At 45.8% G+C, this 141,978-nt stretch overlaps 5 protein-coding genes and 2 pseudogenes across 9 annotated transcripts in view; 4 read left to right on the top strand and 3 right to left on the bottom strand.

The window, feature by feature from the left end:
* LOC121168721 overlaps window positions 1–937 on the bottom strand; it is a 10,109-nt pseudogene extending 9,172 nt beyond the window's left edge.
* A 17,367-nt stretch (window positions 938–18,304) lies between these two features.
* On the top strand, window positions 18,305–22,659 carry LOC121168377 (annotated as a pseudogene).
* A 3,220-nt stretch (window positions 22,660–25,879) lies between these two features.
* RBM15 (RNA binding motif protein 15) lies at window positions 25,880–60,754 on the top strand. Of its 5 annotated transcripts, XR_005885752.1 has the most exons (6): window positions 25,880–29,685; window positions 32,830–35,119; window positions 41,590–41,748; window positions 55,658–55,695; window positions 60,155–60,274; window positions 60,619–60,754. XR_005885752.1 is itself a non-coding variant. In XM_040999108.1 (3 exons), the coding sequence occupies exons 1-2, from the start codon at window positions 26,811–26,813 to the stop codon at window positions 32,904–32,906; spliced, it is 2,952 nt and encodes a 983-aa protein (XP_040855042.1). In that variant the 5' UTR covers window positions 25,880–26,810; the 3' UTR covers window positions 32,907–32,923; window positions 33,542–33,685. The 5 variants fall into 5 exon arrangements, 1 of the variants encoding a protein (XP_040855042.1); XR_005885753.1 differs by having other exon boundaries at window positions 25,880–29,689; window positions 33,542–35,119; window positions 60,155–60,754; XR_005885751.1 differs by having other exon boundaries at window positions 60,155–60,754.
* SLC16A4 (solute carrier family 16 member 4) lies at window positions 58,830–77,307 on the bottom strand. Its single transcript, XM_040999042.1, is given in 12 exon segments — window positions 58,830–58,938; window positions 60,108–60,298; window positions 60,337–60,343; window positions 62,242–62,277; window positions 62,279–62,305; window positions 62,307–62,625; window positions 64,413–64,580; window positions 64,718–64,849; window positions 65,503–65,588; window positions 65,590–65,630; window positions 70,724–70,872; window positions 77,247–77,307. Coding segments are annotated over 12 exon segments (1,326 nt in total).
* Window positions 77,308–81,281: 3,974 nt separating this feature from the next.
* Window positions 81,282–85,293, bottom strand: LAMTOR5 (late endosomal/lysosomal adaptor, MAPK and MTOR activator 5). The gene is made up of 4 exons (XM_040998832.1): window positions 85,179–85,293; window positions 84,531–84,592; window positions 82,098–82,215; window positions 81,282–81,587 (listed from the first exon to the last, which is right to left on the bottom strand). The coding sequence occupies exons 1-4, from the start codon at window positions 85,211–85,213 to the stop codon at window positions 81,527–81,529; spliced, it is 276 nt and encodes a 91-aa protein (XP_040854766.1). The 5' UTR covers window positions 85,214–85,293; the 3' UTR covers window positions 81,282–81,526.
* Window positions 85,294–114,169: 28,876 nt separating this feature from the next.
* On the top strand, window positions 114,170–119,148 carry PROK1 (prokineticin 1). The gene is made up of 3 exons (XM_040998920.1): window positions 114,170–114,762; window positions 117,145–117,270; window positions 118,921–119,148. The coding sequence occupies exons 1-3, from the start codon at window positions 114,691–114,693 to the stop codon at window positions 119,038–119,040; spliced, it is 318 nt and encodes a 105-aa protein (XP_040854854.1). The 5' UTR covers window positions 114,170–114,690; the 3' UTR covers window positions 119,041–119,148.
* Window positions 119,149–138,546: 19,398 nt separating this feature from the next.
* Window positions 138,547–141,978, top strand: part of LOC121168570 (chymosin-like) — a 9,303-nt gene continuing 5,871 nt past the window's right edge. The window contains exons 1-4 of the mRNA XM_040998824.1: window positions 138,547–138,677; window positions 140,138–140,288; window positions 140,927–141,044; window positions 141,236–141,354. Of these exons, the coding sequence (XP_040854758.1) occupies window positions 138,616–138,677; window positions 140,138–140,288; window positions 140,927–141,044; window positions 141,236–141,354 (450 nt within the window). The 5' untranslated portion in view covers window positions 138,547–138,615. The remainder of the gene's footprint in view (window positions 138,678–140,137; window positions 140,289–140,926; window positions 141,045–141,235; window positions 141,355–141,978) is intronic.

Here is a 141,978-nt window from a genome sequence, read left to right on the forward strand (position 1 = left end):
AAGAAGCTCCTGATTCCTGGCTTCAGATCAGCCACTTGGGGGGTGAACCACCAGAAAGAAGATCTTTCTCTCTTTCTCCTGTAAATCTGACTGTCCAACAAAAATAAATAAATCTGTAAAAAAAATGTTGAATTGTGGATGATATTGTGGAACAGCGGGTTAAGACTGCTTGTGATGTTGGTGTCTCCAATGAACACTGGTTTCTGTCCCAGCTGCTTCTGATCCAGCTCCCTGCTAATGTCCCTGAGAAAGAAGTGGAGGGTGGTCCAGTCCTTGAGCCCCTGCACCCATGTGTAAGGTCCAAATGGAGTTCCAGGCTTCTGGATTCAGCCTGGTCCTGCCCTGGCCACTGCAGATTTTTGATAAGTAAATAAATAGATTAAAGATCTTACTTCTCTCTGAGACTTTCTCTCTCTCTGTAACTCTGCCTTTCAAAGAAATAAATAAAACTTTTTAAAAATGTAATTGAGTCAGAATTATATATACTTATAGAACATGGTATGACTTTTGATACTTGTGTACGATGTGTAATGATCAAAGCCAAGTGTTTAGCATACCTGACACCTCAAACATTTGTCGTTTCTTTGTGTCAGGAACACTCAAACTCCTTTTCTTCTAGTTGTCTGGGAATAGAAAATAAATTATTGTGAACTTCAGTCACCTTGTGTGCTACAGAACATAGCAGTTATTTTTTGTATCTCACTGTGATTTTGTGCTTGGTAACCAGTCTCTGTCTTCATTTCCCTCCCTCCCCTTTTACTATTTCTATGACATCAACCTATTAAGCTTCCACACAAGAGTGATGCCACACGTATTTGTTTCTGAGCCTGGCTTATTTCACTTACTGGAATATCCTCCAGGCTTCTACACATAAAGCTGTCCTTGACCGCAGGGTCAAGTGGCCCTTGTACACATCCTGAAAGTCCCCTCCTCCCATTCTCAACCCTCAAGGAGCTGGAGGCTGACAGGAATATTGCCCCCACACTCCCTCTCAGAGCTCTCTCTCTCTGCAGCAGGGTCCCCTGGTGTACAGAGGAGCTGGCCTGTCCCTGCCCCCACAGGTGGCCCCTGGGCTCTGCAGAGCAGCATTCCTCTGCCGTGAGTCATCCTGCAGAGAACCACAGTGGGTCGGGAAGCTCCTCCTTGTTTCTGGTGCCTGGCCCTGCTGGGGAGGAGAAAGGACACCACTCAGGCTCAGTGGCATCTACCTCTAGCTCCATCAGGTGGCAGAAGAGGAGGGTGAGATCTGAAAACCACTGGCCCAGGATTCTACCACACAGGATGGCAAAGCCAAGACACCTGGTTTCAAACCTGCCTCTTGCCCATCAAGCTGAGATCCCATGCCTGCCCTGCTGGTTGGCCCTTCTCCCTGTCTGTAGGGAGACAATCCTTGTAGCCCAGCCAGCCTCAAGAGCATCCCAACTCCTCCCAACACAGGCTGTCTCTGAGGCCAACTAACTCCTCTCCCCCCCCCCCCCATCCCTTCCTGGGCAGACCTGGTCTCCCACCTTCTCTTCTCGGATACTGCAATGGGTGGGCTGTGCTGGAGAGCTATCCCTCCAGCCTTGGGCCTCCAGGCAGGTAAGGGTGACTTGTGTCAGCCCAGAGGCCCCAGGAGCTCTAGGATAGCCCTGCCAGGTGCCATCTGGGGCTTCACAACCCTGGCAAGAGAGGTCCGAGTGCCCAGCCCCTGGGAACGTTTGTCGTTGACAGGATCAGATGACCAGTTCCCCAGCAGGGACACTCCTCAGGCCAGCTGTGCCGCTCGGCATCTGCGTGTCTCTCCTGCCCCCTGCCGGTCACAGGGCGGGAGGCTGGCCAGCACAGGCAGCCCACACGCAGGCGGGGCTGAGGCACTGACTCGCGGCCCTGTCAATGTTTGCCGAAGCAGAGAAGAAACACAGACTGTCTGGCCTAAAATGTTTAACTCCGTAGAACAGGCAGGTTTGCAGCCTCCTGCCTTTCTGAACGCCCCTCCCACCACACTCTGCCTCCAGCATGCTGCACTGCTAAGCAGGAGCTGGACAGTCCCAGGTTAGGACAGTGCCCTGCATCACCAGGTTCTGCCTCCCGGTCCAGAGTGGCCTCAATTGTCTGCTTAAATGCCTCCAGTGACAAAGCGCTCACCATTTATTATGGTAGTGTTTTCTGTATTCTGAAGACCATGGTCAAAAGAATGCTCTTTCTTCTTCCCACTGAATCTTCCCCCTGGGACACTCTGACAGACTCCCCAGTGGGAAGGGTGGGGAGTATTTTGGTGCAGAAGTCGGGATGCTGCTTGGAACATATATATTCTGTGTCTAAGTGCCTGGGTTCAAGACCAGCTTTGATGCTACAGGCTAGGAAGCAGCAGTGATGGCTCATGTACTTGGGTCCCTGCCATCCACTTGGCTATTTGGGTTGAGTTCCTGGCTCCTGGCTTTAGCGCTGGCTGCTGAAGTGAACCAGCAGGTACAGGAGATCTATTTTTTTTTTAGGATTCATTTTATTTTTATTTGAAAAGCAGTTAACAGAGAAAAGGAGAGATTTTTTCTATCCACTGGTTCACTCCCCAAATGGCTACCACAATGGCCAGAGCTGGCCTAACTGAAACTCTGAAGCCAGGAGCTTCTTCCAAGTATCTTGCATGAAAGCAGGGGCCCAACACTTTAGGCCATCTTCTGCTGCTTCACAAGTCATAAGCAGGGAGCTGGATCAGAAGTGGAGCAGCTGGGAACCAAACTTATATGCTTAAGAGATGCTGGCACTGCAGGTATAGGATTAGCTGGAAGTGCCGTTGTGCCAACCCCTATTTGTCTGTCTTTTAAACAAAATAAATATATGTATTTTTTAAGGTGAAACTATTTTTATTCTGAAGACCTTCTGCCAGACAGCTGCCTGCCTACTCCTAGGAGAAGTCCTCAGTGCAGCATGGAGTGACTCGTTAATCATTCATCGCACACTGTTTTACATTTAGAATTTACAAAGCTCTTTCTTAGGCACTACCTCAGTGAGTGCAAGTATTTTCCTACTAATTTTAGGGATGAGAACAAGGAGGCCTCAGAGGAGAAGAATGCTGATTCGTGATCATACAGAAGGCTGAGCGAGCTGGCACACGGACATGATCTTCTCATTCCAAGTGTACCATGCTTTCTATAAAAACATTGCTGTCTGAATGTTAAAAGAACAACAACCACAAAAGACAGAGGAAAAGTATCATGTGCCTACTGCATACCAAGCACCTTTCTAGGGGCCTCATCTGTTTTCACTTAACATTTAATATGACCATGTGAAATGTGAATTGGTGGGTTTATTACTGTTTTAGTTCTGGCATTAGTAAGGAAAAACCTTCCAGCAGACTGACACCTTGCATCCCAGATGCCCCCTCCACCATGGCTCCCCAGACTCAAAAGAGTTCCCACATGGGTCCCTGTTTTGCTCCTTGCCTCTCATTTATTCCAATAATGACTTTGAGGAAGGGTCAGGGAAAGCTCCCCAGGGGCAGCCTGGTTTGGTGGCCCCAATCCCAGAGGCCGCTTTAAATCCTGACTGCTACTTTCTGGCTGAGTGCTCTGGATAGAATTATTCAACCTCTCTTACCTCTGGTTTCAGCATCCATAAAATGGGGATACCTCTAGCTCTGGTCTCATTGGGTTTCTGTAAGTTATGAATTAACATGTTTGTAAAGTGCTTAGAGAAATGATTTTTTTTAAAAAAAATTAAGATGTGGATAGAGCTTCCATCGGATTCTTGCACTTGCCAGACCTGGTCCAAGCAGAAGTCAGAAGCCAGAAATTCCATCCACATCTCTGGAGTGGTTAATAAAGGCACTATTGCCTAGACTGTCCCTGTCGCTTCCCAGGATTTGCACTAACAGAAAGTTGGGATAGGGAGCCAAGGCTTGTACCTAGGCACAGGGTGTCCTAACCATTTGGCCAAATGCCAACCCCAGAGGTGAGTGCCAGAGACTGAATCTGGCAAAGTCTAGAGGGTGTTAAAGCGGGGGCTGTCCTGCAGGAGTATACAGGGAAAGCATCCTGATGGAAAAGGGCCTTGGCTGGTGGTGGAGGAGAGGGGAACTGATGAGGGGCTAGATGACTTTCCGGGAATCTAACCTCCCTGTGGAGTCATAGCTTCTCTGGATTAAAAGGATATTTTTAAGACTTCTAATCCAACCAGGCAGTGGTCTGCAGCCTCAGACAGAAGGCCTGGGGAAAAGTCCTGTTCTTCCCAAGGCCACGGTGACATTGCATCCCTTTGGGAGATGAAGTTGGGGAAGGTTCTCTCTGGTATCTTGAGGAAACTTGACAGGAGGAATAGAAGGGTTTAGATGCCTTTACACGTGGCTTCAGTAGTGTTTTGTATCTGTTTTCAGGAACTATCTAAATCTACAGCAGAACTGGATGTGTTTCAAGCGGGTAGCAATGCTGATAGTAGCAGCCATGTGTGCAGGGTTCCTATTCTCCCACACCTGACTCTGAACACTCACTGTGGTAGCACACCCAGGTTTTACCTCAGTGCTTCAACATGGATAGTAGCAGCGCTGCACCCAAGAGGAAATGGAATTAGATGTCATCATAATTCAAAACAAGATGATGTAAACCTGACCCTCTTATTCCAGGAACAGTGAATTTTTTTTTTTGAATGTCAGAGAGCAAGATTTTTCAATTAGCTGGTTCACCCACTCACTCTTCAATTGGCTGCAATGGTCAGGGCCAACCCAGGCCAAAGCCAGGAGCCAGAAACTTCCTCAGGGTTTCCCACATGGGTGCAGGATCTCAAGCACTTGGGCCATCATTTCTTGCTTTCCCAGCTCATCTAGAAAGAGCTGGATAGGAAGTGGAGTAGTTTGGACTCAAAGTGGTACCTATTTGGATGCCAGTATTACAGAGCACTACACCAGCCCATAATCAAATTTTTTAAAAAGACTTATTAATGTATTTAAAAAGCCGGATTATAGAGGGAAAGAGACAGAGTGAGATACCTAAATGATCAGAACAGCCAGGGTGGTCTGAAGCCAGGACCCCAGAACTTTATCCTGGTCTCTCACGTTGGTAGAAGGGATTCAAGCACTTGGGCCATCTTCGGCTGCTTTTTTCAGGTATATTAGCAGGGAGCTGCAATGGAAATGAATCAGCTGGGCCTTAAATTGGCACTTACATGAGATGCCAGAATAACGAATGGTGACTTAACCTACTGTACCACAAGGCTGGTCCCTAACCAAATCTTCATCAAAGTTTTCAGGAAAACAGGTTTAACTCCTACCTGGTGGCAGCATTTTCTCAGAACAAATGGTGCCATCATTAGCGTGCTTTGTTCCCCCTGCAGGTATCTGGGTGCTTGCTCTGTACTAGGCATTGACCTGGACCCTGGCATGCTGCACCAAGTGGCACAGACTCAATCCCCTCCCCAGTGGAGCTTTAAAACCCAGTGAGATAGAAGGGTACTGATCAGTCACTCCAACATATAGCCCCATGCCACAAAGAGTGCTACAAAGGAAAAGTCCAGAATAAAAAAAATGAAGAGCTGCTTCTGTGTATTTACCTGAATCAATCTCTCTCTGTCTCTCTCTCTCTGTCTCCTCCATCTCTTTTTCTCTCTCTTCCTCTCCTTCTGTAACTCTTTCAAATATATAAATAACTTTTTTCAAACTCTCTTAAAAAAAAAAAAAAAGAACACTGGGCATGTGGCAGCAGGTGTTCCAAGTTAGCAAGTGTAAGCCTACAACTTGCGCTTAAAAGGTTAGGATACAGAAATGAATCTATATTTATCTCAAGCTAGGACAGAACTGTTTTTCTTTCCACAGAAACCATTGCTTCAGTTGTCCCCACACCTTCGTTGCCTCCCTGTCCTCCTTTCCTAGATACCTGTCTCTTCATGTTCTCTAGTCTCATAAGCTTGCAGGGAGAAAGGTCACATGATATAAAATTGATGGGTGTTTCTTCCATGAAAAGAGAAAGAGAACTGATGTGGAAATAGAATTCTGCTTGGCATTCCCCATGGTTATTTATAAAACTTACCCAGAGGGAGAAACAATTCTAAATATACAACCATGTAGAAATTTCCATTTAGGGAGCCCCGAAGTGCTTTCTTTTTGATGCATTATTTGCCAAGGCTATTGCTAAATGGCAGACACTGAAGGATAGAAGCACAATTTTTCAGTAAATTTTCGCATAACCATGAGTGGCCTCCAGAGCCAAACTTCACAGCGAAGTTGCAGAGAAGTGGGGAGAGAGAAAGAGAGAGTAGTAAAGAGGAGCAGGGTCAGGGTATCCTGCCTCAGTGTGACGCGGGTCCCCAACCTCTGCGTGAAAACCGCTCCTGCTTCCCCAGGCTCCTCATGAATCTCCCAGTGTTAAACTCCCTGCTTCCATGAAGGCTACAGTGCTTCCTCTCCAAGCAAAAATAACTGCTCATTATAATAATGCTTAGCATTTGGGCAACCCTTTATAGCTCCTAAGTAGTTCAGTATTCAGAGCCTCGTGTGACCCAGAAGGATTGGCTCTGCTTTGTGAAGGGAAAGGGCAGGTGGGAATAGGACTTCAGGTCCAACTCGAGGTCAAGAGGCACTGCCTCCAGCCCTGCTCCCATTGGCACCTGGCATGGCTAAGTCAGGGCAGCTGGCCAGGCTGTGGCTTTCTTCTCCCTCAGAAAGATGGTGGGGTGGAGGTCCAGCTCCCTTGGAGTCATCTCTACTTTAATTAGAGGTTCTCATTAACTAAATGCCAAGCATCTCTTGAGTTCTAATTATAGCCATATGTGTATTTTTTGATCGCTGTGCTTGACATCATGGGCTGGCACTGCTGTCATGGTGCAGCAGGTTAAGCCACCATTTGCCCAGTGCCATCCCATATCAGAGTTGTGGTTCAAGTCCTGTCTGCTCTGTTTCCCATCTAGCTCTCTGCTAATGCTGGTGGGAAAGCTGCAGAGGGTGACCCAAGTGCTTGATTCCTTGCCACTCATGTTGAAACCCAGATGGAGCTTTGGGTTGCTGGCTTTGGCCTGGCCTAGTTCTAGTCACCGGGGCCGCTTGAAGATTGAATATCTCTGTCCTCCTGCCTCAACCCACCACTGTATTGAGCTGCACTCTGCAAAAAAGTTCCTCTATCCTTTCTCTCAAGGAGTATATTATCTAGAGTTCGAATGGAACAAAGCTCAACAATGTACATGAAACAATAAGAGGGTGATTCAAACTGAGAAGTGGAGTCTGCTGAGGGAAGACACAGAATGAAGGAAGGACTTGTTGCTCCAGCTGCTGGGAGAGCTGGCAGTGAAAAACCTGTAGCTGCCAGTGACTCAACGAGTGCCTCAGCTACACTGTGCTACCTTGCCCAAACTCGTGCTTCTTACCATGGTGGTCCATCATCTAATGCCTGAACAATGAAGGAATACAATGGTGCAGCCATCTTGGGCCGTCTTAGGCTCTCTTCAAAGGGGCATTTTCATGCCAGTGCTCCCCTTGGTGTCAGCTGGGTCTGCATTATTCCACATTTTCTTCTTCCTAATCTTACTTCTTTTCCTTCTCTTCCCCAGGTGTCTATCTCAAAGTCACTCCTTAAGAATCCTCCCCCAGCCCTGTGTAGTAAATGGTGATTCCAAGTTCATTTGCTAGGAAACTCATTGTTTAAAAGCCAGAGAGGTAGACTCCATTAGAGGCCCCCCTCCAGGGGCAGGGAGGTAGGACATGGGATCTGGGAAGGACTAGTCAGGCTGGGGTGACAGTGAGGGAGAGGGTGGAGCTAGGAGATAAGCTGGGAAGCTGAGAGGTGACACAAAAATTGGACTGAGATGATGGTAGAGGAGGAAGAGAATCAGCTAGGCAGTCTGATGGAAGAAGGAAGAATGGGACTTGGTAAATTATTTTGGAGAGAGAAAAGTCAAGGAAAAAAATCCTTTTTTTTTTTTAAGTTAGCATATTACCACAGTAACAGAATTGTTGAACTGGAAGGGTTGGGATTTTGGCTTAACAACGAAACGTCCAAGTGAAGCTATCTTATGAGCAGTTGTACGTGCAAAATAAAAAGCATAAGAAGTCAGGCTGGAGGAGGGTGATTTGGGAGTTGTGTCTTACTCTGTTTTCCAAAGATGGCCAAACAATGTTTCCTGTCCTTTTGTTCTTCCACACTATGGCTGATCAGCGCTATTATCCAGCAGTTGACTCCAGTCCCCCTCCCCTTGATCTGGACAGGGTTGTGCTCACCTCACCTAAGAGACTAAGGAGAAGGGGTGTTGTGCGATGTGTGAGACCAGATCAGAAAATCTTAGGCAACTCCTGCTTGGTCCTCTTGGACTGAAGGCAGAAGCCATGTAAGAAGTCTCACTGCCCCCAAAGACTGTTCTGCTGAGGGGCTTTGGGTAGTGATAAAAACAGCATCAGTTGCCAACCATATAGGTCAACTGTTTTGGATATTCAGCCCAGATTATAGAGGACTAAAGCCTCAACCAACCTCTGACTGCCAAATGCAGGAGCCTCAAATGGAAACTAGCCAGCAGAACTCTCCCCAAACTTAGGATCCATGATTGGTTTAATCATTGCACACTGGAGTGCTTTGTTATGCAGCAATACTGAACATGACAGTCACCAACAGAGAGAATAGGATTTCATTATTGGTTCCTGAATAATAAATTCCCACCTTCCAGTCCTGTTCTACCCCATCCTACCCTGCCATCATCTACCTTCCACTTAGCTCGCAGGGATCCTTTTGAAGCAGTTCTTAGCTAGTCTGGTCAAATTACTCCCTTTTTGAAAATCTTTCTGCTGCTCCAAACAGCCTGCAAAGGTCCTCAAGTTTCAGTAAACTTTATCCTTGGGCTGCATTATGATTAATTTTGTGTCAATTCAACAGGGATACAGAAGTCATCAAGCATTAGAGACACAAGGCCGCATCTCTGAGAGTGTGGGTAAGACTAACGGTTGAACTGGTAGACTGACTAAAGCAGATTGCCTTGTCTAATTAGTTGCCTTGCCTAATCAGTTAGATAACTGATGAGTAAATGGGAATTCCTCCCGCCTAACCACTTGAGCAGAACACAGATTTTTTTTTCTCTCTCTCTCTTTTCTGCCTTCAGACTTGAACTGAAAACTTGGTTCTTTATAAATATCAAGTCTTTTTTCTATGTTTTAAAAAGATTTATTTATGTTTATTTATTTGAAAAAGTTACAGAGAGAGAGAGAGATCTTCCATCCACTCTCCAAGTGGCCATAATGACTGGAGGTGAGCTGGTCCAAAGCCAAGAGCCAGGAGCTTCTTCTAGGTCTCCCAAATGGGTGCTGGAGCCCAAGCACTTGGGCCATCCTCTGCTGCTTTCCCATGCAAATGGCAGGAAGCTGGATCAGAACTGTAGTATCAGGGATTCAAACAGATGCCTATGTGGAATGCTGGCACTAAGGTGGTGGTTTTATCCACTATGCCACAGCCTCAGTTACTGCGGCAATTTGGGGAGTGAACCAGCAATTGGATGATATTTTTCTCTCTCTTTCTCTCTCTCTCTTACACACACAAGGTAATTCTACCTTTCAAGTAAATAAATAAATCTTTAAAAATATCTCATCATCTCCCTCATGAGAACAAAGGCTTGGCTATAGAATCTACCTCTGTAACTCCTATATTTGTCTTCCAGCATTCCTAGTCTGAGCCTTAATTTCTATGATTTTTATTATGAAAACAATAACTTTAACTTTCTCCCTGACACATAATGTATAAAATTAAAACTATAAATTAATATTTATGTGATATGGGTTTAGATATGCATGCACATAAAATTTATAAATTAAATAGTAACTGGAGGAAGAAATAGTTTTCAGATAAATATTAATCCCTTCACCACCACACCCACACCTCCAGAGAATCTAACACTCTGCCCAACTACATTGCAAATTGCTTCTTTAGCCTGCAAGTTCTCCTTAAATGTACCTGGGAGGAGGTTTGCTCCTTTGACAAACATTTGCTTAAGATTTTTCATGTGTGAGGCATAATTTTTTGCACTTTGCCTCTGCCCCATATAGAGGCAGTGTTTGCCTTTTTTTTTCCTGGTGTTGACAGGCCCCGAGTGCTTGGTTCTGTGGAATTCTCCCTTCTCCATGATTTAGTTAGCTGTCTGTTTCATGGAATTGCAGTTTCTTAGGTCAGTGACTCCATCCTGTTCATCTTTGAATCCAGCAGTGGCATAGCACCCAATGCCCAATAAGAACTCAACTAATGTTGATGAATAAGTTAATAAATGAACAATGATAGCCCACTGCTTAGCATATTGCAGATGACCAATAAAGACTGTCTAGGGCAAAACTGATTTGAAAAGGCAAGTGGCAGAAACAAAGAGAGGACTTCAAGAAGGAGGAGTTGTTGAACATGGTCTAAAAGATACCAAAAGGTCATGAAGAATGAAAATGGGGGAAGAAAATAAAAAGAAACTATTTGGCTTGACAAATAGGAAGTTAAGATTAAATCTTAGAATACTGAATCACAAAATGATTTTCATGAAACCCACAAAAGTGAGGAGCAGTATGTGCTCATTGTTGTAGTGAACAGGATTCAGCTTCCTACATTCATGCAGATGCACGACCTCAAATCTTCTGATGAGTTGGCCTTAATGGTTTAGGGATTGGGGAGGAGGCCTGATTCTGTTACAGTGTTTGAGAGTGAGACTTTTGGGAAGTGATGGGATGGGCTTCCAGGGTGGAGCTATGTGATGAAATAATGAGGACTTTATTAATAGACACATAGGGATATAGACAAAGAGTCTGCTTCCTGTGTCTCTTTGCTTCCAGCTTGCCATACAGTGATAATCCCATCATCCTCTGACTTCACCAATTGCCTGAACCAGGGGGGCTGCTAGAGCTTGGGCTGTAAACCCCCAAAACAGTAAGCCAAAATAGTCTGTCTTCCTAAGTAACTTCTCTCTGGCGTTTTAGTTAAAGCAACGAACTATTTATAGAAAATTGACCCTGAGAAGTGGGGTAGTTCCTATTAACTATATCTGAAGATGTGGAAGAGTTTCTGGAATTGCTTCATGGTGAAGGTTGAGAGTGTTTGGAGAAAGGGACTAGAGAAAGCTTAGAATGCTGTAAGTGGAGAGTGATGGGTGATTCTGATGAGAGCTGAGAAAAGAATGCTGCTAGAAATGTTGACAATAAAGGCCACACTGAAGAGTCTTCAGATGAGAGTGAGGGTACCATTGGGAAATGAAGACCACACTTGCTTCATTGTGGCAAGGAACCTGGCTGTATTGTGTCCCTCTCCAGAGACTGTGAGAGGCTAAATTTAAAGATAGTGGACTGGTTTGTTGAAACAGTCGAGGAGATTCCAAGGCAGTGGAGTTCAGACTGCAGCATGGGTGTGATTGGGTGCTACTAGTAAGTTCTACAGTGAAAATCAGGAGCAAAAAGGGATAGAGCAAAAAGATTTGGAAAATTCACAGCCTGTGGCTTAATGCCTGCAATACCGGCATACCATATGGCACTAGCTGGAGTCCTAGCTGCTCCACTTCTAATATAGCTCCCTGCTACTGTGCCTGGGGAAGCAGCGGAAGACTCAAGTGTTTGAGCCCCTGCACCTGTGTTAGAGACCTGGAAGAAGCTCTTGGCTCTTGGCTTTAGGCTGACCACGACCTGATTGTTGGGGCCTATTGGGGAGTGAGTCAGCAGGTGAAAAATCTTTCTATCCTTCTATCTCTAAAACTCTTTCTTTCAAATAATTCAGTAAATTAGGGCCCAGTGAGTCCTTGCGTTGAATGCACCAGGATCCCATATGAGCACCAGTTCTAATCCTGGCAGCCCTGCTTCCCATCTAGCTCCCTGCCTGTGGCCTGGGAAAGCAGTCGAGGATGGCTCAAAGCCTTGGGACCCTGCATCCATGTGGGAGACATGGAAGAAGTTCCTGGCTCCTGGCTTTGGATTGGTGCAGCACAGGCCATTGCGGTCACTCGGGCAGTGAATCAGATGAAAAATCTTCCTCTCTGTCTCTCCTTCTCTCCGTATATCTGACTTTCCAATAAAAATAAAATTTTTTTAAAGAGGGCCTGGTGCAGTAGCCTAGCATGGGAGACCCAGAAGAGGTTCCGGGATCCTGGCTTCACATTGACTTAGCCCCAGCCATTGCGGCCGCTTGGGGAATGAACCGTGGACAGAAAATCTTTGTATCTCCTCATGCAGTTGCAGGCTTTGGGCCGTCCTCGACTACTTTCTCAGGTCACAGGCAGGGAGCTGGATGGGAAGTGGGGCCGTTGGGATTAGAACTGGTGCCCATATAGGATCCTGGCGCATTAAAGGTGAGGACGTTAGCCGCTAGGCTACCACACTGGGCCCTCCACGTAGCTTTAAAGCATGTTTTGGACAAACGAGTGTCACAGACTGGTTGTTAGGATAGAGTCACACAGATTGGCTGTCACAGATTGATTGTTAGGGTAGAGTCACTGCAGACAGCCTCCACTAGGGCAGCACCCAGCCCAAAAATGGGGTCACTGTTGCTGCAGTGCCTGGTAGAGCTGTGGAGATGAGACTTCAGCTTTTGAGAACTGAAATATGGGCTGTGACCAGCAAAACTGTACAGACGGTGCCACCCCATGTCCTGTGAGAGCAGCCCATGGTGCAGAGTGCCCAGCCTACCAGACTTGGAGCTTTAGGATTTCATGTTTGCCTTGCTGGATTTTGGCCTTGTGTTGATCAAATCCTGGTTAAAAGCCATAACATTCATATCCTGGCTCACCAAAACTCACATTTCTTGGTAGTTGCACATATCCCAATGACAATTTCACATGTGTACAGTGATGATGTGGAGTTCAATGTATTTGATTCATATCTACTCCTAAGTTTTCATAAGATCAGGATTGTGGGCCCGGCGCGGTGGCGCAAGTGGTTAAGTCCTCGCCTTGCACGCCCGGGATCCCATATGGGCGCCGGTTCTAATCCCGGCAGCCCCGCTTCCCTTCCAGCTCCCTGCCTGTGGCCTGGGAAAGCAGTCGAGGACGGCCCAAAGCTTTGGGAACCTGCACCCGCGTGGGAGACCCGGAAGAGGCTCCTGGCTTCGGATCGGCATAGTATCGGCCCGTTGTGCTCACTTGGGGAGTGAATCATCGGACGGAAGATCTTCCTCTCTGTATCTCCTCTCTGTATATCCGCCTTTCCAATAAAAAATAATAAAAATAAATCTTTAAAAAAAAAAAAAAGATCAGGATTGTATGTCTTTTTAGTCACCATTTTTCTCAGTTCTTTGTACAGTGCCAGGCATACAATTAGCACACAAAGATAACCTATAATAGGAGGATTCGGTGGGATGGGAAGGCTGCCCTGGGAAGGTGATCCGGAGCTGATATCTGAAGAATGAATAGGAATTCCTGTGACAATGCAGGAAAAGAACACTTCCCTGGAGCGGGAAGGGAATCCAGTGGATGTGTGGGACAGAGAGAAAGCCAATGGGAGGATGGGGAGCAAGGTATGGCTAGAATGGTAGGAAAAGGCACAATCATGGCCATCTTGGGAATATTCGTCTTTATCTGAGGAGCAATGGACATCATCGGATGTGTATTTTGGAAAGATCATTCAAATTACTGAGTTGAAAACTGACTAGAGAGGCAGCCACAGCAGACCCAGGAGAGCTGATTAGGAAATCGTTGAAGGGTTTCAAGATGGCAGTGCGGTGGCCCACAATGAAGGTGGCAGCAGATGTGGGAAAGAATCCATTCTCACACGTCTAGAGATCAAATCTTTCCTCACACAGCTCTGGCTTCCTGCTAACTCATGGATGCCCATCCACTTCACCTTACATCTCCCTCTGAACCTGAAGGAGTGGGGGTCTGGTGTCATCTGAATTCACCCAAGCAAAGTATTGTATAGGAGCGTTTGTCCTAGGGCTAAAGAGGCTCCACCGAAGCAGCTGTCATGACATCCAGAGAAAACCCGCAGGCCTCTGTAGCCTAGCACCCACTTGTAACCACATTCTTTACCCTCTGTGTCTACAAATTCATTCCCTTATCTGGGAATTTCAAAGCCTGGAGGGATCATAGAAGTTATCATCAACAGCAACTGTGTGCAAGAATTCTTTCAACACCTCTGAAAACTTCTCAAGGGGAAATTCAATCTATTTCCAATGACAGTAAGTATGAAGCTCTCAGGGACTACTCTTTCATCCTGTTCCCAAGCTTTTGGAATCTTTGGAGATTAAATCTCATCTCAGAACCTACCCAAAACATTTTTTCTCCCCAAAGTTCAATTTACAGAGATGTTTAGTACCATGCCTAAGGTTACCCAGCAAAAGAAAATTAAGCTCACCCTTTAGTAAATGTTGCTGGGAACTTAATCAGGATTCTATATGGTGCCTTCTGTGTTAAGTGTACGTGCTTTATATCTTTGTCCAAGTAAATTCTGAGTAAGGATCATGGCATACAATTTTCTCACTGTAGTTTTACTATACAAAGCTCATAGAATACGCTTAGTAAAGTCTGACTTGTTTAAATAATGGTGGTGTTGTAGTAAGTTTTTCTTTTTTAAAGATTTATTTATTATATATATATATATATATATATATTCTTTTTTATTGGAAAGGCAGATATACGAGAGGAGGAGAGACAGAAAGGAAGATCTTCCATCTGATGATTCACTCCCCAAGTGAACGCAACGGCCGATGCATTGTTGATCCAAAGTCAGGAGCCAGGAACTTCTTCCATGTCTTCCACATGGATGCAGGGTCCCAAGGCTTTGGGCCATCCTCGACTGCTTTCCCAGGCCACAAGCAGGGAGCTGGATGGGAAGCAGGGCTGCCGGGATTAGAACTGGTGCCCATATGGGATCCCGGCTCATTCAAGGCAAGGACTCTAGCCTCTAGGCCACTGCACTGGGCCCAAGGTTTTTTTTTTTTTTAAGATTTATTTATTTTTATTGGAAAGACAGATATACATAGAGGAGGAGAGACAGAGAGGAAGCTCTTGCGTCCGATGGTTCATTCCCCAAGCAGCCGCAAGAGCTGGAGCTGAACCAATCCAAAGCCAGGAGCCAGGAGTTTCTTCCAGGTCTCCCATGCGGGTGCAGGGACCCAAAGATTTGGGCTGTCCTCGCCAGCTTTCCCAGGCCACAAGCAGGGAGCTGGATGGGAAGTGGAGCTGCTGGGATTAGAACCAATGCCCATATGGGATCCCGGCATGTACAAGGCAAGGACTTTAGCCGCTATGCTATCGCACCAGGCCCACTATTTTTAAATGCCATGGGAATGCTGCTTATGTTCATGCTCCATAAAAGTAAACACTTGTAGGATTTCACTCCCGCTCTTAGTGCCCGCACCTCCTGGAGGGTTTCTTGTGTTACGAGAGGCTGGGTTCCCCCATAATTGGTCATGTCTAGCTAGAGTAGAGGGCACACAAATAGCCTTTGGGATCTCAGAAATTGTTATCGCATTTGGGTGACAGACTTCAGGAGCTAACCACTCATAGAAATATCTGAATCCACCACCCTGCTGCCATTTGAAACACAGCTGGTGACAGAAACATTCCTATTCTGCTGATTTAAAAACAATCCAGTTTGAATTTGAGATGTGAAAGATAGGAAGGTGAAATTTCTGTCACATCTTTAAATTGGGATCTCCAGGAGACAGGGAGGATTTTGCCTAAAATCCAACAAGGAATTGCAAATCAAGCCTTTACTGCCTCTGACCTTGGAAGATTTGCCCATTGAGTATCCCTGAGTCCCCATCTCCTTTGTAAGACATCTAATTTTTAACCTCTAAACTATCTACAATCAAATGAAGTACTCTCTTGTTGCCACAAATTACTGAGGTTACAACCTCATTCTTAAAGCAGGCAAATACATAGTTCCTGAGCATTTTCCCAAACTCAAATCAGTAGTGGATATTGGTTTCTTCTTCAAATACTTGCTCCCAGCTTATAGGTACACATCTGTATATACAGGTATAATTTTTATAATAGATTTATTTTTTATTACATAGATATAAAGAGAGGAGGAGAGACAAAGATTTTCTGTCCAATGGTTCACTCCCCAAGTGACCGCAATGGCTGTAGCTGTGCCGATCTGAAGCCAGGAGTCAGGAGCTTCTTCCGAGTCTCCCATGCTGGTGCAGGGTCCCAAGGCTTTGGGCCATCTTTGACTGCTTTCCCAGGCCACAAGCAGGAAGCTGGATGGGGAGCGAGGCCGCTGGGATTAGAACTGGCGCTCATATGGGATCCCGGTGTGTTCAAGGTGAGGACTTTCACTGCAATGCTATTGTGCTGGGCCCTGGGCCATTGTTTTTTGATGTTGTTGTTGTTGTTTTTAATGTTTTTTAGAATTAGCTCAGGGTCCCCAGGTGTGAGGTCACCACAGCTTCTCTCTCTTCTTCTTCTTCTTCTTCTTCTTCTTCTTTTTTTTTTTTTAAGATTTATTTATTTTTATTGGAAAGTCAAACATACAGAGAGGAGGAGAGACTGAGAAGAAGATCTTCCATTCAATGATTCACTCCCCAAGTGACTGCAACAGTAGGAGCTGAGCTGATCCGAAGCCAGGAGCCTCTACTGGGTCGCCCATGTGGTTTCAGGGTCCCAAGACATCGAGTCGTCCTCTACTGCTTTCCCAGGCCACAATCAGGGAGCTGGATGGGAAGCAGGGCCATTGGGATTAGAACTGGTGCCCATATGGGATCCTGGCATGTGCCAGGTGAGGACTTTAGCCACTAGGTTACTGGGTTAGGCCCACACTTTTGACTCTTGACTTCTCCAGTACCTGCTTGCTGTCTGGATTCCCATGGACAGACTCTGAGGACAGAGGTAGCCCCTGAGTATGGCCCCTGTTTGTTGGTATTCTCTGTGCACTGCTTGGGTGAGTCAGTGAAGATGCAACTGCTAAGATACTTTGTACTTCTAATTTGTTAACTTTCAAGGATTCCAGGAGAAGTAAGACCTAGCAGTAAAGAAATATGGACAGAGAAGCTAGGAAAAATTGAATGTTTGCAGTTTTGTAAGTGTGTCAAGGTTGTTTGCTGCATGTCTCTCAGGATAACTTATATTCCTGGTTAAGCTGGGGTGTAGGTCTTCAGTTTAACAGATGGTTTTACAGTAATGACCATTTGTCCCTCTCAGGGTTTTGATTCAGACTGAATTACCACAGTGCGTGCATTTTTTAATTTCTAGCTTGGTTAATAACGGTTCCTTAATACATCCTAGACTTGTCTGGCATGATCTTTCTCACACCCTGTGACAAATAAGACATCCTTCCTGAGAAGTTCTTCTCAGGTATCTGTGAACAAAGGAAAAGCTGACTAATATGTACAGATTCACCACAGAAAAGAAAAGAACAGATACTGGTTAGGCAAGAAGTAGTACACCCATAATTTGTAAGGACTGTAGGGAAAAAAAAACCTTCTAGATGTACCTATTCTTAAATACTTTTAAAATATGTTGAATCTGTGAGCCCCGGTTTCTTTGGTTGTAAAAAGGGTTTTGGAAGCCTACCTGGGACTAGCTGTCATGGTGAAGTAAGTTAATGTAAGAAAAGTTTTAAGTCGCGTGCTTGGCATATAGTACATGCTAAATGAAGGCCAGTTTTATTTTTCACTATCTGTTGATGAGTGGCTCATGTATTTGCTCACTCACATTCCTGCTAAAAGGAAGCTGAAGCTACTGCCCAAGAGTTACATTATTTACAGGACCTGGTTCACAAGGGACAGTGACAAATGTGCCAAAGTGACAGTCAGTGGTCCTTAACTCTGACCTATGCCTTGGAGATTTATATGCCAGTCTAGGAAAGTCTCAGGATTATAGGACTGTATGGGGATAGATTCTGTCTGAAGACTCCCAAATGTTACCAATGCTGTTTTTTTTTTTTTTTACTCCATTGCCTCTTAAGCAAACAAAACAAACGCCAAAGCTACTATAATTAATGCCTGAGTCTTAGGTTCTTAATCTGCAATTAAGATAACCTATTTGTCCTGATTCGCATGATTACCGTGAGGATCAAATTAGATAATGTAAGTGAAATCATGTAATAACATGTTTTAATTGAACTCCTATACACACCTTAATCTCTACATGCATTTGTCATGTAATTCACCCACTTGGTAGGAGAAAGACTATTGGCTGGCCTAATACCTGTTCTCCCCGTTTTTCTCACCTTCTGATTTTTCAGCTAACTAAAATAAATGTACTTTCAGCTTGCAGTACTTTGTGTACAGGTGAGAATATTTTTCCCCTTTGAGCTATTAGTGGATTATTAATGTGATGCTTCCAGTGGTTTTTTTCTTTTTCTTTTTTTTTTGGGGGGGGGTTGCTTTGTTTTGTTTTGTTTGTTCATTTTGGTTAAGATTCACTTGTTTGGTAGTCAAGTTGCCAGTGGAATTGGCCCAGGATGACAGCTGAAGAATGAAGTCCGTTTTGTCCATGTATGAAAAACAGATTACAATTTTCACTGACTACCTAGAAGAATTTCCGGATACAGATGAGCTGGTATGGATATTGGGCAAGCAGCATCACCTTAAAACAGAAAAATCTAAGCTGTTGTCTGATATAAGTGCACGTCTATAGTATACAGAAGAAAATTTTCACCAATTGGAGGAACTGGTCCTTCATCAGATGCTGGCTGGGTTGTATGCTACGTTGTGGACAGATGATGCTGGCTCAAGCCCTCATCTGTAGACACTTGGGAAGGGACTGGAACTGGGAGAAACGAAAAGAACAACCCAAAGAATATCAATGAATCCCTACAGTGCTTTGTAGACAGAAAAGACTGTTGCTACTCTATTCATCAAATGGCGCAAATGGATGTAGGAGAAGGGAAATCAATGGGTGAATGGTTTGGACCAAATACAGCTGCACAGGTGTTAAAAAAAAAACTTGCTTTATTTGATGAATGGAGTTCCTTGGCTGTTTATGTTTCAATTGATAATACAGTGGTCATTGAAGATACCAAAAAAAAAAATGTGCTGTGTCCTTCCCTTGAGCACTGGCACCCCTGGCGAAAGGTCCCCTGAGTCTCTGGCTGTTTCGAACCAGAGTAAGGGCACATATGCCTGCTGCCCAGCCTGGAAACCCCTGCTACTCATTGGCCCCTCCAGCTGGGCATAAACTAAATCAATCCTGTCTATGTTGACACATTCAAAGAGTGTTTTAAGATGACACAGTCTTTAGGGGCATTAGGAGGAAAACCAAATAATGCCTATTATTTCTTAGGATTCTTAGGTAATGAGCTCATATTCTTGGACCCTCATACAATCCAGACCTTTGTTGATACTGAGGAGAATGGAACAGTTGATGGCCAGACTTTCCATTGCCTGCAGTAACCCCCTCAGTGAATACTTTGAACCTGAATCCTTCTGTGGCATTGGGATTTTTCCGCAAAGAAGAAAAAGAGTTTGATAACTGTTGTAGCGTTGTTCAGAATAAAGGAGAATTTAACGATGTTTGAATTAGTTCAGAAACATCCATCATACTGGTCTCCCTTTGAACCTCCAGGCAAACCAGAAGTGACAATGACTGGGGCAGAATTCACTGACTCTACTGAACAACTGGAGGAGTCTGATCTGGAGGAAGATTTTGAGATTCTGAGCATGTACAGTAGTGGAACTCAACTTGGAGGTCTTTCATCTGACACCATAGTAACATGAACTTATTACATAAAACTTTTCTAGTCAGCAAGTGCCTAATATGCCAACAGCATACAAACTCCGCAGCAATCATGACTGAGCCAACTGCCAAGTCTCAGACAAAAGGCAAAACAGACAAATGACAACAAGCCTTCCCCACAAAGAAAGAGCAGTCATGGCACTCAGGAACCGGGAAGATGAGGAGTCCATTGTTTCCCAGCTGGTGTTCCATGGCTAGAGTGAGTGAGCAGCAGCAGCAATGAGGAGATGAACATCTGGGAGGTGGACAGCAGCTCTCAGCTTCCTTCCAGATGCCAGCTGGTTACTCTGTGCTTCCTCACCCTTTCAGGTGTAACCTCTTTGGAGCTAAATACTAAGAAGCAATCTGTACTTTTGGTCAAGTAATAAATCAAGTAAATCAAGGAAAAAAATTCACTGTTCATCTGAAAGGCAGAGTTACGGGTCAGATGCGGTAGCCTAGTGGTTAAATCCTCACCTTGCAACCACCAGGTTCCCATATGGGTACTAGTTCATGTCCTGGCTCCTCAACTTCCCATCCAGCTCCCTGCTTGTTACCTAGGAAGGCAGTAGAGGATAGCCCAAGGCCTTGGGTCCTTGCACCTGGGTGGGAGACCTGGAAGAAGCTCCTGGCTCTTGGTTTAGGATCAGCTCGCCTTCAACTGTTGCACTCACTTGGGGAGTGAATCGTCGGATGGAAGATCTTCCTTTGTGTATTTTTTTCTTTTTTTTTTTCTTTTAAGGTTTAGTAAGGAGTCTTTATTAACCAAGCTTGGTGATAATAGCCCATTAAAAATAGCAAATCAAGGGCCCGGTGTGATGGCGCAGTGGTTAAGGTCCTTGCCTTCCATGCCCGGGATCCCATATGGGCACCGGTTCTAATCCCGGCAGCCCTGCTTCCTATCCAGCTCCCTGCCTGTGGCCCGGGAAAGCTGGCAAGGACGGCTCAAAGCTTTGGGACCCTGCACCTGCATAGGAAACCCGGAAGAGGCTCCTGGCTTTGGATTGGCTCAGCTCTAGCCATTGCGGCTGCCTGGGGAGTGAATCATCGGATAGAAGATCTTCCTTTCTGTCTCTCCTCTCTGTATATCGCCTTTCCAGTAAAAATAAATCTTTTTTTTTAAAAAAAAAAAAACAGCAAATCACAAGTCCATATGGCAATCCAACCAATCATAATCTAATCAATCATAACCCCAAGAGGAACTGTTGTGCCGGTTTTTGAAACCCCCAGATAATCATCAAGTCTGAAGTCGGTGCTGAGGCAAAAAGGTGGTTTATTCAGGTTAGCCTAGGCAACCCAGCGACCTCCCCCAGCCCAGCATGGCTGGGCGGGGGAGGGGCAGCTGCAGCCGAGGCTGCAAGGATCCACAAGGAGGACAAAAGAAGCGCCAGCCAGAAGAGCCAAGGGAAGGGGCCGAGAGCACAAGCCCCCCAGTTCTTATACATTTTAGGCTATTAATTATACAGTCATGACTTAGCAGGCTTCTATTGGTGGGTTTGAAACAAGCAATTTTCAAAAAGTACAAATCAATGAGCTATTGGGCTGTGAATCTTATCAAACACCAGGTACCTCCTTCCTGAGGAGTGGTCTGCCTACGTGACCTGCCAGGTGTCCTGCCGGGTGTCACGTAGACTATCAGGCCTGAGGTTCACACAGCCCCCAGCCAAGCCATTAAGGCAGAATCACAAAAGGCAGAAAACGCCTAGGTTCTTCAGAACAAACGGACATTTCCCTCAAGTCCATCCATTAAGCTGAAGACCTATGTCCCAGCTTCCCCAACAATATAAGTTATCCTAAGAGACACGCAATGAATAACCTGGGCACACTTACAAAGCTGCAAACATTCACCTTTCCCTGGCTTCTCTGCTGACATTCCACTACTGCCAGGCTGTGTATCTCTTTCTAAATCTGCCTCCATCTCAGCTCCCTTGCCTACCTGCAAGTGTGGTGGCTGGTCCATGGAAGACCACAGAAGTCCCTCCTTCCCTGTTAAACGTGCCCTCAGCCACTCCTACTGCAATATGTGCCCAGAACCTCTTCCCTAGTCAACCCTCATCCCCCTAAATCTAGGAGCCAGAGTGGTGTGCCCCAGACCTAAATTCCCTGCCTGGGATCCCATATGGGCGCCAATTTGTGTCCTGGCAGCCCCACTTCCCATCCAGTTCCCTGCTTGTGGCCTAGGAAAACAATAGAGGATGGCTCAAAGCTTTGGGACTCTGCACCAGTGTGGGAGACTAGGAAGAAGCTCCTGTCTCCTGGTTTCAGATCAGTTCAGCTCTGCCTATGGCAGCCACTTGGGGAGTGAACCAGCAGACAGAAGCTCTTTCTCTATATCTGCTGTTACAGTATAAATAAATAAATAAATTTTTAAAAAAAACTACATAATTGCATATTTTAAATGAATGAACTTTATGGTATATAAATTACATATTAATAAACCTGTTTTTAGAAAAGCCATAATCCACAAATAAGTAAGCCTCCTTGAAATGCAAACTGGGTCCTAAATGATTGTTATTTTGAGAACTGAAATATATGTCTACTGGTAAAGCATACATTTTCTTCACACAAACAAAATCAACCTTTCTGTCAAGATGCCAATCACTTTATAGAAATGAAATTGCAAAGTCTAATGTAGTATTACATGTATGAAAAACTTTCCAATCCCCAGCTTTATAAATTTTTTCATCTGCCAGGAAATCAAATGGCCCTCAGCTCCCAAGATGAATTTCTTACTGCAAGCACAACTGTCTCTGTGTGTACTGAGATTGTACAAACAGTAAAACCAGGAAAGAAGAGAATGCAAGGAAAAGATTTGGTTGAAACATACCATATTTGTGATGTTTCCTTCCATGTGCATAGTTTTTGTCTTTTCCCTTTTAAATCTGTAACTGATTTTACAGGTGATGGAAATTTCTAGAGCTATTCATGACCATGGCGCTGTGTATCTTTAGGGTTTTGAGTCATACAGCTGCAAAGGTCTAAGATGATGCTTTTGAGATAGGGGTAAGGCAGCTTTTTTCCTACATTATTTCTTGGTGTTTGGCAGAGCACTGAAAGGAGATAAGGCTCAACATGTTACCATGCTGTTCAGGGAATCTGTTGGTTGATTAACTGTTTTCAGGACCACCAAAAGATTCCCACATCACTTGTTTTTGTTACAAACATGGTTACTGATCACAAGACAAAAGCTGGAGTACATGTCAATAACTGCACCACCAACACCAAAAGTACAACTCAAAGTCCTGGCCCTCTAAACTCAGGTTTACCTACCCTTTCTCAGACCTCGGTAAAGCATCTTTGTGAAAACAGGCTGTCAGAACCGGACCATGCAGATTCACGTTCTAAAGAACACAAGGGACATGAAAACAAATCACTCATGTTAATTAAAGGTTTTCATCTAAATATTAAACTTTCCAGTCCTGTTGGCTTCAGGGAGGCTATCATCCCTTTGTGCAGCCAGCTGTGGGCAGTAATAACCTTCATCCGGCTCCTGGCTTATTCAAGCTGCAAGCTCCTAAGCCACCTGCTTCAAGTACTGCCCCACACACTGGGCCTGATCAGCTCTCTGAATTCTCTCCCTCAACTCTTGTGTATCTTCAACTATCATAAAGTGTAAGGAAGTCTAATGATTTGGACAGTCATTTGCTTTGATCAGTAAGTCATCTAAGCATATCACTTTAGGCCCCAAATAATCACTCTGCAGTCTGACTGATCTGGATTGAATATTAAATAATAAGTTTATGGCTCACCTTCTATTTCAATGTTAATGTAAGTTTAAAATATATTAAAATCCCCTATGTAAAGTTTTTTTTTAATTGTTTTAAAAAAAATGTGTCTTATTGCCTGGCATCCAGACTTTTATTTTTAAAAACCATTTCCCTCTGATAGGAACTAGAACTTCTTGGAGAAATGACTGGTTCCAGGTCTGGAATGTAAAATATATTGATATTACTTTTCTTATTGGAAAGTCAGATTTACAGAGAGAAGGAGATACAAAGAGAAAGATCTTCCATCTCCTGATTCATTCCCCAAGCGGCTGCTATGGCAGGAGCTGAACCAATTTGAAGGCAGGAGCCAGGAGCTTCTTCAGGGTCTCCCATGAGGGTGCAGGGTCCCAAGGCTTTGGGCCATCTTCTACTGCCTTCCCAGGCCACAGACTGGGAAGTGGAAGGAAAGTGGAGCAGCCAGGATATGAACTGGCACCCATATGGGATCCCAGCACATGCAAGGTGAAGACTTTAGTCCCTGTGCCTATACTGACATTGTTTCATAATTATTAAATTTGGGTGTTAGACACGTGGGAGATCTCTATACCATTCTACTTTTGTATTTTCCAATTTATTTATTTGAAAGGTAGAGTGACACAGCAAGACAGGGAGTGGCAGAGAGACAATCTTCCACTTGTTGGTTCCCTCAAATGGCCTCTGACTGGAGTTGACCCAGATCAAAAGCCAGGAGCCAAAAACATATGGGTGACAGGGAGCTCAAGCACTTGGGTCATCATTTTCTGCCTTTCCAGTTGCATTAGCAGAAGCTGGATCAGAAACAGAACACATCAGGACTCCAACCAGCACTCAGAAAAGGGATGCTGGCATAGCAAGTGCTGACTTACCCTTCTGAGCCACAATCCTAGCACCCTCTTTTGCATATTTTTAACTTTTTTAATATAACAGTTTCAGGAAAGCTAAGAATAATTTTCTTTTTTAAAATTCAAAGAGTAGTTATATATATACATATATATATATAATAAACTTTAAAATACATATTTACTTATTTGAAAGGTGGAGTGACACAGAAAGTGAGATCTTCCACACCTGATGGAATAACCTAGTGGCTAAATCATTGCCTTGTACGTGCCAGGATCCCATATGGGTGTTGGTTGGTGTCCTGGCTGCTCCACTCTCCTTCCAGCTCCCTGCTTGTGGTTTGGGAAAGCAGTCGAGGACGACCCCAAAGTCTTGGGACCCTTCACCCACACGGGAGACCTGGAAAAAACTCCTAGCTCCTGGCATCACATCAGCTCAGCTTTGGCTGTAGGGTCCTCTTGGGGAGTAAACCAGTGGATGGAAGATCTTTCTTTCTGCCTTCTCTTTGTAAATCTGACTCTCTAATAAAAACAAGTAAATCTTGAAAGAAAGAAAGAGAGATCTTCCATCCAATAGCTCACTCCTTAAATGCCCACAACAGCCATGGCTGAGCCAAGTGAAGCCAGGAAGCTGGAACTCCACTGCTGTTCTTGTGCTTTCTCAACTACTTGGGTGCATTAGTAAGAAGCTAGATGGGAAGTAGAGTGGCCAGGACTCAAGGGTGGCACTCTGACACAAGATACAAGCCAGCAACAGGCAGTTTAACCTGTTGCCTCACAGATGCCCACCCCTAAACTTAAAAAAATATCATGCAAGGCCCGGCGGTGTGGCCTAGCAGCCAAAGTCCTCCCCTTGATCCCATATGGGCGCTGGTTTCTAATCCCAGTAGCTCCACTTCCCATCCAGCTCCCTGCTTGTGGCCTGGGACAGCAGTGGAGGACAGCCCAAAGCCTTGGGACCCTGCATCCCTGTGGGAAACCTGGAAGAAGTTCCTGGATCCTGGCTTTGGATTGGCATGGAAGATCTTCCTCTCTGTATATCTGACATTGTAATAAAAATAAATAAATCTTTAAAAAAATATATCATGCAAGGTAAAATTAAGTCTTTTACTGCAGACTCTGTTTTCCTCTTTAGGACCAATGTAGTAACAATTTCCCATAAAATTTTCAAAGAAATTTCTACAAACATTGCCAAAAACACATGAATATATGAGATAGTTCTTCTATCATAATCTCCTATCAACCAGTGCTTTTGAACAGGTGTTCTCTAGTTTTGCACAACGAAGGTTTATGAAAGACGCAAAAGTGAGTTTTGCAACCAATAAAGACTGAAGGAGCCTAAAAGATTCGAAGGGGAGCAAGGTGGATGGCAGTGTTCTACATGCCGAATAACCTTGGTCCCTGCAGGTACAAGCCAAGGGGCAGGGAGGGGTGTGTGTTTGTGGTATATCTGTATGGAGCATAGATAATTCACTTGATCATCTGAAGCAGGGAAGTGCTGCGTATGATACTGAGACAGCAGAATACAAACTCAAACAGCCAGGAACGATTTCTACCCGGAGTACTTAGGCAACAGCGGCCAGCACCTGCGGAAGCCGGGCTCTCTGGTGAGGGTAGCGTCCTCAGCGCCGCTTCCTGGCCCTCAGGGCTCCCCAAGTCAGCACCGCCCCCGGGCGTTCGCGTGACCCACAGCTCGGTGAACCTTGAACTCCCGGCCCCGGCCTGCCCCGCGGGCCCCAGTGACCGCGGGCGGCGCTTCTCCGCGCACGGGAGGTGGGGCTTTTTCAGGCTATTCACCTAGCGGCCAGAGGGACGAGCTGCTGTCCGCTGGGTGGCCCGGAACGGCTTCCTGAGAGACTGCAAGGGTCCCGAGCAGCCGCAGGACTTGCCCAGCCCCTGGTCCGGCACAGGTAGGACGGTGGGAAGCCAGAAGTTTTGAAAACTTTGTAGAAGCACAGCCGAATATGCCGGCGGACCGAACGCGTTCGAGGGGAGAGCGCCGACCGCGCGAGGAGGCGGGCCTGGTTCACGGTCACTATCTCGCGACATCCAAGTGACGTCGCCCGGCAGTGCGTGTTGGACTCGTCCGTCCGCAGCCGGCCTTCTCCGCCTGCGGGCCTACTTAAGCGAGTGACGGACAGTTACTTCAGCCTATCGAGTTTCTCATCAACTTCCAATCAGATTTAAACTTCTTTCGGCCGCCACCGGAGTTGGAAGAGGGGGTGAGAGAAAGTGAGACAAGGAGCGCTCTCTCTCGCGAGATCGCCAAGATCCGGCCTTTCGGGAAAAAAAAAAAAAAAAAAACACGCCACAGCGGCTGGTCTGGCTTCCCAAATAACGGGATAAAGGACGGGGCCACCAGCCAATGAGAGGCGCGAGGAGGCGGGACCGCTGTTTTCACTGCGCAGAAGTACCGTTACAGAGCAGACTCTGTGCCCAATCAAAGCCTTCAGACTTTTGGTCAAGTGACCTGAGTGCGAGGGGCGGAGCTACGGCCTGGCGCGAGGAACCGTTAAGATAGACAACGAAGGTAACCAATGAGGAACTCGGACTAGTGCGTCGGGAGTCCTGTAACAGTGGTTGGGCGGGCGCCTTCCCGGAGCGCGGGGAGATGTGAAGATAGACAAATTATTTTCCCAATGAGACTGTAGGAGAGAAAGCTAATTGACCAATGAGGATTTCGGGGCGGGATCCTTCGCCGCGGCGGAGTCCAAGATGGCGGCGTGCGGTTCCGCTGTGTGAAACGAGCGCGGGGCGGCGGGTTAATCTGCTCCGCGGAGACGACCTCCGAGGACCCGCAGCCATGAAGGGAAAAGAACGCTCTCCAGTCAAGGCCAAACGCTCCCGTGGTGGTGAGGACTCGACTTCTCGCGGCGGGGAGCGGAGCAAGAAGTTGGGGGGCTCTGGTGGCAGCAATGGTAGCAGCAGCGGAAAGATCGACAGCGGCGGCGGGTCGCGGCGGAGCCTTCACCTGGACAAGTCGAGCAGCCGAGGTGGTAGCCGCGAGTATGACACCGGTGGGGGCAGCTCCAGTAGCCGCATGCATAGTTACAGCTCCCCGAGCACCAAAAATTCTTCAGGCGGGGGCGAGTCGCGCAGCAGCTCCCGGGGTGGAGGCGGGGAGTCACGTTCCTCAGGGGCCGCCTCTTCGGCTCCCGACGGCGGGGAATACAAGACCCTCAAGATCAGCGAATTGGGGTCCCAGCTGAGCGACGAAGCGGTGGAGGACGGTCTGTTTCACGAGTTCAAACGCTTCGGTGATGTAAGTGTCAAAATCAGCCATCTCTCGGGTTCCGGCAGCGGGGATGAGCGGGTAGCCTTTGTGAACTTCCGGCGGTCAGAGGACGCGCGGGCGGCCAAGCATGCTAGAGGCCGCCTGGTGCTCTATGACCGGCCCCTGAAGATAGAAGCCGTGTACGTGAGCCGGCGTCGCAGCCGCTCGCCTTTAGACAAAGATGCGTACCCTCAGTCGGCCAGCGTGGTCGGGGCCTCGGTCGGTGGTCACCGGCACCCTCCTGGAGGAGGTGGTGGCCAGAGAGCGCTTTCTCCTGGTGGCGCCGCCTTGGGATACAGAGACTACCGGTTGCAGCAGTTGGCGCTGGGCCGCTTGCCCCCTCCGCCTCCACCACCGCTGCCCAGAGAGCTGGAGAGAGAACGAGACTACCCGTTCTATGAGAGAGTGCGTCCAGCATACAGTCTTGAGCCCAGGGTGGGAGCTGGAGCAGGTGCTGCCCCTTTCAGAGATGTGGACGAGATTTCCCCCGAGGATGATCAGCGGGCCAACCGGACGCTTTTCTTGGGCAACCTAGACATCACTGTGACAGAGAGTGACTTGAGAAGGGCTTTTGACCGCTTTGGCGTTATCACTGAAGTCGACATCAAGAGGCCTTCTCGTGGCCAGACCAGTACATATGGTTTTCTCAAATTTGAGAACCTGGACATGTCTCACCGGGCCAAACTAGCAATGTCCGGCAAAATTATTATTCGGAATCCTATTAAAATTGGTTATGGTAAAGCGACACCCACCACTCGCCTCTGGGTAGGCGGCCTGGGACCTTGGGTGCCACTTGCTGCCCTGGCACGAGAGTTTGATCGGTTTGGCACCATACGCACCATAGACTACCGAAAAGGTGATAGTTGGGCGTATATTCAGTATGAAAGTCTGGACGCAGCTCATGCTGCCTGGACCCACATGCGGGGCTTTCCACTTGGTGGCCCAGATCGTCGCCTTAGAGTAGACTTTGCCGACACAGAACATCGTTACCAGCAACAGTATCTGCAGCCTCTGCCTTTGACTCACTACGAACTGGTGACAGATGCTTTTGGACATCGAGCGCCTGACCCTTTGCGGGGTGCCCGCGATAGGACACCACCCTTACTGTACAGAGATCGGGATAGGGACCTTTATTCCGATTCTGACTGGGTGCCACCCCCACCTCCGGTCCGGGAGCGCAGCACGCGGACTGCAGCTACTGCCGGGACTGCTTACGAGCCGCTGGATAGCCTGGATCGCAGGCGGGATGGCTGGTCCTTGGACCGGGACAGAGGTGATCGGGAGCTGCCCAGCAGCAGAGACCAGTCTCGGAAGCGGAGACTGCCGGATGACAGCGGAGGACGCCATCTGGATAGGTCGCCTGAGAGCGAGCGGCCACGGAAACATCACTGTGCTCCTTCTCCTGACCGCAGTCCAGAGCTGAGCAGCAGTCGGGATCGTTACAACAGTGACAACGATAGATCCTCCCGTCTCTTACTCCTGGAACGGTCTTCTCCAGTCAGAGACAGACGAGGTAGTTTGGAGAAGAGCCAGGGTGACAAGCGGGACCGTAAAAACTCTGCATCAGCCGAGCGGGATAGGAAGCACCGGACAGCTGCTCCCACTGAGGGAAAGAGCCCTCTGAAAAAGGAAGACCGGTCTGATGGGAGTGCGCCCAGCTCCAGCACTGCTTCATCAAAGCTCAAGTCCCCTGCCCAGAAACAGGATGGGGGCGCAGCCCCTGCAGCAGCAGCAGCAGCAGCTTCTCCAAAACTCTGCTTGGCCTGGCAAGGAATGCTTCTGTTGAAGAACAGCAACTTTCCTTCCAACATGCATCTGTTGCAGGGCGACCTCCAAGTGGCCAGCAGTCTTCTTGTGGAGGGTTCCACTGGAGGCAAAGTGGCTCAGCTGAAGATCACTCAGCGTCTCCGTTTGGACCAGCCCAAGTTGGATGAAGTAACTCGACGCATCAAAGTGGCAGGGCCTAATGGTTATGCCATTCTACTGGCTGTGCCTGGAAGTTCTGAGAGCCAGAGCCGGTCCTCCTCCTCTTCGGCCACGACAGACACTGCCAGCTCCACTCAGAGGCCACTTAGGAACCTCGTGTCCTATTTAAAGCAAAAGCAGGCAGCTGGGGTGATTAGCCTTCCTGTGGGGGGCAACAAAGACAAGGAAAACACCGGGGTCCTACATGCCTTCCCACCTTGTGAATTCTCCCAGCAGTTCCTGGATTCTCCTGCCAAGGCACTGGCCAAATCTGAAGAAGATTACCTGGTCATGATCATTGTCCGTGGTGCGTCCTAAAGTCCATGTGTATCTTGTATTTACTGCTTTGACATGGTTCTTGTTTTGTGTGTGTAATGGGATACAGCATCAGATGACTTTTTTTTTAATTAGCTGTTTAGTTGTAGCTTTTTTTTAAAAAAATTTTTTTTAATAAACCTCTTTAAAATAGGAGTCAGGACAGTTTAGCTGATTTAAGTGAAAGGGATACTACAAAGGTAGCAGGGAGATTGATTTGCTTTAATTAGGAGTTTATGAGTAACTTTTTTCCTCTGTCTTAAGGATTTTTTTTCCTTTTATAACCTTGAGCTTAAAAAAAAGTCCTCAAAGTTACAAAACTAAAATTTTGAAAAGTCACAATTTGAAGAATCCACTGACTGTATTAAGATGGTAATTGAGATCTAAAAAGTGTTAATTGGTATATAAGTGAGCAATTTGATGTACCAGAATTATTTGTGTGACTAAAATTTGATCAGGGATCCCAAAAATGTATACTATTAAATTTCTAGGAGTATAACTATTTAAATCAAGTATTTGATTTGCAAGTTATTTTACAAGTTATTTCCAGAGAATTTGCTTTACCATGCATTTTTCTCACTAGTTCTTGTTTTCTGTATCCCCCCCATATGCACTTTTGGTTTGTAGCTGTAACTGTTCGGTAAAAATTGAGGACTATCTTACAAACCATTAATGTCTTAAGCTTACAATAGTATGCAAGAAGTGAGTAGGTGCTTTTAAAATCTGAGTCATTTGGTCAGTTATTGGTTGTGATGGTGTTTTTAACTGACTTCAGAGAGGTGTAGCAGGTACAATTCTAATTGTGGATATTTCAAAACTAAGTGTTCTTTATCAGGTTGCGTGTTTTTGTATCCATTCAAATTTCTGGTTTCAATAATAGAAAGAAGAGTTGTCTGCAGGCTCTGAAGTCATCTTTTGTTTCAAAGGGCATTAATCAGCCATATCTGGATTGCAGAATCTTGTTTTTTTAAGTCAAGCTCTTTTAACTTTTTGCCTGCATTTTTATTTTCATATTATCCCATGGTGATTATATTATTGAAAGTTTTTAAAGTTTCATGTTTAACATTTTCAGTGCCATCCAGCTACAAATCTGAAATGTCAATGTAGAAAAGCCCTTTTTTATTGTTTTATTTTTCCAGAAATCTTGAATTATTAGAAAATAACCAATTTTTGAGAAAATCTTTTCAAAGCTGATGGTGGAATCAACTTGTGGTTCTTAATAAGGGGTTTTGTTGCTTAATGGTATCGATTTCTCCCCACTCCCACCACCTGTCCTTTCCACCACAATTGTTAGTTTCCCAGGTCATTAGTAAGTATATATTTTTCTCCTTTGATATAAATGTTGAGAATGTTGGCTTGGGCCCTTTATACTTAATTATGATTAGAAACTGCAGGACCTCCTGGATCATGGTCATGTTTCTATTCTGTATAAGTGACTTTATTCAAAGCCTGGCAGAACCTAACTATTCTTTCTGTTATCAAAGCTGTTAGTTTTGAAATAGCACCAATAATAACCCAGGGAAATGTCATATAATTTTTATTTTCCATTATAGCAGGTGTCTAACACATGTCAGCATGAAAGCTTCACCACTACAGTGTCATCTTTTTTGGTTTTCACTATGCATTTATGCATTTATAATTTGAATTTTTCTTTTTAAAATTTTTTTTGTGTGTGTGGTTTCTTTGTTTTTAAACTGGAAAAACTGGCCATTTTGAGAGGAGGAAGTACTAGGCAATGAGCACAGAAGTCCTTGGTGTGCCTTTCAGGGAAAGTTTCTGATAGCCTACAAGTGAGATTTTGGTGCTTTTTTTGCTTTCGAACAACAGTACTTGGCATGAAATAGACACCTGTTCAGAAGCTCATGCAAGTAGTCTGTGCATACCTGCAATCAGAGTATAATTTGTGGCTAGATACATTTTTCCAGTTTAAATATCTCACTAATCATTAACTTTTGGGTATCCTCCCATATGGTAGTAGACAATAATTTTGCTCTTTTTAGAGCCAAGCCCATGACATGTAATATTACTTACTATACTCCAAAATGTATGTGCTTTTTCCTTTTTTTTTTTTTAAGTTGGTGTGACAGCTTAGTGAAGCATATTGTGGTTTAAATTTTTATCTGACATTGCTGTTTTTGTTGGACCTGGGCAATCTGTGCTTCAATGTTTGGAGACAATGACTTGATACCATTGCTAAATGTATGTATTATAAAAAAGTAATTATGTTAGTTTGGTGCTTACCTGCAAAGTCCCATCACCTGGATGAATCTGTTTTGTGTTGCCCATTCTGTTGTGCAGATTTATAGTATCTGTAAAATACTTAAGCCTTCAGAATTTGAATGAAAGTAATTGTCTAAACCTGGTTTTAATCCTCATTAGCCAGAATTTCAAAATAACCAACATTGGATGTTCTTTGTAACAACCAATTCCTTTTTCTTTTTAAAATTAGTGTAGGTAATTCTTTTTTTGGTAGAAAGTGAAATGATGGGGAGAAAATTTCACTGTTTCAATTTATGATGACTAATTTAGTGTTACTGGTAAAAAAAAATTAAGTTTTAGATCACAACTTTGAACTCTAAGGAAAATTATGAAATCATTCAGTTCCTTTACATAATTTTTTGATATTTTCTTGATTATTGATTGTTATTGAGATTCTTATAACAAATTTTCCACATGAAAAGTTAAATTCCTGGCTTAAGATGTGTACTTTAGAGTAAATAAGAGTGTTTCCCTAAGGCATACATCTTAAAATGTCTGCCCTAAAGGTAATACCTTCTGGTCTTTCTTAACTCATTTAGATCATTTTGAGATACAGCCTTGTAAAAGGTGATTGGTTATTGCTTTCTGAGTCAATTACTGCTTATTTTAAAACTTCTTTTATGAGCAAATATTCACTACAGTGCTATTTTTGCGGAGGAAACACGGTAGAGTTTAAATCTACTTTGTTTAAATAGTGAAATTGCTCATTATGCAGGCATAGCTTGAACTGCAGTTTAGGTCCATGCAGGGACCATTCACCAAAACTCTGTAGTAAGGAATTTGGAAATTCCTTTTGAGAAGAGGGCCTTAATAACCATTTATGTGAAAAAAATTTGGGGTGACAATTTCTGGACATTTTTTTCTGTCTCTGCTACAGTGTTTGAGTGTAAGATAGGAGTTAAGTTTGAGGAGAAGCAAAGTGGAGCTGACCCTGTTAACAGTGATGTCCCCTAAAGAGAAAATGATTTCAGGTAACCATAGTGAAATGTTATGCTTAATCAAGAGTTCCATATGTATGATTTAAAGCAGTTGAAAAGTGAGAGTCTTGAGGTGTTCTTCGTTTCACAATTGTTTTGGATGTTTCTTTGAAGTAACAGCTGCTGTCTTTGCTAGTATGGATGGAGGTGGATTCTTAAATGGCTGTGCCCCTTTCTATAACGGAGTAGTCTGTGTTGCTCCATATTATTTACAGAATGAAAATAGAGAGGGTGAAAGTTTCACGAAACTCCACCACTTTGTACTTTCCTTTAAAATTATAGTTAGAATATATTGATAGACTATAAAATGATGGTAAACTTTTTTTCTGAGTTTTTGACATATTTTACTCAGTTACATGAGTAATTCTCAATTGCAATCTTAAAAAAAAAACTCACTGTATTGTTCTACTTGTTATTTGTCTATTCATACAGTAAATTCATTTCAAGGGTTGTGCCAGTGGGTATTATTGGTGCTTTTTGAAGTTGAGTTGGGACTATCCAGGAAGGTCTTGTTAATGTAATGTTCATCTATAATGGCATAGGGGAAAGATATATATTTTTAATATTGTAAAAACATTTGTACTGAATAACCTTTTTTTCCCCCCCTGCAAGCAAAACTGGTGAACAGCGGATGAAGAAATGGAATTCAAAGCTCTAATGGACCTTTTTGAAGAGAAGTTGTGGCTTATGTGGAGTTTACATGGGCTTCTGATGGAAGAAATCTAATCTGTTTAGTATTTGTGCATTTTACTAAAATGGCAGCTTAAAGTTGTGTATCTGCTATTGTGATGCCAATGCCGGTGTTTTAAGTGGAAAAAAAAAATGACCTCTTTGCTTTGTGCTGTGTACACAAGATTTCTGGAAAAGTAAAGAAAAACCCTTTTTATGGCTCACACAGCTTAAAAGTAGCTGTCACTCAAAACGTGCGCTCACAGTTGAGCTGCTTTTGTTTTATTCTAAATAAATTGTTTCTTTTGAGGAAAATGTTTTTCTGCCTGGAAGTGAATTGACAACAACCTTTGACCCCTTTGTTTGCAGCCAAGGGGGTACTTGTTGCTGCTCAGATCTTGTATGTCTTGAGCAAGAAGCAGGGAGATCATCAATTTCATTTTGACTATCACGGTGTTTCGATTCTGAAGGATCACTAGTGTTACTGTGATTCCCTTTGTGTGCAGTGAAGGGGATCCTTTGCTTCTCGGTCCTCAACGTGATGAGGAAATGGTGCTGTTTGCTGGCACACAAGAAGCCGGGGCAAGCACCCTAAACCTCACCACAGTGCACGAGTCGGGGGCTTTGCTGGTTTGAAGAGCCGGAGTTGCTGAAATTTAAGTTTTGATTTATTTTGTTCACCCATCACCTTTGACCTTAGTTTCATTTTTAATTTGAAGAGAAGTTTGAAATTGTTTTATCTTGCACTTAACATTTGCACCAAATTGCCAAAAGAAGGAGAAATACTCCGTTTGCTTTTTAAGTGTTAATGATGATGTTAATAAAACCTTTGCTGACCCAATTGAGGAGCTCCTCCGTCTCCAGGGGCTTCTTCTCAGAGTTATGCGGTGATGGGTTTAGTTCTGAATGGATGAAGAGTTCCTGAGAGCTAGCGTTTGTAATTAGAACCTTAACTTGGTATCTGTGCCTTATTTGACCTGTGGTTCCACGTGCCTTGGATGTGCATGCACCGTGACGGTTTCACAGGTACGAACGCACACTCAGGCCCAGTCACCTCGGTTGGTAGTACAGATTGTGAGGAAAAAAAAATGGAGGCATCCTTAAGGAGGAAAAAGTGTTTGCCTTTAGTTCCTGCATTGTCCTGTACAGGGGCTCCTGAGCTTTGGAAGCCTGTTTCCAGTACAGGAGAACAACACCCCTGTCGGCCGCAGGAGACTTCGGTGCACAGTGACAACGCTGGAGTTCAAGAGGAAGCCAGCAGTGCTGCACCATTGGCTTCAGACACCATTGTTGTTGTTTGCCAGTCTTAAACTTAACTAGTTGCAGACGAAGACTACCTTGAAATGCAGGCTTGTTGGGCTTGTTTTGAATTTTAACCTCGGATGGAAGAGCCCTAGTGCTGTCTGTCTCCAGGCGGGATCATGATTACTAGGCTACAGGTGATTATCAACAAAGGATGCCACGGTTGTAACTCTGCAAGGTGGTGTTCCAGTGGCAAACAGCTGTATAAACTTGTAACAGGTAAGAGGGTTTTGAGAAGTCAAAATGCATTCTAACAGGGTGATGGTGTTAAGTAGTTTGGGTGTGTTTTTTTTTTTTTTTTTGGTGGGAAGTCTTTCTGGTTGGGTGCTGCCATTTACTGTCTTCCTTCCCTCACTGAAATGTTAGTTTACGGAATTCTAGGCCGTGTCTTTTGTTCTACGTGGTGTATTTTTTAAAATTTATGTTAATGTTTGAAAAGATGCTTTGAATGTGGGAACCAAAGATCTTGGAATCTTGGTTACGGGTTATTTGGGTCTTAAGGACTTTAAAATTTTTCCTTTAACTTTGACCTTCCTTCACTCTTTGTTATGACTGAATTGTACAGAAAGGCTCGGGACTGTAAAAATGCTCTTTTACAAATTCTAATTTGTGGACTTAAGGTTTGGAGTCTTATGGTATAGAAAGATAATGAAAGAATGCTGTCACATGGGTGATGATATTTTAGCCAAGTCTTTATTTCCTTGTGCTACAAAAAGATATTAATTATAAAATCAGGCAGAATTATGGAATGTCTGGTTGTTGTTTACTCTTATATTTCCATTTTCCATGTTGTCCTATCAGTTCCTATTCCTCATTAATGGAACATGAGGTTTTGGCAACTTCAACAGTCACATCTGTTTTTAGTATATAATACAACTTAAGATTTCCTTGCTTTATTTTAAATGAGATAGAAAGCAGAGTAGAAGTTTTCTTCTGTGTCAGAACAATTAGTCTGGTAACTACAGTAGTTCATCTATAGTAACACAGAATTGATTGAGACTCTTGGATTATTTAGCTGGATGATTTGTGTAACCATACTTTGAGAAGGTAAAAAGGAAAAAGGGGGTTTTTTAGGCCCCCTGTGTCATTTATAAGAGTTCTTGAAACATCTACTTATGAGGTGGCTATCGTCTTTACAAAATGTTGGCTCTGTATTTTTGATCAGTTTATGCTTGTTGGTAAGTGTCAGTTTTTGGTGTTTTCTTTTTCTTGCTAGTTCACACTGTAAGTCCGTTAAATGATTTTTCCAATAGTAAATCAAATCCCTGTGGAGATTTGGGAATGCTGTGTTATACTTTGAACATATTTCTACATGTTTGGTATCTTTTTCTGAGTTAAGATCTCAGGCTTCATCATTCAAGAATAAGAAAATGTATTGCAAATGGTGTTTATTTATTTGTGTGTAAACCATGTCACATTGTTAAATGGGAAGGTACACAGTATGATAGTTTTTGAACTTTGGTACTTCTGAGATTTAATTTATTCCCAGCTGCACTGTGAAGGAAAAATTAGCTGAGTGGTTAGGGCCAGAGTACTAGGTTTTATAGATTGCAAATGGTCTTTTTGAATTATTTGTGTAGTTTCTCAATGTCTGCCATGATCTGAGCTGGGATTCTGTTAGGGAAATCGTTGCAGGAGTACCTTTAAATTGACTTGGGTTCATTTTGAAGCGCTTGGTTGTTATTAAAATTGAAAATAAGGATTATCCTGACTTCAGGAAAACTACTCAGATTTTTATAAATTGCCACTTGTGTCTTTTACTTTTTTTATAAATCTACTTGTAAATTTTTTTGAGAAATCTTATAGCTCTTATAAGCTCTGAATCTGAGGCAGTAAATGTAGTGTTTGTGGCTTGCATAGCACTTTTTTTTTCTTTTTGTGATTGTATAAGAATCTTCATAAAGTTCACAGAAAATGCAAGTAATGAAAAAAAAAAAAAAACCTAAGTGGTGATTTCAGAAACTTGTGCACCAAAATTGATGTGTGTTTTCATTTCATTTTTCGTGAACCCTGAAGTATCCTTATACATCTGATCATGGCTTCTTTGACCATTGCCTCTGTCTCTTATTCTAGATTCTCTGAGCCTTCCCACTTAGAGCCTTTCACTTAACAACTGCTAAGTTTGTAATTCTTAACAGAGGAGTTTCTTGAATAACAACATTTCTCCAAACCTCAGATGGAATTGGTCTTGGCGACTAAGAAGATATTTTAACCTTGAAATAACATTACTTAGTGTGCTCAAACCAAATAACCGTGACTCAAGTAACATTCAGCTTCAGGTTGAAGTCTAACTGGAATGCAGGCTGTATATTAGCAACTAAGGTGCTTAGAATAGGAGGGGAAGAATCAGTGTCTACCTCCTTTGGCTTTTATAGAAAGTAGGTATACAACTGGTAAATAGTTAAGTATTGGGAGAAGTTTTAACAATTTTAAGATAGCTGTAGGAGATGTCACAGGCAAGTGTTTGGTTCATTGCTCATTAATTTTTACGGGTGATCTGGGTATAGGCTTTGAAAAATTTGTTGATTGGATAAAGATGTGGCATTTTGGTGGTGGGGCATTGGGATTGACATGTCTGGCAGACAGGTTAGAATAGCAGTTTGTTGATTGATGGAAATGATAGTTGGGTCAACAAAAATATGAATCCTGAAGGGCAAGCAGCAGGAGTGGTGAGGGTGAGTGTGGAGGTAGTCAGTTGGAGTATATTGATAGCAATTTTTTGTTGATTATCCACTTTAGGTCAAGCATTTTGCCCATTATGGTATACATGTGTCATTTAAGTTGAGCACCAGTCAAGCTGACAACTAGTAAGTGATGGAGTCAGCGTTCTAATCCGGTAGGCTCTTGTCCCAACTAGGGCTTTTCTGGGGACTGGGGGTAGAATTGAAACTTTGGGCTTGAGAGAAAATGTCTGGTCAGTGGATTTCAAACTATCGTGTCTTGATGTGTGCAGAATTTGGGAAATAGGTTATTGGCTCCACCCACAAATCTTGGAGTTTGTGGAGACCAGCATGGTCCAGAAGTTGTTTCTTTAAAAGCTCATGGGTGATTGTGATGTATTCTGTGATCAGTGAGCTACATGTTGAGTAATTCTGGCCCACAGAATGCTGTAGTGAAAACCTGGGATAATGTCATGTTTAAGGCCTAAACAGAAAATGATGTTGGGACAAAAAAGCTGAGGCGGGAGAGTAAGAATGGTTGTCTCAGAAACTGGAAGGAGAAACTTGTGGAAGATAACATTCAGAGCTATTCTAACAGAATAGCTAGAACAAAACTGAAGATGCCATGGAGAACATGGAGACTCAGAGAACAAAACTTTAAAATGCCATTTAAGAGTTTTATAGTCAAGTAATTATTTCTCCAAGGAACTCAGTTTTGGCTTGGTCTTTCATTTTACCTCATGACTACCTGAGGAAGAGCCATTGTCTTATGAAATGCTAAAGGGACACAGGAAACATTTTTGTGATTTGGCTAAGGAATACAAAGCCAGGAACTGAGGTAACCCGGAGGTTTTGCATGTTACTATAAAAATGGTGTGGTGAGTTTAAAAACTGATTTTTAAATTGTATATGTGCATGTGAAAATTGTTTGCACTGATGGACAATCAAATCTGCCTTCTGAGTAGCTTACTAGCAGGATTAAGATGCAAAGAAGTTAACAGGTTGAATATTCCTATTCCGAAAATGTGAAATACAAAACTTTCTGAGTGCTGATGATGGGAACTCTAGAGTTTCAGATTTCTTAAGTTACTCACCTGGTAAAGTGAATATTCCAATATCAGATCAGCTGAGATCTCTCAAAACACTTTTGGTGCCAGTCCTTTCAGGTAGGGATGGTCAGCCTGAGTGTATCTTTGCCCTGCAAATGATTGATCACTTTCCTGCTTTGGATTGTGTACTTTATTTGTGTTTGTTAATTAGCAAATATTTGAATACTGATTCTATCCTTGCTATTATTCTAGATCTTGGGAGCATATTGATGAAAAAACAGACAGCTTTTCTTCTTTTCTCCTGTGCTTATTTAATGAAAGAGGAGTCAGAAAATTTGTAAATCAGTACCTTTGGCTACAGAAAGATTTGAATTGCAAATGCTGAATGTAGTGGAAACCATTAAAGTTGGTAAATAGGGACAGTGACAGAATTTGAAGGTTTGACCACCTGTCTCAGGGAAATAACGTAAATTTCTTTCATGTGTCAAGGAAAATAAATAAGTAGCATCTCATGTTTTCTCCTGAGATTTGGAATGTGTTCTTGTTCAAAGAGCAGCGTGTTCTTTTACTTAAATATAGTTCAATTGTTGACCACCTGGAGCTTTCAAAGCATTTTCCCCGATAGTTCATCCTCATTTTCCTATCATGCCACTTTATATTCATTCTGCTTTCAGAAAAGTGTTAGCACTGTTTTCTGCTGTCATCATATACAAGGGTACCTCAGAATTTCATGGGAACTAGAGGATGTTTATTCTGCTGCAAAAAATGTGAGATTCTCGAAGCTCTTTTATAATATACATTTTCCACAAACCTTGAAGTACCCTCATATGATTTCTGATGTAACACACTGGGAGTGCTTTTTAAAATAAATTTAGGTTTTTCTAATGCTATTAAACCAGATTCCCAAGCTGAACATTAATTAATCTTGTGAAATAGGTGTTCATCCTGTGCAAACCAGTTGTGTGTGGACACAGTTTGTAAACAGCAAATTTGTTTGATCTTTCTCAGTTGATTAACAGATTTTCTTTTTTGCTGGGAAAAAGACAATGAAAAATTGTTACCTCTATGTTCACAATGAAACCATCATTATAAGCAAAAATTAACACTTTAGTGGGCTATATATATGCAAATATTGCAGTTTAAAGTACGCTGGGAAAATTAATGGCCTGTGAAATTAATTTGTCCGTTAGTATATAGAAATTGGCTATTAGTAGTTTAGTTCCAAGTATCCTATATACTCTCTACATTTTGTGTGTGTGACTTAAATAAACTGGCCTGCTTAATTGAAGTTTCTCTGCATTCTGTACAAGGTGTCTGAATCTTAACTACGCAGTAGTCACCTGATGTCCTTTAATAAAAGGCGAGGTGGAGATGGATTTAAATTGATGTTGAGGAGGACCCTGGGAGACCTGAAATGCTGTGTTTTAAATGTCCTTAGCTGGTTCTCATGCAGCCAGGGTTGAGAATCATTGCTCTAGAGAAAAATCTTATAGATACTCAGGAACATATGTGAATTAATAAATGAAAGCCAAAAATTTAGAACGAGTAAACAAATAAATAATATATATTTATGTGTATATCTTAGTCACATATTAGAAATGGAGTTGCAGGACCTCACCCTGCACCCATTGAATGGAAATGGGATCCCCAGGTGCTTCATGTTTTCCTTCAAGTTTGAGAAGCACTGTTTTAGGTGGAAATATACAAACATTTTGTGGTAGAAATCACTATTTAGCATATTCCTGTGTGTAAGATTCTTAGATTTGAACATTAGTCAGTGATGTTAGCTTTAAAGCTTTAAGCGTTTTCAACAAGAAAAAGTGGAAGAAGAGCCAGACAAGTGCCAGAGGGTCTCTGTCACAAAGATAGAGGGAGGAGTTTTTATGCCTATTTGTTATGGATGGTTGGTTCTTAATTATTTTGTTATGTTTACTTCTCCCACTTTCTGATTTTGTTCTGGTTTACTCTAAGAGATTTTTTTGTTGTTTTGTTTTTGGCAGGTACAGGTTAACTTGCTCAAGTTATTGTGCTTGCTGATAGGCATTCTGTGATTTAGAGCATTTGAAAGAGGTCATTTTAGAACTACTGTGAGAGGCTAGAAAGGGGCAGGATCGAAGAATAGGTCCCAATTTTGTTTTATAATTGTGCTGTGGTACTACTAGGTTCATAAATAAGCTGTTTTTCTTCATATAGTAGCAAATAATGTAAATATTAAATTCATATGGATTAAAGGGAATGGTCCATTATGAATTTTTAGAAAATGCACCTAAATTGGAATATGTTAATTTAGATACAGGAGTGATATTCTTAATATGTCTGTTTTTGATATTAAAATATTTTAAGATACTTTCACCAGGCCACCCATATTGATGTCAAGCGAAAACTTGTGGCTATATTCTCACATCTCACATATTTTAAAATTTTTAAATGGTTTTTTTTTGTTGTTGTTTTTTGTATGATTTGGAGGGAGTTTTCATCAAGCACAATAGGGCCAGTAAGAGAGGCCCTGTCATCAGTATCTGGAAAACTTTTGAAGGTTCATTTATTATTTACAACCTTCTCCTGAGGAAAGGGAGGCTTGTTTTTAGTAGAGACAACCTATATCATCAATTATTTTTCCTGACAAGTTTAATTTGTGATACAATTCTGCTGGGTTGTAATCTTACTACAAGATCATTTCATACTATATGAATGAATTCCACTGTACTTGAAGATGTGGTGATTGGAATGGTATTATTTATGTGATGCATGAGGGTTTTTTCCCTTGAATGTAGTATCTCATATGTATTTTAGATATTCAAAGATACCTCTTCTATTTGCTGCTCCCTAAGTTTAGTGATATCTAAAGCATCATAGTTGTTTTTTTACATATATGGTATTGAATCTCCCCCCTTTACTTTTTTTGATAGCCAGAATTAAAGAGAACATAACTAAATACAGTACTTGGTTAAACATATTTTTTTCCTCCTGGTCTTTTTAGGAACTACTGACAATCAAACCTTATAGCCGACTTTGGGATCTGGCTTTATTATTCAGCAGCTAAAAGATGAGTTCTAATTGGCAGACTTCTGGCACTGGCACTTGTCCTCATGTTTCTATAGAAACTGGGCTGGAAGTCAGAGCTGCACAGAGGGAAAGGGTAAGTTTCTTTAAATTCCATATTTATAAACCCATATCTTAACCGTGGCCTGGTGTCAGTTTTCATAGAAGAATGTACGTCAGTGAACTAGAACTCAAATACGAACTACTAATTTCCACTTGAGTGGAAACTGACATCAAGTCATTAAACACAATAGGGTTTAAATATGGATTTATTTTTCTTGTGACTCTGACTTCGTAGTTCTTGAAGCAATGATCTCAATATAATTCTCATTCTCAGTTACTTATAATTTGGGGATCATAAACTTGATTTTTATCTTTGTAGATCTTATTGTACTTTTCTGGTAAGTGAAAATGAATATAAAATATATGCTGAGGACAGTTTTAAAAGCTTGCATGAATTATAAGTCTTTGTAGCGAGGTTGGATTTCTTACTTCCATTGTAAAGCAAGTACTGTGTTACCAGTTTTTTAAACCCCTCTCCTCTCTGAGCCAAGCAGGATGAGCACATGTGTTGGGACACACAGATTTGTTATCATCCAGGCAGAAACCCATTATTCCTAAGACACCTATGGTTGGTGAGTCACCTCACCACTGTGGCTTCAAGGGGCTGGCCTGCACAGCTAGGACATTTAGTCTTGAACATGTCTCATTAAACCTTAGATTCATTGATTGTTATGTGTAAATAATTTATATTAAACTGTGACCAGCTTTCAGATATTTTAAGGAAAATAGTTACAGGACTGGCAGTGTGGTATTGCATATCAAACCTCTGCCTGGAGGGCCAGCATTCCATTTGGGTCCCAGTTATAGCCCTGGATGTTCTAGTTCTGAGCTACTTTCTTGCTAATGTGCCTGGGGAGCAACATATGATAGCTCAAGTACTTGGCCCCTGTACCTGTTTGGGAGACCCAGAAGAAGCTCCTGGATTCAGCCTGGTCCAACCCTGGCCATTGCAGCCATTTGGGGAATGAGTCAATTGACGGAATATTTCTTTCTCTCTGCCTGTCAGATAAAGCAATAAATCTTAAAACCAGACAAACAAACCAAAACAAGACAGAGTAGACAGTTATTACCTCTTTCTGTTTAAGTTACTTGTCTTATTTCCTTGGTCCTTCCATATTACGACCCCCCCACCTTTTTTTTTTTTCAATTTTCATTTGTTTAAAGACAAGGTTATTGCGTGCTAGGGGTTAGGGTAGGGAAAGAGCAAGTGATATCTTTCATCTGCTGAGTCACTACCAAATGACTTAATGGGCCAGGCTGGGCCAAGCCAAAGCAAGGAGCCTGGGACTCTTCTGGATCCCCATGTAGGTCTAGGGGTCCAGGCATTGGGCTGTCTTTTTGCTGCTTTCCCAGGTACATTATCAGGGAGCTAGATGGAAAGTGTAGCAGCCAGAACTTGAACTGGTGTCCATATCGAATACTAGACTCACGGGGGACGGCTTAACGTGCTGTGCCACGTGCTGCTTTGGCATATATTCTTTAAGTGATGAACTCTTTTTCTAGCTAAAAGAACATGAATTAAGTGGTGCAAAGCAAGCAGGGCACATTGGCTTTATTTCCTTTCAAATAATCTCATGAAAATTGCACAAGAAATAAAAATTAAAAGTTTGTCAATGTGTGAAGTAAACTCATGTTAGAAAATTTCATTCCACAAGTCCTCCATTGCTGTGTGCTTGCTGTAAAGTGTATGCTCATGTTAAAACGTTTATATGTCTCCCTTGTTAGTTTCTTTCAGTTTTGCTCGTTGGGACTTGTATGTGATTAAGAAAAAATAGAGTTGAATTTGTGGGCTTTTCGCTTTTGAAAGGTAGTTAGAAAAAAACTCCAGTGTGTAGCTGTATGCCAGCAAGTATCCAGACATGTTCTGTGCTCATTAACAAGAGTGGCCAACTTGTCCTGATGTTAAAACTGTCAGGTCCAGGTCTCAGCACTGTCTCTCTCTTTCTCTCTTTTTTTCTTACAAATTAATTAATTTATTTACTTTTATTGGAAAGTCAGATTAGACTTATAGAAAGGAGAGACAGAAAAAATCTTCCACCCGTTGGCTTGTTCCCCAAGTGGACACAACAGCCAGAGCTGAGTTGATCCGAAACCAGGAGCTAAGAGCTTCTTCCAGGTCTCACACGCCGGGGCAGGGGCAAGGCTTTGGGCCATCCTCAACTGTTTTCCCAGCATTTTTGGCCAAATTCAGACAATTCATCACCCTAATTGGATTGAAGTTTTATAATATGCTAGCTTCTGTTGGAATGTACTTGGAATTAGTTTTTTCTTTTTAATAGAAAATACCTGTGTTAGTGATCCTAGGGAATGTCAGTTATAGCTTATAGAAATGAAGCACGAAGAATTTTAAACTGACTTGATAAGTTGATTCTAAATACTTAAGTTATTCATTTATATGTTAAGTTTTGGTGGTAAAATATGAGGCTGTTGCTTAGGTATTTGTGGCATATTGAGTAGTCAGCTGTGTAGACCCAAAGCCACTCAAATACTTACAAGTGTTGGCCTTTGCTTTTTTTTTGAAAGGCAGATTTATAGATATAGAAAGAGAGAGAAGGCAGATCTTCTGTCTGCTGGTTCCCTCCACAAATGGCTGCAAGAAGCCCGGAGCCTGGAGCTTATTTCAGGTCTCTCACATGAATGCAAGGGCCTAATGGTTTGGGCCATCTTCTGTTGCTTTCCCAGGTATGTTAGTAGAGAGCTGGATTAGAAACAGAGCAGTTGGAACTAGTACTGCAGATGAAAATTTAGCCAACTACATCACAGCACTGGCCCCAACATTTGTGTCTCTCAAAAACAATGAAAAAGAAAGTCAATAATAATGATGTGTTTCCCCTCATGGGAAAAGTTGATTTTATGTTGAACAAGTTTGTTTATTAGAGAGCTAGTTTTTCCAAACATAATATTGTACGTATTAATAAATCTAGAATATTTGAAAAGTATAAAAATTGGAATTGCAGTTACTTTAATTATGCTTGTTGATGTTAGTAGATTTAAATTTCTAGAAAACCAGAAAAGAAGCCAGAAAAGAAACCATGATATAATTAGCACTATTAATTTGGTTTTAGGGTTGACTTTGCTCAGGTCTTGGCTGTTATCGTAGACTAAGATTATTATTTGTTTTTATTCTTCATGTATAAAATAGGAATAAGAATACTTATGTAGCCTACCTTGCAAAATTGACATGATAATGAGGATTACAACTGGCAAAATACTCCCAAGAAGTTAAAAGTGCTATAGAAGTGTTTTAGTATTATAGATAGTAGTTTATAATCAATACATATAGAAAAGTCCTTTTATAATAATGATGTGGCATTTTCTTAGATGAGTAACAGTAAGAAATGATACTTAACAGTTTTAAACATAACTCAATATGTACCTAAGAAGAAAACACACAGAACTTTTTTTTAACATGCAGAACTTATATGTCCAAATTATAGCTGTATAAATTATGTTAAACACACATGATCTTCAAAAAGTTCATGGGAAAAGATTTATGAAAAAGCCAAGGTCATCAGAGAGACAGGTAAAGGATTTTGTGTAAGATTATTTTTGTTATATTGATGATTGAACTACTTAGTAATTTCTTTGGGTTTCAGTTACTAGTAAGAATATGGGCGTAATTTATTTCTAAAGATTATCATGAAGATTAAATGATACGTAAAATGTGCCTATATCAGTGACTAGTGTATGATTAAAATTGAAATGAATTTTTTTCTTCACCTAAGTACCCTAATCATACATATGAGTTAAGTCTAATGCTTGTTTCCTCTTTGTTTCTTAGGAACTCTTGAGGGTGAGAAAAAAGAAACAAAATTTTAAAAAATCAGTAACAATTGTGCTTTATTTTGTGTTCTTGTGTATCTGGGATAGTAATTTAACATCGTAGATTCTTAGAAATGTGGTGTATGACATCTTAATATAGTTCACAAGGATGACAGTATTGTAAGTGAATGGGGATGCCATAAATTATTTTTAATACATTGAACACATTAGTTATAGAAGTGTTTAACTTCTTTTTTTTAAGAAAAGATTTATTTATTTATTGGAAAGTCAGATATACAGAGAGGAGGACAGAGAGGAAGATCCTCTGTTCAGTGATTCACTGCCCCCCCCCCCAAGTGGCTGCAATGGCAGGTGCTGTGCTGATCCGAAGCTAGGAGCCAGGAACTTCCTCCAGGTCTTCCATGTGGATGCAGGGTCCCAAGGCTTTGGGCCATCCTCGACTGCTTTCCCAGGCCACAAGCAGGGAGCTGGATGGGAAGCAGGGCTGCCGGGATTAGAACTGGTGCCCATATGGGATCCCGGCTCATTCAAGGCAAGGACTCTAGCCACTAGGCCATGCCACCGGGCCCCAGATTTATTCTTTTTTATTACAAACTCAAATATACAGAGAGGAGGACAGAGAGGAAGATCCTCCGTCCAATGATTCACCGCCCCCCCAAGTGGCCGCAATGGCAGGTGCTGTGCTGATCCGAAGCCAGGAGCCAGGAACTTCCTCCAGGTCTTCCATGTGGGTGCAGGGTCCCAAGGCTTTGGGCCATCCTTGACTGCTTTCCCAGGCCACAGGCAGGGAGCTGGATGAAAAGTACAGGTGCTGGGATCAGAACCGGTGCCCATATGGGATCCTGGCACATTCAACGCGAAGACTTTAGCATCTAGGCCTTACCGCCGGGCCCAGTGTTTAACTTCTTAAAGTGTAAGATTCAGGCTTACTTAATTCATACCACCCAAGTTTGGAAGGGGCTATTACCACTATGTAGGATGAAGAAATTCTCTGCTACTTTAGGTTTGTGGAGCTTGTGTAGATCAATTTAATTTGGAGTTCTTTAATTGATTCTACTTATGTACGATTGCTTGGGTAGGGGGAAAGAATCTAATTTCCTGGGTAAAGACCCTTTTCAGAAATAATGGCTGCTCAAAGGGGAAGTGAAATTGGATCCTAGTAAGTCATTGATTTCTTTCCTTTCTCTCTTTTAAAAGATTTGTGTATTTATTTGAGTTGCAGGGAGAAAGAGCAAAAGATCATATATTGGCTGATTGATTCATAAAAAGAGCTGCAGTGCTGGGATAGGCCAGGCCAAATAAAGAACCAGGAGTTTAATCCAGGCTCATCACATGAATGTACTTGGGACATCCCCTATAGCTTTCCTAGGCATGTTAGTAGGGAGCTGGAATGAAAATGGCTTACCTTGCTGTGCCCCAATATTGGCCCCAGTCATTTATTTCTTTTCCCTTAGTTTTGTATGCTTGCTTGTTTGCTTTGTTTCTAATTTGTGGGGAGACAGCAAGCCTTATGGTTCACACTCCAAATGTCTGAAATGGCCAGGGCACTCACTGCTGGGCTGGGACCAAAACTGGGAGTCGGGAACTTAATCCAGATATATCAATGGGTGCAGGAACTCATTTATTCAAACCATATGACTGCTTCTTAGGATCTTCATTAGTTGTAAGCTCAAATCAGGAGCTGTATTTGGGAATTAAAACCAGGCACTAGTCTCAACCCTTCCTCCTTTTGCTTAGAAGCACCATAAGAAGATAACAGCTACTGTGTATAAAGAATATTTTACTCGATTCACATAGGTTTTCATTCAGTCCTAACACATCTATGAGGTAGCTTGGTTATACAGTCATTTGTCAGAACTGGAAATTGGGGTGCCAGAGGTTGAGAAACTCATGAGACTGACAGCAACTGATAGGTCTGGGATTTGTTATTAATAAGTTTTGTTATTTGTGAATGGGAAAGGAGTAATACTGTTCCATGTTGTCTTACATTTAACTTTAAAAAAAGGATTAGGGCCCGGTGCCATAGCGTAATGGCTAAAGTCCTCCCCTTGTGCCGGGATCCTGTATGGGGGCCGGTTCTAATCCTAGCAGCCCTGCTTACCATCTAACTCCCTGCTTGTAGCCTGGGAAAACAGTTGAGAAGGGCCCAAAGCCTTGGGACCCTGCACCTGTGTGCCAGACACACAAAGAGGAGGACATTGCAGGCATTTGGGGAGTGAACAAGTGGTTGTCGGCTCCCTGTCTCTGTGCTTTTTAAATAACTAAATAAAAATAACAATAAGCTCAACTGTTGTCTTTAAGATAACAAATGAGAGGATCTGGCGCAGTAGCCTAGTGGCTAAATACACACTGCCAGGATCCCATTTGGGCCTTGGTTCATGTCCTGGCTGCTCTGCTTCCCTTCCAGCCCCCTTCTTGTGGCCTGGAATAGCAGTAGAGGACAGCCCAAAGCTTTGGGACCCTGCACCCACCTGGGAAACCTGGAAGAAGCTCCTGGCTCCTGGCTTCAGATTGGCTAAGCTCTGGCTGTTGTGACCACTTGGGGAGTGAATCAATGGATGAAAGATCCTTCTCTCTGTCTCTTCTCTGTAAATCTGCCTTTCCAATAAAAAGAAATAAAAAAAAAATAACATTTGAATCCAGATTAATTTGATTACAAAATTCATGTTAAGTTTTTAGGAATATTAACTTGAATGAAACCATCCATTTGTTGATCTTGGCATGTTAATGGAAAAAGATTGTTACGTGTAAAGATACACTGCTTTGTGAGAAGTTAGATCAGAGTTCAGTGCCATGGCACTGCAGAATAAGGCTCTGCTTTTGGCACCTGCATCCTGTACTGACTACAGTTCTACCCCTGGCTGTTCCACTTCCCATCCAAGCCGTTGGGGCTCTGCACTCACATAGGAGACCAGGGAGAAGCTCCTGGCTATTGGCTTCAGACTGAATCAACTCCAGCTGTTGTGGCCCAACAGATAGGTTCTCTTTTTGTCTCTCTTTACTCTTTGTAACTTTGTATTTCCAACAACAACAAAAATTTTAAAAAAAGATCACATTCCAGGTGTGAAAATGACAGTACTGGGGAAGGTTTTCCAGAGGAGTGGGTTATTGGAACAATTTTGAAACAAAGATTTTCTTCAGCAATTTTTATTTTTGTAATACATGTTAATACATATTTCTCACAGAAAATTAGAACAGAGCCTATGAAATTGTATCGTAAAATACATTAAGAAACAAAAACCTAAGTGACAAAGAAAACAAAGAGTACCTCCAGTCAGTAAAGAACGCTAAACTTTGGTGGGGATTAGATATCAGTCTTGTCAGAATCATTGAGATTCCAGAATCCTGGTCAACCAAGGGCTGTATTTAATATTGTATGGGAAATAGCTTTTTCATCTTTGTGTTTTAGTGTCCAAATTATGACACAATTGAGTACTTGGATTAATTTGTTGTACACTGAGTTTCATTTTATAATTAAAGGTAGCTGCTTCAAATTGATTGAGATTCTATTTTTATCAAAGTACTAACAATTTAAGTTATTCCTTTTTTATTATTAGCGATTAGACTTTCTTCAGAATTCTAGAGCAAGAAAAACCTTAAAAACTGATTTACCTTCTTGTTTTACAGATGAGGATATTTTTCTTGCAAGGTTCTTATTTATTAATGATTTATTATTAGTTTGGTTTTTTGGTGTTATTTGCAGTCCTCTCTCTTTCTGGTCAGACTGTTTTATCATCTCTGCACAAGTGGCACTTTGAAGACAGGGGATAGCATGTGCCCGAGCAGCAGGAAGAGCCAGTGTGCATCTGAGTGTGAACATACAACCAGCTTGGAAGGAAAGGGTTTCTATTGGTGAAGCGAATCTTTGCAACAGTACTTCTCTGCCACCAATCCACACCGAGAGAAGGAGCCTCCTGTACTTACCAGTCTGCCTTGTGATTCCTTAGACAATCAGGCTTCTTACCTGCATTGTTTCTCACTGATAAAATTTAATCCATGCCAGCTGATGTAGGGACTTAAATCTGTGACAAAGATACCTTGAACTTGGAACTCTTTTTTTTTTTTTAACCTCATAATAAAGTTGGAAAAAAAAACCATCACTTTGCTTTATGATGGATCTTATCAGAAGATCACTCTTCTTAAGAAAATAGCCATGAAAAAAAAATAATTTCCAAAGATGAAAGAAGTCAGTGCTTTTTTTTTCCTTTGCTAAACTTTGGAGCACTGACTATTCCTGGCATATATGCCTGGCCCTCAATGAGCTTAATGATTAGTGGAGAGGTGGGTATTTACCACATTAGCACATAAACTACACATGTAATAAGTGTTAGGCACAGGGCCTGAGAGAGAGCATGGAGTTGATTGATCAGACTATGACTTTTTTTGAAGATTTATGTATTTATTTGAGTTACTGTGAGAGGGAGAGATATGCTAGCTCACTCACCAGAGGGCTGTAATTCCCGGTGCTGGGCCATGTGGAAGAAGACAGGAGCCAGAAGCTTCTTCGATTTGGAAGGCTAGTACCCAGACACATGTGCCATCTTCTGCTTTTCCCAAATCATTATCTGGGAGCTGGACTGAGTGGGATGCAGGCATGGCAGGCAGTGGCTTTACGCATTATACCACAACAGCAACCCAGCAACCCAGAAATCAAAATATTTTTTAAGTTCGTTTTTTTCTTTGTCTCTCTCTCTCCCTTGCTTTCTTCCTTCCTTTCTCCTTTTTTCTTTTCTTTTCTTCCTTCCTATTTATTTTTATTGGAAAGGTAGATTTACAGAGAGAAGACGATTCAGAGGGGAAGATCTTTCATCTGCTGGTTTACTCCCCAAATAGCCACAATGGACAGATCTGAACCAATCTGAAGTCAGGAGCCAGGAGTTTCAGGTCTCCCATATGGGTACAGGGACCCAAAACTTTTGGCCATTCTCTACTGCTTTCCCAGGCCACAAGCGGGGAGCTGGGTGGGAAGTGGAGCAGCCAGGACACGAACTGGTGCCTATGTGGGATCTTCGCAATAGAAGGAGAGGATTTAACCACTAGGCCATTGCACCAGCCTAGAAATCAACATTTTGTAAAAGCAAAGGTTGGAGGGGCTGGTGTCATGGCCTAGCAGCCTGATTCTCCACCTGCTTCATTGGGTGTGTAGAGTATACTTGTATGTATGTGTGAATATTTTTCCTTCTATTTTGCTTTTATGGCTCTAAGAATTTTTAGAAAAAAAATTATTTGAAAGGCAGATTTATTGTGGAGGAAGAGGGATGAGACAGAACATGAGATCTATCTGCTAATTCACTCCCCAAATGGACACTATAGCTGGACCTGGGCTAGGCCTGACCCAGGACCTAGGAGCCACATCAGGGTCACCCGGGGTGTGCAGGGGCCCCAGTATTTAGATTGTCCTCCATTGCTTTCTCGAGCACATTAGCAAGAAGATGGGGTTGTGGGCAGTGGTTTAACTCGCTATATTATCATGCCAGCCCCAAGACCTAAATTTTTTATTTTTAAAAATAGTTTCATATTTCCTGCTTTAGTGTAACAAATTAATGAATGGGAATTCAACTAACCACATTGATTTTTGTTTTTTTCTTATTAACTCCTAGTTTGGCCAGTGACCTCAGTTAAGTGTTTCTTACAAATAAGAGAGTAGAGTGAAAGCAAGTAGGATACGTCTTTGTATTTATTTTGCAATTTAGATCTCTAAGAAATAGGTGAGCAGTCTTTGAACTCTTCAGTAATTTCTCGAAAGGAGAAAGCATGGAAGGCAAGAGCATTCCTTACTATCTTTGTTATTCTTGTCTTCATTCTATTGGTAAGAAAATTTACTAGTGCCTACATATAAACTGTATCAGGTGGGATACAGAAATAACCCTCTAGGATGAGAATAGGTTGTTGTCAAGGAGCTTAGAGTGCTATCAAAATTTTAGAATTGTGCATCTGAAAATAGTGAAAACGAATCGATGGGAAAAACTGTATATAAGCCTTTCATTTATTTCATATCCAGGTAATCTTAATGTCAGAATGTGTTTTGAAACAGTTAGGATTTAAGTATACTTATGTTTAATCAGGGCATGGACCCATATGGCATATTTTAGAACTGTTCCCATGTATTTTTATGTAAAATTAGATGAATCATTTATTTGAAATGTTTTTCTCATTCATACTTCATAATTGAGATATTAGTGCTTTTTAAAATTCTAATTATTTCTCATTCATACTTCATAATTGAGATGTTAGTGCTTTTTAAAATTCTAATTAAGATCCAATTACTATTCAGAGGGTAACGGCATGCAGTTTTAGGATGCTATTTTTAAGAGCAAATGAGTGAAATGTAGGATAACAAATTATGTAATGCCTTTTTAGTACATATGCTTCTGAAGCAAGTACCTGTATCATGGATTTTTAAAGATTTATGCACTTATTTAACAGACACACAGAGAGAGTACTTAAGAGGGTCTTTTATCTGCTAGCTCATTCACTAAATGTCCCCAGCAGTGAGATCTGGGCTAGGATGAAGCTAGGTGCCTGGAACTCTACCTGAGTTTCCCAGGTTGCTGGCAGAGGCTGAAGTGCTTGAGCCATCCTTTGCTGCCTTTCCAGGCGTATTAGCAGGAGAGTAGCTGGGACTTGAATCGTCCTTCCAGTATGGGTTACAGGCATCCCGAGTGATGATTTAACTCTCACTGTGCCACAACACCTGCCCTGTATCATATTATTATCTCAGGAAAGTACAGATTGAGCATCTCTGATCTGAAAATCCAACATGAAAATACTCCAGTGTGGGGACATTTTGATTGTTGACATGACACGACAGTGGAAAATTTTATCACATGAAATTGTGCTATATGTAAAGTTTGGGGGCCAATGCATTAAATTAGCTCAGTTGGTTAATCCTTTTACTATAAGTGGAGGCACCCTATATGGATGCCAGTTCATGTCCCAGTAGCGCCATTTCCCATCCTGCTCTCTACTTGTTGTGGCCTGGGAAAGCAGTAGACCCTTGGGACCCTGCACCTGTGTGGAAGAACAGAAGGCTCTTTGTACCTGGCTTCAGATTGGCTCGGCTTTAGCTTTGCGACCATTTAGGGAGTGAACTACTGGAAGGAAGGTCTTTCTGTCTCCCCTTTTCTCTGTAAATCTGCCTTTCCAATAAAAATAAGTAAATATATTTTTTAAAATTATAAAAAAATACTGTATAAAATTGGCTCTAGCATATGAGCATAGGGTACAGATGAACCATAAATTTTTAATTTTAGATTCTGGTTCCAATGTTAAGATTCCAGTATGCACTGCCATTCCTTGACTTATCTTTAGCCTACTCCTTCCTGAGTGGCACCCAGCTGATTCCCATGCATTTTCAATTTATTATTATTATTATCAAAGATTTATTTTATTTTTATTGGAAAGTCAGATATACAGAGAGGAGGAGAGACAGAATGGGAGCTCTTCAGTCCGTTGATTCGTTCCCTAAGTAGCTGCAATGATCCAAAGCCAGGAGCCTGGAGCCTCTCCCAGGTCTCCCACGTGGGTGCAGGGTCCCAAGGCTTTGGGCTGTCCTCTGTTGCTTTCTCTGGCCACAAGCAGGGAGCTGGAGTGGAAGTGGGCCACCGGGATTAGAACCAGTGCCCATATGGGATCCCGGAGTATGCAAGGCGAGGACCTTAACCACTAGGCTACTGTGCTGGGACCACATTATGAGTTTATTTAATGTTTATTTATTTTAAAATCATTAGTATGGATTAAATCTTTGTTTAGAATAGGGATGTCTGTTATTTCCTGTGATAGTTTAAATCTCTCAAGATTGGTTGAGTTTCTTTAAACAGTTTTGCAAACCAGTTTTGTTGCAATTGTCAAAATCATTATCTTTTAGGTTAAATAAAAGTTTACTATTGACCATCTAGCTGTGAGATATATTCAGAAGGCCATTAAAAATAGAGTTCCTTGATGCTAATTCAATAAGGGGTTGAGATTCTGTGACTAGCCAGCAATGAATCATAACTTAAATGTGGTTGGACTTGAGCATAAAAGGATGGACTTTTGTTTGTAGAGACAGGGGTGAACTTCTCATTTGTGGAGCCACTGGTACCCCTAGCTGATTATTAACAGGCTTGTCCTTTTACTTAGTTTTTCATATAAAAATTTCCTATGTGTGCCATGATGGGAACAGCCTTGGGAAACATGGTTTAACAGAGCTGAGCCTCTGGCTCTTTTTAAGACAGAAACTGCTAAAGGTCCCTGAAGATTTCCTGGGAACTTTAATTTTTTAAGTCCCAGTACGTCTTGACTCTGTGCTACATATTTTATTACAAGGCTTGCAGTCTGTATTAGGATTTGGAAACTCAGTTTTTTGGCCTAATATAATGTTAATATGCCAGGGAAAAAAAATACTTTTACATTCACAAAACAGAACTATTTGAAATTTATTTTTGATGTCTTTATAAATATTCATCAGTTCCAAATGAAATTCTGTATGACTTTGTTGTTTGTGGGGAAAACAGTTCCTAGATAAGAAATGATTTGAATTCTTTTTTTAAAGATTTATTTATTTTTAAAAAACCACTTTTCTTTTAATTGAATAAAAGTGGATATACTTTTTAAAAAAATGAAACACATTCTTTTGTTATTTCTCTTGTTTTTATTTATTTAGAAGGCAAAGAGAGAGAGCTTCCATCCACAGATACATTAGTGTCCTGAAGTGATGACAATGGCCAGGACTGATTGACACCAGAGACAGGAGCCCAGAATCCAATATAGATCTCACATATGGATGGGTGGCAGATTCTTCTTCAAGGATGTGCATTAGCAGTAGACTGGAATTAATAGGAGGGCAAAACTTGATCCTGGGGACTCCAAAATGGGATGAGGGTGTTCTAAGTGGTGTCTTAGCTGCTGTGCCAAATGACTATCTCAAATACCAACCCACATATTTTTACAATCATTTTAATTGCTGTACGGTTCAGAATGTCTTCAAGTAAAAGGTAAGAAAATGGAGATATGGGTTTTGCAGGATTTTCAATTCATGAAGTAGAACCATGCAGATTCTATGCCATGTTAGAAGTTCTATAGCTGTGTCCTTGTTTTCAAGCCCCAGCATTGTTCGTGGCAAGGGGAATACCTGCTGGAGCATAGAGATTTGGGAAGATTTGGGGAAAGTAACTTCTCTGTCCCATGTAGCATTCAGGAAAATGTTATGGTAAGAAGTTGCTTGGTAATTATTGAATAAATGCTTAGTTTATGATAAATGGTTACTTTTGGAAGTTTAATAGTGTGAATGAGAGTATTGTTAACCTAATGTATGCATTTGTTAGTTTGATCTGGGGAAAACAAGAAGGGAATTGCATTGTTTTATGTTTTAGGCAGCTAATATGGACCTTTGATGAAATTCAGTCTCCAGCATTTTGAGCTTGCATGTCAAATGTTTTGGTATAACACTAGGAGTTTTACATAAATAGTTTATCTCTTTTATATTGGAAAATATGATGATATGCTTGCCTTTCTGCTCCAGGTACTGTTGGTATTTATAATGCTTTCTATGTGTTTCCTTTTTTAAGAAAACAGTAGCTGGGTTTAGAAGTGCAGTGACATTTGACTGGGACTTCTATCTGCTTGCTTCTTGGATCAGTGAACCTAGAGCAAGCCTAAATCTGACCTGGTCTAATATAAGCCATATTGTTAATTAGAATAAATTTGTCTCCGAGCATTGGAAAGGGATGGAATGGGCTGTGGGTGGAATAGACAGGGTTGGAGCCTAAGGAGGAGATTGGGGAGTTTAGTTTTAAATTAAATCTTTCATTCCCAGTTTCAGCAGAGATCTGATAAGCAATTTTGGTACTACTGTAATTTTAAAATATTGACAGTTGGAAAAGGTGTAGATGATTTTCTTGCCCATATGTTCTGTGTATTTTTTTAAAGCAGAAATATATTTTTCAAAGCAATATGGTTTGCATGATTCCTGTGGATTTCTGATTCTTTTGTTCTTTCTTTGAGTTATTAAAAATGTTAACATAATACTAACTGTTTTTCTTTTTCATTCCATACAGGAAGGAGAAAAATACTGTTCATGTAATAAGTGTTATTTTTAGCTAGCATTTTGATTAAGGATTGGTGAAAAGTTTTGCTATTTGCCAGATTTCCTAATTAAAAATACCTATAATCTTTTATAGGAATTTCAGCCTGTATAGTTTGTTAATAACAAATTTAGGTAAGTAAAAATGAGATTCATGCAGTGCTAAAATGTGAGTTTGGTTGAGAATTTAATGTTTTACCACAAATAAACCTTTTGATTTAGTTAATGCTAAAGACAGCAGTGTAACTGTCCACATTTATTGAGAGTGATGTTAACTGGTAAGTAAACATTGTGGATGTTTATTTGGTAGTAGCTGCTGGAGTTAGGGACAAAGCTGATGCCTTTATCCAGTCTTTAATGGGGTAATTTAGGGCAACAAACATTTCCTGTAATCTCTCCCCTCAGTATGACGTTGTGGTCCAAGATATTAAACCAATTTAGATATTTATATGATCTTGTTTAAGAAACTGCGAGCAACTGGTGGACTAAATATCTTTCTTTCTGTATGATTTCAACAATAACCTTATCACTTCTAATTAGTGAGTAAAAAAATATTGTCATAATCTTTCTTTATCCTCACATATAATGCTAGGGCAGTCGAGACATTGGCTAATTGAAATGAGACATATTTTATATGTTGTATACTTTTACGTAATTTAGGCACATGTATAAACTAAAAGATTCACAATAAAGTTATGTATTTTGTTTTCTAGTTTCTGCTGTAGTCTATTGTTTTTGTTAAATAAGTTTAAAAAGGTCATTACCCAACAAGGTGATTTCAAACCTTCATAGAACTTCAGAGTTTTCAGAGAACAGTTTCCACCAAGCTAGCTTTGTCATGTATATATATATATATATATATTAGAGTGCTCAATATTATTAAACTATATTTATGTAGTTTAAGGTGCGCACACCAATGTATAGATCATTAAACATGCTGTGATTTTGTTATTTTATCATTTAAATAAGATTATATGCCTGGTACTTTGGGCACAATGGGCTTGGAAAATTCTAGGGCACTGAGTGACATTACAAATAGAGGAAAAGGAAGAAAATAATATAATGTAAAACTATAATTATATAGTAATGGGAATTCAATTATTCAGGAGTAAAGGTACATGCTGTATACATGTGTTATTTCCTGTGTGTGTATATGTGTGTATTGATAAATTTGTCTTTTTGGAACTGATTCATTTCACTAAGCATAATGGTCTCTAGCTGGGTCCATTTTGTTACAAATGATAGGATTTTATTCTTTTTTTTTTTTTACGGCTGAGTAATATTCCATGGATTAAATGTACTACATTGTCTTAATCCACTCATCTATTGATGGGCATCTGGGTTGTTTTCATGTATTAGCTATTGCAAATTGTGTTGTAAACATGGGGTTGCAGGTACTTTTGTCTGCAGACTTCATTTCATTTGGGTGTAATCCCAGGAATGGGGTGCTGGGTCCAACAGTAGATTTTCAGCTGTCTGAGGAATCTCCAAACTGAGTTCTATAGTGGTTTATGTTAGATAGTTTGCATTCCCACCAACATGCATTAGGGCACGTTCCCTCCCACACCCCCATCTTTGGCAACAATCACTGTTGATTTCTGCATGTAGGCCATTCTCACTGGAGTTAGATGGAATCTCCTTGTTGTCCTTATTTACAATTCTCTAACTGCTAGAGAACCTAAGCTGGTTTTTCATATGTCTGTTAGCCCTTTCAGTTTCATTGTTTGAAAAATATATGTTCATGCTCTTGCCCATTTCTTATCTGGGTTGCTTGTTTTGCTATTTTTAAGTTTCTTCAGTTCCTTATAAATCCTGGCTATTAGTCCTCCATCTGTTGTGTAATTTGAGAGTATTTTCTCCCATTCTGTTGATTGTTTCTGTATTAACTTTCCCTTGCAGTACAGAGGCTTCTTAACTTGATGTAGTCCCGTTTGTTTATGTTCTTTTCTTTTTGTTGTTGTTGTTGTTTTATAATGTTGTATTAGTCTTAAGGGAATGTTCACTGTCCATCAGCGAAGGACTTGGTGCACAGAGCCAGTAATAAGACATATGGAGCTTCCTCCAGGCCTCCCACATGGGTGCAGAGTCCCAAGGCTTTGAGCCATCCTCGACTGCTTTCCCAGACCACAAGCAGGGAGCTGGATGGAAAGCAGGGCTGCCAGGATTAAAACTGGCACTCATATAGGATGCCGGTGCATTCAAGGTGAGGAATTTAGCTGTTAAGCCACCACCCTGGGCTTTTATAGACTGAGGGTCACATAGGATAAGGGAGGAGGTGTTGATAAGCAGTAGCGTCTGACCCAAACTCTATGTGGGAGACCCAGAAGAGGCTCCTGACTCCTGGCTTTGGATCGGCACAGCTCCGGTCATTGCAGCTGCTTGAGAGTGAATCAGCAGACAGATCTTCCTCTCAGTTTCTCCTCTCCGTGTATCTGTCTTTCCAATAAAAATAAACTAAATATTTTATTAAAAAAATGAATAGTGGAGCAAGATCAGATCCCTTTTCTGTCTCACTTCAGGGCTTAAAAAAACGAGGTTTAGGTCAAGTTCCTTTTTGTAGATGCGTAGTAATAGTAATCTACATTCAAATGTATTTAGAACATACACTGTGTAAGAAGCTAAAGTTTATGTCTGTACTCTAGAAATATTTTGTGTGATTAGTCAAGGTTTAATAGTCTTGGGTTAAATGTCCAAGTGTAAAATACACAGTTAGGGAAAAATGTAGGTGTAGAACTATTCTTTGCCTTAAACTTAAATAACCAGAACTCCTCTGGTACTTGTATATTATAATGCTTACCAGTGGCCTGAGATTTTTACCTTCAGTATCGTGCCACCATTGGTACAGAAAGCACACAAAGACTTGCTTCCTTCTCTCTGAAAATAGCAGATCTGGGAGCCCTGGCATGTCAGAGAGCAAAGCTGCCGGGCTCGCAGCCTTCAAACTCTGATGCCTGTTTAGATATAAAGATGCTACTACTTTTTTTTTTTTCCTTAAAAGTATTATTGGTCTTTGAGATAACTCTGGATTGTTTCTCCCAGACAAATTGACATAGATCCAGTTTCTGTGCTAAGGCTTCTAAGAGACTATAAATATCTGCTTAGCACACATTTATTGAATGAACTGTCAGATTTTCCTGTTTCAGAGTGACAGTAGGCACAGGAAGGGCAGGGATATCTGTTTTAAGTTGATATGGTCACTGCATGCTAACATGAATCCTACATCAGTGTTTTCATTGCTTTTTCAAGTTGCTCAGAATGTGGCTAATCTGTTACCTGCTATAGGTTGGTATGGAAAGGATAGCCATCACAGCAAAGAAGCTGGCAAGTCCCAAAAATCTGTGCCCAGTACAACTCTTAGATAGCCTGTAGGGATCAGAACTTGGTGTTAATCATGTTAAGAATGAAATTCTGTAGGCATCTTGGCCCTCAAAAGAGCAAATTCTGTTTATGTCACACTGACTTTGGGGGCGATTTGAATCATCTTCTGCCCTGATAATACGAAAGAAAGCAAAGGCAAAGTGGGGAACAGTAATTCTGCTGTGCAGACAGAGTCCTGTTTATTTGTAAAGGAACTGTTTTATTCGTTCAGATAGTTTGAAAATCAGATGCCACAAGGAATTGATTTTAATTTTAGGAAGCTTCGTTTTTCCTAAGCTCCATACAGTGTCTCACAGCCCTTAAGCTAGTGTTGATTAGACAGCTGAAATGTTTAGGATTCTGCTCCAGACCGCGGAGGACCTGTTTCTGAGAATACTTGGTGTTCTAAGATTGCAGATGTGTTTTAAATATATCACTACTTAAATATGTATATATATATATATGTATATGTATAAGTACATATATATGTACTTATTTTAATTGGAAAGTCAGATATACAGAGAGAAAGATCTTCCATCTGCTGGTTCTCTCGTCAAGTGGCTGCAGTGGCCAGAGCTGAGCCCATCTGAAGCCAGGAGCCAAGAATATTTTCCTGGTCTCCCACACAAGTACAGTGTCCCAAGGGTTTGGGCCATCTTCCACTGCTTTTCCAGGCCACAAGCACAGAGCTGGCATTGAAGTAAAGTAGCTGCAATACGAAGATGTGTCCATATGGGATCCTGGCGCATGCAAGGCGAGGATTTATCCTTTAGGCCCAAGTAGATCACTTCTATTTGAGTTCAGTTTAGGGTAAAAGTGGAGTGGATATCCTTGTTAGAGGACACAGTATCAAGATAGCAGTCTCAGTAAGAGAAGCCATGTTGGTCAGGGAATCCTGTTGCAGATTTTGTCTGAAGAGGAGCCAGAGGAATTCATGGAGCTGAAGGACCGAAGCAAACGCTAACCTAGCCAGGGAAAATGATAAAATGGAATCCTGCCAAGCTTTTTTTCTGCTTTCCTCTCTTCCCTATCCCATGGAAATAGTCCTCTTCCCTTCCCTTGAGGTGAAAATGAGTAACTGGACTAGAGGCAACACTGCAGGTTTTACAAAACTTTTGGTGTAATTTTTTGAAGTTATGTAGTTAATACAAAATATGTATTCTCTTGGAGAGATTGTTACTAACACTTACTAAATGACTGATTTACCTGTGTTAACATCATTGTATCCACTCACCAGTACATGAAGTATTGCCAAGTTACCAACAATGAAAATGGCAAAGAAGATGATGTAGGCTGTAAGTAGTGAAAATGCGATGGCTAGAGGAGCAAGCAGGTTATTGATGCTTCAAATGATAAGGTAAGACTTGTGCTGGTGATACTTCTTGATCAGCAACACATTCAGAAGTTAGATCTATTTACGGGATACCTGGAACAACAAAGAAGTCTTAGGAAACCCAAATTCCATTTTTCTAAGCTCTTTGCAAAATGAATGCAGAAGGCATCTTTTCCCAGTATGATCCCAATCTGAGGTCAAGATGTGTGAGGAAGCAATGTTTGTCTGCTGATAGAGTCTATCATTTATTACCTATTCTAAGCACATCTGCTGACAGAACCTATCATTTACTTAGCTTTTCTAGACACATTCCAGAGTTTTGTAGAAGACCTTCATGTTTATTATGAGTTTTTTCTGATTGTCTTTAGAAATCTCATGTCGCTGAACTCTGGGACTTCCTAGTTAGGAGAATCCTGCACTCTGAAGGCGTTCTAGACCCTTTGGTCCTGGAGGTGAGAAAGTGAGATTGTTGAATGGCTGGCTGGGAGACCTTCAGGTTATTGTCCTGGGGAAATCATGGTGAAGATTGTGGTATTGATAATGAAGTCTTAGTTTAAGAAAAAATATAGATGTGGGTGCTTTTTAAATACAATGAAAGTTATATGTAAATATATATAATGTATAAAATATGTATATAGTTGCATGTAAAGTTTGGGGTATTAAAGCATTCAAAGGCCATTACACTTAATTTGAAAATATTTAAGAAGCTTGGAAATGGGTGATCTATTTTGAATATTGGAGCTATGGTATAACTTGAATAAAATTTAAGAATCATCTTTTCCCTCACTTGGATTTCTTGATAACAGCATTCTTAGCCTATTTTACCCTATTACAAGCTGAGGTAGCAGTTGCATACTGAAATGGAGAGCCTCACCAGGAGTGGCACAAGCTGCAGTTATGTTGTCATTTATATTCTTCCTGTGTTTCATGCATCAAATCCTCCATTACAAAAGGGAGTTAAAATTGGACATGGTCATTCCTGCGATTAATCAAGATGCAAATCCTGAAAAAACTACATGTATTTCATTTTGCACCAAAGTTAGTTTTATCTTTTCACCTTCAGTGACTTTTTCAAGTTCCCTACTGTGGCAGTTGTTTCCTAAGACACATATTGATATTTTTTGTTATGCTTTTTGGTTCCCTTGTGTAACTCTGATTTGGTCTGAATAGATACTAGCAGACATTTTAGTAGGAAAAAATGTTTAGTCATTTAGCTTTCTAATGTGTCCAAGTTTTATTTGACTAAAGCAGATGGTATTTGCAATTGGAATATTTGAAACTGCATACATTCATTTTTATAAAGATGCAGTAAATTCACTCTTTTTCCTTAAGAAACTAATGAAAGGGAAAGAATGTTATAGTACTGGATTTTTAGATAGTTTGAGCAAAACTGTTGCATTTTATTCCTTTCCCGATTTGTCAGATAAAAAAAAGTTCTGTTTCCATTTTTAACAATATTCAAGTAAAAGCTTGTACTTTTTAGTTCATATTCTAATTTAAGTATCAGCCAGTAGACTAATGACTAGCTGTGCTTTGTTAAAAAATCAGCAGAAGATTATTCGTAAATAAAAACAAACAAAAAGAAGATTATTCAGTATTTATTATGGGTCCAGCATTATACTAAACTCTATATGCATTACTTTTCATTTAGGCAACCATTAAAAAGTAGATACCGTGCCTATATTTTATGCCTATATTGCAGATGAGGAAATTATACAAGGAAGGCAAAACCCAGCCCAAGATCACACAATAAGAAATACAGAGCTAGAATTTAAACCAGCCTTTTTGTTGTTATTGTTGTTGTTGCTTTAGTCCATATTAATTGACCTTTGTAAAACTCAGTTCAGTGTTCTTTTGAGTAGAAAGCTGAATTGGGCATTTATACCAACTTCAGCAATGTGGTCAGAGGCATTCATGATAGCAGTCTACAGTGTTTTGGCTCTGGCTTCCTGGTTAAGGTAGTGATGAAACAGGCTGACTGACAGAAACACCAGGTCAATATGAAGAAGAAAGGGTTCCCAAAGAGCCACATCAAGGAGTGTCTGTTTGCACCTGCATAAATAGCGTTTTCTCATTATTTTCTTCATTACTTATTAGCAGCAATCTATTCCTCCGAAGCTCATTGTTGAATTCTTCGCTTTGATTTGGTGAGACTGTTAAACCATCCTGGATTGTCCAATATGTGTGGGTCTGTCCTTGATGTTCAATTCATGACTTATCACACTATGTTTTTCTCTTACAGTTCTGCTGGGCCACTTGAGACAAACTGTTACACTCAGTATCAGAATTGTTTTGACTTTTTATATGTAGGGGTCTTAAGTGCATACTAGAAGGCACCAAATTAAATGCAACAGCTCCAAATAATATCAGAACTCCTAAATAGGAGAGAAAAAGTGAAAAGTTAAAAGCAGCCTCTTTAGTTGACAACCCTTTATTTTCATAGGCTGAGAAGAGACCCTACTTCATTGTCTGGCAGTTCTGGAAAACTCTGTTTTGTTTCCTAATTTTAACTGAAAGTTATTTATTTCCATTGTAATCCTCTGAAAATGGAGTCTTTTTGAGGCAGAAAGCCAGAAACTTATTGATTGGGATGGGAAGAGAGATGGTTGTGTGAAGAGAAAGAATAAAACAAGTGTTTTTTTTTTTTTTTCCCCTGGTTGGGGTGGGGGCATGATGGGAGCTGTTGGTGGAGGGAAGAATATTTTGAATATTAGGAAATGTTGTGTTTTAGGCCAATGTAGTGGTGCAGCAAGCTGATCTTCAGCCCGCAGTTCTGGAATCCACTTGAGTTTCAGTTCTTGTCCCAGCTGTTCCAATTCTAATCCAGTTCCTTGATTGTGGCCTGGGAAAGCAGTAGAGGATGGCCCAAACCCTGTGAACCCTGCACCCACGTGGGAGACCTAGACAAGGCTCCTGGCTCTTGTCTGCTTGCTCCAAGTCAGCGCAGCTCTGGTCCTTGCAGCCATCTGGGGAGTGAACCAGTGGATGGAGTACATCTGTCTCTGCCTCTCCTTTTCTCTGTAAAATCTGCCTTTCAAGAAAAATAGATCTTTAAAAATAAAAAATCTGAAGAAGCAGGGCCCATATGGGATCCCAGACTACTGAATAGTTTTTTAACTTCAGGAAAGATTCAACAAAAGTGCTACGTAGGTAGAAACAGGCATATGAATATGCTCATACTTGCATATATATTTGTAGATATTTTTCAATAATATAAATTTTAAAAATATTTAAAGATGTATTCTTATATGAAAGGCAGAGTTACAGAGAGAAAAGGAGAGATCTTCCATCCACTGATTTATACCCCAGTTTTTTTACACCTCTCACCTGCAGTGGTTGCAGGCGCAACAAGGCCTAGCAGAAGACAGCAATGAGAATTGGACAGAAAGTGGCCTACTTGGGACACTGGTTCGAGGTTTTGCAGGCAGCAGCTTTGCTATTTAGCAGTGCTTGCCTCTGCGTATTTCTTTGAAAGACAGAACAACATAAAGAGAACAGAGAGAGAGAGATTCCTTCTACTGGCCACAACAGTCAGATCTGGAGGAAACCAGGAACCAAGCGCTCCATTTCAGCTTCCACATGGGCCGTCAGGGGCCCACGTACTTGGACCATATTCTGCCTTTGTGGACCATATTCTGCCTTCGTAGGCTCATCAGCATGAAAGCAAGATTGGATACAAAATAGCCAAGATTCAAACTGGTCAAAGCAGAATGGCTTTGAAAGTGACTGCTTAACCTATAGTGCCAGAGCACTGAGCCTTTTAGATAATTTTAGTACCAATGTTTACCCTCGGGGACAAAGGAATTAGGGAAGGATACTGTGCAAATTTATTTTGAACAATATATAAAAGCCTAGTTATTAAGTAACATGACTGTCTTTACCAAGTTAATTATTTGATGAACAAGGCTATTTTTAATATAATTTTTTTTTCTTAAAGGGAAAATGGCAAGTGAGCACTATGATGAGGGGAGCAGGGCACCTCATTTCCCCACGGGTGTCACCATAACCTCCGGGGTATTTTCCACTGTACACAGTAACCTGTGTGTCCTCAAACACCGAAATCTGTGGTGAATTCTAGGTTGCTGTGTGAGCTGGCAAAGCCTGCAGGCTGTTGGAGATAACTCTTGCAGAGCTGATAGTTTAGAAGCTTAGAATGACTCACCTGTCCAGTCATCAGGATGCATGAGGGGTTTTGGAAAGAGCATTAATAGGAAGGTCAGTCTCGTCCCAGAACAGGCAGCAGCTGTACCAAGAGCCAGTTAGTTTTTGAAGTATTTTGTGGCTACTTGATACATGAAAGTAGAACCCAAGCCCAAAAGAAAAATAGTTGCTTTGAATCAGTTTGAGTGGGTTGGTACCAGAGGATGCATACTGGATTTGAGAAAATATAAATAAATAAATAAGCTTTTTGGATCCATGGACAGTAGAAGGGATGATTTCTTGCTCTGGTGTCCACAGGGCACTCACCAGGTAAAAGCCCATAGTTACACAGAGGGAATGCTTGCAGCCCAGCTGCTGATGAACCAGTAACAAAGAAAATCCCAACAATGGAGGTGATTTTCTCTCCAAGTATGTCATAGATAATGGCTGCCTGAGCCCCTGAAACAATAAAAGGTAATGTCCTAGACAAACATGCTTGGACCTCTTACCCTCTGTATGTGAAGAAAATGAAGGAAGGAAAGCAGGCGGACTCTACTTTGGAGTCTGTGTATTCAAAGACTGTGCCTATTGGATTTCTTATACTGCCATTCTTTTGCTTTATGGAAAGGCGGTTTGAAAATTAAAAGAAGAAAAAAGATGATAAGCAGATTCGGAAGGAAGGCTTATTGAAGATGTATTATAAGACATCTGCAAAATGAAATTCACATAGCAGCCTATGACTAGAACAAGGTTACATTAATGTGATCATCTACACTACATTGTAACTTAAAAAGCTGGGGAAGGAGCAACTGGTTCTGTTCGTTCAACATGCTTTGATGATGGCAGCTTCATAATTTGTTCCCAGTTGAGAGTCTCTTCAGTGAACTTACATTAAAGTAGTATCTGACTATGGAAAGAAAATCCATAAGAAATGTCTTATAGAATTAAGGAGCTTAATTCTTCAACTTTGAACCCTAATTTTCTCAACATAGGTATCAAGTCAGGGAGAGGATATTAACAGTGTTTCAATATTAACAAGCTGATGCAAGAATCTTGAATTGCCCCCTGGTCGTTGGCTTGCAATAACAGGATCATGATTGCAGGCTTTATACCTGCAGAAAAATGAAGTAATGACATGATGAATCCAATCTAGCCAGTTTTCTCTGTGCCTTCAAACTGTTCTTCAAAGACCACAAACAATTGCAGAGGACTTGGTCATCGCCATCACAAACACAATTACCTAAAGCATCGAAGTCCAAGTCAGGTGCGAAGGCAGCTATTCCAGAGGTTAAAGCTGCTAGTTCTAGGATTCCCCCAGTTTACCAGTATTCACCAACTTGCTCTATTTTTTTTTTTTTTAAGATTTATTTATTGGAAAGGCGGATATATAGAGAGAGGAGAGACAGAGAGGAAGATCTATCCAATGATTCACTCCCCAAGTGATCACAATGGCCAGTGCTGCGCTGATCTGAAGGCGGAAGCCAGGAACCTCCTCTAGGTCTCCCACATGGGTGCAGCATCCCAAGGCATTGCGCTGTGCTCAACTACTTTCCCAGGCCACAAGCAGGGAGCTGGATGGGAAGTGGAGCTGCCAGGATTAGAACCAGCACCCAAATGGGATCTTGGTGTGATCAAGACAAGGACTTTAACCTCTAGGCCACTGTGCTGAGCCCTGTGCATCTTTTGTTACAGAGGCATCTTTACAGTTGCAAAGCATTTCACAATAAAGCAACTCATTTAATCCTCATTTTGGCCACAGAATATGTTTATGAATATTGTATTAAAGAGATAAGGCATATTGAAGTTCAGAAAGAAAAAAAAGTTGCTTAGGATAAGGGACCAACCACTGTTACACTCTCCTGTTACCTTTGTGGGAAAAAATGTCCAAAAAAGGAAGAATTATTCCTGTCTGTCCTTAGATTAGCTTTGCTTTAATTGTTCCTGAGCTGAGCCTGTCTCAGTAGGTTGATCATATAATTTGTCATCTCAACTTAATTTTTCTTTGTCATCTCAACTTTTTAAGATTTGTTTATTTAGGTCCCAGCATGGTGGCCTAGCAGCCAAAGTCCTTGCCTTGCAAATGCCAGGATCCTTGTAGACACTGGTTCTAATCCTGGCAGCCCCACTTCCCATCCAGCTCCCTGCTGTGGCCTGGGAAAGCAGTTGAGGACAGCCCAAAGCCTTGGGACCCTGCACCTGTGTAGGAGTCCTGGAGGAAGTTCCTGACTCCTGGCTTCGGATTTGCATAGCACCGGCCTTTGCAGTCACTTGGGGAGTGAACCATCGGACAGAAGATCTTCCTGTCTGTCTCTCTCTATATCTGACTTTGCAAAAAGAAAATAGATAAATCTTTAAAATTTTTTATTTGTTTAACTTGAAAGAGATGCAGAGAGGGACAGAGCTTCCACTTGCTGGTTTACTTCCCAAGTGTCTGCAGTGTACCTAGGAGCTTGTAGGTCTCCATGTGTATGTATGGACCACTGGAGTCGCAGTCCTCTGCTGCTTTCCCAGGACACAAGCAGGGAAGTGCTTTGGGAAGTGGAGCAACCAAAACTCTAACCAGCACCCATATTGAATGCTGGTACTGCAGGTGGAGATTGGCATGCTACAGTGCCACAGGGTATGACTGGTTTGGGGCTGGGGGCATCATCTAACTCTTGAATGAAAGGGATTTCCTAAGAATGTGCAGGGAGCAAGGGTTAACCCTGATGTATGGTTTCCCAATGGGTGGGTTTTATGCCTCATCCTTTTCTTTATTTCACCTAATCCTTGCCTGTACCACGCTCTGCTCCACACCCCACAACCCTCACCCCTCTGAAGAATTTTTCTTTTAAATGTTAAGATTTTCTGTGAAGTTCTAACTTGTTTGTAGAAATTTAGCCTGCATGCAGTGAAGAGCCATTCCTCCTCCCCCTCCCTTTGGTTTATCAGTCAGTTTATCCCCTGCAGGGTCTGGAGGAAGAATTTACAGGAAACCTAACCCTAACCCAGCTTGTATTCCCTGTCCCAGCCCTGCAACCACTGTGCTCACTGTGATAATTTCCCTTTTTCTCTGTTTTTTTTCTTGGTACTTCCCCCCCCCCCCACTTCTTTTTTTTTAAGGTTTTACTTTATTTTTATTGCAGTCAAATATACAGAAAGGAGAGACAGGGGGATCTTCTGTCTGTTGATTTACATCCCAAGCGGCTGCAGTGATCAGAGAGCTGCGCTGTCCAATTCCAGGAGCCTGGAACCTCTCCTGGGTCTCCCACATGGGTGCAGGGTCTCAAGGCTTTGGGCCGTCCTTGACTGCTTTCCCAGGCCACGAGCAGGGAGCTGAATGGGAAGTGGAGGTGCTAGGATTAGAACCGGCGCCCATATAGGATCCTGGCACTTGCAAGGCAAGGACTTTGGCTGTTAGGCTACCATGCCGGTCCCTGTCTGGGTACTTTTCAAGGCTATCTTGTTTGCTTTCAACCTGGGTCTAAGCTGTTAAGGAACCACACAACCTGGGGTTCTCTTTCACTGATTTCTGTTCTGCTCCCTATACAGTCTGTCAGCCTCAGGGTTTTGATTACCACTCACCTACGCTTGGTATGATGATGACATGATGACTGCAATCATGCATGTCTTGCATCCTGTTTAGCTTCACACTAGAGGTGTGTGTGACCTTAAGTGAACGTTTGCGGAGATTATGTTTCCGCTTTTGTAAAGTGAGCAGATGAAATTAATTAACTCTGACCCTAGTCTGGTGCATCAGTGGCTAAATCTTCATCTTGTAAGTGCTGGGATCCCATGTGGGCACCAATTCATGTCCCAGCTGTTCCACTTCCTGCCTAGCTCCCTGCTTGTGGTTTGAGAAAGCAGTGGTGAATGCCCCAGAAGCTGTAGGCTCCTGCACCCATGTGGGAGACACCTTAGAAGCTCCTGGCTTCTGACTTTGGATCAGCTCAGCTCTGACCCTTTGCAGCCACTTGGGGAGTGAGCCAGTGAGTGGGAGATCTTTATTTTTCTGTCTTCTCTGTAAATCTGCCTTTACAACAAAAATTAAAAATTCTTTATAATTAGCTCAAAGGTCTGGAAAGATTGGGGAAATATACTTATTCTTTGTAAGGTTATAAAGATTGAGAAAATCCTGGAGAATACTTCACTTTTGGCACCTAACAGTCTTGTTGTGTCTTTTGTGACCTTTCTGCTTCCCCTTTGGTCAACTTGTCCAAACTTGATTTTTTGATAGATACTACCCATGCCCTTACCTGTCAAGACCTGCTTCCTCTTAGACCTTCCCTAGCTTCCCCTTGTTCCTAGGTCATCAAGAACTTCCTCTTTCATCTTCTCAGTCTCGTATCATTTGGAGGTGAGGGGCCTAAGGATCAGTGATGAGGTTCAACTGCTGAACTTGGGGTGGTGAGGAGGAAGTCTCCTATTATTTCCAATTATGATTTGATAGAAAGTGCAAAACTTAGAGCAATTATGTGGGCACTAGGGCAATGAAGGGATAAAGACATTTTAACAAAAACATTTTTTTTAATTGGAAAGTCTGAGACAGAGGAAGGAAGATCTCTCAGCCGTTGATTCACTTCCCAGGCGGCTGCAAAGGCTGCAGCTGAGCCAATCCAAAGCCAGGAGCCCAGAGCCTCTTCTAGGTCCCCCACGCAGGTGCAGAGTCTCAGAGCTTTGGGCTGTCCTTGACTGTTTTCCCAGGCAGGGAGCTGGATGGGAAGTGGGGCCGCTGGCACTCATATGGGATCCTGGTGTGTTCAAAGTGAGGACTTTAGCCACTAGGCTACAGCACGGGGCCCAAAAAGACACATTTTATCAGTCTCAGTTCAGGTTATTTGCAACCATAGATTTCCTTCAGGTACTTAAATAAGGAAATGAGGCTAGAAAACACAAATCTCAAATCGCCAGGCTTCTCATTTAGGACTAAAGGGCACACTAATTGATTGCTCTCAAGAGCAAGGTAAAATGAGGGGCGCCATTCTGTAAAACAGGCTTCCTTTATTCTGTGGACATGGGTTCTCTTCTGGTGTCTGCAGGCTGCTCAGTCTTCTCAAATTTGGCCAGTGACGCGTTCTTCAGTTTGTCCTGTGTGTCATAGCCGCGGAGTAGATTGAACAAACTTTGATAACTGATTCTGTATCTTCTACTGTTTATCAAGGCCAAGGGCAATGCCTTGCATCTACTTCAGCTTGCATCCCTTAATTTGAAATGTTCCAGTTTTGTTTATTTTCACTCAGAGATTTAAAAAGAAAAACTCTTAAAATGGTTCCAGTGCAGATTAAACCATTGCTTGCAACACTGGCATCCTGTTCACGTCCTGGCTGCTCCAGTTTCAGTTCAGCTCCCTGTTATTTTTCCTGGGAAGGCGGAAGATGACCCAAGTACCTGGGCCTCTGCCACACAGAAGAGGAACTTAGGTGGGGTTCCAGGCTCCTAGATTCACCCCGGCCCAGCCCCAACTATTGTGATCATTTGGGGAGTGGACCAACTGATGGGTTTCTTTCAGTCTCACTGCATATTTCAAAATAGAAACTTAAAATAATGTTGATGATGATGATAACAATCATTAAAATCTCTTGAGGTCTATGTTTTCCCCTGGTTAATTCTGAAGTCTATTATCTTTGTCCCAGGCTTGCTGGGTTTCTGTTTCTGTTCTGCTACCAGAGCCCACAGAAGAACTGAGTCTGTAATGCAAATCTGATACCATCACTGTGCTTATTAACTCCTTATAGCCTCAAGAAACAATGTCCTTCAGATACCTTTCAGTGCCTCTGCCCTTTTCTCATCACCTGTTTCATCACCTGTCCCCTTACTTATTCACCAATGTGTCTGTCCATTTCATCCATCCATCCATCCATCTAGTACCTGCTTTGTTCCAGGCTGTATGCTGTGACTGAGTTTATAGTAGTCAAGGGACATATAAGAATATGTGGACATGGTTCCTGCTCTCATGAGACACTAGTGAGATCAATTGAGTATACAAAGATACAAAGTGTAGAAAGTAAGGAACTCTCAAAACTTGTTATTTTTCATTCAACTGTTTGGGAACTCAAGAAAAAAATTTATTTGAAAGAATTGCTGAGAGGGAGACAGAGTTTCTATGTACTAGTTCACTCCCCAGATGGCCACAGTGGCCAGGGCTGGACAAGCCCAAAGCAGGAGCCTCATGCCAACTTGCCACATGGGTGGAGGGCCCAAAAACTGCTTTTCCAGACCATCAGCAAAGCAGCTAGGGTATAAACCAGCAGCCAAAAGGGATGCCCATGTCACAGGCAGTGGCTTTACCTGTTGCAGCAATAAGCTCATCCTGGAAAACACATTTGTGACTCAGCAAAATGCAAGCCTAGTCACCTCAAGCATCCGTATCACCACTGTGAGTGATGCACCTGTGAACTCATTGACATTTTTAGGGTACGGCAATAAGTAGCTTCGTATCTTCAAAATGGACTGATGTATTAATCTGTTCTTCTGAACAGCAACTAAATTGGTCAAATAACCTCCTATCCTCAGAGGGTAACATCTAAACAGCAAGGGTGGGGCCCGGCATGATAGCGTAACCACTGAAGTCCTCACCTTGAATGTGCAGGGATCCCATATGGGTGACAGTTCTAATCCCAACGGCCCCACTTCCCATCCAGCTCCCTTCCTGTGGCCTGGGAAAGCAATCGAGGACAGCCCAAAGCCTTGGGATCCTGCACCTGCGTAGGAGACCTGGAAGAAGCTTCTGGCTCCTGGCTTCAGATTGGCTCGGCTGCGGCTGTTGCGGCCATTTGGGGAGTGAACCAGTGGATGGAAGATCTTCCTGTCTGTCTCTCCTCCTCTCTGTATATCTTCCTTTCCAATAAAAATAGATAAGTCTTAAAAATAATAATAAGAAGAGACAGTAAGGGTGGTTTCTGGGGAGGACTAATGAGAGCTCCTCAACACAGTTCCAGTTCTGCAAAGCTTGACTTGGGACGTGGCCCAGCCACAGGAAGGGCTCTGAGACCTAGGGCAGCCATACTTGCCCTTTAGTAACATTTCTGGGGAAGAAAGTTAGATAACCTTTGTTAGTGACGCTAATGTTTAACAAATAGTGTTCTGTTAGGAATTTGATAATAAACACTGGCTGGGCATCTCTGCCCCAGCTTGCCCTTCTCTATCACTAGGGAGAAGGCGCACTGTGCACTCTAAGATTATCAGCGGTCACCAGGACTCCTGTTCTGTAGCTTTGTGGACTGCTTATTGGAGGGTTGAACAGGAGAGGACAACAGGAGGAAAAGGTGGTTTTTACAGGTCCATTTCAAAAGTTGAGAGTAGATCTGGGAACCCTATAATAAACTGTGAAGCTCCACAGAGCTGAGGTGTGATTCACCAACATGAGAATGGCAGGCTGGTGATAGGATCACAACAGTCTCTCATGGCAAGCCCAGAAGCCTCTGGGAAGCTGAAGAAAGGAAGTTAATTTAAAAAATAGTGCCTAATGCAGTTGCTTATTTTTTTTAAAATTTCTTATTTATATTTTTGATTAGCTTTCCATATTTTTTTCCCTGTATCTGAGGTAAAGCAGGAGATAAAGGGAGAAGCCACACCCAATCTCCCACCCATCCCTGGTCCCTGATGTGGGGCATGCTCCAAGGGTCTTGTTCAAGTGTTTTTTGTTTTTGGGGTTTTTTTGGCATTTTTAAATTATATTTTTGACAGTCTTTACATAGTTAATTAGGGTAAAAAGGTTCAAAGGCTATAGGAAAGTGGGTAAGGCTGTTATTTCCATATTATTTCCTTCATGTTTAAAGGGGGGTATTAAGGGAGAAGGCCCACCCAATTTCCCACCCTCCCCAGGTCCCGGATGTAGGGCATGCTCCAAGGTTCTTGCTCAAGTGGTTTTGATAGTTCAACAGTTATGAATTGCTGCCAGTCTCGCCACTCTAAGCACGGTGAGGTCGTTGAAGAATCCACTGAGTGACATAGTCCATCATAGAGTCTCTGTTTGCCCCATATTTCGCAGCCAACATACGGCTGAGATGAATGGTTGACCTAATCTGTCTGCTCTCTTTTGTTGATTAGGGTTCTGAGTCCAGCATTTTGATTGGGGAAATCTCCAAAGAAACTTTGTCTGAGGTGTTCCCAGACCAGATTCTTGTATGTGCTAGCAGGTACAGGGCCTGGCACAGTCCATCGCCCTGATCAGCTGGTGGTTGCGATCGATGGGTTGGTTCCGTTTTCACTCCCAACTTCCACTGGAACCAACTGGTGTTGCAGTCCAGCCTGGTTCTGCCCAGCACATACTTGGCCCTCACATAAACCAGTGGGAGCTGCAGCCTAGTTGGAGCGACCCACAATAACCCCCACCAGGCCCGCCCCCTACCCTGGTTTGCCAGTATGTGTAGCAGTAGTCCAGTCTCTCCCACACCCCAGTCCACCCCAGCCCCTGTCCTAGTTTTATGCCCTCCGGTGGAATTGGTAACCCAAGAGGGAGGAGCCCACTATTTCCCTCCCAGGACACTCCCACTCCAGGATTATGCACTCTCCAGGTAGTTCTGTGGTTTGACTTGACAGAACTAGCCCCCAGTGCCAGCTTCTGCCAGCTATGCTGTGGCTAAGCCCAAACAACCCTCACCCACTCTAATTTTGTTTGCACCAGTAGGAATAATCAGCCCAGCCTGGCTTTTCCCTGATCTAGTCCACATGAGGCGTACAGGTGCTGTAGCCCTGCCCTGTCTGGTCTACCCCCATCCCAGCTCATGCTTTTCAGTGGGAGTAGCTGTCCAGCAAAGGAACCCTCCCTTATTCCCCTGCCGGCTCCGCCCCCTCCCTTCCTGGTTCTCACGCTTGCTGGTGGGGCGCTGTGGTCACATCCGGTACAGGCAACCTCAACTTGGCATTCCGTATTGTGCACTGGTTTTTGTCGCGACCGAAGTGCAGTTGCTTATTATGAAGGAGACAAATCCCGCTTCAGAATCCACATCCTATTCTTTTCCAGACAGAGCAGAAATATATGCTAGGTCTAACACACGTTAGGATTATTAAGGGAATGAAGTGGCATGTGAGCAACTAGTGGGACAAAGAGGACATGCCCTAGCTACTGCCAGCAGGGTTTCATATATGCTGGGATGAGCTGGGGAACTTGCCCCAAATTACTACTTCCTGGAAGGTACAGAGTGGCTGATGATGGCCACAGCATTCTCTATCTGTAAAGGATGGTAGGAAGGAGAGTGGAGGACTGGATGCTGCTGTGCTCACTCAAGGGAGATGCTCTCAGCTTTCAGCGTGGGCTTTTAACATTAGCAGTTGCTGGTAGTTGTTGGCCATGTCTTGTGTTCCCTCTTTACCCAAAGGTCAAGAATTTCCTAAGAGGTCTTGTTAGACTGCCCTAAGCCCCTCTCTGGAGAGCCCAGGCTCCCTGAAAGGGGAAAACAGATTTTTTTAAAAAAAGGTTATTATTTATTATTTATTTTTATTTTATTTATTTATACAGAAAGGAAGAGAGATAGGAAGTTTGTCCATCCTCTGGTTCGCTCCCCAAGTGGCCATAATAGCCAGAGCAGAGGGTCCTGTGACAAACCCCAAACACAGTTGGTTCCCTTAACCAGACATCTAAGCTTCTTACTACCTCTGACGTAAAACTACTTGCACTGTAGATTTTTTAAACCTCCTTATATGTGATGTCTACCTCACCTAGGGTTTGCAAATCCTGACCTTTGATTGTGGTGTGACCGGGCCTAGAACTGTGGTTCTTAACTTCTACCCAGCTCTTCAGGTCGTTTCTGGACAAAGTGAGTCATCTTTCCTGTCCTCTGAACTCTTGACTTCAGCAAGGGTGGGAAGTTTTTATTCTGCCAAGACTCATTGGGATATTTATGACATCAGTTGTGGGTGATACAAAGTTGTGAACGTAAAATTAGCTTGAATTTCAAGTCCTGCTTGGGTTTGCTTTGGCAGGGCCAAATCAAATGATTCTATGGACCTTGGATGTTCTGTTTCCCACTCGTGCTTTAGAGAACACTGTGCTTCGTGTGTTCCCTTTAAAAAGCATTTGCAAAATTATAAATACCCTAAGGAACTAAGCAGATATGATAACAAAATGCAATGCCTGTTCCTTAAATGATTCTTAGATTAGGAAAAACAAATGTTGCAGAGGACAATTTGTAAAGGCAGCTGGGGAAGCTTGGGTATGATCTGTTTAATAAGGGATACTGCATTGGTGTGGTCTTGGTTATGATGTGATCTTGTGGTTGTGCAGGAGGGTTCCTTGTGAGACACGTGCTGCAGCATTCAGGACTGCTGCGTTGGTAGGAATGGTTCAGTAAAATACACAAAGAAAGGCAGCAAACAAAAAATGTGCAGGAGAAGTTCTGCACTCCTTATTTCCTACTGTCAGGTTGAAAGCATTTTCTTTTTAAGATTTATTTTTTGGGCCCAGTGGTGTGGCCTAGCAGCTTAAGTCCTCACCTTGAGAGTACCTGGATCCCATATGGACACTGGTTATAATCCCAGCAGCTCCACTTCCCATCCAGCTCCCTGCTGTGGCCTGAGAAAGCAGCAGAGGACAGCCCAAAGCCTTGGTACTCTGCACCCATGTGGGAGACCTAGAAGTTGTTCCTGGATCCTGGCTCCGAATTTGCATAGCACCAGCCGTTGCACTCACTTGGGGAGTGAATCATCGGATGGAAGATCTTTCTGTCTTTCCTCCTCTCTGTATATCTGACTTTCCAATAAAAGTAAAATAGATCTTAAAAAAATAAAAAGACTTATTTTTATTAGCAAAACAGATTCCCCGAGAGAAGGAGAGACAGATCTTCCATCCACTGGTTCATGTTTCAAATGGCTGAGGCTGGAACTGAGTTGATCTGATGCTGGAAGCTAGCAACCTTTGGGTTCTCCTACATAGTTGCAGGGTTCTCAGGGCTTGAGCCATCCTCTCCTGCTTTCTCAGGCCCTAAGCAGCCAGCTGGATCAGAAGTGGAGCAGCTGGGACTGGAACCAGTGCTCCTACGGAATGTCAGCACTGGTGGATGGAAGATTAGCTGTAGAGCTACCTACTGCACCAGCCCCTGAAGGGAAGGGGTGTACAGGCTAGATGCGGACAGGGAGGCGCCAGTCATGGGACACTGTTGACACAATATCAACAACCAATCTCCATTTTACCCTTGATATGCTCAGTGAGGGAATCCTCCACAGACCAGAAAATTAAGAATGAAGAACTATATTCCTCCTAAAACTTTATATTTCTAGAGTATTTCACCTCACTGTGCTGTGAAAACAAGTGAGCATTATAAGAGTCCAGGGGGCAGAGCCAGTGGAGGTGAACTGTATTTTCTGAAGGGAGGAGGAAAATTTGATGTCCTCACAGGCCCTTCCTCCAGGCACCCTTAGGGAGCTAAAATTTTTCCACTTAACAGCTAAAAGGCAGTTATTGAATAAGCCTAGAGGAAAATTATTTTGATGATTAAGGTAGAAGGTGGGGTCTCAGAATTGAGGCATAAAAATGTCTCAGAAGTTCCTGGGAGAGATTGTAAGGGCTTATTTGTGTCCTGAGGCCAAAATTCTGTCCCCACCTTTCCCACCATGGCAGTCTGGGGCACTGATCAGTGTTCAGGTTACTAATATTGAGTTATATGTCCCGTTTTTCTAATTTATTTTTATTTAAACTAATTTTTTTCTATTGGAAAGTCAGATATACAGAGAGGAGGAGAGACAAAAAGGAAGATGTTCTGTCTGATGATTGACTAAGAAGCTGAAATGGCCAGAGCTGAACCAATCCGAAGCCAGGAGCCAGAAGCTTCTTCCAAGTCTCCCACGTGGGTGTAGGGTCCCAAGGCTTTGGGCTGTCCTCAACTGCTTTCCCAAGCCACCTGCAGGGAGCTGGATGGGAAGTAGGGCTGCTGAGATTAGAACTAGTGCCCACATGAGATCCTGGTGCGTGCAAGGTGAAGTCCCCAGCTGCTAGGCTACCTCACCAGGCCTGCATGTCCCATTTTAATTGCTTTATTGACACTTGCTTACCTCAACTTTCCAAGACCTCCCAGGAAAGATAACTACTTATAATAATAACTTGTCTTTCAAGCATTTTGGTCTCATTCATCTCCTTGGGGCTATTATAACTCTACTCCACACATTTCCTTTCTCTGCCCCATCCTTCTCAATTAAAAAAAAAAATCTTAAAAATTCCACAGGAAATTGCCTTTCATCCTCTTCACACCAACATTCCAGATTTTGAACAAGTTTATTTTAGGCCAAAGCTGCTTTTCTTGTTTTATCTGGAAAATCTTCACATACGTATGCATGCTCCTTTTTGAAAGCAAGGGTCTTCTCATGCTCTGAAAAACTGGACTCTGTCCTAATGTTTTTTTGATGAAAGCCCTTTCAGAAGGACAGTCTAGTCTTTGGGGAGGGTTTCCTGTAAGTGGGACCATGGAAAAACTATGCAATTATGTGATGCTTGGAGATAAGGACCAAATAAACTTTGGTGAAATCCATGCCTTTCAGAGATACCACATTCCAGAAAACATTTTTAGTTCCTATCTGTAGGACTGATTGCTCAGTGGCATGTTAGTTACTCTTTTAAAGCAGGGCCATCTGTGATTCTAATCATAGGGTGAGATGAAACTAGGCTTGATACTACTGATAGCTTTGAAATGGAGGGTTGGGCTCCGTTTGGAAATGTTACAAAAGTCATTCAGAGGCTAAAAGGGCTGTGTGGTTTTCAGAGGCGAGCTGCTCTACACCTCCTTCTTTAACGTGGGCACATAAGTAGGAAACTTTGAGTTTTTTTGAGAAATGAAGACTCTGTTAGAAATTCAACTTTGCCATTTTTTGAGTCCTTACCATTTTTAAGTGCTAGGTGAAGCTTTCTTACGTGTATGTGACCAGCACGCTCCCCCCCGGCCCTCACCTGCCACTGTGAGTCCAAGGTATTTGCTCTCCAGTAGTTCCCAGATGTTGTCGTAAGTCATTGCTGCGGGCTTAACTGCATGCCATGTGACTCCGCAAGGAAGTTTACACCTGGTTTCTTCTGGACTTTGTAGCTCTGAATACTTTCAAAACTAAAATGTATGGAATGTTTTTGTAAGGTTGTTGTGAGAAGTAACAGTTGATACTAAAGGTGACTGCACATTATTGATAGACCTATTCTGGTTAACCAGATGGGAGCTAAGAGCAAGAGCAAAGAATTCTTAACATTTTGGCATCTTTATCCAATGGAGTTGATAAAGCTTTTAGGACCTTTAAGTAAGAATAGTTCCTTCAAGCTCTAGCCTTCTTAAAAATGAGTTATTTTATTTTTTGATTTATTTGAAAGGTGGAAAGACAGAGACAGAAAGGTTTTCCAACCTGTGGTTCACTCCCTAAATGGCCACAACAATTGGGGCTGTGTCAGGATGAAGCTAGGGCCTCATCCGGGTCTTCTGCATGGATGTCAGGTGCCCAAACACTCAGGCCATTTTCTGGTGCTTTCTCAGGCATATTAGCAGGAAGCTGCATCAGAAGTAGGGCAGCCAGGACTTGAACCAGTGTGCTAATACAGGAAAGCAGTATTGCAAGCAGTGAGTGGACCAAGATGCTGTGCCACAACATGGGTCTAACTGCTCTAAAGCTGTTTAAGAAAGCAGCAGTTTCCTAATCACCACTATTACTGTCATTCCACTGGCAAGCAGAGCTAATGGGGGATTCTCAACATTTACGGACTTAAACTTTTATTTATGTAGCATGACTATCTAGAATTAAGAGCATTTATAGGGCTGGTGCTGTGGGCAGGTTAAATCTCTTCCTATGACACCAGCATCCTGTATTGACACTGGTTGAAGTCTTGGCTTCTCCACTTCTGTTCAAAAGATCGTCCAAGTCCTTGGGGCTCTGCGTCCATGTGGGAGATTAAAGATTTAAAAAAAATTTTTAATTGGAAAGTCAGATATACAGAGAGGAGGAGAGACAGAAAGATCTTCCATCCAGTGATTCACTCCCCAAGTGGCTGCAACAGCCAGAGTTGAGCTGAACTGAAGCCAAGAACCAGGAGCTTCTTCTGGGTCTCCCATGCGGGTGCAGGGTCACAAGGCTTTGGGCCATCCTCTACTGTATTCCTAGGCCACAAGCAGGGAACTGAATGGGAAGGGAGGCCACCTGAATTAGAACCAGTGCCCATATGGGATCCTGGCATGTGCAAGGCAAGGACTTTGGCCGTTAGGCTACCACACCGGGCCTAGTAGATAACTTTTGTAAAGAAAGAATTTTTATTGTTAGTTACATCTTTGCCTGTATTTGTCCAGTTCTTGTTCAAGAAAGTTAATCACAGCAGCCTTGAGACTCTGGTCCTTAACAGGTCTGTTTGCAAGGTTTGCCACAGGCTGGTATCCAGGTCCTTAGATTGCATGAGACTTCTTGCCATTCCCTAAATGATAAGAGTGGCTCACTGTGCAGACTGTAAACACCATGGTTTGTGGTGAATGCAAACACATGTCTTTCCCTGAACTATGTTTGATATTGCTCTCAGAGGAAGCTTAAGGGACCAGTCCCACTCCTGGACTGAATCTCTAATGAGTTTCCCATTTGGCAATGCCTCACAGGTGTCACAGCTCATTTGCTTCAGGAATTAAGTGCATCTTGTGTTATTTTGGTGAAAAAGGATTCTTGGAAATTCGCGACTGGTGTCTTTTGCCCCATCCATCTTTTCCCTCAGCTAATTCTGTTTTATCCTTTTTTTATGATTTATTTAATTTTTATTGCAAAGTAAGATATATAGAGAGGAGGAGACAGAGAGGAAGATCTTCCATCCGATCATCCACTCCTCAAGTGAGCACAACGGGGCCGGTGCTGTGCCGATCCGAAGCCAGGAGCCAGGAATTTCCTCCAGGTCTCCCATGCAGGTGCAGGGACCCAAGCATTGGGCTGTCCTCCACTTCTTTCCCAGACCACAAGCAGGGAGCCAGAAAGGAAGTAGAGCTGCTGGGATTAGAACCAGATTCCCTATGGGATCCCTGCGTGTTCAAAATGAGGACTTTAGCTTGCAAGGCCACCACGCTGGGCCTGTATCCTGCTTTAATGAATAGCACACTCTGTCCTTGGAGCCCTGCTATTGAATCAATCAAACCTGATGTCTAGGCTCTCCAGAGAAAGAGGTTCTCTAGAGCAGGACCAAATTTTCCAGGGAGAAGATGATATTGAAATTGATTGATTCCAAGAAATTTGTGTTACATGATTATGGAAATTGAGAAGTCCAAGATCAGCTAGGGACCTTGGAGAGCTGATAACATAATTCTGTGCTGGCCTGAGTCCCCAGGCCTGAAAACTAGGCGATTTGATGATGTAACTCCCATTCCAAGTCAAAGTCTAAAGTCAGGAGGATTCTTCCTCAGACCTTTATTTTGTTATGGCCTTTGGTAGATTGCATGAGGCCTGCCTACCTGGGGGAGAGCAGTCTTTACTCAGTCTACTGATTCCAATGTAGGCCAGATCTTTGGGCACCTTGGGGCTCTGTTAAAACATGGTCCTAGACCATGGTCCTAGAAAAACCCATCATCCTTCAGCTTCCTCTTCACAGCCCGGAAATCAGCCATCTTCATCACCGAGTGTCCTGAATCCCCCCAGAAAGGGTGGTTGTGAGAAACTACTGAGAAAGATTGTTAATTTGTTCATTTCACTCAATAAGCAGTTACCTTCTATGTACAAAACTCTGCAGGACAGAGGGGTTCTGTTGTGAGTGCAAGATAACATAAGATGTGGCATGAAATGAGCAGGGACTGGGAAGTCATAGCAGGAATTGAAGATTTGTTCCGACTGCAAAGGTAGTCTTAGCGCTGTGCCTAGCACATAGTGCACACTCAGGCAGAGTTACTAAGCATTACCAGAAGGGCTCCTTGACTTCAAACTCAGAGTCAAACGCAAAGTATCTCTGCTTTGTGCTAATTATCTTGCAGAGACTGTTGTTCTTCAGCTTGGTAATACCCTTTAAGATTGAAGATTAACTAAATGCATGCAAATTGCTTAGTTATTTGTCTAGCATGCAACAAAAGCTCGGTATTGGGTCTCAGAAGTTTAAGAATTAAGATACATAGATGAGTAAAAGGAAGTTTTTTTCCCTTTGGAAGAAAAAATTAGCTCGGTCTAAAGATTAACTTTTAATTCCATTTTTATTATCAGCTGTCTAAAACCCATTGTAAATAAGATGCAGGATTCTTTAAAAGGTGCTATTCAAGTTCTTAAAGTTTTCTGCCCTTATAGTTGCCCCATACTTACTTCACAAACCAAACTGAAACATTTGCTGCCAGGTAGATATTCCTTCTGGATTATCCCTTTTTTTTTTTTTTTAATATACTATGTATGTCAGGTAAGTGTGCTGAAAACACACACACATATCCCTCCTGGCAGGTAAGACTAAGGGCCAGAGCCATGTCCTACTCAAAATCATGATCCTCGCCTAGCACCATAGACATTGTAGATGCCTACTGGTTTGAGATAAATATTTTGAAAATATTTCTATGTTGATAATTGTTAAAATGCTAAAGAACAACACTTGGAGGTCTTTTGTGCCTCTCTATGCAAATTCTTTTGTGAGCTATAAACACCGACAGTGTTGGTGCCTTATTTGGTGGCCTGCGTGGTTAAGAGGGCTATGTGTTGGGAGTCCTGACTCCCAACGGTGACTGCTAATCCCTTAGCTTTAGTCAGATGCCTGTAAAGCAGGGCAAACAAGAGTACCTAATGTATGGGGTTAATAGTGAAAATTAAGTGAATTTCTAGTATACAGCATCTTGTGATATGAACTATTATGAAGAAAAAAATGCTTGATTTCAATATTCATAGACATTTAAGCAGATGTGGATTGGGAAGCTTCAGAAAGTGGAAGTAGTTTGGAGACCTTTTTGAAAAAAATTATAATTTGATAATTTTTAATTGAACATTTAGTAAGAGTAGATAATCCAGAAAAAAATCAAGATTTCCTTCAAACAGATTTATTGGACATAACAAAAATTATAGCACAAGTAACTCGGATCTGCTTTACAACATGATCCTTAATAAAACTTAACAGGTCTGTCCACACAGTGTGAAAAAGCAACTAACTCTGAAATAAATAGGACAGTGCGCAGTGCATGTCAAATGAAGGGTCTAACTATGGGAACTTTACTAGTCTATAACACGCAGGACCAAGTTCCTGTGAGGTGCGGAGAGCCGAGCAGAGGGTCAGGAGGCCATTTTGTGCACTGCCACTGTGATGCCATCATGTTTCTGGATCATAATGTTCCTGAAGGACAAAGAGAATATTCCATAAAATATGACAAGCAGGACAAGATGTTGTCTGGTTTGTACAGTTTTAAAAAGCAGTGTATTTTGCAGCACACACACAACATCTGGGAAATATAAATGTAAAATACAAAACTGAAATGAGTCTTTAATTCTATTCCCAGACAACTACCGTTAATAATTTTCCTGGGTTTTTATTTGCATATATATATACATTATTTTTCCTTGTATAAAACTGATCACACTGCACAGTTTTTTTTTTTTTTTTTACTGATTTTCTCATTTCGTATTATTATGAAGACTCTGACTTGGAATACCTTTTGTACTTGTACTACTTTAGAAGTAGTTCCCACACTTTGATTAGTCTTTTATGCCACTTACTATTCTCCTTGGCAGGCTGACAGACATTAGCTTTAGAGATTCTTATGTTTCTATGAGTAAGGTGTCACTGATGCTTACAAGCAGACCTGTCACATGTGCCAGGGAAAAGGGTCTGCTGACATCTACTCACCCGTTATCTGATTCTAGACACACCACAGGAATGTCTGTGGGGTCAGAGGTAAGCTTAGCTGCTTGCTGGGCTAGCACAGATATCACTCCAGCATGCTCATCTGACAGCGTCCCACGGCCTGGAAAAGATGATACCAGGGCACCCGATTATCCACAAGTAAATACAGGAACAGTATCTCACTGAGTTTTTCAGACAAAAGCTTCAGTTCTTGGTCTCTTAAGTTAGATACTTACATGAAATGGTTTTTCCCATACACAGCTGACTACGTCAGTGAGAAAGCCAGGCAACAGTCCTTAAATCAATAAAGCCATAACTGGCACTCCATTTTCAAAGTTACTCCCATCACCAACTGTAAACACCTTTCTAGACAGACAAGGAAGCTGCAATTCAACTCAGAAACCTTGCCAAAACCAAAAAACTTGAGAGGTAAGATTGACAAAAAGCAACCAACAAGGGCAAGGGATTTGTTGAAACTAATTAATTCCTCACGGGAAATCTGATTTTCCTGAGATCAATCTCAAAGGACACCAAGTCTTTACTGAGGAGCCGTGCTGTAAGATCACCTTGATAAAACGTGTGGACATTTCTGTGGGCAATTAATTCTGCTGGAATAAGCTAGTTTATTGCTTTCAAATAACATTTTTTAAAACATAAGACAACATAATTGTCTTATTAATGTTTGTTTTAGTCTATATAAGAAAGCTTGTATTCCAAGTGTAAGAACTGCTACTTACTGTATAGTGTATTTCTGTACCTAACCGTGGCTAGGGAATTGACATGCTAGTCCTGCAGGGCCTGGGCATTTATTATTTTGGAGTAGCACAGGGAAGCATTCTTTTATTTTTTTTTTAAAGATTTATTTTTATTATTTTTTATTGTAAAGGCGGATATACAGAGAGGAGAGACAGAGAGGAAGATCTTCCATCCAATGATTCACTCCCCAAGTGAGCGCAACGGCCGATACTATGCCGATCCGAAGCCAGGAGCCTCTTCCGGGTCTCCCACGCGGGTGCAGGGTCCCAAAGCTTTGGGCCATCCTCGACTGCTTTCCCGGGCCACAGGCAGGGAGCTGGAAGGGAAGCGGGGCTGCTGCGATAGAACCGGCGCCTATATGGAATCCCGGGGGTGCAAGGCGAGGACCTTAACCACTTGCGCCATTGCGCCGGGCCCAGGGAAGCGTTCTTGAAGGAAATCATTTAGTTTTGAGTTTCACATTTGATTTGTCTTTCCTTCAGTGATCCTGTCAGTCACTTCAAAAAATCTGCCTTTTTTCTCCAAATGACCGATTTGTGTGTAAAACATAATTGAGTGTTATACCTCTTAAGGTTCACCTTCTAGCAATAAATTCAGGGCTTTTATAAGTTTTTGCACTAGGAGGAAGAAGTGCTGGGCTCACAAAGTATTAGATTGCTTTTGAAACTTGTCACTCTGGACTTCCTTCCTTATCTGGGACTGCTATAATTTATTGAGACTTACATGGGTGTGGTGCTTTATAGGTATTATATAAGCTCATGGCATTGTGTCTTAAGAGGCTCTGGAGCCTGATGCAAATTCTAGCTCATCTACCACCTTAGCAAGTTACTTAACTGCTGAGCCTCAAATCTTCTATCTACCTCCCAAGGTTGGTCGGAGGAACGAATGAGTTACAAGTATATGTAAGGCATTTAGTGTGGTGCCTGGGACAGAGTTAAGAGCACAATAATCTTAATTCTGCAATTGTTGGTAAACAGCACACCAGTAAACAGTCTTTGGTGGCTGGCCCTGTGGTGTGGTATGTGTGGTGCTGGCATCCTGTGTGCCACAGTTCAAGTCCCAGCTGCTCCACTTCTAATCCTGCTCCCTGCTAATGACAGTGCTATGGAAGATGACCCAAGTGCTTGGGGCCCCGCCACCCCGTAAATATCTGGATGAAGCTCCTGGCTCCCTTGCTTCAGCCTGGCCATCCTGGGGAGTGAAACTGGATGGAAGATCTCTCTCTCTCTCTAATTCTTTCAAATAAATAAATCTTCTAAAAAACGGAAGAAAAACAGCCTCTAAAGATTCTTTTGGTGTGAACAACTAGCAAATTAAACAGGAGATTGAACTCAGCAGTGTCCAGCTCAGAAACTTTATTCCCATGGTTTACTCTCACTGTTAATGTATTTGGACTAAAACACTGTACCCACCCACTGCAGGGATGTGTGGAAAGGCTCACATGCAGCAAATAGTTGTGTCTTGATCCAATTTGAAATAAATTACATACTAGAACTGCAAGAAACATGTCTCAATGTACTGTTTTTACTATTTGGAGATCATCTCTTACCCTTCTGAAAAGTACCTAAGAAGTGGTGAAATTAGCAGGAAATAAAAACTAAAGAATGACAGCACCCCTGACACCACAGGGCGGCATCAGATGCTGTGCTGTCCACAAAGGAGTTGGCACAAGATACTTACAGCCCAGATTAAGACCTTGTGAATCTGTGCACAGGACTCCGACAATGGATGGATTCTTCATTCTAATTCCAGAAACAGGAGAGGGGAAGCAGATGGCATGAGGAACCAGATTTAAGTGATGGAAACACATAGGCCTGCCGTTCCATCAGGCGGGCTAAGGGCTTTCCAGGGGGTGCTTCCCATCACCCCCACAACCCCAGGGCAACATCAGAGTTTGGATTTAAGCCAGTTGCCCGTGAAAGAATCTGCTAGGCTTTGAAAGCTGGGTTTCGGAGGCTTTAAAAAGTCGAGAAACGGGTAGGAGTCGCCTCCCGGAAGGTGGGAGGGTGGTGTGTGCCTGACGCTCCGGCAACTTCCCACTGGCAGAGCCGTGAACGCGCTCGAAAAAGTCAAGAAGCGCTTCACTAAAGCAGGGGCAGGTGACACAGGGGAGTGGGGGTCGACCCCTTCCGAACGCCCTCCCCTCACGCACCAAGCCCCCGGTTCGCTCTGCCAGAGAAGCGGCGGGGCTATTTCCGGTCGCCCGCCCCGCAGCGCAGGGCGGCCCTCATCTCGACTGCCCGGGTCGCGCGGCGTCTCCGAGCGGCCCGGCCGGCTCTCGCCCGTTGTCCCGCAGCTGCAGCCCGTCGCGAGGCCCGCGCTACTCACGTGTCCTCCAAGTGCTGCTCCAAGGTCGCCTCCATCCCGTCCCCAGCTCAGGACCCCGGAACGCGTCCTGCCCCGAACCTCGGCGCGCCCCAGTCACGTGACGCGAGCCCGGACGGCGCCTCGGACGGGACAAACTTCACCGCGGCACCACGTCCGAATTCCCGGAGTTGCGTTTGGCCTGCAGAACCCGGCTCCCCGGCGTCGTGTTCTGTCCGTGCATTTTATCCATCTGTCAGAACAGTCAGGTTTGACATGGACGGTGGAACAGGTGGGGAGAAGAGACGGGGCCTCTGGGGAAGGGCGCTCCCAAGGACGAGGAAGCCCCAAGAGGGGCGCTGGCTAAACGTGTCGGCAAATTTAACTCACACATCGATTCTTTCCTGTGACGGGGCACAGGAAAGTTTGGGGAAAGAAAGCAGCAGGGTGTGGGACCTAACTTCCAGGGAGAACTGGTGTGGGACTACCTTAAAAAAACGTGAGAAATTATAAAACGATGAAAAACAAGGGAAAGAAACTACTCATCCTCCCAGCGTCCTCAGATGACCACGAATCCTTTCAGAAGGTTGTTTCCAAAGCTGTACTTTAAATGTCTTGCTTCTTTCTTTCCTAAGTGAACTTGGTGGTGTATAATGGACATATAATTCTACGAGAACTTTCTCATAGAACTTAGCATAAATGCCTTTCTATGTCAACAAATACTTATTTTTTCTTAGCTGCAAACGATTCTACATTACAGCTGCACTTTAACTGACTCGAACAACTCGCAGTTAAGGTGCAGTTAAATTACAGCATCCCTGCCCCCACCCCTTGTGGATATTATTACATTGCTGGGTGCATAACCCCTAAGCCACGTCTTTGTGCAGATTTTTCCTTTTAAGTTCCCAGAAATGGAATGAGTGGGCCAAAGGATCTATTTTAAGGACCTTTTAGGCATAACTTGTCAGAAAGGAGGTGCCAACCCACACTCAGACCTGTAGCACTGTGGTGAAAACAGGAGTGTGCTCCCGGGCACATCATGGGTGAGCATCTCCTTCCGCCTTGTATTAACTTTCTCCAGGGCTCTCCCCTGGCTGACAGGAGTTCAAGTCCCCCTTCATTTCCTAGGGTCCCACCAGGTGACACGTGTGTGGGGAGGGAAGCCTCGTGGCATTGCACGACCGCCCCCTTGTGGCTCCATGTGTGTGACACGTCGCAGGCGTGAGTCTTCCCAGTTCTGATTGGTATTGTTTTTTAAAATTCCAAACAGAACTACCATGTTAACCGTGATATAGAATCTTCTAGTAGCCACCTTAGAAAAGTAGAAAAATGAGTTAACTTGTAACTAACAAAGTGCTTACACCTCTGGGCAGTATAGTCAAACTTTGCCTAACAGAAAGTTTTCAAAATCCAGTGTGTTATTTCATGCTTACAGCACTTTTCTGTTAAGATGAACTACATTTCTGGTGCCCAATAGCCAGAGAGGTGAGGGCTGTGGCACAAGCCAATGTCTCTTTGGGGACCTCTGCTTATCAAGGGCTGCAGGTTACTGTTTAAGCTGCCAGGAATGCCTTTGAAGGGAAAAGGAGAGAGGATGGCAAGCATGGCAGTGGGCCCAGGTGTCCTTGCTGATTCACTCTCCAAATGGTGTCAACAGTTGGGATGGACCAGGCTGAAGCCAGGAGCCAGGGATTCCATCTGGATTTCCTATGTGGGTGGCAAGGGCCCAAACACTTGAGCTGTTCTCTGCTGTTGTTTCCAAACCGATAGCACAGAGATGGTTTGGAAATGGAGCAGTTGGGGCTTGAACCAGCACCTGTATGACATGCTTTACTTGCTACATCACAACACTGGTCCCTGTGACTTTTTCTTTTCGCTCTTCAATGAGAGGAAGATCTCTGTACCAGGCTAATCCTCTGTCTGCAGTGCTAACATTGTGTATGGACACTGGTTCTTGTCCCGACTGCTCTGCTTTCCATCCAGCTGCCCACTTGTGTCCTAGGAGGGCAGCAAAGGATGGCTTATTGCCTTGGGTCCCTGCACCCACATGGAAGACCTGGAAGAAGCTCCTGGTTTCCAGCTTTGGATTGACTCAACTCTGGTCATTGAGGCCATTTGGGGAATGAACCTGTAGATGGAAAACCTCTCTCCCTCTCTTTGCCAAATAAATAAATAACCTCTCTCTTTCTCTATTAAATCTGCCAAATAAATAAATAAATATATAAATAAATCTTTAAAAGATCCTGGCTACTCATGCTCACTACATTTATCCTCTGCTGTCTCCCCTTGAACGTGTGCTTGGAAAATGAAAATCCCACCAAGAATGGGGAGTGGGAAGCAATGCAGGAGGACCTCTCACTGCCTCTAGCTGTCAGGATCAGGACCACCCTGAGTGGTACCTCCAGTACAGCTGTGGTAGTGGAGCCCCCTTCTGAGTGCAGAGAGTTCTAATCTTGGTGCTGTCCTTGCAGGGCTGTGGGTCACTCTTCCAAGGGCTTTGAATAAGCCCTCATGTGCCATCAGGGGGCACCAAGGCCACAGAAAACCCTGCTCAGGTGGAGGTTGTGGAGGGAGAGCAGGGCATCCCTGAACCTGCAGGGCTGCAGGTGAAGGAAGCAGGGCACAGTGTTACCAGGTGCATGGCCTTGGAGTCAACAGATGCAGATTCGAGTCCTGACTTGGCTCTTGCCTCTTTATGTGAACTACTGAGCCTCAGATGTTTCCTGTGCTGGAGGGGGGCGGGGGTGGTACCCTTATCTACCCCAGCAGTTATTCAGGGTATTATACAATATTCTTTGTGCAAGATGAGTTGTTCATCCCAGGAGTCATATATGAGCTTTGAAGAGTCCAAGTGAGAAAGAATGTGTTTCCTGGAGTTGCTTGCACTAGGGGAGGGAGCTGACAGGGTCAATGGTGGTAAGAGGCAGCTGATGGCTATAACCTCAGTCTAGTGCTGTCCAGCTGTACTGTGCTCAGTGACATAAAGATGTTGTATGGGCCCTTCAGAGAGGCCCATTTAGTATATAAAAATTTTAAAATACAGCGAAGCAAAAAATCACCTGAAATTGCAGCCCTAATGTGAATGTGACAGGAAGAAAGAGATAGAACTGGAATATGGTGGAGCCGGGGAAAGACCTGTCACCAAAATCACAAGAAACATGCCAGCAGGTGTGTGTTGATTTGTTCGAGTTACAGTATAGGACATTGGAGGGGAGCAGGCAGGGGTTGGGGCACACCCCTATCCTAATTAATGGTGGACCTAGATACAAAGCCGGCCTCTCTCTTGATACTGTAGTGCTAATCTCAACGGTAGAATGTATGGCAGGAGTGGCCACTTGGTTCTTTGTGCTCTTATGACAGTCTGAGTAAACTGATATCTTTGTCTGTTTGTAAGGTCTGCTAGTCAAAGAGACATTGCAGACGGATGGCAGAAGGGTTGGTTGGGAAGGTCACCCTTGCAGAGACAAAGGTGAGAACAAATGAGCTTTCCAGCTTGCTCGTAGCCTCAATACCTAGCTAACTAGAATATCCCTCCCCACCTAACACACACATATATGCACAACATGGGTCACTTTGCACCCTTCTAAAGTCCGCTTTACATCTCTGAGTCTGACCTGTAGGTGACGCTCAGTAAAAGTGTTTGGAAGGAGCCAGTGGCTACTCCAGTCCAAGCCTATTGAAGCAATGGTTTTGGGCAAGAGAGTGGGTTAGGGGCTGTAAGTGGATGGAAATTGATGCTGGAGGACCCTGTCTCTTATGGTTTAGAGCTGAGCCCAATCTCTGAGAGACTCAAGCATACTTCAGATGCTTTGGGGTGGCCTACAGAAGTGTCAGTGCAGGCAGCCGTATTCCTGCCATTATTATTAATTTTGTTGTGGAGGATGAACGAGCTGCAGACTTCTATACGTAAGTCTTCATGAGATGCCTGCCTAATGCAGCCGTGACAAATGGGATCATAGCCCTTATGAATAAAAAAAAGATAAACCTGGTATGAAAAATTGTAGGTCACAGCAAAGAAAATTTAGAGGAGCTGATAGAATACCCTGCCCTTAATTAGACTGTCTGCACCACACATCACATCAGCCTTAATGCCAAGATTTATTGGTCTTGTGATAGGGTAAATGAAATAAGAGCTCAAAAATGAATGGAAAAGAAATTACCTATGTTAAGATGTATTTGTACATCAAGGATGTGCATCAAGGCCTTTTTCCAGATGCAGGCTTAATGCTTCTTTGGTTCTGCACCTACATGTGTCACGTCCCCTTAGTCCTAGGTGGGTTTCACAGACCCTGGGTGTGGGCCAGCAATGGGGTTATCTCTGCTGTTGCCTTGGAAATATCCTTCTTGGACAGTGAGGCCACCTACAAGTTTACTGCTCCTTACATCAGGAAAGAGACAAGACAATGTTGCGGAGACCAAGTGGCCTGCCAACTCTGTCAATCTCACTGTGGAGCAGAATGGAACAATACCGTGATGATGAGAGCAGGATGTGGCTTCTTAGACTCTTGAGCTGTTTAAACTGGAGTCTCATGCTGATGGAGTAAGGGTGGAGACTTGATCTGATTACGGCATCTGGGAAGCAGGCCTAATAGGAGGTCTTCAGCTCCTTGGGGTCTTGCTCTCAGAAGTAGGTCTCACAAGACAGTCGATTGTACACACTGTGTGAGTCCTCTCTCTGCTTCGTGCCTCATGCTTGATCCTCTGCACACATTCTGCTCTGATCAGACGTCAGACTCATGTGGCCACTTGATCTTTGACTGGGAGCCTCCAAAACTGTAAGCCTCAGTAAACTGTTTTCCTTCCTAAGCAGTTCTACTCAAGTGTTTTAGTTAAAGTAGCAAAAAACAAACTAGTGCCTGATGCCCCTGCTATGAGATTTCCACCAGACAGGGCACGTCAAGCCCCTGGCGCTGTGCCCAGCACCACTGAATGCCCTGAACAAGTAAGACCCCTGTGGATGTTAGGATCTCAAGGAGCAGCACCTGGAGTAGATGTGAAGCTGACTCTCCTTCAGGCTGTCATTGGCAAGCCACAAAAGCTGGCTGCAGCCCACGGAGGATAAACAGTAGCTTGCGGAATGATTGAGATGGCTGAAGAGTGCATCTGAAGCTTCAAAGGGCAAAGCTCTAAACCATACACGCCAGGAAAAGCTTGGCTCCCCTGGCCCGTCTGGTCCTCTGACCATAATGGGATCGTTGCAGGAACTGAACACTATGACTTCTACTGCCCTTGAAGCTGGCTGTCTCTGCTGGTACCCTTGCCATAAAGCAGGATTTTCCCAGGACCTCTGAGCTGAGGTTTCATGTAGGTGAACTTCAGCGATGGAGCCCTGATCACATGCCTGGCTTCTGTTACCCAAGAGGCTAAAGAAGAAAATTTTTGCTTCCTAAGAATGTCTTGAACATGCTCCAAACACAGTAAATCCCTTTGCCTGGGGTTGGGCAGCAGGAAAGCATTTAAGGGTGTTCCTGGAGGGCTGCTGGCTGGGCAGGGGAACTCTTGGGCTTGACACCCACAGCTCCTTGCACATCTCTGTTGGGCAGTGTGGCCAAGGGAAGTGTGCTTTCTGCTCTGTTCTACCGGGAATTTGGGAGTTGTTGGTCATTTTCCTTCATGTGTGCCTAGAGAGGCAGGCCTCAGAAATGCAGCTCTGAGTCCTGTCACCTGCTGCATCCTCTGCGGAGATGTACAGGTCTGTCTTTATGCGATGTCTGTCCCTGGTTTGCCAAGTCTTGCACTGACAGCCATAGTAAGTCAGGCAGGGCTTTCTCGCTGTAGGAGCCCATATTCCACACAGCAAATAAGCTAAAGATTTCAACAACAACAAAACAACTCATGCTGAATTTTGGGTAATAGAAGCGCTTCCAACCAATGACCAGTCCCAACAGCTTGTCCATTTTTCCTTGTTCAGAGCCTGGAGCCAGCACTGCTATTTCCAGAGTCCAGAGTGGGGGGTGTCGGGGGCAGGCATCTGTCCTTCTCCATCCCTGTCAGGGACAGATCTGCTTCTGGGAGGGAAGAAAGGAGAGGAAGGGGAATAATTTTTTTTTAAAAGATTTGTTTCTCTTTTTTCTGAAAGGCAGAGATGCAGAGAGCAGGTGTTCTATCCATTGCTTCATTCCCCAAATGGCTGCAACATCTGGAGCTAAACCAATCCAAAGCCAAGAGCTAGGAGCTTCTTCAGGCTCTCCCACACAGGTGCAGGGGCCCAAAGTCTTGGGCCATCGTCCTCTGCCTTCCCAGGCCACAAGCAGAGAGCTGGATCAAAACTGTAGAAGCCAGGATGAGAAGTGGCACCCATATAGAATGCTGGTACTACATTGACATGTGGAATAGTTTTATCTATCTATCTATCTATCTATCTATCTATCTATCTATCTATCTATCTATCTTACAAAACCATCAGACTTTAAAATTGTGATGTTTCTGAAACTTGAATGATTTGCCTTTGCCCCCACGTGATGCTTAGGCCAGCACCTGGTTCCCACAGATGTCTGTTATATGGTGAACAACCCCTCTGTGAAAGTAACAGGATGCTGGCCCTGGCAGCCCTTCTGCCAGGACAAAGAGACAAAGGGGCAGACCCAAGCTTTAGCAGCATGAAGGTGGCTGCTTTGCTCACTGCTGTACTCCATTTCCACGGATTCACCTCAGCTTTAGCACCTGTGGTCTTGTCAGTCTTTCATTCAGGAATATTGCATTTTTCTTGTACTTGGAAGACAACAAATCAACATTAAAAAAAGCACATCCATTCATACATGTTAATCACTTTTTTTTTGCTTGTACTGAAAATCTATTTGAAAGAGAGATTGAGAAAGTGAGAAAGAGACGCACAGAGATCTTCTACCTGCTAGCTCAAGCTTCAGATGATGACAACAGATGGGGTTGGTCCAGGCAGAGGCCAGCAGCTCAGAGTCTGGGTCTCCTATGTGGGTGCAGGGGCCCAAGCACTTGGGCCCTCCTCCACTGCTTCACCAGGGTTATTAACAGGGAACTGGATTGGAGGTGGAACAGCCAATACTCAAACCTGTGCTTGAATGTGGGATGCCAGCTTCTCAGGTACCAGCTGCATGACAATGCTGACTGTATGTTGTCTCATTTTAATGGCACACTCACTCCCTAAGGGATGTCTGCCCCTTCAGCCAGGTTAGACAGTGAAGGCCCATCAGTTCCCTAAAGTGGCCAAGGCCACCCTCTCCCCATCTCACCTCTGAGCAATTCTAACAACTTGTCCCTGTGCTTCCAGACACTGCACTATAAATCAGCAGCCACACTGACTCGGGCCCATCAGTGCTTTCCCCCAGGAAAAAGTCAGGAACAAGGAGACTGATGTCTTGTTGATATTTTCACTTGCCAAAGGAGAGGAGAGACAGATGTAATCCCCTCTGTCAAGATGGAGATGGGCTGATGTGCAAACAGCATGGATTACTTTAAGGAGATAGCAGTTTGTCACTCTGGACAAGAGAATATAAAATGAGGAATGAGGACTGTTGCTCTTTATGAATTGGTAAAAACATTCAGCAGCCAAGGCAATGTCTATGGAAAGAAGCAGCAAGGTCTCAGGCCCTTTGCTGCTTGTTTTCTCCCAAGACTCGATGATGTTTTATGTATACGACACCCACATAGGACAAACTTCTCTGCCCCTCCAAAAACAGCTAACAGGGGCTGATGTTGTGGCCCAGCAGGTTAAGCTGTTGACTTCCCTGCCAATATTCTATGTGAGTACTGGTTTGATTGCCAGCAGTTGAGGATAGCACAAGTCTTTGGGTCCCTATGCTCAAGTGAAAGTCCTGGATAGGATTCCAGGCTCCTGGCTTTGGTCTGGGCAGTCCTGGCCATTGTGGCCATTTGCGGGAGTGAACCTAAGGATGGAAGATCTTTCTCTGCCACCAGCTGTGTGTGTGTCTGTCTGTCCCTCTATAATTCTGCCTTTCTAGTAAATAATAAATCTTAGAAAAATAGTTAGTGATGAATATAAGTTCTGAGAATTGTATTATTATTTTGTGTGATTAGTGAGTGTTCTTACACAAACCCAAATAAGCTAAATTTTAAAGGCGTGCTGTTTTCCAGACAGTACTCCATTTTGCTGCTGTAATGACTCAGGAGGACACCGTGGACGAGGAGCTAGGCCATCTGTGACTGAGTCCTCCGGCAGTGCCCTGGTGTTGTGTGCTCACTCAAGTGCTTGATGGGTGGAGGTTCCTCACTGTGTCAGATCACAGCAGGTTCAGCTACAGGCTGTGCACTGCCTGAAGAACAGACTCTTGCCCAGTCTGAGAAGCCTTGACATCTGCATGCCTGTGGCCTCCTTGGGCTCTTTCAGGCCTTTATCAGGGAACTCCCCCCACCCCATCTTGGAAGACTTTCTCAGGTGAGGAGTTTTCCAATACCGTTGGCTTCTCTGGAATTCCCCCGAACAGCTCAGCTGACTTCACATTAGCACTTGCATCACTCGCTTTCACATTCCATGATGGGTCAGACTCTTGAATCACTGGTCCTCCTGGGACTGGCAGTAAATTTTGCTTCATAGATGGGCAGTGCCTTTTGGCATTGCAGACTTTCTGCTCTGGCTGGGACTGTCATGGTATCAATGCAGATACATACCTTTGGTCTTCAGATCGGGCGAGTAGAAGTCTCTCTCCATGCCTGAGGAGGACAATCTCTGAGTATTTCCTGGCCCCACTGCTGTCAAGGAAGCCTACCCTTCCCAGCTTCCATCCCGTTGCCCCAACCTTCAAGGTCACTGTCGTGGACAGGCTGAGACCTGTCTGACTGATGAGGCTCAGCCGTTGCTGAGTTTCCACCTCCGTTGTCCTTAATCACCTCTGATTTGGTTTCCCAGCCACTCTCTGTGTCCTCTGACTGGTGATAATCATGGGGGACCTCGGTGCTGAGCATCCGTGATGGACAACACAATGTGAGATTATATTCTGCATAGGAGAAAACACAAAATGTGATGAAGAGTTAGGTCAATGTCACTGCAGCACACACTTTAATAGGAAGAACTTATTTAAAAAGTTCAAGCACACTGTAAAATAATAATTAAAGTATTGGCACAGTTGGGATGGCATTGTGGCAAATTAAGCCACTGCCTCTGACTCTGACATCCCATGTAAGCACTAACTTAATCCCCAGCTGCTCTGCTGGTCCAGCGCCCCACTGATGCATCTTGGAAAGCAGCTGATGATGGCCCAAGTGTTTGGGCCCTTGCCTCCACCTGGAAGACCTGGATGGAGTTTCAGGTTCCTGGTGACAGCATCCACTTGGGGAATGAAACAGCGGATGGAGCTTTGTCTCTGTAACTCTGCCTTTCAAATAAATTAATAAATTTTTAGCAAAAATATCTTGCCTAGTAACCAGCAGCATAGTGATTTATGATCACTTTCAAGGTTTATGTCTCAGACACAGTGGTGGGTACTCATGACCAAGCATTGCCATTAGCACAAAGTCCTGGGCCACATGACAACACTGTGAGAACTATGGGCTTACTAATGGGCATGAAGGTCTCAGCTCCCAAAAGATTTTCCAAGACTGGGTGGTCGATATGGGGTCTGACTATTATTCTCTAGAGTTTTAGGCATGACATCAGGTAGATGTTGTTATCTTTTTTTTTTTTAAGATTTATTTATTTTTTTGAAAGTCAGATATACAGAGAGGAGGAGAGACAGAGAGGAAGATCTTCCATCCGATGATTCACTCCTCAAGTGACTGCAATGGCCAATGCTATGCCGATCCGAAGCCAGGATCCAGGAACTTCTTCCAGGTCTCCCACACAGGTGCAGGGTCCCAAGGCTTTGGGCCGTCCTCGACTGCTTTCCCAGGTCACAAGCAGGGAGCTGGATGGGAAGTGGAGCTGCCGGGATTAGAACTGGTGCCCATATGGGATCCCGGCGCGTTCAAGGCAAGGACTTTAGCCGCTAGGCCACGCCGCCAGGCCCAATGTTGTTATCTTCAGCCCCACTTTACAGACATGGGAAACTGATGCTTACTGAGGTCAGCTGGTTAAAGGTTATCTAGCTGGTGAGGTGGGGAAATCAATGCAGGGCTGACCCAGCCACACACACAAGGCATGCACACTCCTTGACCCCAGAAATAGTCCTGCTAGCCCTGCAGCCCTCTCACTGCAGCCTTGGCCAGGCCCTAGGGAGCCCTGCAGAGCTGAACGGGGGTTAATATACACTTGGTAGCTGTAAAGGCTGAGCCACGGCCAAGGGGCAGAGAGCCTGGACATACCTCCTTCAGGGGATCTGGAGAACTGAGGCCCAGGCAAGCAGGTGCTAAAGCTCCCTCTGGCATAGAGTTCCAGGCAAGGACATACACAGCCAAAACCAAGGTCACTCCTGGACTGCGGCCCTCAATCTCTGTGACCAAAAGCAAATTTGCTCATCAACCCTGCTGTGGAGCTGACAGCAACGGCTGCTCTGTCTCGGGCTTGTTTGCTCCGCATCCCTGTGATTGATGCTGGTGACATGTGGAGGCTGTCAGCAATATATTTCATCGAGGTTTGTGGAGGAGAGTGGCAGCCAGGGAAAGCGGCTTCCTGGTTAAGGCAGAGCAGGAGATGTCCTGAAATGCTGATGGAAACGCCTTGTCCTGCCATTTGCTATGGAACCAAGGGACATTGGGAGCGGTTGGACTAACCTGGAGCTGGAGTAGGGGCCTCTCATGGGATGGTGAGAAGAGAGACAATGCGTGCAGGGAGCTTCTCCTGGACCAGTTTCACCGCTGACAAGTCAAGGGACTTGGCTGAATAACACCACAAGAGAGGAAGCCAATTGTAAGGACAGCCCTCTCCCTACTGTTTTCAGGACCCCAAATGTCTGATACAAACCCACATTTCCACTGACCACAAGTCCTTGGAGTAATCATGTGGTGAAGTTCAAAATGACTATGTTTGGTTTTGACAATTTTTTTTTATATAGTTGACAAAGAAAGAGAACACTCCCATCAACTGGTTTATTCCCCAGATCCTATAGCAGCTGGGACTGGGCCAGGCTGAAGCCGGGAGCCAGCACTCGGCCAGCCTTTCCCATTTGGGTGGCAGAGACCCAACTACTTGAACCATTATCACTGCCTCCCACGGTGCACATTAGCAGGAAGCTGGCATCAGAAACAGAGACAGAACTTGAACCCAGGCATGTGCGATAAAGTGCTTTCTTAACTGCAGTGTCAACTCTCCACCCCAGGGCAAGCTGTTCGAATCCCCCACCAGGAGTGATCCTCTCCTTGGCTTCCTCCTGAAACACTATGTGTCATTCTCATTACCGCTAGAACATAATGTTCACAATTTAAAAACTCAGCTCTCCAGTAAGTCTACAAAACTTAGCAGCTCTTGAAGGAAGGACTCATTTAGGAAATAAAGTTGACTCAACATGCACTTTGAAGAACTGGGCATTTATAGGCACTTGAAATGTTGAAATAAAATGTCTAGTTTATAGGTGAAAAGGATTGTACCTGCTTTTTATTTTTTATTTTTAAGGAAGATTAATTTATTTTTTATTGAAAAGGCAGATTTACAGAGAGAAAGACACATCTTCCAAATGGCTGTAACAGTCAAAAGTGAGCTGATCTGAAGCCAGAAACTAGGAGCTTCCTGGTGTCTCCTGTGTGGGCACAGTCCCAAGACTTTGGGCCATCCTCTACTGCTTTCCCAGGCCACAAAAAGGGAGCTAGATGGAAAGTGGAGCAGCTAGGACACAAAGTAGTGCCCATATGGGATCTCTTGAAATGGGAGGATTAATATATTGAACCATTGCACTGGGCCTGGATTGCCCTTGTTTTTACGTTAATGATTTTTTTTGACAATGATGCCAAGGCCATTTAGTGAGAAAGGAGCAGACTTGTAAACAAATTGTGTTAGGACAACCGTATATCCACTTGCAAAATAATGAAGTGGGATCCTTACCTTGGAACACAAGCAAGTATGAACTCCAATAGGATCAAAGACCTAAGTAAACCTAAAGATGAAAACCATAAAGCTTTTCAAAGAAAACCTGGGAAGATCTTGATAACATTTTATTTGACTATAATTCCTTGGAAATGATACCAAAAGAAAGCAATTAAAAAGAACAAATTGCACTACATTAAAATGGAAAACTGCTGTGCATCAAAAAATACTACAGCCAGAATGAAAATGTGCCCCAAGGACTGGGAAGAAACACCTGTAAACTGTGCATCTGCTAAAGGGCTTCCCATCCCAGATCTATAAGTTTCTTACAGTTACCTGGTTGTGAAAATTGACAATGGATGGGGCTACCGCTTGGGAAACCTGCATCCCACTTTGGAGTGCCTGAGATGGAGTTACACCTTGACTGTCAGCCAGTCCAGCTTCCAGCAAATGCATCAATGAGATGAGAGACCTGGCCCCTGGCTTTGGCCTGGCCCAGCCCTGGCTGTTGTGGCTTTTGGAAAGTGGGTCCGTGGATAGCATTTCTCCTTTCTTTGTCACCCTGCCTTTCAAATAACAAATAACTGTTCTGGGCCCGGCAGCGTGGCCTAGCAGCTAAAGTCCTTGCCTTGAACGTGCCAGGATCCCATATAGGCACCGGTTCTAATCCCAGCAGCTCCATTTCCCATCCAGTTCCCTGCTTGTGGCCTGGGAAAGCAGTCAAGGATGGCCCAAAGCCTTGGGATCCTGCACCTGCGTGGGTGACCTGGAAGAAGCTCCTGGCTTCTGGTTTCAGATTGACTCAGCTCCAGCTATTACGGTCACTTGGAAAGTGAACCATTGGACAGAAGATATTTCTCTCTGTCTCCCCTCCTCTCTGAATATCTGACTTTGCAATAAAAAAAATAGAATAATTTAAAAAAAAACCTAGAAAGTAACAAGTGATTTTAGAAATTAAAATCCTTATGTGTTCTCATTGGGAAGGTAAATTGATACCACCCCCTGTGAAAAACTTACGTGTACTATATAATCTAGAAGTTTCACTTTGGGACATTTATACCACAAAGCATCAAAAGTAAGGACTCATGTCAATCCTTGTACATCCATGTTCCTGGCAACTTCATTCAGAACATATAGAAGATGGGAGTGTCCTAAATGTGAATCTGTAGATGAATGAATAAACAAAATGTGGGGTCCGTGCACACAATGGAATATACTTCAGCCTTAAAAATGATAGCAGATTCAGATGCTTGCTACCATATGGATGGACCTTGAAGTCATGAAAAAACAAATCCTGGGGGAGTCAATCCACTTAGGTGAGGTACTGACAGTGGTTAGAATCACAGAGACAGGGGACTGCGGAATACCGGGGAGGGGAGAAAAGGGAAGGACTGAGGAATTGGGGTTTCCTGGACTTAGAGTTTCAATTTTGCCTGGTGAAGATTTCTGGAAATGCATGGTGGGGATGGCTGCCCAGTCCTGTCAGTGTGCGTGTCAGTGACTGTGCTGCCAACCGGCTGAGATGGCCACTTGTATGTTATCTGTTTCTACAACCATTGAACATTTTTAAAACAAACAAAATCAGGCAACTAAAATTCATTATTTCAGTGTTGTCTTTTCTATTGGAGAGAAATTATGTCTCTTTACTGAATGACAAATTAGCAGGTAACCTCACAGAGTCCAAGCCCTTCATTAATGGAATTAGCCAAGTCCAAGGGAGCAGCTGCATTTCCCAGGGCCACTAACCAACCCTAAGGTAGCCTGTGAAATGACCCCAAAAGTGACATTGGAAAGACGGGCTGGGAGCTCCTGGCCTTGTCGCCAAGGGCTGCATGCTCGGTTCCACGACCCAGTCATCTAAGTCCTTGTTTTTCCTTCATTTCTCTTGAGATTGGGGACTCAGTCTTATTAAGATTCACCTCCTTGCCATGGGGTGGGCTACTGAAGAATGAGCCTCAGCTCCAGTAGTTTGCAAGCAGCAGGCATGTGTTTTCTCTGTCCCTGTGACTGTGGCTGCCCTGTTGTTTCCCAGGCCTCACCCTTCCCTGCCACTGTGAGACTGAAGTTATATCCTGGGTGTGCACTGGACACCAGGGCTGCCGTATGGTTCTGGTCTAATCGCTTACATAAGGAAGGAGTTACTAGATGCAAACATAGAGGTGACACAGATAATAAACAAAATGGGTGGAAGGCACATGGGCAGGCACATGGGTGTGCTTCCTTGCTTTTCTTGGAAGAGATGCCCTAGGAGCTCTGCATGGCCACGAGCTGTGGCTCGCGGGCTGGGAGGTGGGTGAGAACATGGTCTTCAGGGTCTGCAGCTTTGCTAGTGAGAGGAGACAGCTGCCATTGGCTGGAGCCAGGACATTTCCTCCCAAGAGCCGGGGTGGAGGCCCTGGGTCAGCAGGCCCCATAGAAGAAGAAGCCAGGATCTGAGATGGCCTTTGAGAAAGGAGCGAATGGCTCTTTTATTGCCATTTTGGAAGACTCTCCCGGCTGTTTCCAATTAATTTTTTTGACAGATTCTGGTTGTTTGTCTTCTTGTTTTCCTTAGGCTAGGCAGAGTATGGGTGATCCAGCTGGGAGTTCCAGAGGGCTCTTGGCTAAAATTAACTTTAAATGTTTCGGAGTGGGACCTACACGGCAGAGTGGAGCCAGGGCTGCTCCCTTTGGCAGCTGCTGCTGGGCCTCTGGGAAGGTTGCCACCCTGTTTCCCAGGCCTGGCCCCATCTCACAGCACCGCTGTGTTTCCTGGGCCCAGCTGTTCTCTTTGGCCTGCAGGCACATCCATCTTCGTCCCCTCCCAGCCAGCGTGGTCCTCCACTGGCTGGTACGTTCAGGGATTTTGAGAAAGGACATGCTTGCTGTCTGTGTTTGGAGGCACATCTGGGTCCTGGAGCTCCCATTAGTCATGGCAGGAAGAGGGCAAGTGGGGTGTGTGGCCCAGCTGGACTATCTCTTGGGTTTCCTGAACTTTCCAACTCCCTACCTAACCCCCAGTCTTCCCAGAAGAAACCATGAATCTCTTTCTAGCATCACAGCCATTTTGGGCTGGCTTGACTGCTAAGCACTCCTGCTGTGGAAACAGGTACCCACAAAGCCACAGAACGTGTTCTCCAAGTGTGTGCTGTTCAGGTGATGCAGGAGAGGAAGGAAACTCCCAGTTACTCAGATTGTCTCAGGATGCCGGGGAATCAGGGACAGAGAACTAGGAGTCGAGTTATCACTCCATGACCCCAACACCTTACGTTTTTGTGTGTGTGTGTGTTTCCTCTCTTCATCTCATTTATCATTACTTTAAAGTGATACTTTGGGTTGGTGTAGTGGAGCAGCTGATTAAGCTGCTGCCTCTGACACTTACCTTCCATTTCAGAGTACCAGTTCAAGTCCTGGCTGTTCCACTTTCTGTCCAGCTCCCTGATAATACAGCTGGGGATGGAAATGGATGATGGTTCAAGTACCCGGGCCTCTGCCACCCATGAGAGACCCAGATGGAGTTCCTGGCTTCTGGCTTGGGCCTGGCATAGCCTCTGCTATTGTGGCCATTTGGGGAGTGAAGTAACAGGTGGAAGATCTCTCCACCTCTCTCTGTCACTCTGCCTTTCATACAAATAAACAAATCTTTAATAAAAAAGTACATTTCATTGGATTTTAAAAAGTTTATTTTATTTATTTGAAAGACAGAGTGACAGAGGGAAAGAGGGAGAGATAGAATGAAGAGGTCTTCCATTTGTTGGCTCACTCCCAAGTGGCCACAACAACTGACTCTGAGCCCAGGTTGAAGCCAGGAACCAAGAACTAAGAGTTTCAGGTGGGTCTCACACATGGGTGCAGGGGCCCAAGCACTTGGATCATCTTCTACTGCTTTCTCAAGTGCATTAGTAGGGAGCTGGATCAAAAGCAGATCAGTTAGGATTCAAACCATTGCCTGTTTAGGATGCTGGCACTGTAGGTAGTGGTTTAACTTTTATACAACAACTCTAGTCCCTTCATTGGCTTTCTGTTCCAGAAAGAATACAAGCACAAATAGAACACTTACAAAATGTAGACTGTGTGAAGATAAAACCAGACAAACCACAGTCACAACGAACCCAAAACTGCCAAGAAAAAATGTCAGTTTTTGGTTTGTTTATGTTAATCTGTTGCTCTCTGTGTGGCAGACACACGTGTGTGTGTGCACCCAGGCTGTGAAGAACCCTGCCAGGTGAGTTCACTGCTTGGATTTTCTGTGTCCTGTCACCTATCTCTTTTCTGGGCAGCATCCCCTGGGTTCACAGACACTCCCTCTAACAGATTGGCCTGCTGTATGAAAGATGCGTGTCCCTGTCTGCATATCTACCACACTCTGTTCAGGTGTTCTCCTGTTCAAAGCCTAGGCTTGGGGGAGAGAGACAGAGAGGGGACTGAGGGGAGATGGAGGGGCAGTGAGAGCACTTGCATCTGCCCCTGACTCGGGCACCATGCTCAACAGGACACGGCTCCTCGCTTCCACAGCCACTTCACAGAACCCGCGGGATGTGTACAGAGGATGGCGTGTCCCCACTAGGATGACTCACCCTGTGTAGCTACCACAGGAGCTTGTTTCTGGAAGGACAACAATGTCCTCCCTGGACATTACAGAGACCACTGGTCTGGAGACATCTCTATAAAGAACCACGTGAGATGGGGAGCACTAACTGGAGGAGATAAAAGAGTGTTTCATGGTAACCTCTGAGCCTACAGACATCCTGGGGGCCCCTGGGAGTGTGTATGCCCACCATAATTTTTGCCTGAGCTGGCCAGGCTGGGGCCCTCTCCCTGGATGTGAAAATCCTTCCAGGCAGCAGCAGGGTTCCCATGAGTGCTTTTCGGGGCTCAGTTCTGGCATTGTCACCAAAACTTAGAGAGGAAAACAAAAACAATTGCTTCTATCAGGGTGGCTAAAGTACTAATAGATTTTAGCCACATTCCCTGTCGCTCCCCAAGGAGGAACTGTGATTCCAACTGAGAGGGCTGAGTTAGGAAGGCAAATGCATTTTCAGAGTTAATTTCCAGAGTTAGACCTCCTTGATCTTGGCCTTGTGTTGTTACTGGTATTTTCTAAGTTGAGTGGGTCATGTCTTTGTAGAGTTCTCTGATTAGAAAAACTATAACATGTGTACCCACATTATCCCATCCTGTACTCATGGCAGACACCACCCATCAATATGGACACCCCTCCCGCGGTGCTGCGAGATGGTTTTAGTCTCAGTCTCAACACGCTTCTCTAGGCAGCCATTACGAATCAATCAGCATTGACCCTCAGGATGAACCTCCTTGCCATTCCTGTTTTCTTTTACTCAGAAGGTCCTGGCATTAGTTGGTCACCTTTCTTCTTCAGGAGCCTGAGAGCAGGAAGTGGCTGGGAGGGCTGGAGGCAGATGGTGGGAGTTGGGTTGAAGAGTACCAGAGCCTCCCACTGGTCCTGCCATGGTCTGCTTTGAGACCCTAGGTGTCCACTGCCCTCATCGCAGACAGCCTCCCCTCCTGCCTGTTCCAGGCCAGACCAGACACTGGGACCCTTATTCCCTCTAAACAAAGCATTGTGAAGCAATGGCAAAAGGGTCTTCTTGCTGAGGACAGTCAGGAACACAGCTCACCCACGGTGCCATGCAGGTGGTCGTACCCTCGGGCTCAGGAGAGAGCAGGGGTATGTGGGGTACTCGGCTGCCCTGCCCTGACCCTGGGAATGAAAGCATGTGCAGCTGCCAGATCTGGTGTAGGGAGGAAAAGAAGCAGACAGAAAATGTCCCACACTGAGGAAGGTCCCCAATCTGCCACCAGGAGAATTGTTTGTTTTCGATGTAATTGCTTTTATTTATTTTAATGAAATACTGCAAATGCACAAAAGAACATATAAGCCTTGGCTAGGGACTATTAAAGCAATCACCCACATACTCTCTATGCAGCCCAAGAAATTGAAGGATTATTCTTTAACGAGTAGAGGAGAGTGATGGTGCCCCTGAATGGGGCCAGGGACTCCCTAGGGCTTTCAAGGAGCGTGTTGCTGACTTACTGTAGCAGAAAATTGGCCAGCGCTGATATATCACCCAGGAAAAGGCTCCAGTTGTCGGTATTCCCACAGCAGCTCCTATTCATTGCCTTGCAAGTCAGTGCTGGGTAGAAGCTATGCCCTCTTCCAGCCTGTGAGTCGGTGAGTCCTGGGCCACATGCTGATGTCTGCTCTGACACTGGACCCCGTTGTGTTCAGACCATTGTGAGTGTTTGTATGGCTCAGCCTGTGTTAGGGGTAGGGGAGCCTGCAACTCTCTGCCAGTGACTATGTGCTTCCTTCATGGTAACTCACAGGCTGTGACTTTGTCTTCAGGACAGGTTACAGCAGAGCCCAGAAAGGCCAAGTGGGGCTGTGGTACCTCCAGGAAGACAGTGTCCCTGTGGGAGAATGAAGAGACACTAGAAGTAAAGGGGCCAGAGTACACTGAGGGACTCAAGCCCTCGCGAGGGACTTTGGCTAATGACTAGTTTATGGCTTGGCATCTGGTTTCTATTTGCAAACACAAGCACTGCACCAGAGAAGCAGCCTTGCCACAACATTCCTCGCTATAGTACCATTCGTGATGAGTACCCCTCAGTCACAGTCCATCAGAGCACACTCCTCACCTTCTCAAAACCCTTCAGTGTGCCCCATTGCCTGCAGGTTAAAAGTCCAAATTTGGGTACTGGGAACCTTCATGAGCTCCAGCCTGCTGATGTCTCAGTGACAGCTTTTCTGCATTCAGTGTGTGTTCTAGATGTTGAATGGGGGGTCGAACCTGCACATTCCATGCTTCCCCCACCCCAAATCAGGATATGCTAATTTCTAGGGCATCTTTCAGCTCACTCTGTTTCCCAGCCAGACTAACCCAAGACCTGTTACCAACATAGAGGCCTGAGGACAGCTCTGTCCTGGAGGAGCTGCTGTGATCTGCCCATGTGGCCAGCTTCTGGTATGGGAACCCTCCCTAGCCTCTAGGGCTGAGCACAGCCTGCTGCATGGTAGCCCCTAAACATACCAAGTGGATGCAAGGTCCTACCACCATCCTCCAGTTTGACATCTGGTCTCCTCTTGGGCCTTCTCTGGGCTGACTTCTATCCTCCACGGGAACCTGATCACTAAGGTCCTAGTTCTCACCATTTTCCAGTGATGTTTTTCACTCCCTCAGACCACACACTCATGCAGAAGCAGTGACATCTGTACAGTCTTAGGAGAGAAGCAGAAGGGACAAAGATGCAGGATGGCCTCCAGTGGTTCTTTCCTTACCTCCTTCACTGGTTCTTCTTCCTCAGCTATTCCTGGGCCCCAATCAACACCCTTTCCTGCTACATGTTCTCTGGGAATGTGGCATCCACCCTTCCATTGATGACTCTTGAGGATTCAGCCCCAACCTCCTTCTGAGACTCAGAGAAGTTGAGCCACTGGGTCAAGGACTCATCAAGGCAGAGCAAGAGCTAATGCCCAGAGCTGACTGCCACGCTTATATCCTCTCCAAGGTGCTGCCCCTTGCTCTCCACAAGAAAAACCTACTTCTTAAAGTCACTGGATACACTGCATGTGAGAGCATCTGGCTGGTGTCTGGCATACAGTAGGTGCTTGTTATTTAAACACCGTTAGGAATGAATGGCCAGGCTGAATGAATAGGCCACATCTCCTATTTATTGTATATCTTCTAGTTCTTGTATTCAGTCTCCCCTATCAGGAGTGTGTGTGTGTGTGTGTGTGTGTGTGTGTGTGTGTGTGTGTGAGTGAATTATAAATGGTGTGTGGCTGTGCCTACCTGCTGAGGTGGGACTCACTACCCATTGGGATACGAAAATGGATCTTGCCTTCCCAGCTTGCTTGTCTTATGAAGTTGTGTTACTTAGTGTTGGAATTGCACTCTTGAAGTTTGAAGCTATTTGTGATAGATCTAAGGTGTTTGGGCAGGGGCCATCAACTGATATGCAATATTTAGTTCCCTGTGATTTTACTACAAAGAGTAGAGAGAGAGGGCCAGGACTGCAAGCAATGAAAGATGTCACCAGATCTTGTCAGCTGCAAGGTCCATTCTTCTTGTCTTTCTGCTGTGTCATTGTCAGCATCAGTTTTTTCCTCAAGATGAATCGTTCCAATGGTCCTAACCCTCCAGCCCCCATGGAACCTGGGCAAATTAGGGCTCATGCTTCCTTGACACACCTAGCTGTGGAAAAGAACCCCCTCCCATGCATAGACGTCAAGGCTGGCCTTCTCTTGAGCCTGATGAGGCCACTTCAGGTCCTATTGCATCACTCCTCCTCAGTAGCGGCAGTGGCAAGTTGCCTTGATTCACGACTCAGCACTGGAACTAGGAAAAAGTCAGCTTCTCCAGAGGCATTGTCTGTTAGCTTCCTAGCTGTACTGTATCATGGGGCTCGTGTGTACTGCACAGAGAACTGTACTGCACAGAGAAGACATTAATAACAGCCAAAACTGTGGATCCTTTAGGAGAAAAGACACAGGAAATGAGTGGGCTCCGACATCAGCCTTCTTCAACGGTGGGTGAGACCCATGAGCAGGTCCTGGGGTCAGCTTAGATTGTGGCGCAGGGGTCTACTTCAATCCCATCTCTGTTTTGTGAGCAAAGCTTCCATAGAGCATCACTACTCTCGTGTCCTGTTGTCTGGGACTGTTTCCCCACCACAGAAGTAGAGCCGAGGACTTGTATCAGGGATCCTCTGGCCCTAAAGTTCACGATCATCACAACCAGACCCCTTACTGGAAAACATTGCTGACTCCTGGCTTAGAAGACTGTAAGCAGTCCTAGAAAAAGTATCCCAGATGAGACTAGAAAATATTAGAGTGCAGCTCATGACCTGCTGTCAGTTCTATGCAAACATGCATTCCTGCCTGTGGGTGCTGGTGGCTTATCATGTGTTTCTTATGAAGTGTCATGGTCATAACAGTTGAACAACTGCACTGCTCACTTTTTTTCCCCTGGAAATAAGTTCTGTTTTAAGATTCATTTTATTTACTCAAAAGGCAGAAAGAAGAGAATTAAGATGGTGGAATAGGGTAAGGATACATCTAAACAGATGGAGAAACATTAGCCAGTGTGAAGCAGAGAGGGCACATTCTAGGAAATAGGAGAGGACAGAACAATAGCAGAGGGGCACCTGAAAACTGACAGACACAGGAAAGCAGTGGACACAACAATGTGGTGTTGCAGTGACTGATACCCCAGTGACATTCAGCAAACGGCAATCTGAACTCCACTAGCAGCTGGAACTCCACCAGCAACAAGGTGGGAAGGGGCTTTCACCGGGAGCTCCAGGGGAACAGTCCATTGCTGTTAGGACCCATCTTCAGAACAGAGGGTAGGGGGACACAGCCACATTTCACTTGCCCACTGTCAATGGGTGCTGGCTATCACTGGCTGCACCCCATAACAGGCAGAGTCAGAGAAAAAGGTACTCCATCTGCTGGTTCACTCCCCAAAGGGCCTCCATAGCCAGAACTGGGTTGGTCTGAAGCTCAAATCCAGCAGCTTCTTCTAGGTTTCCCACATGGGTGCAGAAGCCCAAGGACTTGGGGCCCGGCAGCATGGCCTAGTGACTAAAGTCCTTGCCTTGAACGCGCCGGGATCCCATATGGGCGCCAGTTCTAATCCCAGTAGCTCCACCTCCCATCTAGCTCCCTGCTTGTGGCCTGGAAAAGCAGTCGAGGACAGCCCAAAGCTTTGGGACCCTGCACCTGTGTGGGAGACCCGGAAGAAGTTCCTGGCTCCTGGCTTCAGCTCGGCATAGCATTGGCCATTGCGGTCACTTAGGGAGTGAATCATCGGACGGAAGATCTTCCTCTCTGTCTCCCCTCCTCTCTGTATATCTGACTCTGTAATAAAAATAAAAAATTCTTAAAAAAAAAAAAAAAGAAGCCCAAGGACTTGTGCCATCCTCTGATGCTTTTGCAGGCCATAATCAGGGAGATGAATTGGAAGTGAGACAGCTGGGACTCAAACCTGCACCCATATGGATGTCATAGCTCTAGGCAGGGATTAGCCTGATACACTACCATGTTGGCACCCACACTTCAGTCTTACTTTTGACTGTGAAATAACCCAGAGCAATTTCCTCTGCCTTCATTCCAGCTGCCTATCTTGTAATTGGAAGGCGGTGTTGCATGGTGGTCAGGCCTGAGGTCAGGTTCTCACTTTATGGCTTATCATCCATTTGAGCTTGAGTGACCCTGGAGCTCCATTTCCTCAGCTATAAAACAGGATAATGATGTCTTCTGATGACTGTTAGGAACACTAAATCAGATAATGCTCATAGACCACTTTATCACAGTGCCAACAGAAGGCTGATGCCATGGCTGGCTTCTCTCTTTTAAAAATGATTTTTCTTCCTTTTCCTTTTCTTTTAAATATTTGTTTGTTTTTATTGGAAGCTCAGATTTACAGAAAGAAGGAGAGACAGAGGGAAAGATCTTCTGTCCACTGGTTTATTCTCCCAAGTGGCTATAACAACTAGAGTGCCTTTTCTTCACTCCCATAATGCTTGGTGGCCACTGAAGACCACTTACAGGCAGCCCTGCCACTGCCTGGTGTGTTTACAAGATGCCAGGTGCCAGTGGACAGAGAGGGGAAAGCTGGAGGCTGGAGATTGGCTGTTGAACCTGAGGGCAAGTGGGATAGGACACTGCCCTTTTACTCTTTCCATTGAACTCCCAGACTCAACTTTGGTCTGCATAGTTTGAGAACAGAGGCTGTGAGGGTCTCTGAGTTTCTCCAAGGCTGGGTCTCATGTGGAAAACTCCACTGAATAGGAAGAAGGTGAGAGTGGGCAGCTGTAACCTGTGGTTGTCTGACAGCCTGGGTCACCTTCCCTGTATTCACTGTGAGTCTGACCCAGCAGAAGGTGTGGGTCTGAGCTGGACTTTCCCAATTGATGGTTCTCATGAGAACTTGTTTTAAGAATGAAGCAATGGGAAGAAAGGGGCTCCCCAGGTACCTGAGTGCCAGCAGTAAGCTTTGCGAAGCACTTGCCTCTGTAGGCAACTCTGTGGTTCTGGACATTGTCCTAAGATGCTCAGCTCCATCCTGTTTCTCATGACGCTCATCAATTCAGTAAGCTTCTTAGTCATCTTTATTAAATTCCCTTTCTGCTTAAGCCAGCCAGACCAGATTCTATTTACCAGTAAGCAATATAAGTGACTTTAGGGTGAGGATGAAAAAGTAGTTGGCAGGGGCCAAGGGCTTATTGAAGGGAGGTGTCAGTGGGGCATTGATGCGGTGACATCCAAGACGCTGCTGGCTACATGAGCTAGGACTTTGGGGTGGCCCAGGCTGGGGACACACATTTGAGATCATTAGCATTATGTGACTGTGAAGTCCATTTGGGCAGGGTGTGGAGGGATAGGAGACTGTTCACAGAGTGTGTCTAGCTCTAGGAGACAAGCCTTGGTGAAGGGATGGAAAGAAGCAGAGGAAATGTTGGAGGAAGTTGAAATGAGGGGGAGGATTCAGAGACATGTTGTAGAAAGTAAGAGAGAAATTTAAAAATCAGGCAGCTTTCCAGTTCTACAAGGAAGTGCCAACACAAGTGACTTTGAAGGGAGGAGGAGGTTTATTTTGGCTCATGGTTAGGAAGGTTCATAGTCCAAGGTTAGACTAGTCCTTAGGTTTGGCCAGCTGGTGGGATTGAAGAATGGTAATGGCAATATGTGTGCAGAGGATCATGTGGCGAGTCAAGACATAGATAGAATGTTGGATCTGACTCAGGCTTATAAAACCGTCTTACAGGAATGACCTCTCATGATCATGTTCCCGGTGACCAAAGACCCTCCCACTAGGTAGGCCCACCTCCCCAAAAGACAGTGATTGGATGAAGTTTCTAAACTCTCAGTTCCATGACTGGATGACTGGGGATTCAGGTCCTGCCTGCATTTGGAAACCAAATCCTATTCAAACCATGGCATTATGTGAGCCAAAAGTCACAAAAGGACAAGTGGGGGGAGGATTTGGAAAAGAAGCTTTGGTGTTTGGACAAGGGTTCCACAGAGGAAGCGGTTCCTCTGATGTATGGGAACGGCATGATACTGGAGTGAATTGTCGGGAGGAGAGATGGGGAGGAAGAGGACGTATAATCTGCTCCTGTTACAAATCAGTGCAGTGGGAAACGGGAACATGGAGTGAGATACAGGCGGAGAAGCCCTTGGGTCAGGCACAAGCACTGCCGGGGACTAGGGGTGTGATAGCAACCAGGTCAGGAAAGCAGAGCATGGCCGGAGTTTTCAGGCTGTTTATTCTTAGGTCCTAGGTGCTGGTATCCTCTGTAATGACATCTTCAGTTGTAGAGGAGGAACGTTTCACGATCATTTGAAGCTCAGTTAGATGGTTGACATCAAAGTAATTTGGTAGGGACCAGAGCGTAAAGGACCTCTGAGGTTGATCCTTGGTTTATGCTGCAGTCTGAAGGGTTCTGTAGATGACATCATCTAGGTGTGGGAGCTAACATTGGCTTAGGGGATCTCAGGGACACAGGATGCCATCCACTCAGCTCCACCTTGGGAAGTTGGTTTTTCCTGTGGTCCTTCAATGTGGGTAGAGCCCCATGCTGTGGTCTGGCTGCTGTGTTCCTGCATTATCCTCGTAATGCATAAAGAGATGGGACCTTAGGTCCATGGTTAGATCATGCTGGGGTTCGTGTCTTCAGCAGGGGACCCTTCTGCTGTGGAGACTTAGCAATCATGTGCTACTGATGAGATTCAGACTGGACCCCCAGAATCTTCACTGGACTTGGAGATTCCCTCCTGGCAGCTTCACTGTGTATTTGCCAGCTCCCTGATCGAGGGTACCTTGTTACAATGGTCCAAGAGCCCCTGGTGAGTCCCTGTGCTGACTCTCCATGATGTGGGTCACGGGACCTGATTCCCCTTATTCTAGTTGTTATCTCCACCTCGGCCTCCTCCTCTCCTTTGTTGTTTCTGGATAGCTTATTTTCAGATTTTGGGCGTCTTTTCTGGCTAGCCTGAATTTAGAATCATACACTGTTCTGAAAGAAAGTCAATTATGTTGGGCCCGGCGGCGTGGCCTAGCGACTAAAGTCCTTGCCTTGAACGTGCCGGGATCCCATATGGGCGCTGGTTCTAATCCCAGTAGCTCCACTTCCCATCCAGCTCCCTGCTTGTGACCTGGGAAAGCAGTCGAGAATGGCCCAAAGCCTTGGGACCCTGCACCTGTGTGGGAGACCTGGAAGAGTTCCTGGTTCCTGGCTTCGGATTGGTGCAGTACCGGCCGTTGCACTCACTTAGGGAGTGAATCATTGGACGGAAAATCTTCCTCTCTGTTTCTCCTCCTCTCTGTATATCTGACTTTGTAATAAAAATAAATAAATCTTAAAAAAATTACTTGCTTTTTTAAAAAAAAGTCAATTATGTTGAAATAGTTTTCAAAATATACAAGATATTTAAAGCTTATTTCACAATATACAAGATATTAAAAGAACATAGGATATGGTCCTATAAGTGCTTCTTTAAAAAAAAAGATGTTTTGTTTTTTAGTTTACTCGAAAGTCAGAGTTACAGAGAGTGCAGGAGAGACACACACACAGAGAAATCTTTCATCCACTGTTTCACTTCCTAAGTGGCCACAATGGCCAGAGCTGGGCTGGTCTGAAGCTGGGAGCCAGGAACTTCATCCAGATTTTCCACATGAAGAGCAAGAGCCCAAATGCTTGGAACATCTTCCTCTGTATTTCCCAGGCCATCAGCAGGGAGGTGGCTTACAAGCAGAGCAGGTAGAACATGAACTGGTGCCTGCATGGGATGTCTGTGATGCAGGCAGCTGCTTTACATGTCATGCCACGGTGCCAGCCGCTTATGATACTTCTTTTTCAGCACATCACATAGCACAGTCCAGCCATAGCCCTGATGATGCCATGATTTCACGGAGTGGAACCATTTGCAGCAATAGGTGTGTGACAACATCCATCTTTCCTCTTCATGACGAAGTCACAGGTAATTATGAGTCATTCTGTGCTTTGTGGCCTACCATTAGAAATGGAAAATTCACTTACAAGTCAGTTCAAACAAAAATAATTTCTCTCTTTCTCTTTCTCTCTTGGATCTTCTGAATTCTGTTCACAAACTTCCTGGGGAGCTGTGGAGGCAAGTCAAGAACCCCTGGTGGAGGTGCTTGTTCTTCTTGTTCTATTATTGCTTGCTTCATTCTTTATGAAGTGGGTCTGAGTCAGTGCTCATTTAGTTATTAGCAAGGAACCAGTGGTAAGGGGAGTCCCTTGTGGCGTATGTGCCGGAGCAGCAGGACTAGGTGGTCCACACAGGGTGAGATCAGTGTGGCCCCCAGAAGAACACTCCTTGGGGGCTCGGAACCTGTCACCTTGCCTTGCTCAGGCACGTTTCCTCTGTGGGATAATCTAGCAGTCGTGATTAGGGGACCAGGTTATGTCCTAGAGAAGGTGGTGGCCCAAGGTATGACCTTTTCTGTGCATACAGGTGTGCACAGGCCTTACATAACGGCCCTGGAAGATGGCGACAATGGCATTAAATGAAACGGAAGAAGGCGGGCCAGGCTGTGCAGCCTCTTTTCCCTGCCCTCCTGCCCCAGCGTGGCAGGTGCACAGGCGTCTAGGGAAGGTCTCCAGCACCTCTTTTCCCTGCCTCTCTCCTCCATGAGGGCAGCAATGGTCTTTCCAGCACTGTCTGCATCTCCCTGCCTTTTTACCACCCATTCCAAACTCACTGCACACTGGCTTCCTACCTTTGCCTGCTTGAGCTACTGCTTGCTTCGTCCTGGGCCATGGTTGTGTCAGCCACAAGGCAGCCCAGCCATGCCCAGGAGACATCAGGAAAAAGAGCTGCTGAACCTACTTGTGCCAGAAGCAAGTGTGCTCTAAATTCTAGAGTTAAATCAGTCCTAGCAACTAGAAGCCCCCAATCGTGGCCCCAGAAGGCCTTGGTGAGTTGGTTCAATGAAGCAATGGAGGCAAGAGCCCAGGCTGGTGACCCTGGCAGCTCCCCAGAGTCACTCCTAACCTTACCACCAAGTTACCACTTCTCTTTCCCGCTGCTGATGTCATTGGCTCTTCCTCTGGCTCTAGGAAGAAAGGGCTTTCAGGCATGTCCCTGGCCTGATTTCACAACAGCTTCTCTGGCTGCCATTCATCACTGCTATTGTGTAGGATCATTAGTTTGGTGTGTGGTGGGAAGACCTGACGAAGGAGGGTCTAACTGGGTTTAGGTTGCGAGTCAGCCATGACCTGGGAGAGAAGTGAGCGGCCCGTGCAGGATGCCAGAGCTCCTTTTCCCAGCACCAGAGAAAATATTCCTTATCCCCAGCGCACTCCCCTACCCCTATCCCCACCCCACCGCCAGGGGATTGAGATTGTGGGTAGGCTGGGGCAGCCTCTAGGTTTATCTTGCACCATCCTGGCTTGTGGTCCCTGTGTTCAGGTGGTCCTCACAGACCTGGTATTCTGACTGTCACCTCACAGGGAAATTTCATATTAAGGCAGATGGAACAACTAATGCTGAAGCTGACATCGGTAGCAAAGGCTGCTGCATGGTGCACGTTGTGCTAAGCATGCACACGCATTGTCTCGCTTCTCCACGTGCGGCCAGGGTACCCTTTCACAGTGCAAATTTCCTGGAGCCAGCAGCCTTCTGAGGCCCACAGGAGCTGGTCGCTGGCACCTGCTCTAGCTGAACATCCTTCTCTTCCTTGCCTTGGTATGCCGAGGTCCCTGCTCATCTTGGAAATGCATGGGAAGCCCTGCCACAGAGCCTGGCAGCTGACCTTCACTCGAGGCTCTTCCCAGCTTGCTCCAACCCTCTGCCAGGCCCCTGCTGACCAAGCTGATCTTAACCCCACCTAAAATATCAACACTGTCATGCTGGGCACCCTCCTCTGCTTTTCTTTTTTTCTTTTCTTTCCTTATTATTATTATTTTTTAAATTAATTTTATTTGAAAGACAGGTTGTGAGAAAGAGAGAGAAGAGAATGAGTTTTCCATGTATTGGCTCACATCTCAAATGGTTACATAACCTGGGCGGGGCCAGCCCAAAGCCAGAAGCCTGGAACTCCATCCCACGTGGGTGGCAGGAGCCATCTTCAGCTATGTTCCCAGGCTCATTAGCAGGGAGCTGGACGAGAAGAGGAGCAGCCAGGAACTTAAACTGACACTCATACGGGATGTGGGTGAGGAGCAGCTTAGCCCCCTGCACAACAATGCCAACCTCCTCCTTCGTGGTGCTCAGCACACTTGGCCCTCTTACTACAGTTCCATTTGTCTGCTTGTCTGCTACCCATCTCCCCAACTAGAGGCAAATCAGTAAAAGACAGATACCTTGTTTTGATCACTAACCCAGTGCTGAGAGAAGTGTCTCTAATGTAATAAGCTTTCAAGAAATACTCAAGGAAGAAAGAAATGGGTGAATCTCCTCATCCCGGCAATGTGAGTGAGAAACTGGAGGCTGGGAGACATTAGTGAAATCTTCAAGGGCCCCAAGATGCTGGGGGTTCTGTGTCAACAAGCCAGTGTCCCAGCTCCCAGCCCCTGGGCTCACTCAAACATGCCGGGCAGCATTTCTCCAAGAGAAAAGATTTTGTAGATTAACCTGTTGGAAATGATTCCATATCCCATTCCAAATGCTTGCCAGCCAATGAAAGGCCTTGAGGAGTCCTACAGAAAGAAGCTTGTTTCCTGAGTCTTTGTGGAAGTTTTTTACACTGTATGTGCCTATCTGTAACACCTCACTCGCTAACATATTGTCCAAATGTTTCAGGGAGAAGTTATCTGTGAAGAATCTGAGAGCATTCTCCGGGTTGTGTGGCCTAGGGAAGGCTTGGACAGGCTGAGCCCTGGGGAGAGGGGCTTCCCTTCGGGTAGGCAGCAGGTGGGTCCCCTGCGTGTGTTCACACAGGAATACAAGCACCCTCACGTGCACCAGGTGATGCGGGAAGCCTAAGTGGTGGACACCTGCTACTTTTTACCTGCAGCCCTGCGTGGGCTCACTTCTCTGCAGGAGGCTGAGAGCTGGGGACCTGTGTGCTTGCTCACCTTCTGACCTTTGGTTTCTTAGTGGGTGACACTTGCTGGTGTCCAGCCAGAGCCCATGAGAAAAGAAGTCCTCACCCCCGTGTGTGTCTTCTCAGCTACCTCTGCGCTGAGCCCACGCTGAGTGCTGGCTTGTTGGCCTCAGTGAGTGGGAACTGATAATCCCAGCTGTTGCATGCTTTGGTGCAGAGAAGGATAAATGGTGATGTTTCAAATCCCTTAATTCATTGCCAGAGCCTTGCTTAGAGAGAAGAGCATCGGTGTAGCGTATGGAGATATGGAAATGTCTGAGGCGCTACAGTCGTGGGAGAGTTAGAGCGACTGTCAGAGCCTCAGCTGCATCCATTTTTATTTTTGATGGTGCTTTGAGATAGTTAGGATTCAGGTCTCATCTTTGCCTCTGAGCTCATCTGAATAATAGTGATGAGGAAAGGAAACGCAGAGGGCTGGCAGCCACAGGCAACCCCCGAAACGACCATATATATCGGGGAGGAGGCAGGGGAGCACGAGAGCCTAGCCTCCCCAGCTGGCCCAGCACAAGGCTGAACGAGTGGAAGCTAGAGGCGTCAGAGCTAACATTGCTCTGCCTTCACCCCAGTGGCCATGAGGGGTGCCATCCAGGTCTCCATCATGCTCCTCCTGGTCGCCGTGTCCGACTGTGCCGTGATCACCGGGGTAAGCGTGGGTCCCGGGGCGGCTGTCAGGGGCTGCATGGGAATGGCGCTGTGAGCCCAGGGACCATATTTGTGCTGTGTACTGCAAAGCAGAGAGTCAGGGAGCTGGCCTGCAGAGGGAACTGCTGGAGAGCTGGCCCTCACGCTGCTGAGTGGGCTGTGCTTTCAAGAAGCCAGGTAAGGCTCAAACCCTGCTTTAAATGCAGCAGGAAAGCACTGCAAACCACAGAAAACTGTGAACCTTGGGTGCCGTGAAGCCTCCTGCTGCCCAACAGGAAATTCCTTACGAAGTAGACTAGTAGTCCTTTGTCCATCTTTGGTGTGAAGGTTGGTTTGTGTGTACGACTGGGTCCATGTTTCAGTTTGAACAGGTTACATACAGTGGGTTTCACTGGCCATGGTGACCACCTTAGCTTCCGTGCATGGAAGTTAACATACCCCCAGCATTTTAGTTCTGCAGAAAAATGGTAACTCCATGTCCTGTTCTGAGAGAGAAAGGGGTGACATCAGCATTTGGTGGAGTAGACCCAAAAGCCAGGTTGGAGATCCCCAGCGGAACTCGGGGTCCCAGCAGAGGCTTGCACAAAGCATCATGTGTTGTGTCATTGACAACACTGGTATCTGGCTTATCCCTCCAGCATCTGACTCCCCTCCAGCTGCTGTTCTGCCAGGCACACACATTGTGTTAAGGTTACAGTTGGTGAATGGGGACCATTCAGATTAGAGTGGAAAGCAAATCTTTGCTTGGGAGCTTGCCAGGTGAAAACCACCTGAGAAATTAGGGGGAACTGACTTTTGTTTCTGCCTCCTCCAACTTGTCACACAGAAGAGAAATACCAAGCAATTCCTGGAATCTGATTAGGTCTCATGTTCGCAGAAAGAAAACTTTGTTTTAATCCTTTTTGAGCAAATAAGACTGAGCTCACACAAAGGCCCAACATTCAGGATGAATGAATGCTTTTGAGACACAAGCCCCGCCCGAGGGGGAGGATGGGAATTGTATGCAGTGTCACCCCTGCAGGCTGGTTTCCTGGTGGGGGGACTCCTCCACCCTGAGAGCAGGGAGAATAAAAATAGAATCCTGTTGTCCACAGTGTGGAATTGGGCAGTGAGGCTGGCCTGGGTGTCCAAGTTAAACTCATGCGTGCAGGCTCCAGCCCCTGGCCTCTAGGGACAGTAGGACTGGCCTTCTAAAGGAGGAAAGCCAGTGTCTTCAGAGGGACAGGCACCAGGGCAGACAAAGCAGAGGAGGCATGACAGGTGATTGGAACAGCGTGAGACAGGGAAGCTGGCTCCCCCAGACTCCCTCCCTCTCCATGTCCTGCTGCTGGCCTGAACCCAACTCCCAGGAAGTGCTGGACTCCACCTTCTCTGGGCCCCTTTGCTCCCTGGACTGTCCTCTGGGCTGGCCCATCTGTCCCATCCTCCTGGGGTGGGACAACAGTGCCCCACCATTGCCACTGAAGAGATACTGGGGTCTGCTTGTACCTAACCCTGAGGTTCTGGGGCAGGAGTGGGGACTGGTGTAGCCAGAGCTCTGCCACCCACACCTCCTCTGGGGAATACAAGGCCTTGGCTTCCCCTTCCCTCTTTGGGGCTGAGTCCTCCCTGCCATGACCTCCCATCCCGCCACGGCCTTGGCAGTGCCCTGTGACTTTCTATCAGAGAAGAGAGACTGGAACCCAGTCTTGGTAAGTCAGCTTAACCTCTACGAAGTGATGTTCAGGTGCTTCTCCTCTATGTCCCACTTGAGTCTGCAACAGTGGGGGCAAGGGGTCCAGCATCCCCAGGCCCTGGCTATTGCTGAAAGGGAGCTCTGCCAACCTTCCCTTCCCCATGTCCCTTGCAGAAAACAGGCAGAGCCCATCCATTGCTGTTCTGGGAATCCAGCCTAGAGGGCTCCATCTGCCACCTGAGGGTCAGAGAGGCCTGTTGCCAAGCACTAGTGCAGGACACCTGTTCTGGGGGTACTTCAGGTTAGGCTTGTTTGGGGGTAAAAGCTGAGGAAGTGCCAACTGTGCAAGCTGGGTCAGGACTGGATGGCTCAAGGATATCATCAATGAATTCCAATCCAATCCCACCAGCATGCAGAGAGCATCTATCTACCAGGGCTAGAAAGGCCGCATTCCCTGAGCTCTGGCTAGTCAATGGCTTCCCTACCCTGTGCCTCAAAGGGCCTTCTCGGGCTCTGACCCCTGCCGAGCCCTGTGTGTTTTGCCAGCCAGGGCAGCAGTGCCTGGCCCACTGAGGCACTCAGCCTCCTGGCCGGATCCTCACAGGGCCTTTGGGATGTCCCCTCCCTTCTGGTTCAATGTTGGGTGACACTAATGAGCCTCCCCAGCCCCCACTCCCCCACCTCCCTTTGTCTCCTTTCTCACTGCAGGCCTGCGAGCGGGATGTCCAGTGTGGGGTGGGCACCTGCTGTGCCGTCAGCGTCTGGCTGCGGGGGCTTCGGATGTGCACCCCGATGGGGCGCCAAGGAGAGGAGTGTCACCCTGGAAGCCACAAGGTACTGTACTCCTGCAGAGACTGAGCTGCGGAGAGGTCCTGGGGGCTGTACTCCCAGCCGAGGTTGTAGTCCTGGCCTTGGGAAGGACAGCAGGCAGGCACAAAGGGACACCCTCCTCCACCCTGCCTTTCTCAGTGCCCTGCTCACGATCCACATGTGTGTTCCTACTGGGCCTGGCCATGGCCCTCTATGCCCTTCTAGCACAGCCTGGAGGGCCCACTGACCTAAGATGACACTGCAGCTTTGGTGCTAGGATGTGCTCAGCCGGGTCACAGCTAGAGCTGTGGCTCTCTGGTACTGATTTGAGTTGACTCTCCCTGCTCTCAGGGGCAGCCCAAGGTGTAGCAGTGGTGCCACCTGCACAGGCTGTTGGATTTGGGGCCTGGGCATTCCCAGCCCTGCACTTGCTGCGTGTTCTGGAGCATTTCACTTAGCTGCTCTGGGCCTCAGGTGTACAGTAAGTAGGGCGAGCAGACTGTGCTTACAGGTGCCTGGGAATCTGACAAATTCAGATATTAAAAAGGTCCCTAAGCCCTTTGGTCTATAGCATGCTTTCCCTCAGATCATGGAATGAGAACCAAAAAAAAAAAAATAGCCCCCCACTAGTATACCGGCTCCAAATGCCTGCTCCTACCTCTCGGGGCACAAGCAGGCCTCACAGGCCCTTAGCTTCTGAATGGGCCGGTGATGGGGCCCTCATGTGGCAAGGCAGGGCTTGGCTGTGGCTCAGCTTACCGTGGCCACTCTCAACCTGGACTCAGGCCCCCTTGTGCCTCTGGAAGTATTTTTGGCTATTGCCTCAAGGGTGCTGAGGAAGCTGAGAGAGCAAAGCTGGATGGCTCAGCTGCCTTCTTACCTGGAAGGCATCCAGCATTTTATCTACAGATTCATCTTCCTGGGCAGGGGAGAGGGCAGAATGACAGTGCAAACAACCAATGCTGCTTGCTTGCTGTGCCAATCAGCCTACCAAGTGCATGTTGCAAATATACACTCCAAACTCTTTACAGTCATATGTGATAAGCATTGCTTTTCCCCTTCAAGTGTTTATTTAAGAAGCTGACATGGAGAAAGCGTGCATTTGCTGGTTCACTCCCCAGATGGCTGGGGCTGGACGGGGCTGAAGCCAGGAACCCAGAACCCAGTCCAGGTCTGGAAGATGGCAAGAACCCAGCGATTTGAGCCATCACTACTACCCCCCAGGGTCATTCGGCAGGCAGCTGGCATCAGAAGCTGGCTTCGGGAACTGAACCTACGCATGCTGATGTGGAACACGGGTTTCTTGAGCACTATGCCAAATGCCCAGGCAGATAAAGAGGCTAAATGATCTGCTAAACCTCATGGGAAGTGGCAGACAGGTGAGTGTCCCAGAGGACCTGTGCTCTAGCTCAGTGCTCCTCAGGGCTGTGTGTCACAGGGCAGAGAAGTGCCTGTCCTGTTCATGGCCGTGTCCTGGCACCCAGCATGGAGCACACAGTAGGCATATGACATGCGTTCTATCACTCCTGTCCATGTGCCTGGCATGGAGAGCCAGCTGCTGGAGCACCAGTCAGTGCCTCAGTCTCCTCGTCCGTCTCGGCTCTCACTGAATGGTCCCGCATGGTGGAGGGAGGCCCACCCGGTCAGGTGATCATGCTTCTCTTCCCTCCGCAGAGACCCTTCCTCGGGAAGCGCCAGCACCACACGTGTCCCTGCTCGCCCAAGCTGCTCTGTTCCCGGTTCCTGGATGGCAGGTACCGCTGTTCGGCAGACCTGAAGAGAATCAACTTGTAGAGCTCCCAGTACTCAGGCCATGCACCGGGTCCCCGCCCCCAGCCCTGCCTGGACTGTCCACTGTGCTCCTGCTCCCCTCAGCTGCTTTGGTCCACAGTGCTCACCTGGTGCCCCTGCTCTGGATACACCCAGGTGTACCAGGTGCACCTCCTCTGAGGTGTAGCCCATCATGCTGGCCCGAGGCTGGCCCGAGGCTGGCCCAGGGTGGGGCTGTGGCCCTGGGAAACAGCCGCAGGGGTCCCATCCCTGCTGCGAGGTTGCACGTGGCAGAGACAATGGCCCTCAGCTCCTCCTTGCACGAGTCCTTCTCCCTGACTCCCACATCCCGAGCACAGGTTCTGGGGAGGATTGTCAGGGACACAGGTTCTGGCTTCACCTGGACCTGAGCTCGGGCACTCGCCTGTGGCTGGCTTAGTCCTTATGTTTAGACTTTGAGCCCTGGTTGGCAGTGGCCAACCCCTCCTGGCAGTGTGGAGAACCAGAAGGATCTGTTGAATTCCTGGTGGCTGTGAGCCCAGCCAGCCTGAACCTGGGATCTCGGATCTGTGGCTTGTGACCTGTGCCTGGCCTGCCCTTCACCAGTGAACCTTGGGAGCCCCCACTTCCCACTGCCTTCCCATTAATCACAATGCAGTGGGTTCCACATGATGTGACAGCTCCTTTGCTAGGATCAGCTACTTGGCCCAGTAGCTGGAGGAGGACCAGGAACAGGGCAGGGGCTGAGAGGGCCTTGGTTTTCAGGCAAGCAGGCTGTTGCTGGCATGGGAATAAAACTGTTCACCCAGCAGTGCTGGTCTTTGGCTGGGGGAGGGGAGGTTGCACTCTAGGATGGCAGGGGTGCCAGTGGGTGTGCCCTGGGGGTGGGGCTGAGAGGAGGATGGCAGGACCTAGCGTCCAGCTGGCAGCCTGGGTGGCCTTCCACAGCAAGAGGACTTGTGGGTCTGCTTGAAGCTGCCAGGTGGCAGCTCTAATGGCTGTCCAGAGGGGCCACTGGCAAGCTCGGGCTGTGGGGGAAGTTGGGACCGATCTGCTCCCCGCTGAGCCTGCTGAGCGGGCTGCAAACTCTCACTTCTGCAGTTTCTGGTCTTGTGTTGTTAAATACATGTCCCACCGCTTCCTGGGGGCAGTGCTTTCCACGCAGCAGGTGCACGCGAGTTCTCGACCTCAGTTCTCAGATGCTTCCTGGAGGCAGCACCCACGCAGCTCAGGGGTTCGTGGCAGGGTGTTCACCCCTTGTGCCCCGCCACCTGCTCTAGGACCATGGCCTTCCCCGCGACCAGAGGCTCTTTACCACCCGGTCCTCTCCAGCGCTGGGGGCCGCCCTCACCCATCCTTCACAGAGCCTCCACCATGAGCTTCCGCCTCGCCGGGTCCCTGCCCGGGAGCGCTGTCTGCAGACTCCCCCTCGCGGGCTGAACCACTGAGGTGACCAGGTCAGACCCATTTGTTAAAAGCCGAATTTTGAGGAATGGATCCTTAGTGTCTGTCCCAGCCGCAAAGGGAGACGAGAAGCTACAGAAAATGTATTTGCTATATTCAGGAATATGTTCTTCACACATATAGTTATCGAAAATATTCAAGGGTAAGGGTAAGATATCTCTAAGAAATGTATCTGTAAGAATCAGATGAGGTGAAACTGACAGGCCGTGGGACCCATCCTTTGCCTCCCTCGCTTGGCGCCAATCCGGCCGTTTCAACTGGTGGTGTCTGGTGCCATCTAGTGGCTGATATGAGAATAGTAAGGCGTGCAAAGACGCCACGTTGGGAGCTGAGATCCCAGACACCGGGGAGGGTCACACAGCTGGCCCTGACAGCCTTTCAATGGAAGAAGACTGCACGTGGCGGGCGGCGAGCGGCCGGGGCACAGAGGAGCTTCCGGGACCACCCTGCGGGCGTCCCACCGGAATATAGCGGACAGACGCGGGATGACAGTGGGCACAGTTCCAACTGGCCAAGACTGCAAGGCTGCGTCACGTGGACGGCTGTGATTTCCATACAGCCGCTTGCCTTCCGGCCCTAAGGCAGTGAGACCAAGGTAGGGACAGGGAGCTCCCAGGATCAGGGAGCTGCTTTATTGGGGGAGGGGCTGGGAGAGCTCAGGCTGTGCTTTCTCCTTCATTGCCTCCACAGCGACAACCCCGAGGGTCCTACTGTGCAACTTAACCTGGATCAGCTCTCAGACTGGGACCAAATGCAAACCTGGGGCATTTTCCTAGGGCAGCTTCCTGGGGCATTTGAGTGGACCACTGCCACGGAGGGGCAGGGAGTGAGGCATGGGGCTCTTGGGGTATGCTCTAGCGGGATGTCTTCTTGCTGATCAAGGACTGGACGGCAAAGCACAGAACTTCAACAAACAGCACCCCGTTTAGCCCACGAGGGCTTCCCAATGGATGTTGTTGCCAGAAAAAGGAAGGCAGCTCTGACTCTTGCTGCAGCGTGGAAGGCCTTGGAAACCCCATGCCCGGGGTTGGGGTTGGGGGTGGCAGCTGTGTCCTAGCCAGAATAGGGCATTCCATGGGGACAGCAGTCGGTGGGTGGGGTGCAGGGCTGGGCTGGAGGGGTGGCTCATTATGGATTCTGAGCTGCTTTTCTGGGTATGCTCCAACACATGCTTGTGGGGATGGTAGCACAACCCTGTAACTATCCTAATAATTGTGCATTTTATTAAAAAAAATTTTTTTTTTAATTTTGTAAGTCAGAGTTTTTGGAAGACAAGGATTCATGCCCAAAATGATTACACTGATCAGAACTGAGCTAGGAGCTTCTTCCTGGTCTCCCACTTGGATGCAGGGGCCCAATCCCTGAACCACCACCCCTCTGCTGCTTTCCCAATTGCATTAACATAGAGCTGGATCAGAAGTGGAGCAGCCTGGTCACCAACTGACACCCCAACTAGGGGGAATGTAGGCTTTACCCAGTACATCACAATGCCAGCCCTGATGTATACTACATAATTTTTTAAAATAAAGATTTGTTTTTGCTTGAAAAGCATTGGTATAGACAGAAGCAGAGACAGAGGGAGAAAGATCTCCATCCACTGGTTCACTCCTTAAACAGCCTAGACAGTCAGAGTCGAGCCTATTCAAAAGCAGGAATTTCTTCCAGGTCTCCCACGCGAGTGCAGGGTCCCAAGAGTTTGGGCTGGCCTCTACTGCTTTCCCAGGCCACAAGCAGGGAGCTGGATGGGAAATGGAGCAGTCAGGACATGAACCAGCACCTAGGTGAGAGCCCAGCGCTGGCAGGTAGAGGAGTGGCCAATTGAGCCATTATGCTGGCCCCTGTTGCAGAATGTGTGTTGTGATATGACAAGTCAGGAGCTTCTTTCGGTCCTCCCACACGGGTTCAGGGTCCCAAGACTTTGGGCCATCCTTGACTGCTTTCCCAGGCCATAAACAGGGATACTGGGATGGGAAGCAGAGCTGCTAGGATTAGAACTGGCGCCCTCATGGGATCCCAGCTCATGCAAGGCGAGGACTTTAGCTGCTAGGCTACCATGCCGGGCCCAAGATGCCTTCTCTCTCATCTTGAGTCAGTGAGGGAGAGATCCTGTACCCTTCCCCATTGTCTGGCCTCTTCTGGGCCTGGAAAGGGAGTGGTTATATGGTACCATCCCCAAGCCTCAAGTGAGAAGGTGTACGTCCTGGCGAAAGAGTCATTTGATTGACACGCAGGACAGTATTACATAGGGAAGGGAGGAATGGCTTCTAGTTCATGACTCAAAGTTAGCTACCTGCCTGTTCCAGTTCGTTCCCTCTTCAGAGATCTCTGACCCTTACGGGTTGTTGAAGGACGTGGATTCATCTTATCTCTGTAATTACTTCCTGCTGATTAGGGGTGCCAGCTTTGCATGTCCCAGGTTTGGAAATCTCTTCCTATCTTATTTAATGGGTCCATCTCACGAGCCACAGAAATTCCAGCTGGTGCCCATTTGTGTTCCTCGCATTGTCATCACCAAACGGAGAAGTTGCTGGCTTTTTTTTTTTTGTCTGTTGAAGCAGCAGTTGTCGACTGGTTCACATCCCTGGCATCTGGCTCCTGAACTCACAGATCCTGTTGCATTTGGGACCAACTGGACATGAAGGCTCGGGTTTCTTGACAATGTCAAAGGCCATCGGTGCCCTTTGCCCTCAGGATGCCAGCCTCAGGCCCCTGGCCAGTGTGGTGGTAGGACTCCTGAGGCTCCTGGCCTACTGGCTTCTAGGTGAATGTGGTGGCATTCTGCAGGTACAGCTAGCTTAGGACCCCAGTGTCAGACCCCTGTCCTGCCACAGGCCCTCAGTGGTACCCCCACCCCTTACCAGGGGACCCTGGCCTCAGGCCCCTGATCTAATTTGGTGCTATGCCACAGGAGTGGCTGCTAAGGACCCATGAGGCCCCTGGCCTGCCTGCCTCTGGCCCTGCGCAGTGGTCCAGTGGTGGAGGCCAGGTAGATGTGGCCTGCCTAGGAGCTGGGTGTCTGGTCCCTTACCTATCAGTCTTGCCTAGGACCTGACAGACCCCTGGTCTACTCAAGGCTAACACTGGAACATGCCTCCTACCCTTCCATTCCAGGCCTAGCATGACCTGCCTTAGGACTGAAAGTCTGGTTCTTAGGTCTCTTCCTGCACAACTCACACTCTTTCAGATTTAAAGTGGTAGCATGGGCAGCTGTTAGGCAGAGTTGGCATGGACCAGGCCCAGGATGCCCGTCAGCTGTTGGCTCTTTTTCTTCCAGCACTGTCACACTTCCCTGGGTACAAGGCAACCTAGGCAGCTGTCTACAGCTGGGGCTGGCTCAGCTTCTAACCAGCTGTAGCAAAGCCAGGATGTTGGTCAAGTGCCGCAGTTTTGCCCTCTGCAAAATGGCAATAAGCAGAGCATGATGGGAGAGCAGGACATGCAGGAGTTCCATGGAGATCTTATTTATTTACTTATTTATTTTATTTATTTGAAAGGGAGAGAGACAGAGTCCATTTGCTGGTTGACTCCCCTAATGGTTGCAGTGGTTAGGGTTGGGCAGGCTAAAGCCAGGAACCCCGAACTTCATCCAGACCTCCCATATGAGTAAAAGGGGCCAAACAGCTGGGCCATCATTGCTGCTATTCCAGGAGTGTTAGCAGGGAGCTGGGCTGGAACAGGTGCTCATTGGAAATGCCAGCATCAGGTAGCTTAGCTTGCTGCAGCACAATGTGGGCCCCACTGTGGGAGTGTCCTAGGTCTTTTTATTTATTTATGAAGGCCTACAGACAGCCAGTCCCAGGCTGCATCTACCACATGTCAGTGCCCCTGGTAACCGGTTCGCTCTGCCAGCGCTACCTGGAAGCAGTGGCACACGTCGGCTGGCACGGTGGGAGGAAGGTCCCATTGGTGCTGGCCATGTTGTGCTGCTGTCCCCTGCTGAGACGCACAGGTTCCTGCGGGCAGAAGCGATAACAGCGGCATTTGAGAACACTGATAGGTAAATCTTATCGAAGCGCTCCTGAGAACCTCGCTCCAACAATGAGTCACTATTGCAGGGAATGGAGTATTTGCTCAGCATGGGCTGGGAGCTGGATGCCCCGATGCTGTTTTTTTTTTTTTGTTTTTTTTCCTAGGAAAAACCATAAGGGAGTGGGCCCTGCCTGCTGTCCTGGCCTTTTCTCAGATGGTGTTCACAACAACACCCCCACCCACTCCCAAAGCTTCTGTGGTCCTGTGGCAGTCCACAGGAGTGGGCAGTGCTGCCCACTCTCCCCCACCCCTAGCCACGTCCTGAGCTCTGGGGTGCATGAAAGATGTGAATATGCTGGTTCCTGCATGGCCACGGGGGAGTCTGACTCCAAAGCCCCTGGCCCCAGCTGTGACTGCTGTGTGGGTGGTCTCTGTATCTCCTTCCTCTCGGCCCCTGCCAGAAGCACTGCCCGATCTGACAGCCGGTCCCAGCTTCTGAGGGTGTCAGTGAAGCAAGAGGAGCCTTCTAGCTGCCTTCCCAGGGGCCGAGAGGCTGGTTCCCATTAGGAAGAGCAGGACCCAGCTGGGGTGTGGTCCTAGTACTTGCTAAGACAAAGACTGTGGAGCCACGGGAGGGGCAGGGCAGTGAGGGCCCGGGGCTGTGCCCGCTTAGTCTTGGGTTTTAGAGTGGCTATTGCTGTCTTTGAGAAAAACCTCAGTTGCCAGCATGACCAAAGGGGGAAAAAAATTCAAAGTAACTGGGGCTGGACAGGAGGGCAGGATTTTCCATTTCCTGGATATTGCAGGTGACCCGGCCATGTTGACGGCTTTGAGCCCTTGAGCCAGGAGACAAATATGTGGCCCACACACACAGCCCCATCTGGAGCCCAGAAGGCAGAGGGTGAGACTGGAACCGCCCAATGGGACTCTCAGTGCCAGGGTGTCAGGGCTACAAACCCCTAGAGGAGTTTTCTCAAGAAAGCTGCTGGTGGGGGTGGGGAGTGACTCGATGTGTGTCCAACAGGGACTCCCTGCTGTCAGCATGGCCTCCCCTGGGCTCATCTGCTTTCCAGGAAGGACCTTGAGAAGGGAGTAGTAGTCTCAGAGGATGGGAGCTGAGCAAGGTGGCCAAGCCCAGCACAGGAAAGGTGGGAGACAAGGCTCTTGCTTGGATGAGGCCATGTGGAGTGGGTGGCAGCAGAGAAATGAGCGAGCCAGGATTGGGGGGCCAGTCTCAGGAAGCTCTTCAGCCTGGGGCCTGTGAGGGCCTCTGCTGGTGGACAGTGTGGCTCAGGGCCATCACATCCCTGCACCGTGCTAGGGAAACATGAGGATGCAGTTGCACTCCCAGTGGGCCTGGAGACAGTCAGGAGTGGGGCTGCATGCTGTCCCCCGTGTCTCTTGCCCTCTTTTTCAGACTCCGGCTGCCTCATTTCCCACCTACTTGCCTTATCATGGGACATCTCTTCCTGCTCTGCGCTTGCTCTCTCTTCCTCTCTCTCCCTCTCTCTCTCCTTCTGGTGGTCCCTGTCTTTCATGGTGGTTCTGGGCCCAGAGCTTTAGATTCCCTTCTCCACAGCTAAGAAACAGCCCTGCTTTTAAAAGGGGTCCTTCTCCCATCAATAGCATTGTCCAGCACCCCAGGACCCGAGCCCTAGCCCACTGCTACTGTATCCCAATTTCTGGAGAAAGATTATGAGAAACTGGAATGTCAGCAGAGTGAGGGATGGTGGAATAGTTAAGCGAGGAGATAGGAAACTGTACTGGGGTTGGATCCCGTCTCTGTCCAACATCTGCCAGCTGTTGGACCTTACGGAATTAGCTCCTCTAACCTCTTTGGTAAAATGAGGTCTTTATGGATGTGCCAGTGCTGCCGTGAGGACAGCAGGATTGGGGGCATCCTGGGGCTAGACAGGGCCAGGGTTTGGCAGCTGGGCACTGCCCCAGAGGCTGAGCTCCTGTAATGAGGGTGGTTTTCAGCTGAGAGAGCAACTTCCCCTAGTGTTTACACAGAGTGGGCCTCGTCCGCCCCAGCTCTCACTCTCCAGGAGGAAGCAGGCAGAGCTCTCTTGGCTCACCTACTGCCACCGCTCCCCCACCATAGGACTACTGCCAAACCCTCAACAGGCTCACCCAGGGTTTGGCTGCCCCTAAGAGTCCTCTGCCTGTGTAGGTTGCCTGTGGAGTCGGTGGGTACAGGGCAAGGCTGAGACAATGTCGGGGACCCGCGTTGATGGCACAGGAGTTTGTTTCAAAGAAGTGACACCAGATGCCAAGTTGGAAGTTGAGAGAGAAAACAAGCATTATTGGAAATTTGTGTCACCAGTGATATTTTTAACATACATTCTTCGCAGAGGAGAAAATTCTTCTTAATTGACGTTGCTGGGGGTGGCAGTCCTCCTGGGGATGTGGGCTCACCACAGAGCTGTGAGGGTAGCTTGGGTGAAACTCTGAAGAGGATTGGCAGAGCACAAGGCAAGTTCTCTGGGAATGGGAGGATCCCACCAGGGTCTATGGAGCTCTCTGCAGAATGGGGTTGCGGGGCATGCAGGCCTCCCCACTGCCCCTGTCTCCATTCAGGTCCCCTGCTCTGGGCTAGTCCAGGCTGGAGATGGCTTTGATGGGGTCCATCAATACCTGGGAGCCTGGAGACTCCTTTGGTCTGGGCTCTGTCAAACATGAAAGGGCCCACACCCAAGATTGTCCTGGGATAGAAGTAGGGGACTTGCAAAACAAAAACAAAACCAAATGATTGCCTTAATTATGGTGTTTCCATGTTTCCCCAGGTCTGTGGACATCCCTGAGTCTGAGTCCCCTGTGACCACTTCCCAGGGCCTCCACCATGCCCTCCTTGGGGTGGCCCTGGAGACTGGAGCTCGAATCCGAGCTGCAGAGAAACTGCTTGGTTTGAATACTGTCGGTTTGCATGGTGCTGCAAAACAACAACAAAGGGAGAGGGAATTAAAGTAATTGCTTATTTGCATCTTTTGGATATTCATGTATAAATTAGCACTTCAACAAATCCCCAGCATCTCAAAAGCTTGTGATATGATGTCTGCCTGCTCCATGATGTGCCAAGACCAGAAATCATCTGGGTGCCTCTGGCAGCTGTTTCCTTTCCCTGGCATCTGGGTTCCCTCCTCACACCTAGGCTCCTGAACAGGCTACACCAGACAGGTTGTAGGTTCTGGACTGAGACCCTATCACCTCGTCGTTGATGTAGGAGCTGGGTCAGTGCCTTCACTGCTTCATGCTTCCTCATTTGTGTGATGTGGGTGATGGCAGCCAGCTTTGTCTGTATGCCTAGGATTGCATGGGTGCAGAGAGAAAAAAAAGCTTGCATGTATTGAGCACCTGCCAGGGGCCTCTTCTGGCCTCTCTGATCATCACAGAAATCTCCAAAGTGAGAAGTGTGCACAGCTGAGGACGATGAGGCTGGGAAGGGGACATGGCAGAGCTCAGGGCACAGCAGGGGTGCTAGGCACATTGTGGACACTCAGGACTTCTTGCTCTTATTCTCTATAACCCTGCCTTTCAAATAAGGAACTCAGTCTTCAGAAAAGAATAGTCTCCTGTGTGTAGAGACCCTACATGTTTGGCCATTCACCTGTTGAGGATGCCTGGGTTGCTTCATCTTATAGCTGTTGTGTGTCAGTGCTCTCCAGAGAGACAGAATCTGCAAGGATGTATACCAAGAAAGGTGAGAGGGAGTTGATGAAGGAAACTGGCTCAGGTGACTGTGGCAACTGGGAGGTCCCACTGACATGGGCTAGGTGGGATGATGGGTTGGAAGCCACACTTCCTCCACTTATGTAATCCTCCACCTATATAATCCTATCCACCAACCTGTTAGCCAAGTGACTCCTTCTCAGCGGATAGCTCCCCTTTCCTGGGAACTGAGAGAGATGGTGTCGTGTCGCTTGAATCCTGTAAGGGCCTGTGCCAATGATGGGCTCGCTCTCTTTCTGGGGATGCAGATGAGGTAGACAAAAACTACTCTCCAACCTTCCCCTTCCTTGCTGCCAGTCTATCCCTGAACATGGCCACATGTCTGCAATTTCCTCACATTTCTAATAAACACTTTGTAAGCTGTCTTTGTGTCTGTGCTTTAAATGTTTAGGTAAGAAGCAAGAACCTAGGAAGTAAATATTGGATCCAAACCTAGACCACAACACTACGCCAGGTTGTCTGCAGGCTGGAGGCCCTGGAATGCAAGAAGCTCACGTGACCTCAGTCCCCATCCCAGGCCTCCACCCCAGGGAAGCCCAGGGTGGAGCTCTCAGTCAAAGGCCAAAGCCTGACTGCTAAGGGTTTAAGTCCTGGAGTCCAAAGGCCCATGCTGATGTTCAAGGCAGGCATGGACAGGGTCCAATTCACCCTTTATATTCAGCCTCTCCAGACCCTAGGCCACTGATGGCGCTGCCTACAGCAAGGTTGGCCCTTCCCATGCGCAGGCTAAGCTCATCAGGGAGCACCCCCACAGACACTCCCAAAATAACCAGGTTTCTAGGTATTTCAGAACCCAGCCAAGTTGATCTCTGAAATGAATCCAGTGACTAGTGTTGTTATGGATGCCAGCATACAAACATCTGTGAGAATCCTTGCTTCCAGGTTTTTGGAGTGTGTACCCAGAAATGGAATTGTGGCTCCTACGGTCACTGAAAACCAGAGTTTTGGAGGAAACACCGTGCTGTTTGCCACAGTGGTTGCCGCAGGAGGGGCAGGCTGTGTAGGGTCAAGGCCCTAGATGTCAGAGCATCAGGGAGGCAGAAAGCAGAGAAAAGAGGTCAATATCCCAGCTCAACCCAGGACAAGCCCCCTGCCCTCTAAGATAGAGACAAGAGCTCTGTTCTTTCTGCTATCCTGGCACTTATCTATCAGCCTACTAAAAGATTCATTGCTGAACTAAATTCTCTCACTGGACTAAAAGCCCCTTGAGGAGAGGGAGACCACCTTGCTCACCTCTATGCACTCAGTACTTGGCTCAACTCATCGGCAGAGGGAAGCTGGTGTAGCTGAAAAGAGGCACAGGTCACTGAAGGTCCATGTGTTCTCATCGAGGCACTTATTCCCCAGGCTCACCCACTAGAGGCTCCTTCTGGAAAGCAAGCTTCACACCCCCTCATCTGCTTCCTTTTTGGTGTATTTACTTGTTAAATGAATGAGGAGTGACTGTTATAGGTCAAGCATTGTTCTAAGTGTTCAGATGAGACAAAATTCCCACCCTTGAGCTCATACTTCAAGAGGAGGCATGTAGTAAGTCAACCACCACCTGATAGGAGTGACTCATGCCAAGGACGTTCAAGGTCAAGAAGCACACTGTGGTGGGCATAGAGTCGATTGTCATTGCGGACGCCGTGGGGTGGGTCAGCAGTGCCTGACTATTGATGTCTAATCCGGAGATACAGAAGGGCAGTGTCAATTCCCCAGTATTCCTGCTAGCTAGCTGGAGGCCTCATGCATGAAATGAAGCTCTAGAGAATCCATCATGAGCAGAAGCCTGCTGGCTCTTCTTACCACTTTGGTATTGGACGTGATGACCCATGCCGGGGAAGTTTGGCCCATTGGTCAAATGCATTGCAGTGGTGCCCATTGTCTGAGTGCCACATTCCCTTAGAATGGTTGTTTCATGAGAAAAATAAACCCACAATCACTTGAACCTCTGTTTCAGGCTTTCTGTGACTTGCAGCCAAGTTCATTCAGAGATTGTCTAGCAGGAGATACAAAGAAGGGCTTCACACATGACTTGCCTTTTGAGAAACACCTCGAAAGAGAGTCCTTGAAAGAAAAGGAGAACGTCAGGGCCGAGGCAGGGCCTGGATGAAGGCACAGTGTGGGGAAGAGTGCATGCTGCCTGCAAAGAATCTGAAGAGGCCTGGTGTGTGGTCATTGCTGCCTTTGGTGCCTCACACTGAAAAACTCAGTATGCCTGACGTGTGTGCACACCTGTGTGTATGTGTGTGTATCTCTGTGTGTGCACATGAATCTAGATAGGGAGTCACGGGGATGCTGAGGTCTCTGTCACATCTGTCTACTGTGTGATTGCGTAACAACAAACAGCAGACAGCAGACACAGCTGTGTACTTAGACACAAAATTACAAATTTTGTACAGGTGTAGTATGTCATGAAGTGTCATTATTCTTTATTTTTCTCAGCCATTTAAAAGGATACAAACTTTCCCTAGCTCTCAGGTCACAGAGAGGCAGGCAGAAGGCCCATTTAGGTCCAGAACATGTTATTCCAAAAGGTGACAGTCTCATTCATGAATGAAGTACATGTAGGGGGAAGGACCTTGGCAGGGCCTTTGCATCTTACCAGTAGAACAGAGCTAGCTCCCTGACAGTGTGAGTTAGCATGTGTGATGGTGCCACTGCTGAGCCTCAGGATTGTCTCCCTTGGGCCAGAAGTTTCTCCCAGATGGAGGGCCTAAAGGGGAGAATGTGCCAGGTAGGGAGACAAAGACACATGTGTCCTGATGGGGCGAGCAAAGTGAGTGCCTGGTGTCTTTTTTGGAAATTGCAGAGCTGAGATAGGGAAGGTCCTGGGACCGGACTCATGGTGGGCAGGAAGCAGGAACATGGTTTGTAGCCACTGCTGAGCCGCTGACCAAGTGAGCTCCAGAGGCACCCAGCAGCCTGGGCGGGGACAGCAAAACCCAGCAGGCCCGGCCATATGACTTGTCACGCTACAGTCTCGTGGAGCCAGCAATGTCTCTGGGGAGCTGCACAAGCATAATGATCAACCTGCTGCCTCGCCTAGGGGGCTGAGGGCACGCTGTGAGCCTCTGCTGTCACATGATGGATTTGTAGGCCAGGAAGGCAATTGCTGCTTTACACATACCTGAGGTTTGGAGTGGATCCATGAGCTTGTAGATCCCACATTTTGCAGTGGAGAAAGCAAGGTTGAGGAGTGATGGACCTCTCAGAGGGTCACTTGACTGCATTAATCTGTAACTTATAACAGCAGAAGATGGACTCAGGGCAGCACTTGTTATTTTTCTTTTATTTTTCTAGAGACTTCTTTATTGTTCTTGCAAGTCACATTTACAGACAGAGGGAGAAGTACACAGAGAGATCTTCCATCTGGTAGTTCACTTCTCCAAGTGGTTACAACAGCCAGAGCAGAGTTGAGCTGAAGCCAGGAGCCAGTAGTTTCTTTTGAGTCTCCCACATGGGTGCAGGAGACCAAGAACTTGAGCCATCCTCCTCTGTTGCTTTCTTAGACTGTTTAACAGAGAGCTGGATAGGAACTGCTGCAGCCAGGATTCAAACTAGTACCCATATGGGATGCAGGCACTTCAGTTAGAGGATTAGCCTGACATGTCACTGCATTGGCCACTCTTTCTTAAATGAATATTTAAGGAAAATCTTTTTATTAGAAAGGCAGAGACAGAAAGAGAGAGAGTGAATCCTCTACCCAGTGGTTCATTCAACAATGCCTTTACCAACTCTATCTGGGTCTCCCATGTGGGTGACAGGATGCAAGTACTTGGGACCTGCTGCCTCCCAGGACACACATTAGCAGGAAGCTGGAGTCAGGGATGGGTTCAGGAGCTCGGATATGGGACACAGGTTCCCAAGTGTCTTAACCACAGCACCAAATTGTCATTCCACCTCAGCACTCCATATGATCATTATTTTTAAATTTACTTTTATTTTTGATGATGTTTACATAATTAATTAGGGTGAGAAGGGCTGAGGATTAGGGGAAGTGGATGAGACCATAGTTCCCAAATTGTCTTTTTCATCTTCCTGTATCTGTGGGGAGGGGAGAGATAAGAGGAGAAGCTGCATTCGGCCTCCCAAAGGCCTCAATGCCCGGTGATGGAGAATAGCCACCCAACATCATCCCAGGGTCCCTGATGTGGAGCATGCTCAAAGGGTTCTGCTTAAGTGGTTTAGGTCTGAAATTCTGTCGGTCTCAACAATCCAACAATGAGGAAATCCTTCCAAGGTCCATTAACTGACATAGTCCACCTTAGAGTCTCCATTTGTCCAAATATTTGCCATCAATGCTTGACTGGGGTAGTTGACCAGTTTTTTTTTTGTGCCCTCCTTCCTCTTCTATGGTACCAGATGTCCTCTGCAGGTCCCAATGGACTGCCATTTCCTCCATGTGCATCTGGGCATGCCATCTACTGCTTCGTCTTAGCCACCGAGGAGCTCCAGTTCTGACACATGCATTCCATGGTCAGTCTACAGATCCTGCAATTCTCCCCCATGGTTGGAGTTCTGAGTCCAGCAGTTCAGTTGGTGGGATTCCCAAAGAAACCTCATCTGAGGTGATCCCAAACCTGACCCTGTGTGTGTTTACCAGTACCCACATCAGTCTATGCACACACTGGTAGTTACATTTGCTGGGTCAGTTCTGTTTCCAGCCCCAGTCAATAGCTGCTGCAGCCCAGCCCAACCCAGATCGCTACACACTCAGCCCTCATGTACACCAGCAGGAACTGCAGCCTAGTTGGAGCAACCCTCAGTAACCCTCACCAGGCTTGACCCCAGACCTGGTTCCTGTGATTGCCTGTATGTGCAGTATACTGGTCCAGTCTGTCCCATATCCCACTCAGCTCTCATACACATCAGTGCGCATTGGAGTCTAGTTAAGCCTAACCAACCCCACTATCCAGCCCATACTCATGTCAGCAGGTGCCACCATTTGTCTAGCCAGGCCCATCCACAGCCCTGGCTCTCATGCTCACCAATGAGAGTTGCAACCCATTAGAGAGGTGCCCACAGTTTCCCTATTAGGTCTACTCTTAGTCCTGAACCTTGCAGGTGGTTCTGCAGTCTTGCTTGACAGGATTTTCCCCTAGTCCCAGCACTTGCCAGCTGATGCTATAGCAAAGCCCAATTGGCCTGTACTTACTCTGGCTCTTGCTCACATCAGTGGGTACAGGTGGTTAGCCAAGTCTGGCTCTCCTAACCCAGCTCAGATGCAGGCTAACAGGTGATATAGCCCTGCCCAGCTGGTCTGGCCCTAGTCCCAGTTCTCATGCTCACCAGTGGGAGCAGTGTCTCAGCAGGGGAGTCTGCACTGCCCCCCATCAGGTTTGCACCTTCCCTCCCGGGTCTCACGTGTACTGGTGGGTGCTGTGGCCCACTCTTGCATGACCTACCTCACCTTGGAATTTATTGGTGGGTACTACAGCCCAGCCCGGCTTGGCCCGGCCCGGTTCAGTCTGTGCCTGGTTCCAGCTCATGCTGCTGGGTGCTATAGCCTAGTCCAACCCAGCCAGTCTCCACTCCCAGCCCTAATGTGAACTGGCTGGTGTTGCAGCCCAACCCAGCCTGTCCTGTACGTAGTCTTGGTTCTCACATCTACAAGTCTGGCCTGCCCCCAGACTGACCCACACGTATGCTGGTAGGCACTGTAACCTGTTGTGGTCTGGGCTGCTCCCAGCCTTTATTCTTGCACTCACCCGTAGGGACTGCATCCTGACAGAGGAGTTCCCTAAGCTCCTCTATCAGGTCTCCTCCCAGTGGTAGATCTCATGTACTTGGTTGGGCCCTTGGCCCAGACTGATTTAGCCCACCTTCTGTCCGGGCAGGAACAGTAGTCTTGGTGTACCCTAGACCCAATCCACACCCATGCCAAGAAATACTACAGCCACATACAACCCAGATCACTGCCCCCTTTCTGGCTCCCATGCTCCCCAATGAGAATCACAACCTGGTTAGGGTGTCCCCTTACCTCCTCAACTAGGCCTGTTCCCAGCCATAGACCCTGTTTGTGCTAGTAGCTGCTTAAACCAGGCTCAGAACAGCCCATACACCATCATGGCCTCTGCCATTGGATAGTTCAGCCTGGCCTGCCCTAGCCTGCTCCTAGTCTCAATTCTCACTGGCAAGTGTTACAGCCTAGCCCTGCCCAATCTACTCCCATCCCTGGCTCATGTAAAGTGGCAGGTGTGTTAGTCTAGCCTGGCATGACCCGCACCCCAGCCTGACTCCAGGACATGCTAGTGTGCTAAGGTTGGCCAGATCCTGCCTGGTCTAGCCCTTCAGAACCAACCCACACGCTTGGTGATGGGTGGAGCTATTTTGGCTAGCTTGACCAACACCCAGGCCTGAATCACATGCTCACCAGTGGAAGCTATGGCCCACCAGAGGAATTTCCCAAGTTCCCACACAAGGCCCACTCCCAGATCCAGATCTCACATGTGCCAGCTGGTACTATGCCCTTAATTGGCATAATTTGCCCCCCTCCGACCTGGTCTTTGTATTAGCTGGTGGGTGTTGCGGCCCGGCCCACTCTACACCCTATTCTTGGGTGTGCCTTGCTTATGCTGCAGCCTGGATCAGCCTGGCCTGTTCACACTCTCAATACCCATGAATGTCGGAGTGTTCCATGGTCATGCCTATCTCAGCATGTCACTACCCTTCTCTTAAGCAAACCAGTGGAAGCTGCAGTTACACAGGGATGCACCCACATATCCCCCCACAGAATCTGCCCTTAGATCTGATTCTCTCAAGTGCTGGTTAATGACATTGCCCAGCCTAACATTACCCATCCCCTGTTTAGGGATGGTAGATACTGTGACCTAGCCCTGCCAGGTAGCCCCCAGCCCTAGCTTTAGTGTGTACCAGTGGGTTGTGGTCAGTGGTTGTCAATGCTAACTAGCCCAGCTCAGGTCTCTCAGGCACATCATTTGACCCTTACAGTTCCTCCACTTCCCCCCTCCAAAGAACTTGATCTTAACCCCTCATTTACCTGCAAATACAGTGGCCTTGGAAGTGTCGATGGAACTCATTCCTCACCTGTAAATATACTCTCTCAGTGGTCTTCCCTCTTGCAGATTCCCTAAACCCCCTTCCCTGGGAAATCCACACTCCCTGCACCCCAGCCTGGTCTTCTGAAGCCCAGTCTTCCAGTGTGGTGGTGTGCTGATCTGGAGCTCTGCCCATCTACTAGGTCCCAAGCTCGTGGTGTGTTGCTGTCCTGGAATCTTACTTCTCTGCCCACTCAAGCTCCTAACCCATTCAAAGTTCCCCAAGCCCGACCCACCAGTACACCATGCCAGCATGTTAACCTAGGGCTCTCTCCCCACTCCTTCTAGGACCAAGCACGTGGAGAAAACTCCAGGCTCGCTGTGGCTGCCTCGGCTTGAGCCTCCAGGCCCCCTGCAAGCCCATAGCACTGGGCCCCGACGAGCCCACAGCAGGTGCAACGGTGGTGGTGGTGGGCACAATGTCTGTACTATATTTTTAAGATTTACTTTTTACATCTGTTTTAAAGATAGAGCTGCAGAGAGGAGAAGCCACAGAAAGAGGGATAGAGGTCTTCCATCCACTGGTTTACTCCCCAGATGGCTGAAACGGGCGGAGTTGGACTCATCTGAATCCAGGAGCTTCTTTCAGGTCTCCCATGTGGATGTAGGTGCCCAAGCATGTGGTTCATCCTCCACTGCTTTCCCAGGTGTATTAGCAGGGAGCTAGATTGGGAATGTAGTAACCTGGACTCCAACTGGCACACACATGAGATGCTGGAGCCAAAATCAAAGATGTAACTTGCTTTGCTACAACAAATGTTTCAAACAAACAAAGCATTCTTGCATTTGACCTCCCCCCAACCCTTTCAGTATCCTTGTACATATCCTGTGGGGGGAGAAAGGAAGCCACAGAGGAATAAGGGTCCATTACTCAGTATTTGAGCCTAGAACCAGAATGACCACGCCTACACTTCCTAGCGGCTGTGCTCCCTCTGCTGCCTGGCCTCCTGGGACAGCACAGGTCTGTCCGGTTCTATTCCCTCCTGTGGTATTCACTGGGGGTGGGGGGAGGGAGGGGCTGGGAGAAGGAGGCACATGTGAGATCTGCCCCTCAGCTGCCTGCCTGCCATTTTCTCAGAGCCGGGATGAAGGAAGCCCTGTGTCCAGGGCAGCTGCACAGAGAATCCTGCCTCGCGCCTGCTTGCCTGAGGCTCATGTCCAGGAAGAGATTATGCACCTGCTAGGGTGCTGGCCTTTTAGCCACTTCTGTGGATTAATCCCCAGGCACCAGGAGTAGACACGAAGGGCAGCTCTCCCCACCCGGCACCAGATAACCACTGATGAAATCTTATCGTGGTTTTTCTAAAAAACGTTCTGTAGCTGTTGGCCTGACCCCTACCCCCACCCTACGGATAAGCTCTCCTAAGCTCAGTGAGCTGTGGGGGCCAGCTTCCAGCACACACTGAAAGAACAGCCCCAATCTGGTGAGCAAACACAGAATGGTCACAATGAAGGAACTTGGTTCCTGGCTTTGAGGTTGCCCTCCGCAGAAGGAAGTGTGAGGTTAAGTGTGACGTCCAAGGTCACTGTTCAGGGGGAGGTGGTGGATGGATGTCTGGCCACCTGGTGACCAGCAGTGGAGCGGTGCCAACTTCCTTCCTCCTGGTGGTGCTGATCCTAGCCCCACCTGCTGTAAGTGGAGCCCCATGCACACGGGTATGAGAGTCCCCGGTGGTGTCCAGAGGTAGGAGAGGCAAGCTAGGAGTAGAGCTGTCCCTGGTGAATCCCCATAGCATACCGGACCCTATCGTGTGGTGTGCAGTGCCTTAGATCTGGGAGCTTGGGTTGGTGGCAGGCTCTGCATTCTGGGCAAACTCTCAACTTTTCCTGTGCAGAATGTCTCACAGGTTGTCCAGCACTTCTTTTGCTTTCCAAGGAGACCATGCAGGTCTTTCCCTAACTGAAGATCTGTAACATAGTGCTGGTGTGGGAAATGTGGGGCATGGATACAGGGAAGTAAATGAAAAAAAACTCAACTTTGGAGTGCTGATGTTGCTCTCTGCCTCCCTCATTTTGGGAAGCTAAAAAAAAAAAAAAAAAAAACCTTTACTGTGTCCCAGGCAGCTCCTGGTTGCAAGGAGCAGTAGGGTCCTAGCCTTCTGGAAGCCTGCTGGTCAGCTTTGTGAGGGGATGTGTAAAGACTGCAGTGGACTTCTTCCTGACTTGTCAATTCCCCTGCTGTCTAGCCTCCCACAACATCTTCCTGAGGCCTCGCAGATGGAATGCAGGAGCCTCCAGAGGTTACCCCTTTACTGGACCCGGTGGACCAGAGCCTTCACTGTGCTTGTAGTCTCACCTGCCCCATCTTGCCCTTTCTTCCACCTCCTCTGGCCTGTACCACACAGACACCTGCCTGGTTAGCAGGCATTGTGTTCTCCTGGTCCTGACCCTCTTGCCTGCCTATTTCATCCACCCACTTAATCTTGTCTTTATCCTGATCTTCTGGTTTGTGGCCACCCCTTATCTTTGAGCCATATTCTTGTCCCCCAGGTTCACCTAGGTTACAGTTTCATTTGCCTTCTCACTCAAACCCCTTCCTTGGGCCTGGGCTTGGGGAGGTTTACTCAGCTCTACCCTATTGATTGAGCTTCTGGGGAGCTCCCCTGCACCCTTGACTGGCTCTCGCCTCCCTGCCACTACCAGAGATTGTCCCTGCTGTGCCCCCTCAGGCTCTCTGCATGTGACATTTGTCTACCCCACCCCTGGTTGCGATTGTGATTATGATTTGCTGTTCACTCCTCAGCCTGCAAATGCCCTTCCAGTGTGGATCAATGTCCCTAGGGATGTGTGCACTCAACCTCACCTTCTTTCCTTAGCCCACGCTCTATGGAAACACAGAGAACATCTTCCCAGAACTCTAAACTCCAAGCCCAGTCCCCAGTGGCAGATAGAACAAGCACTTTCTGCCTCAGCTGCCACTATGGGAGGAATCCAAGTCTCCCAGAAAATGAGGCTGGAAGGCCTGAACTGGGAGATTCTTGGACAGGGCAGGGAGGTCAGGCCTAGGGATGAGGTCAGACAAGGCCTGTTGGAAGCAGTTCTGCAATCCCCCACTCCCCACCCAGCCCCAGGGCAACAGGTAGAATCTGGGACGGGCTCCTGGTAGCAGTCCCACTTGGTTCATGAAATCCTGTTTGGAACAGAAAATCAGATCAAAGAGGCCAATGTTGACAAGTCCCAGCCTGAAGATCAGGCATGTATACCCTGTGACTTTGAAGTCCCCAGCGTGGTGGAATTTTCAGCCCTTATCAGTGTGAGTCTCTGATTGGGTGCTGTCTCGCCGTGTTTGTCCAGTGGCCTGGAGTCAGGGCTTCTGGCCAGAGGGCCTCTGCACATTCAATAAAGGCTGCAGGGATGGATGCCAGGGACAGCAGTGGCCAGCCCGTGATCCAGGATGAGGTGCCTCGTGGTGCTCCTTGCAGTCCTCGCTCTCTCCCAGGGTGATGAGATCACCAGGTGAGTGTCTAAGTCCAGTGGAGAGCCCATCCCTGGGGTTCCTGCCATCGGGCCCCTGGGGAGTTGTGGGGAAGAATGGCTGCCGCTTCCTGGGCTAATCCTCTCTTGTCACTCTTACCTTGGCATGTGGGCACCTCTGTCTGTGCATGCCGTGGTGAGACAGAGTAGATGGGCAGCCCTGGGGGAGAGTAGGGCAGGCATGCTAGGGTTGCCTGGTTCTGATCCTCACTTGGCTCCTTCACTAATGTCACTTTCTTCATCTGTTGTAAAATTAGGATAATAGTCATTGTCCACCTCATGGAGATGTTAAGAGGTGCATGTGACAGTTTGTATTTGCAAACCTGCTCGAGACAGTGCCTGGCACCCTGGAACCACATTAGCATCTGTGAGAATAAAGTTCTGTGTTGGTCTTTGTGTCTCTAAAAATAATAGCTGATATTTGTCAAGCTGCTTGCTCCAAGGTGCCAGGCAATTAGCTGGATCTGTACCTAAGCTGTCACTAATCTCAGGTGTTAGGGAGCCAGTAATTGTATTTCACAAATGAAGAAATTGCTGCTGTTGGTGGGAGTGGTAGTGGTATCTCTTTACTGCCCAGAGCAACATGGCTGGAATGAAGGAGCTGGGAGTTGGCCCATGGGCTCATAGTCTTAGAATGACTTCATACTACCTCCAGTGTTCATCTCTAAGTCTGTTTATATGTCCAGTGCAGGGAAGCCTGTCATGGAGGCTGGATCCCTAAGGGGGTCTGAATGACCTCACCCAGTTAGTGCTCTTCATGATGATCCTAAAAATGAGTTCCAGTGGGTACTAGGCATTCCAGTGACCCTAGGGGACAGACCTAGGATTGAGAACTCCATGGTGTTTGCTGCCCCTGTAAAGGACTACTCGGTTCCTTCTCTGTCTCCTCCCGTGACTCACCACCTCTATCCAAAACCCCAGCACCACCAGGCAGTCCCTAGGGAGCCAGATGAGCTAGAAATACTTTGAAGAACTTCCAACTACCGCAGGGCAAAAGCTGCTTGAAGAATGGGGAGAATGGGTCTTTCCAGGGCAGGAGGCTTGGCATAGTATGTACTGGGTCCTCTTTAGGCCATGTGGTCCCAAGATGGGGGTAATCCAACCTCTGCACTCGTGTGTGCCCATGTAGTATGGGACACAGCAAACATTTGATTAAGTGACAGGTGTGTAGCATCTTTCCAGCTGTGAGCCTTAAAACTCATCAGCTGCAACGGCCAGTATAGGAGGATGCTGAGTGAAGTAAGTACAGGTGTCTATCTGTGGACAGGTGGGAGATACGTTTCTCACTTTGGGTGATTGACAGAAGACAGCTTGAGTGCTATTGGCCTAGAGCACCATCAATTACCGCCAGAAGGCGGTACTGAGCGAAGTGGCAGTGGCAGCAGCGCTGGGGAGTGACCTCAACACAGATACTCATGCTAACTTCCTTCCCATCTCTGCAGGATCCCCCTGCACAAGGGGAAGTCTCTGAGGAAGGCCCTGAAGGAACGTGGCCTTCTGGATGACTTCCTGAAGAAGCACCATGATGCGCTGAGCAAGAATCGCTTTGATGCCGGCAAGGTGGCTAACGAGGCCATGACCAACTACCTGGATGTGAGTGGTGCTCTGGGCTCCTGAGCCCAGGCTTTCCCCCTTTCCTGTCCTCAGCAAGCACCGCTGACAGCCAGCTGACCCTGAAAAGGCCATGCCAACTACCTCCAAGGTTCCCACTGCCAGGCCCACCCAGGCTGGGGTCAGCTGGTGCCCGTGCTACAGCTGCCCAGGATGCTGCTGCCACCTCCCTCTTCGTGCCTTGCCACCAGGTCCCAGACAGGAAGGCCCCTTGTACCCTCCTCCTTTCTGGGGCTCCTCTGGCCCTCAACTGTCCCTTGTGGCAGGAAGCCAACAACCTCTCCCCATTTCCTGCTTGCATTTCCTTATCGAGGTCATGGCTCTGACACAGGGATGGGGGAGTAGACAGGGAAAAGGTGAGGACAGCAATAGTTTCAGAGACGCCCCTCCCACATCCCTGCTGCCCCCTGCTGACATGTCCATCTTCCTGCTGCTCCAGGCAGAGGAGGCCAAGAGAAGGCCCCAGGGTGACGGACCCTGTCAGGTGTCTTCCCTGATGTCTGCACAGGAAGCCCAGGACCTGTTGGACCTGTGTTCACTCCATGCCTAGCACCAACGTTCCTGATACCATCTCTCTCTCTTGCTGGCCATTGCCCTGACCCTGAGCTGTCTGTCTTTAGCTTCAGTACTTTGGGAAAATCCAGATCGGGACCCCACCCCAGGAGTTCACTGTGCTGTTCGATACGGGCTCCTCGGACCTCTGGGTGCCCTCCATCTACTGCAAGAGTGAAGCCTGCAGTAAGTGCTCCAGCCGTGCCCCAGCCCCTCCTCCACCTTGGTACTCTACCCTGTAGTGCTCAGGATAGCTGCCAGATGAGTTTGGATCAAGCACTCTGTAGGCCTTGGGACAAGTTCTGTTTCTGCTACTGCCACCACTGGGTGACCAGAGGTGATGGCAGTGCCTCATGAACCCTGGGCCTGTGTTTCAGAAACCCACAAACGGTTTGACCCAGCCAAGTCTTCCACCTTCAAGGACATGGACAAGCACCTGTCCATCCAGTATGGCACGGGCAGCATGGAAGGTTTCCTGGGCTACGACACTGTCATTGTAAGTGGAGCTACCAGCTGGTCAGGGGACACCTTCCTTCCCTACCAGTGACCAGCGCAGAGCAGCCAACTGTGCCCCTCCTCTCCTTGCCCTGAGTCCCCCAAGCCTCCAGAGGTCCTGCTTTTCATTGCCCCCATCCTGTGTGTGTCCTTTGCCACTGTCCTTTCAGGATACTGAACTTGGGCCAGCTCTGAGCACTTTAGTGTCTTAGGTAATCATCTTTAATTTAAAAATAGATTTTAAAAAAATTTATTTGAAAGGTAGAGTTAGAGACAGAGAAAGATCTTCCATTCCATCTGTTGGGTCCCTCTAGAAATGGCTGCAACTGCCAGGTCCTGAGCTGGATCAGGCAGTAATGGAGCCAACAGATTCATCTGGGTCTGCCACATGGGTGCCAGGCCTCCAAGCCCTTGGGTTATCCTCTGTTGCTTTCCCAGATCATTAACAGGGAGCTGAATTGAAAGTGGAGCAGCTGGGGCTGAAACTGACACCCATATGTGATGCCTGTGTCATAGGTGATGGCTTCACCAGCTATGTTGTAATGCCACACATACCTTGGGATCTATCTTGCATCTGGCTGGAGTCCTTTTTGCTTTGTGCTTTCTCCTAGCAGGCTCATTCCCT

The sequence above is a fragment of the Ochotona curzoniae genome, unplaced genomic scaffold (genome assembly GCF_017591425.1).
Source record: "Ochotona curzoniae isolate NIBS_2020 unplaced genomic scaffold, NIBS_Ocur_1.0 scaffold_1037, whole genome shotgun sequence".
Classification (NCBI taxonomy): domain Eukaryota; kingdom Metazoa; phylum Chordata; class Mammalia; order Lagomorpha; family Ochotonidae; genus Ochotona; species Ochotona curzoniae.

Coding starts and splice junctions, on each gene's coding strand:
- RBM15 (XM_040999108.1), top strand. CDS start 26,811: ATGAGGATTTCGGGGCGGGATCCTTCGCCGCGGCGGAGTCCAAGATGG. Junction 29,686..32,829: donor GGTCATGATCATTGTCCGTG/GTGCGTCCTAAA, acceptor TCTCTGCTACAG/TGTTTGAGTGTAAGATAGGA.
- PROK1 (XM_040998920.1), top strand. CDS start 114,691: ATGAGGGGTGCCATCCAGGTCTCCATCATGCTCCTCCTGGTCGCCGTG. Junction 114,763..117,144: donor ACTGTGCCGTGATCACCGGG/GTAAGCGTGGGT, acceptor TTCTCACTGCAG/GCCTGCGAGCGGGATGTCCA. Junction 117,271..118,920: donor GTCACCCTGGAAGCCACAAG/GTACTGTACTCC, acceptor TTCCCTCCGCAG/AGACCCTTCCTCGGGAAGCG.
- LAMTOR5 (XM_040998832.1), bottom strand. CDS start 85,213: ATGGAGGCGACCTTGGAGCAGCACTTGGAGGACAC. Junction 84,593..85,178: donor GAGCAGCACTTGGAGGACAC/GTGAGTAGCGCG, acceptor TTCTGGAATTAG/AATGAAGAATCCATCCATTG. Junction 81,588..82,097: donor TGTCTAGAATCAGATAACGG/GTGAGTAGATGT, acceptor TTTGTCCTTCAG/GAACATTATGATCCAGAAAC.